The following is a 141434-nucleotide window of genomic DNA, read 5'->3' on the forward strand; positions in this document are numbered from 1 at the left end:
TACGGCCGAAGCGTCGGCTGTCTCAGCGGCGTCGCTGCCGCGCTGTGCTGCTGCCGGGTACTGCGGCTGCTGCTGCCGGCCCGCTTCGGTGTACCGGCCCTGGGGCACGGCCCGCTTCGGTGTACCGGCCCTGGGGCACGGCCCCGCTTCGGTGTGCCGGCCCTGGGGCACGGCACGGCATGGCACGCTTCAGGGCTCCGGGCCCTGGGGCACGGCCTGCGCGGCTCTGGGCAGCACGCAGTCCTCGGCCGGGGCACAGTTTTATAAAGGGGATGGATACAAACAGCAAAACAAAAGGGAATCCTCAGGGGAGGAATGAGGGGATTACATCAGGGGTCTGGGGCCACTTGGGGTAGGAGAGTGGAGAGGATGGGTTATATAGGCCAAAGGGGCCTCCAGGTGTAAGGGCGTTCCAAAGGGATGGTGTAGTCAGGGATTGGCCCAAGGTGAGAGTGGCAGGGAAGATTTGGGAGCAAAAGGGGTTGGGTTGCCTTGACAAGTAGAGAAAGAGCTGGAACAGGCTGGGGAATGTCCTTTGTTGAGGGGCAGTTTTGAGGGAAGGTAAAACCCAGGGGTAAACCAACTCGGGGAGAACATGAGGGTACAACAGAACGAACCGCTTACCAAGGAATCAATAAAATCAAAGCGCAGCAGCGTCCCAAACTGGGGGCACTGTGTGCACACAGAGGGGCAGTGGCGATGTCACGGCAGCCGCTGTGACATCATTACCCGAGGCAGCGTTAGGAGGATGCTGGGTGTCAGCGTGACCTGCAGAGCTGCAGGGGCTGCTGAGGAAGGAGCTTGCCCAGGGCTGCTGAGGGACAAGGCCATTGCAGGGGCTCTGAGGCCTCGCCTGTGTCCTGCTGCTCCCTCTGCGTGGGCAGAGGCTCTCCAAGCGCTGCACCGCCCTGGCTATTTGGCAATGGTGCGGCAGGACCCTGCCTGGGGACGCTCCCCCTGCTCCAGGGCCGTGAGGGAGAACTGCTCCTGCTTTGGGCCCATACGGGCCCGGCACGTCCTGCGGCAGCAGCGGCGGGAGAAGAAGCCCTACAGCCGTCCAGAAATCCACCCCAGGAGCAGCCGTGTGCCAGCCCCAGGGCTGGGCCCCTCTCACCCAGCACAATAAAGTCTTCTCATCTGCACAGGGCGATCCCACTCTCCTTTGCCAGCCATCCTCCTGTGCCTTTCTCGAGGTCAGCACTAGGGCGTGGCACCAGTGGATTCTCTCCTTCCCTGGGGCTGACAGTGCCTTCCCTGTCCTGGCTGGACTGGGGAGCCTGGCTGGGGGACGTGGCACAGCCTCGGGCTGCTGGGCAGTGCTGCCAGCTCTGGGGTGCACCCTGGCCTGGGGGAAGGTGCCCGGTTCAGGGATGTCTCGTGGTTTGTGCAGGACTGTTGGCGGGTTTAAGACATGTCCCTGGGCTTGAGGGTGTTTAGGGGTTAGGAGATTGCCAATGGGCTTTGGGGATGCGCTTGAGTGTGGTGGATGCTGCCAATTAGGGGGGAAACTTCATAGTTTGGGGGTGTTTCTGTGTGTGTCAGATGGGGGTGCTGTTGGGTGTGGGGTGCGTCTGGTTTTGGGGTTTGTTCCTGCATTTGGGTGATTCAGCCAAGGTCTAAGGGTTGTTTCTGGTTTGGGGTGCTGCTGGGTTGGAAGCTGTGAAAAGCAGGCTGTGGCCCAGGAGAAGGAGTACCATGGGCTAGTGCTCCCCTCACTGTCTGCTCTGCCTCAGCAGATAATGGGGCATTTCTGACCACAGTTCAATGCCCTTAGACCCTCTTTGGAGTATCTGTTGATGTCTCAGAGCCACTGCCCTGACTTTCCATCCTGCTGCTGCTTTGCTTCTCCAAGTGCAGTTGAAGCTTAGGAAGTTTTCTGCACTGGAGTTCCTGTAGCAGCAGGCAAGGTCTCAGACATTTCCTGGGTTCACCTCAGTTCACCTTTCACTGTCAGCAAGCACTGAATTGACACAGCCTGGGCTCTTGGATCCTCTTGTAGCTTGTTTGTAATTTTTTTTTAACACTTTAGACACTTTGGAAACCCTCCTGCAGGAGTTATCTCATACATGGCAAAATTGTTTTGAGAATGTGGATCCTGAGGACTAGAAGCAGTCTGACAGCACCCTGTCTCTGCCCTTTGTATTTCAATTCTTTAACAAACCATTTTCATCCATTTTGATTTTCAAAATCCCTTCAGCAGGTGCCCAGCCTACAGTGCAGAATGTTTTGCTTTATGACACATTTCTCTTTGAAGATGGTAGTTTACAGTACAAATGAAAATATTCAGGGAAAAAACCCATACAACTTCATTTACAAACCAACAAAGTAATAAAGAAATGACAACAGAGAAATGTCATAATATTTGTTGTATATTATCAGAATTTCGCCCCTCCTCTCAAACACCCTAATGCACTTAGGGTTACCAATTAACACAACCAGACTTAAGACTACCACAATTTTTCATGTAACTATTGAGAAGAGCTGTCAGGGTTTATCTGAGACCATTTTCTGCTTGCCATCTGCTTTCACGAGTGCAGCTTGCAGTTGGGCAGTAGTGTCACAGCAGCCTCAGCTGTGTGTTCAGAGTTTGGCTTCACTACCCACTGACAACACAAAACCCTGTCAAGTCTGAGGCTGGAGCAGTCTTGAGACAAAATCAGGTAACATAGCATGGGATGTGCTTGTCAGCTCCATATCCTGGTGAATTGGTAGCATCCTAGTGAATTTTCTTTACTACTACAAAGAAAAACAATATTTCTGTTAAATTCTGCAAAAATACTTTTGTGGTGTTTTTATTTTTCCATGGGCTACCTGCTGAATTATGTCAAGGAAAGCAAGACTTATTAAAGTCAGAGAAGTTAGTGCAGTATGGACTGCAGTAAACTTAATTTTAAATACTCTGAAAAATCTTGACCTGATTCTGATTTTGCTATTAACTGTTGACATAGTCATATTTCACGTGTGAGGGATTTGAATCCACCTTGTATTTTCAAATAATTTAACTAATGCATTTGCATCAAGTACCATAGGTCATTCTACACCCTCTTGTTTCCCTTTGGATCACTGTGCACAATTATCTGTTGATCTTGCTTTTCTTTCCATCTCTCTCTGAATCTCTGTGATGCCAATAAAGCACATCACATCTGGTTTGCAGTCAGAACTTTGTTTCCTTGGTAAGACTGTGGGAATTCTTCCCCTATGCATGTTACTTACAATTCAGTGGCCTATTTTATGGACCTCCAGCTAATTCTTGTTCTGCCTGAAAATCAATTTGAATTTGGTAAGAGGCTGACCACTACAGTAATTTACATTCCTGATATTTACTGATCCTGTAATTCAGTAGCAAAAAACCCAGTCACAGTTGCCTAATCTACTAACTTAATTTAAAGATGATCAAAAAGAAAAGAAAAAGCATTTATGGAAGTGCAAATTAATGGCTGCATTGGACTTCATGTCAGCTGGTACATGATGACCTGGAAAACACAGTGCATTGGTATGTCTCTATCAGAGAAAAAAATTTCCAATGCCTAGAATATCCTGTTGGCACCAAGTAGCTGGACTTTCAAAAGGGGTCAATTATTGAGTGTTGAACACTGTGGACCTTGGGTCTTGGGTCTGAATATACTCTGTAAAACCTGGTCATGAGTTCCCTTGAAAGTCTTGCTTTGACTGCGCACGATGTTTGATTTAAGGTGTTGACCTTTCCTTACTGAATATTCTCTGGGTTTAAAGAGGGTCCAAAGGGAGAGTTACTTCCAAAAATAGTCTGTGCTTGTGCAGCCTTTTAAAATGAAAAATAGATCTTTTAAGAGTAATGGTTAACAATGTGCTCTCATTACTCATTTCTAAATTGCTTTTCTTGGCACAAACATTTCTATGCTGGACCCCTTTTCCATAGATGGAGAGAATCCAGCCTTTTAACTCTTTGATCAAAATCATAAAACTCTTCACAATTATTCTGTCTTTGATGGTAACAAGAAACTCCCAAAGTATATTAATAAATATCTCCAAACACACACTTTTGTAGCCCAAAGCTACACACAATCCTCTAACGGGGATCCTCTGATACAATATTCAGGGAGTACTTGGAATACTCAAATGTAGCACGTAAGAGTGTTAAAAAGCAGATCTCAGCCCTCTCAGCTAGAGATCATATTCCTGAATGTTTTTCACATGATTCATTAGCTCCTAACGTCAAGTGTCATCCCTTTGGGAGAAGAGCTTTCCTCAATAAAAGTCAGCTGTGTCTTGATCTACAGAAGAATGAGGACCCAGCCCTGTTTCCTGACACAAGAGGGAAGTAGAGGTGCCTGTGAGTGTAAATACTCTGCCAAGCAGCGGGGTGGCAAGAAGCAGAGGTAAGAGAAGCAGGGGTTCTTCACTGCACCGAAGTTTGTTGCATCATGACAAAAAAAAGGTATTAAAATTAACTTTTAATACTATCTGGTTGACATGGAAGCTAAGGGAGACTTGTGATCAATTTTCTTTCCTATTTTTTTGGTATGACCACAAAACCAGACAACCCATTCTTCACCCAGCTCTACTAATGAGCTTCTTTCTCCCAGGTTTTGTACCCTGCATAATGAAGAACATCTGTACCTTGAGTAAAGCTTGACATTTCCCTGCCTATTCACCAAAGGCCTTTTTCTCTTCTTTCAATGCAACACTACAAACTCAGTGCCTGGGAAAGAAACCTGGCGGAGTCTCCAGAACATTCTATTCTGATCACCTTCCCTCAATATTTCAGCAGAATTACCCCATTCATATGGTAATAATTTCCTTCTAATCAGTGTTTCCTATGTAACCTTGTTTACTCACTCCTACTTATTCCCACTTGCCAAGAAAGCCAAATGAGACTATTGGGGGCATCTGTCTTTCAGGACACTAAGAACAGATTAATCATGCTGACAGCATGCTAACAAAAGGATGGTTTTCATTAATTAGCACTTATAAATAATTTGTTAGAGGTTACAGAGTGCTTAATGTATTCCTTAGTAAACAGTTATAACATGGACCAGCCAACCAATAAATTGCTTATAGCTAGAAAAAGCTTTTCTGTAGGGCTTAGAGTACTTCTCAACCTTTCTGAAAACCAAGGGCCACCTACTATCCTGAGCAAAATGCTGATTACCATTGTGGAAATGGAGTATTTTGTACCTCATTGCTTACTGTGTTTCATGTGAGGTTATTATATTTTTATTTTTCACAGTAACATATCTCTTTATTTTGCCTTGATTGCTTGGTCATGTGCATAGGATTGATTTTTTTTTGAAAAGGGAGAGACCATTTTGCAGCCTGCTTGGTGGTGTCTGGCAAACCATCAGAGTCCAGGTTGAGGTGTAGTGATCTGTGGTATGCACTGCTCAGGTAGGGTGCTATTAGCAACTTCTTCATTAACTCTTCCTAGAAGTGCCCTCGTGGGCTTAGGCTGTAGTCATTAACATTACTGAACACCTGCATATGCACACATGGGAGCAGGTGCAGTTCTGACATTCTGAAACTGTCTGATTTTATTTTAACACTAGCAGAATTTTGAGTTTCATAGGGCATCTAATGAAGACTGAAAAATCTGGATTTAAAATTTTGAAAAAAGGCAGCAAAACTTATCTCTGGTGGGCAAGGAATACATTAAGTCTCCTACTGCCCCTGGTATGTTAGCAAGATCCAGTGGATGCTACTTAATTACCATATATTGGCAAATATATTTAATTTTTTAATATATAAAAATATAATTCTGTGCAGGTAAAATTCTGAGAAGGTTTATATGCTTATAAAATTTCTATGAGCTTGTTGTCTTCCCTTAATCACAGTGTCTCTACAGCAGAGGATAGAAAGGGAAGATGAAGATGGTTTCTTTGTTACCTGTCTCTGATCTCAAGAGTTCCATGTGCATTCCACGATTCTGCAATGTAATAATGAGGGCTGATCCCAAAAACTCAGCTGGATTCTCCACAAGAACCATTCACTGTCACAGGGTTGTTTTTATTGCCAGTCTCGAGATGATAAATGTTTTCGTACAGGATCACCCAGAAAGTGTTTTTTTAAAAATTAGATTTTTATCTGATAATTTTATACCTTGTAGAGAAACTCCATGAAGTGGCTCACATTCTTTATAATGAGTACACCAGCAAAATAACCCCTGAAAATGTAGTCCTGTGCCAGTCACATAAGGTGTGGAATTTGTGGTAAATTTTCAGTTTGACTGTAGCTGTAGGGATGTGCTGAGATACTGACTTACTTCAGACAAATCAGAGGTTAAGAAGCCATACAGACTTTTAATCCTGTACAAATTTTTTTTCCCCAACCATAGCAAATGCTGGTAGATTTTGAAAGAAAATTGCATATATTTGGGCTCTTTTTGCTGCTCTATTTCAACTCAGGAGTAAATGAGAGAATTCAGAATCAGGTTATTTACAAATACATTAAGTGATGGAAAATTAATTTAAACACTACACATTGCAGATGCCTTGAGTAGTTAGATCTTATAGAGCTTTTGGTCTGTATTATACAGCAGGGATCCAAATTTTATCCTGTGGCCTGTAAGTACAATAGTAGAAAAAAGTACCCTTCTTGAATCCTCAAGAAAAGTCCTAGGAAAGAATGGCCTTCACATGGGTGCATAAGCTGTCAAAAATACTACAACAATTAAATAATGGTAATTGCAGATTTATTGCATATTTTAACAAAATCTTGCAGGCTTAATAGATAAGAAACAGCAATTATCCTCCAAGCAGCAATATATTTAAATATTTAAATGAAAGAGAAACTGCTATTTATGACATGAAGGCAAATCTCTATTGTGAAGTTCTGAACACCAAAACAGCCAACACGTTTTACTTAATTTTCAAATGCCAGGTGTTAAATTGGAATATTTGTATGTGGTCTGGCCACACTCTGCTGTTCCCCTGGGGTGTGCTGCCCTTCCCCTGGGAGAGGAGGGAATGCTGTGCCAGAAAGGATCTCCTGTTTCTCTCCCGGAGCTTTCCAGAGCTCCCTGTGAATGGCAGAGCCTGCAGGAGACAAGGCTTAGCAAGGCTTCACACAGCAGAGCGTGATCCAGTCCCAGACTGCTTTCTTCTATAGGAATGTTCCAAATGACATCTAATATTTAACCATAATTGAGACATTTAGAGGCAAACATGTCTAGACTAACTGATGTTTTAAAAGTGCTACTCTCCCTTTTTCTAGCAGTGTATCACTGTGAACTGCATGTAGTTAAATAATTAACACCAGATTTTTCTGTTTCATTCAGCATTCTTAACCCATAGGTAAAACTCTTGCCCACAGATTATTTCAATTAGACTCTGTAAATTATTATTGTTGTTTTTCACAGGAGCTCACATAATCCCGAAGTTCCTTTTAAACTTTGGAACAGAGAGGATCCCTTCGGCTCATACTGTACAGCAGCAGTATTTTCTAATTAAAGTATAGAAATAGGAGGTGAAATCCAGTAACCCGAGGTCAGGCTGAAGTAATGTGTCAAAATATGACACAATATAGGCCAAAACATAATATATATCCTGTACATAATGAGAGTACTCACTAAACATTTTTAGCATATGAATAGAAAATAAATTAACAGAGAAAACTTGTATTTCAGGAAAGAGTGAGTTCAAGGCAGGAGAAGGATAGTTTTAACTCACCACTCTGTAAGTGGGAGGGGTTACTAAGCAAAAACGTGTGTTGATAACCCAAAACATGGCCGTGGTCTTTTGTGTCTGTATTTATGGGATCAGGAATTCACAAACGTATCTCTTGGCAGTGCGGCAGACTTCATCCACCCACTTGCCCTGGGCTGACTGGGACAGGAAGACACAGTTTTCCCTCTTGCCCCCGTTGGGCTGGGCACGGTCCCAGTTGGAGTACTGCAGAGCCATGCCATTGACATCCACAAACCTCCCTTCGTTGACCATGTCGGTGACACCCAGCCAAAACTCGGACGCGCTGGGCACACTTTTCTTGCCGTAATCTCGAAGGATGTTGGTCTCCTCGCTGTTCCTCGGGATAGCCAAGGTCCCCCCCTTGGCTATGCAGTCCTCATTGGCCTCGTGGAAGTGCTTGGTGCCTTCTGACATGAGGTAGCACTTCTTGTGGGCCTTGGTGCCGCGAAGACACACTGTGAACAGACAGGGGTTTGCACGGTCAGCACAAGCGTGGGCCTCAGCTTTCAGTAATGCTTCTGCAAATGATAATTTTCCAAAAGCACCTTGAAACTTGAGCAGACAAATCCTTCAGCAAGTGAAAGGCTTTTGACTCAGAGTGGGCCTGAAATTTGGAGTAAGGTCAGGCTTACCTATTGGTGCTCCAGTTCATGTAGGATCCTGTGTGCAGCCACAGGGGAGCAGACTGCTGAAATATAACCCAGGCCTGTTCTCAGTGCTCCTTTTACCAAATAGTGCTGCTTTTATGTTTCCTACCTTATTTCAGCAGTCCTGAAACTGATGGAATGGATGAAGTTTGTTTTGTTGCCAGATGTAAGTTGGTTATCAGGAAATCTGTATTTGGCTTTATAGTAGAGACAGATCTAAATGCTTTTTAATATTGGTGATATTTAAGGAAAGTAAATTTTTACATCTTATCTAAACTCAGTTTTCAGCAAACAAAGACAGGACAGAAATGTGCTGTATTAAATGTGTCCTGCTCACCAGGAAAATATTGATTTGAAATTCATAATACAAATCTCTGAATGATTACTAAAAGTGTAATTCTACTTGTAAAAAATTGCATATTCACCTGCCTTGGAATTAATTTGTTTTCTTTCCAGCAAAGTCTCCCTTTTCAAACTCTGACTCCAAATGAGGTAAAGTGACTTAAACCTATAACTGCATTAAAAAAGTGCACACTTATTACTGAGCTTACAGGGCAATCTTGACCCAATCTTCTAACCATTTGAATTTATAAATCTGTTTCCATTTTATTCTGCTGGGGAAGTCTTGATGTAAAGTCCAAATGGACCAGAGGGTTAATTTGGCAGCTGCTCTGTCACTGGAATTGCCTTGCAGAGCTGCTGCAGGGGTTGATCCAGCCTGAGGTCTCTGGGGGCAGGAACACAGGAGGGAATCCTTAAACTTTGCCTTCCAGCTCTCCTAATGCAGATTAGTGAAAAACTGATTCTCCCAAGAAAAATAATGATGGCAAGATGAACCCTCCCTGGTGGAGTTTTCTTCTGAGCTGAGGAAGGTACCAAAGCCTGGAATAGACTCCTGTAGCAATTATTTTTAGAATCCTACATGTTATTACTTGCAGATTATTTCATTTATTGCTTAAGCTCATCTTGTACTTATTTACATCTTCTGTCCTGGTGTTTTCTATAATCTGTTTTTAATTCCTGTCATCTGTTCTTGTAAAAAAAAAAATAATGTCTCTGATCAATAGGCTATCAAAGTCAATTTGGCCCACATCCTATGTCTCACTTTTTAGTATTTCCAGCTGTAGTTATTCACTGTATTCCTTAGCTGCAATTTCAGAGTCATAATTTTCTGTTAGGGTTTAACCTTCAAATTTTAACCTTTTCAATGGTCTAAGTAATGCACCTATTAATTAAATGTGGAACTCTTTAACAATTTTCTATTTATGGGAAAGATCAGAGAGACTTCAGCAATGCTGCAGCAATGATAAGGACTGGATGTCTTTAGGGAAGGAGTATGTGCTGCAAAACGGTGTGTGGCAGCATTTCACATTTCACTCTGTGTAGAAAGGAGGCCCAGGAAGTTCAAGCAAAAGAAGAAATCATATTTTTATAGTGTGTCTTGGAAATGTCCATAAGCTAAAAATGGAGCTTTTCAGTTGTTACAAGGACATTAACAAAGACAGTCAGAGCTAGGGGGGTGATAGGTGTCCTTTTGCCAGATTTGGATTCCAGTTGCATAGTGTGGGTTATAAATTTAGAATAAAGCTCAAAATAAGTTTTGAGGAGAGAAAGTCTCCCAGTTCTGGTTTCATTTCTAAGCCACTGCATGCTTCCTCTCAAGCTCCTTCTGGAAGCAACACAAGAATTACTTTTAAACAAGAGTTACTTGTCTAGAACAGGCTCCCTCTTTTAAGAAACTTCTAAAGACTTCTTATAAGACATTTGAAATAAAAATATTTTGTAAAGCCCCAAAAGCTCTGTGTAACCCAAGACATAAAACTGAACAACCCAGATATTACCATCCCTAAGGAAAATACATTCTGTTTCATGAGAATGATGTAATTTCCTCTGTAATGTCCTCTTGTACATGTTTAAATGCCAGGTTTTGTGTCAACAGCTGTGAAAAAGCACAACTGTCTAGTAGGTGCATGTGTATTTATCCTTCTTATTTTGTCTGGAAATTTCCATCTGGTTATTGAAATACTTAAAGGACTCTGCATGTTGGTCCTGAATATTTCTGAACTCACAGTGGATATCACTTTGAAGTTTTATGGCAACATTCACATTTGAATATATGTTCATATCAAAGCTGGGCACTGAACTTGCTGACCACCTTAACTCAGACCCAGGAACCCTCACTGTGCTGCCTTTGATGACACAGAACTCAGAGCTTGAAGTTGTGCAAAGACAAAAGCAGTTATTGCTCTCAGTGAAGAATCACCACTCATTCCCCAGTAGCTGAGACCTGATTTTACTTGAATGCTTCCTTCAACATTTGTCTGGTAAAGCTATGGCACACCATGGAGCTGGACTCCTCAGTCATAAAATCCCATTAAAGAGAGGGGTGGAAGTGAAGAAGAGAGGCAGTGAGAACTTTTGGAAGCCACTGACCAGCATAAGCTGCTTTACCTGTCTGGAGTGCTTGTATTTCCTTCAGAGCATTTACTTCTCGCCACAATTTGTCAATCTGGGTCTTCAGGTCATCTTTTTCTTATACAAAAAGAATATATAGAAATGAACAAATATGCACACAGTGAAAAGAAAATTACATGTTAAAAGCTATTTCAAAATATCATGGGTTGCATTTTGAGATGCATTGCTGAGATGCATTTTGATTATTTTAAAAGATTTGTGCTTAATGAAAACATGCCTCTAGGATTCCTATAAAAAACATGGGGAACCCACCTTTACCTTTCCTTCTCCTATTTTATCATGGATATTGTCCTAAAAACGGTTTGAAAATCATGGATTGTTGCAGCTAATCATTATTTGGTGAGCTGGTATCTAATTTACAGAAAATGTCCTTTTTTCTTTTGAAACTGTACACTATGATGTATGGACATGACATACAAAAAATAGCAGGACACAAGTTGTGTTTCTTCAAAGAAATGTTATTTCTGTGAGCATGAAATTTTCACACAATTCTTGCTTTAGCACAGGGAGGAACAACAAATAAAGAATCTGAATGTTGCAGGTGTGCTTGCTGAGCTGCAATCTCTACTTCCCAGGATTAGCCTTCCTTGGTCCCTCAGTACAGAGAGGGCCTGGGGAGTTGAGTCAGACAAAATAATTCTGAACCAGCATTTTGTAGCACTTAAAAAAGCACCAAGAATATGATGGGACATGAAAAGAAGCTAATTTGCACATAACTCCATTTTCATGTCCTCTTTTCAATTTTTTTTTTTTAATCACCATAACATCTTTCAGGGCTCCCTGCTTCCCCAAGGCAGAATTCTCTGTTTTCCAATCAGTGCTACTCTGTGCTGGCACAAAAAATGTATAAGCAGCCTGTCCTTAGGACACCTAAGCTTAAAACCCTTGAGATCCCAAAGGAGAAGAAGTGTCTACAACTGTGTGGCTCCAGAGCAGCTCAATCTTCTTGCACAATGGCTTTATCAAAGCCACATGTTAAAAAAATTAAATAGGAGTTCAAATACTTGCCATCAGTGAGCCTCCATCATACCTGCATTTATTAGAAATACATCTTTAAATTAAATACACAGACATTCTTCTAAAGAAGATTCTGTGGTTTTGTATTTACTCTTAAGCTTTGCTGTGGGAACTGATGCTTTTTCTTCTGCTAATTAATTGATGTTGACCTGCTAATTAGTTTGACTTGCCATTTCACAGTGCTTTTCATACAAGTGGAGTAATATTCCACAAAGAGTAGACAAGCAGCAGACAGTAGACATGCATTCTGTTAAAATTAGGAAATGGTACAAAAATCTGAACAATAATCCTTGCAGCCTGAATACTTCTGCTTATTTCCCCATAATTTCCATTTTTCTGATCTTAGTCAATATAGCTACATAACTAGGAATGATCAGCTAGAGTCCTCTGTCAGCTATACCTGTGAGTGCTAAATAAAGTTGACAGAGATGAACAGCCAGAACAGAGCAATATATTTGCAGCTGTTATACAGCTCTATTTTCATAATTCATTCTGGCACTTTATTTGTGGCTTTGCTAACTTACATAAAAATATTTAAAAGACATATATAATATAGACTCAAGTGCCCTTTCTAAATAAACATTTGTGTAATGTTAGTTTCTGGTTCATGCAGTGCTGTTTAAAGTACACAGTGAATTTGCACAGTCTATAAGGTTCTATCCCTCCTCCCAGTTCAGACCCAGTACCTTTCACTCTACGTTTGCTGTGCTTCCTGGCTTTGAATTTGGAAGCCTGGCTGATGGTCTGATCCAGCAGTAGTAAGCTTACGAGTAGAAAAATCATAATTCCAGTTTGTGCCATGTCTCCTTGAAAGACCCTAAGAGGGAGCTTGAAGAGATTTCCTGTAGCAGCTCTGAGAGAGGTCACCCAGAGCCATCTCAGCAGGGGCTGCCTGAGCCCAGCTTTATAAGGTGTGCTGGCAGCTGGGCTGGGCTCCTTGCTTACGAAATGTTTAGTGCTCGAGCTGGCTGTAGCATAAGAAACCCCCTTGTTCTCCCATCCCATCTGCAAGTGCTGTTTCCATTCTGAGCTCAGCTGTCCCAGCCCTGATCACTGCCCTGATTGCCTCACCCGTGAGCTTAACACCGGAGCCAAAACCTGGGGAACAGCAGACGGGTGCTTGTGTTCTGCCAGCCTCCAGGAGGGGCAGCCAGACGATTCCCACAAGTGCCAGAGGCTCGCCCAGCACGGCTCTGCCCCAGGCTGGTCAAGTCAGGACAGTGGCCACCACCTTCCACTGAAGCACAACCAGGATGCTGCTCCCTCAAGAAATGCAAGCACTGCAACTACAGACCCACACAGGGGATAAAACACTGAAATCACATTATGTGAGGAGAGCATTTATTGGTTTATGAAGAGTTAATAAATGCTTGATAGATATGCCTGCATTACTGGTTGAGAACAGCAATCAGCAGAGTCTAATTAGGGGAATAAAAGGTAGCAGTGCTCTCCCAAAGGGTCCCAAATTCTGATTGTAGAGTCAAAGGAAAACACAAAGTGCTGAAGCAGGACAGTGTCTCCCTGGAGTCTGGAGAACTCTCTGAATGTTAATCTCTTTCATTTGTCCTTGGGCTCTGTGGACTTCTGTGGGGCTGCCTTTAATTAGGATTGTTATATCAAGTAGAACCTCTCCCTGATTTTGGTAGACAAATGAAATTGTCACAAAAATATTCCCATCCATCACACTTTTTCTTTTTTCCTTTTCTTTTCCCCCCATCAAAAGAGGGTTTAATTAAAATGTGGGCACCAGAGCCATTGCTGTGTGTTGGCCGGTGCAGTTCATGTTCTTCAGAGCTGTTCTTCCTGACATCCCTTTGCCATCTCTGCCCTGATTACATTCTGCTCACATTGCTGGCATTATTTTTATCAGGACTGTAAGATCAAGGGACTTACTAGTTTATTTTTAAAAAGTTGAGATTTAGGAACATGCTGGTGTACTGCATGAATACTTACTGGCTTTTTCCAACCCCCACTGAGGCATTTCAGGACTTTCAGTGCAAACCACACCTGCCCTGTCTGTTCTGGACACCTTTAAACAACTCCCTGTATTCCCATAGTCTGTAACTAGCAAACATCTCTTAGCCATTAGCTAAGAAAATTTCCATAAATGCATCCTGATATGATCAAACTTAGTCCCAGTGGTCCTGCTCCAAAATATTGAAGTATTAACACAGATTGTATAGGGAAACTTCTGGATCAACATTGCTCAGCCCTCAGAGCTGTTTTGGAGCACAGCACATCAGAGATGGCTGTTGTGGGTCCCACCCAGCCACAACTGCCCAAAACATCTCACACAGCTGCAAATTTCAGTCCATGGTAAATGTGGAAAGGGCTGGCATTCCAACTAGCACCCCAGAACTGAAAAGTGAGCTGGTAGAGAGGAAAATCAGGAGCTTTGCAAGACCCTAGTTCAAGATTTAATCTGTCCTTTAGAACAAGCCCTAAGTTCAGGCTTGATCCATACTTTATCCCAATGGTATTGGGGCATCATATCACTTAATTAAGGGCTGAATCAATAACTGCCTCCAGTTAGTTTTTCACTTGGTGTCTTCTCAGATATTGTGGAATTGCCCATGAAGCTGATCCTGTACCAGTGCAGCTTTCAACCTAACAAATTAAACTGTGCTAATTTCAGGTTGCCTTGATGAGGGAGCTGCAAAGCCCTGGAGCTGTTTGATGTGGAGCTTAGCTGTCCCCCAGGCTTTGGGAGAGGCTGGAGCAGTAGCTGGGTCAACAGGCCCTTTAGTGTGTATGCTCAAGGTCTCAGTACCAGAATGGATTTGTTCCTGCCCCAAGGAACCTGAGCTTGCTAACACAGGCTCCTTTTCTTCCTGAAACGGGCCTGACAGAGAAAGATTTGTACTCTACTGGGGCAGCACACAAGTCACTAGAAACAGAGGGATAAAGAAAACACAGATTTGGTATTCTGACAGTTCTTGGCCAAGAGCCTGGGTGAAAAACTGCTTTTTGGAGTACACCGTGTAATGTCCTTGCAAGAACAGAGTTGAAATTCTGTTTTGAAAGCTTAATCCCCCTCCTTCAGTATTTTCTCTGAGCATTTTTCCAGTCTGCAAGTAGCTCAACTGGACTTCACTCTTAAAAAGTGAATCACAAAGCTGCCCTCGCAGCTGCTGGGATAGACCACAAGGATATAGGGGCTAGCATTCCTCTGGAGTACCCAAGAACAGTTTCCACATTTATGACTAACCTGTAGCAACTGGGGAAGCAGGTTTAACTTCCTGGGTATGGTGTGTGAGCAGGAGAGCCAGAGAACAGCCAAAATATGTTGCTGAGAAGATGTAACCTTGCAGGGCTACTGTGAGGAAGCAGGAAATGGAGCCACACAGGAGTGACACACGCCCTGGAGTGAGTACCTGGGCTGTGTATGGGGTTGAAATCAGCATAATAATGCCATTTAGAAGTGGAATTTTTCTTTTACTGGCACAGTTACAATAATATAATATAACCCAGGGAGTGAACACAATTATACACTGATAGAAGTAATTTTTCCTGAAACAAATGATTCCACTTTCCTTCTCAGAATATACTGTATAAATATAAATATCCTCATTGCTTTAGAGCTGCATCCAGACTAGGATGGGGTTGTGGTTTTTTAATTTTATTTACACCACTACAGTAGAACTTGTGCATGCAGACAGAATTGTGGTTTCTCTTGAAGTGCTTAGCTCACTTCGAGGCACCCTTGAAATGCTCTGTCTGATAAGAAACATCTTGCAAAAGCCAGAGCTGCTGTGCTGCAGTGGCACTGGGGTTTTGGCTCCCATCTCTCCACCTCATTCCATTTGCTGTCAGACAACCAGACCATTCAGAGCACAAACATCCTTTGGTAAAAGGCTTTTTTCAGTTTCTCCACAGAGACTCTTCAAGGTAAAACCCTATTTCCTTCAGAGACAGTTCTACCTTTATGTGCTCCTCTGAACTGGCTCAGGAAAAGCCTTCATACAGCTGTATTTTCCTGTCCATTCTCAGTCATCCCTGGGTTATGGAAAGAACATGCAATGGGGCACAGAGTATGAGAAGCCAGTGTGAGATGAGGACTGGATGCTGAGCTCCTGAAATAGGTCTGGCTGCAGATGTACAAGAGCACTTGTAAAAAAATAGCTTTAAAAAAGATTTAGTGCTGCAGTCTGTTGGGAAGTGAACTGCTCACACATTGCCAGTAGATTGTTGTGTTTTACTGAGACCAACAGTCCCCTTGTGCTCCAGAGCTAACTGTGCTGTGAGATATTTCACCAAATGGGAACTGGATGGGCTCTATCTGCTCCTGGAATCAGAGCAAACTCTGTTCTTCTTGCAGCACTTCAGTTCTAGAAAATTCAGCTCGTCTTTAGGAAAATGAAGCCATTTATTTGGAAAGTAGGTGAGTAATTATTTGCCCCTTCTACTGAGAGTATAAAGAGAAAATGAAAACTGATCTGAGCTGTTGCCAGACTAAGGAATTGCAAGTGAGGCAATCTGAAGAGCCAGGATGGTCAATAAAAGCAGATAACAGAAAGGTCAGTAAAAGGTTTAACACAAAGGTTAGTAAAAGGCTTATCACCTCCAATACATCAGGTTTTATGACTGTCTTGGGTAAATGGGACCCACTGGTTGATTTTTATTTTTTTCAATTTAAGGTAATAAATTTTGCAAACTCTCCTAGTCAAGCCTTATGTCGTGCTTGGAAAATTACTGTGTGCTTGATTTCTTTGGCCTTGAAAAGTCTTGCAAAGTCTTTCTTAAGGATTTCATCTCAGTCCTAAGAGGCATGAGGCAGGAGCATGGCTGACATCCCAACACCAAAGTTATTTTGGGGAAATCTGTACAAACAAACTGTGTTTAGAGAAGCAAAGGGCTAGCCTTAGGGTATGTGAGGTTTTTTGAAACTTATTAAAGATATTTTGGAGTTTTGCCATTGATTTGAGTTTTTTTCTGTCATGCTAATTTGGTGTTTTGAAAGGAAATTTGCTGGGTACAAGTGATCTGCTCTAGCAGAATTAAAGGTGGTTCCAGGTTTATTGCAGAACCAGGCTGCCCACCAGTGACCTGCACTGAGTGTCAGTGAGTTGAAATGAGGACAGTCATGTCTTCTTTAGATATGTGATTCTGCTCTCCCAATCACATGCCTCACCTTGGCACTGTGGACTGTTCCTGACTGATCAATAAATCTGTTTCTCAATGTGGTATTTGAGCTGTTACTGCCTACAGGTCCAGTGCTTTTCAATTCCCATGTTGTAAATACAAGCATAAAAAAAAAGGAGATATAATAGTGTATGTGAACTGAAAAGATGAATCAGGGCAGTATTTTGAGCTTCTGGAATAAGTGCTTATTGTATCTCTTATTTTGGGGTCTTTGTCACAAAGCATCTCACAGCTGGTCTTAGCAAGGAGAGAGGAGGGGAAATGGTTTGCAAAATACAACAGAAAGGCTTGTCTGACATCTACCATGCATATTTAAGACAAATAGCATCATCTTGTCTATGTGACCAAATCATCTCACCTGTGTTCCTGTCCCTCTCCTGCCATGGCACTGGATATGGATTACAGGTTGTAAAGCAGAGAAAACACAGCTGATCCAGGCCAGAGAGATCAGAATGCAGATTCACCAAACATACACAAAGCAAGGAGGGAAAAACCACTGAGCTTTCTTAAGTTTCCTGTCCAATGCACTCCGCACTGGCACAGGTCCTTTCTTAAGGTGTTCAGGTATCTCAAAGGAATGACAGAGTTGCCAAATCTTTTTTTCCTTCAGGCCTTTAGCTGCAAAGATAAGAAGGTGCACAGTGTTTGTCTGCCTGACATTGTCTGGTTTTTTAGTCAGGAAGGACCCCAAAGAAATAGGTGCTTATTTAGAGATAAATGTTTTGCTGGATATGTGCAGAGAGCAAACCGCAATCCCTCTCAAAAAGGGGACCTTTTACAGATCAGCTGACTCTGGCATCTCTAAAGATAAGGGAGTCTAGGAGAAAATTTAAATCAGTTTCTTTGCAGTCCAGGTGCAAATAGAAGAGTTGAATGGTGTCTTTTAAAATGCTACTCCTGTGGACTTGGCAAAGTTTCCATGCTGGAAATTCCTGGCAGCAGCTCAGCTCTTTTAGCCCTCAGGATATATATGAGAATGTATCTCTTTCTCTTTTGTAAACACAAATTACCTGTTGTGCTATTTTTTCTCCTGTAATGTATGCTGCCTTTTTACCTTCCTGGAAATGACCTGAATACATTTCGGGCATTTAATTTCTCCCTTTAAATATTTTGGTTTTGATCATCATAGCTGCTCTAATATGAGGTTTTCCAGCCTCACATGAACATGACCTCAGCAGGTTCTGCTCATCCTTATGAGTGCCAGACAAACTGATTTGGACAAAGCCTTGGTTTTGGCACTGTGAAACTCTCCAGACAGCCTGAGTTGCACATCCACAGGCTCACAGGAGGTTTCCAGCAGTGCAGCTCTGCACTACCAGGAGGGCTGGGCAGAGCAGGGATTATATTTTGGGGTGTGTAGAGTTTGTTGAATTTTCCTCACAAGGATGGAAATTCAGACTTGTCAGGAGTGTGATCATGTCTGCCTTTGGTGGCTGCACATAACCAAGGACTTGGAGGTTCTTCTCAAAGGCTGAGGCTTTCTGCCTTGCCAAACCAAAGCTTGAGTCACAGGATCTGCAAGCAGCAGACCCTGCTTCACTGTGTTTTAGGAGCAGCACTGTCCCCATGCACAGGCATAATCAGCTCCTATGCCAGGCCCCAGGCTTGGAAAACTTGGGATGTAGCCCAAATAAACCACCATTCTTTAGAATGGAAGCAGTTTTTAGCTGCCTCGTCAGGAAGGAAAAATAATACCTAAATGTAACTGCCTGGGAGATGCCTGCTTGTCTCTGCAGGCAAACTCAAGCAGTGGGAGTTAGCCCTGGTTTGCTGGAGGCTGGGGAAGAGGGAGAACAAATCCTGCACCAAGCCCTGCCTTCCTGCTCTGTGCATGTCCCTGCCCACGTGCTGGGATGGAAGTGAAAACCCACATCAGCAGCTGGATGATGCTCACACAGGGATGCTGAGAGTGCAAAGGAACAGTGACCTGTATAGGTGTAATTTTCACTATTGACCCAGTCTGTCCAGTCAGACTGGGCATTGTCTCTGGGAGGGAGAGGAAAGGGAATGCTCACTGGGAAAGGTCCTGGGTGTAACAACACAATTTGTATGAAATGGGTTTGTAATCAAGATTGGTATGTAAAGATAGAAAGAGATTTGTGTGCTTTTTTGTATCCAGCTACAAACAACTTACATCCATTTAAAGCTGGAAACGTGACCTAGACCTCTGTGCCAGCACATGATGCTATATATTGTCTATATGTGTCTGTGGCATAACCTCACACATCAGGGATGAAGAGAATTCAGAGACTGCAGACTTGCAGGTGTTAGAAACTGAAATGTTATTCCTCAGTGGCAACAAGAACAGCAGGAATTAACAGGTTATTTATTCAAATATTTTCAAATAATACTTTCAAATGGAAAATATTGTAGCATTTGTTGAGCAATTTAGGCACTGTGTAAATAGAAACTTCTCAGAAATGTTCCTTATTCATTCTGTCATACACATTCTTACTGCAGTTATTCCCATTTCCAGCAGATGTCTTCAGTGCCCTAGGAATGATCAGGATAGCTCTGATTTTATATTGCTTATCCAACAGGCTAAAAGAGAAAAGAGCAGCCTCTCCTCTGCCTGTTTAATGCTCAGGGTAGATCCCCTTTTCTGTACAGCCTCATACCTCTGTTACCCAGTAAAGCATCAGGCTCAGGCTCATTTTACATTTTCTAGGTGCTTCTACTCTTGGAAGAGCAGCTGCAGACAGACACCCATCAGCTCAATCATGTCTGTACAGCTGGGGTTTCAGTGTTACAGAAATGTTCTAGGGAATTGGGCATAGTTTGTCCTGATTTTGTCAATAGTACTTTCTATAATAATACTATGTGCTCTGCATGGAGTAAATATAACCTGTAACAAACTGACAAGTTACATCCCCAGCTGGTCCATCCCAGAGCACAAACCCACAGTTGAGGTCCTCTGACAGCAAGGATTTTCCATTTTAGATCATTTATTTGCACCAGTGGCTCAAAACCTCCCAGTATAAACCAATACTGCATCCTCAAGATAATTGGGTTTAGCAATGGGTATTTTTAGATGGAGAGTTGAGCAAGGATTTAAAAAAGAATCCTGTAGGTTTTCTCCCCACCAAATAAGATACAGCAGGGACATAAATATTACTTGCTGAATTTTTAATGCTGCAGCTATGACTGGATTCATTTAGAGGACTAATCAGCTTGATGCTGTCCCTATCAAAGCCAGGGGGATGAGACCTGTGAGATTCCAGCCTAAGTTGAGCTTGACATCCTCATGAAAATAAGGAAGGAAGCTTGCAACAATTACCCTTTTCTTTTCCTGTTTTGCTGGTTGATTAGTGAACAGAACACTGTAATGACTTTATCCACAGCTGACATGTTGAACAAAACACAGATCTAAGATCTCACATGAACCATATTATGTATTCTCTATGAAGTTAAACCACAACCTCAGGGAATGTGCTGCAAGAAATACAGATTGAAATTGAGACATTAGGCAAGAGCAGGTGTGGTGCAGGACTGGGTGAGGGGTTCCAGACTGATAATTCAAGCGAGACCTTAAAGACAATCCCCTCTGTAAATGTGCTGCCCTGTGCCTGTGCTGAGCCTGGCACTGCCCTCTCTAGTGCCCCCCTGCACAAACACACCCTGCTCTGTGGGTTCAGCATCCCTTGGCTATCAGACTTCAGGATGGCACTTGTTTTACAGCCCTCTCTGCAATTCCATTTCCCAGCTGATCCTCAGATGGAGCAAACTCATCTTTACTCACCAGGGGAGGATCACCCAGAAGGGCTGGAGCTGCAGCCTCCTCTGCATCCAGGCACTTGCTGGGTTTGGGAGATCACCCTTTCCCTGGGGTGCCCTCACCAGAGGCATCCTGATGAGCATGGAGAGAATGATCAAGAAACTGGCAGAAAATTCTTTTAATGGTCACATTCAGTGTTGGTTTGTGCTCTGAGTTATCTGATGGGAAAGCAAGGAAAATTTTGATTATTGTCCCTCAAACCCCTATATTTTTATGGAGCTTTCCTGACTGGGACCTAGCAAAGGGCATTCAGAACATGATTTTCTGCACCTCCATTTCTTTGGAGCAGGTGTGATTTGTGACATAGCTGTGAGCCACGCAGGCAAATCTTCCAGCACAGCTGCTGTTAATTTGGGTTCTTTGGTAAATGGAGAATAAAATGCCAAAGAACCCTAAGTCCTTAAACCAAATGACAGTATTATGGCATTGGGCAAATAATTTCATTTTTCCTTTCTACAGCAGAAATGGTTCAGAAACTCAAAGGGATGTTTTTGTACAATCAAAGAGATACATTGGTGAGTTGCAGGAGACTTCATTTTTTTTACAGAGGGAAAATATTTCTAATATGAAATGCAGACACTAGAAGGAAAAAAAAAACAGCAGCTGAGAAACAGAAAAATAATCTGCCAAATCAAAATGACTTAGAAAAACACTTCACTTATCATTACCATCTCTCTTCTGCGTTAGCAACAAAAGAAACGTTTTCTCCTGGAAGCCTCTGGAAAACATCACTGATCTAACAGGGCTCCAGGCCACAGGATGCCTGTCACAACAGAAGACACAGCAGTCACTGCTCAGCAAACCTGGCACACCAGCCTTTACAAATATTTGGTTATTAGCTTATCACCTGGCCAGCCAAGGAGAGAAATCCTTACACAGATAATGCATCCAGCATCTCTGCCATCTCACTGTGCTCTTCCAGGGCAGGAAGATGCTGCATCACGTCCTGCTGCATGACCCAGTGAGCCCCAGCTCTCATGGAAACACATTTCCACAGATTCAGGCACAACAGCATTTCTACTGCAACCTGCAGCTTCTCAGGGAGAGGATGTTTGGCAGGAACACAGCCAGTGGCTGGCAGAGCATGGCACATCTCCAGCTCTGGCAGAGGCAAAGGCAGAGGTGCTTCCAGCAGGGAGCTGGAGGCTGATGGAGCAGGACTGGCAGAGCTCCTGGGCTGGCCAGGAGGGGCAGACTGCAGGAGCTGTGGGCATGGGAGGGCCAGGTGCTTCACCCTTGTGGATCTAAGAGCAAACCTGCCCCAGAGAAATGCTCAACTTCCACTCCCCAGCCCCTCAGCACTCACAATAAAACAGGATTTCCTTCAGAACTTCTCCCACTCCTTTTGGGCTAATTGTAACATCTCAGCCTGGTCACTGTGCAAGGAAAAAAAACTCTTCCAGACAGATCAAAGCCCTCTTAATCTCTGAAAGAAAAGAAGCAAGTCCCCACCCCTGCAGCCCTCCCTCAGTCACAGACCCCATCCCCTTTTCAGTACCTGGGAGCTGCTTGTCCTAAACTAACAAGTGCCAGTGGCATCTCTTAATTGAATCCCATTCAATCCCTGAGTGCCCAGGTTGATTGCTGGCATCAAGGATTAATCACCATGAGGCTTCAGAAACTGAAAGTCTTCCTTTCATTTTTTAGATTGTGTTTCATTTGAGATGGTTTTAAAGCTTTTACCAACTGTACAGGCTGTTCCTTCCTAAATGAAAGGTGATCTTACATGATGGCAGGTGTAGGAGTTTTAAGAGACAGGACAATCACTATGAGGGCTGTCAATGCTTGTTCCTTCCCTTTTTTTCCTCATCCTGCCCCAAATACCTGCAGTTCCCATAAGTGAGAAGAAAGGTTTCCCTGTGTGAAGGGTTAATCCACGTGTGTTGTGTCCACCTGGAGTTTCTGTGTCCCTCTCTGTGGGGGATGGAAGAGGATGTGACCCACACTCTTCAGAAGGTAAAAAAAATAATTTTCCTGAAGTGCAACCAGAGAGCAACCATTATGATTGAGTATGGCAGGGACTGTGGAACCCCTTCAGAGAAAGGCTGGGACCCCCTCCAAGCACACACATGAATCAACAGAAAACATGCTTCAAACCCTCCTCCCTGGTTACTCTTGGGCAGAGCACACAATTCGTTTTTCCCTCTCACTCTTCCTCACTGTTCCCCCAGCTCCTGCAGAGTGCTGGTGGGAGCTGGCAGAGCCGTGCCAGGCAAACCAGGAGCAGAGCTTGGGCAGGGCCAGCTGGGCACCCTGAGCCCGCAGGGAGCAGAGGGAGCAGCGCTGCCGTTCGTGCTCCGAGCTGCGCTCCGGCAGGAGAACACCGGGGTGTTTGCCTGTCACAAGTTACCTGGGAGAAAGGTGCTTTGCTCCACATAGCTGTTGGAGTGTGTGCTCTGATCTGGCTCTTTCTGCAGCAGAACAAAGCACTGGGTCACATCAAGGGACCCCAGTGCTGCCAGGGGACAAACTCCTGCACGGCTCTCCCGGTGCTGGGGGCTGTGCTGGCAATCATGGCCAAACTGGGAGAACCTTTCCTGACCAACCCAATCAGGAGGAACCACTGAGCTCCCAGAAAATGAGAGGGGAAGCACCAAATGGAGGGTGAGGTGAGAACCAGGGGTGGATTTTTGCATTTCATGCAGATGCTGCACAAAGGCAACCTGCCACATCCTGCTCTGTGGTGGAGTGTGACAGGGCACTGCAGATGGCCCAGTGGGAAAGGCAGAGCTTTGGTGGTAATCACAGAGAATTTGCGAAAGGCTACGGCTGTTTGCTTTCAGCCTCATCCTGACCCCGTGATTATGGATGCACTGAGCATTACTGCCTTATTAAAGCTTAAAAACAGAGGGCAGAAATTTACTCTTCACACTCAGCACTGCTCCTATGAGCTTTGAGATTATAGAGGGGATTTGGTAACTACTGAAGTGAGATTTTCCAGGGACATCACAGGCTTTGGAATGTGTCCTGTGTGACTAAAATGAACCAAAGCCAACACTCCCTCTTTGTTTAGATATCAAACTGAAGTTCATTCACTTCTTTGCCTCGTGTAGGGAGACCTTTAAAGCCATGTAATCCAGTACAGGCTGGAGATGACTGTAGGGCTTGGTAACCACCACCAGTTCTTCCAAAGACACAGAGCCCTGGGTTGAAACCAAGGCCCAGGAGAGTGGGATTCAAAACTCAGGCATGTCCTCCTGCTTTCTATAAGCTCATCTGGTGATGACTGCTTTTGGATTTTATTTTAAGATTATTCCATTAGGGAGTTCTAATTTCTGATAGGAGCTATCTCTCTGAGGGTAACTTTTGTGACAGTCTGAGACCTAGTTTCTCTTTGTATCAAAATACACTTCCCTAAACACTTAGTAAAAGGCGTCCATATAATGTTTTGAATTTCTTAGACTGCGACATTCAAAATTTTATATCTACATTGTTAATGGTCTGTAAAGCAGCACACAGCAGTTTTAATAACCTCGATTTACTCTGTAATAGTCAAAATAAATTATTTGTATATCCCACAGTGACCAAAATGGAAAATAAAACCCCCCTCACATTTTCCTCTTAAGCAGTTCCAAGTCAGTTCCCTAAAGTGGCCATAATACTAGAATAAAACATAGAGCCAAGGATAATGCTATGCTCAACATTTTATTTATATTTTTGTGTAAACATAATTTGCTTTGTAGGCACAATATAACAAAAGCTCTAAAGCAACAAATACAATTAAACAGTGTTTCAGTTCACTTCAATCAGGCTTAAGTTAAAGAAGCTTTCACAGTTCCTTTAAGGCAAATTGAGAAATAATTTGTTTCACTTGAAGAAACTATCCAATTGTCTCAGAGTTGTTTAAACAACACTGTCAGTAGTAATCACAACCCTTCATTTCTGCTACAGTAAGACTTGGTCAGTGACAAGCCTTGGCTTCACCAGTTTGACCAGCACAGCCTCCACCCCTGCCAGCGTGACACTACTGCTTGTGGTCTCCTGAAAGGTACTTAGGGCTTGTGGGCCAAATTCTGCTAGCACACATCCTGCTTCCAGAATGGATGCCTGGAGAACTTCCATTAATACCAGCAGCAACCTCCCTCATGCTCTGCTGATAGCAGTAAAACACAGAGCAGAGTTGAGCTTGCTGATGGTCACACTCAGCTGCGTCGCACTCAGGTACTTCCAGCAGCACTCCTTTGTACTCACTGCAATTACCTGATGTTCTGCTGATCAGAAAATGGCCCTAAAATTGGTACGAATTAGCATGAAGAGTATTTTTTGCCTTGCTAACAAAACCAGAAAGAACTAGCCAAAATTATGTGGTTGTTGTCCCTGTGGTGTCTGTGGCCATGACCAAGATCACCCATATTTGTCTTGCAGGGTAATTTAGAAGCAGAGCCCACCAGACTGTGGTTTAGAACAGAAGAATGGGTTTGCTATTCTGCTTGCCCTACTAATTTAAGGCCTTGAGAATGCCACTTACTGCCAGCTCGAAGGTCACCAGCAATATTGCTCACTTTGGCGTCAAATCAAAATTCCTAGTTATGTTAAGGTCTGTGGCAGGACAACATCATTACACTAGCTGCAAAACAAAATTGGGCATGTTTCCTACTGCTGTCAGCTGATGAGTCATGAAAACCTAATGGCCCTCCTTAAAAGTCCAACTGGCAAGCCAAATAAATGGAAAACTCTCACTGAATACATATTTTTTTCTGTGGATAAAGTCCCTGTTTGGGCCCAAAATAGCACTGGAAGTATAGGAAAGTCCAGCTTGAAAATAAACTCAACTATAATGAAGTGAAGAGAAAAATGAAGTTCTGGTTGGATCAATAGTTCAACAGCTTTTTGGCATTTTCCCCCACGGTTATTTCTTGCTGTTATTTTTGAATTTGTTTGACCCAAGGGGAACTCCTTCAGAATGAACCATCTGCACAATTATGTGACAGCGACTTCATGAGTACAGTGTAAAGAGATGGACATTAATACTCAGGCAGCAAAACCAAACAAACAGAAAAAACCTAATAAGACTCTTCTAAAACCACAGATAAAAGTCATCCAGACCCAGAAGTCCTCTCACACTGAGAAAAGCCTGAGAAGCCCCCACATTTTATTTTTCTGTATTAATTTTTAACTTCTGTCATAACATGCTACTTGTAGATTTGGGCGAACAATACCTTCTTTTGAAAAAACAAATATTAATTTGAAGCTGTAGGCATTATGCAAGGTCTCTGCCAGTCCTTCAGCATTTCTACTATACATGATCACAGTAATTTTAAAATAACTGTTTTAACAAGACAGTTGAGGACCTGAGTAGCTGCTGTTTGGATAGGGGAAGGACGTGGAAAAAATATTTACTTTTTTCATGTTTAGATATAGTTTCCACTAGTGGGAGGTAGATAAGACTAGCTGGTCTTTGAATACTTGATCCTGTAAATAATTATAAATGTAACTGTACATAAGGAGCAGATCTTTTGATAGAACAATTCACCTAGATAGAAGTTATCCCTGTACATGATTTGTGGTGGAATTAAGGCCTAAACCTCATTTTTTACAGGGTTAACTTCTGCAGGAGTTCAGCTCCAGCCTGACAGTTCACCACACATTAGCGATTTCAGAGCAATAGACTCCATCACCAAATTTCTTTCCACATCCTGATACGTGATCCTTACCAATGCAATTTAAAAATGAAATTTAAAATTGGTTTGAATTTGACATATGAGTCAGTATGTCCTTACCAGAAGATGTTGATCAAAGTCCCTCAATTAATGATTTCTTGCACAATTTCAGATTCCATGATTCTGGATGAGGTACTTTTGAAAATGAAGACAGGATTGCCTGTGAAATTATGAAGTATGACTGAGGAAAATAAAAAGTAATCTTTGTGCAACTTTTATTTGTGGTTCATTAAAGGAAAACTATATTAACACTGAAAATCCAGAAACAGAAAATTATCCCTCCAGTTACTAGAATCTTTCAGACAGCAAGTAGGGATTTTTTTTTTTTTTTACTGTTTCCAACTTACAAAAAAAGCCTATACCTCCCAAATAACTTTATGCAAGATGTTGGAATTTGCATGAGAAAGATGCCCATCTAAAATTACACAGTAAGTTAATAAGGCTTTCAAACAAGAACAGAAAAATCCATGGGACTCCTACAGGGAAACTGGGTATTACACAGAAATGTGGTAATACTGCACTGGATGAGAATGGCACTTGAGTTCAAAACAACAATGATCAACAGCTCATAGCTCAGCTGACTGCAAACAAATACAACACACACTGTACTACAGCATTTGTTCACTGATGCACAGAAGAGATTTCCCAGTCTTGCTCCCTTCTCCTTCCCGGCTCCTGCTGCCCCCGCGCTCCGGCGCTACTGGATGAAGGGCATGCGCTCCTTGTTCTCGTTGTCCCCTTCGTGGTCCTCCTCCTCCTCCCCAGCCTCGCTCGTCTCCGTGCTGTCGTTGGCCATCTGCACCAGGAAAGACCAAGGACATCACAGCACCTTCCTCACCCTTTGACTCCCCCTCATTTCAGTTTCATTCACTGGGTAAGGCGACTTTGGAAACCCAAGAGGACAGGGCTGCCACAGGAAAATGAGCGTTCTGCCTGTGCACAGCCTCTGCTGGCTCTGCACCACTCCCAGCTAAACCTGCAGGCTGCTCCCCCACGGCTCACAGCTCTGTTTCCTAACAGAAGGCTGCCTGTGGGACAGCTGCACACGAGGACTCTGCTCTGTGCGCTTGTAGTAAACTGATAGTAAGGGTCTTGGGTAGGAAACGCAGCCGTGTAGGAAGTTTACAGAATGTGGGACCTCTGGGTTACAGCTCCTGTATCTGCTCTAATGGATGGCCCCATCTGAGGCCCACTGTGAAAACTCAGGGGGCAATTTCCTTTCTTTTATATATTAGAAACCCAATGAAACTTTACAGATATAGATGCTGGCAGGATACACCCACGGCAGAGTGCAAATCCCAGATCATACAGGAGTGGGAAGAAACTGCATTTTCATATTTTACTGAAGATGCCTGCACAGGCAGTAGGCAATTGCAGGAACCTGTAGTTCAGCATTTGAGGAGGACACTGTGTTTTTTCATGAAAATATTTATTACAAGCTGTGCAAAGGTGCAGGACCCTCCAGCACTTCACCCTGCCAGTGTGACAGGTCTGTGGAGGCACAAGAGCCTGGTTCACTGGATGGGGGTAGTGTTTAACAGCACACATTGGTGTGACTGGATGCTCTTATATACCCACGTTACCTCTCTTAGGACACAAGAAGATTCTTGTATTAGCTTGTAACTACTTCAAAACCAAAGAAACAAGGGACCCATTTACTTTTATTTTATTTTACAAAGAGAAATGTAATGATGTTCCTTCCCTGACTGATTATTAGCCTCTGGTGGAAATAAAAATCTCACACACAACCTGATTTTAATGCAGAAAAAACATAGCTCTGAAGTTACCCATACTTTTGAGTTAACACCCTTTGATGAAAGTGTATTGTCCCACATGTGAGGTCCTCAAAGCCTTCCTTTTCCTTCCAGAGACTGTATGAGATTGAGGGGCAGTTTTGGAGTGAGTAACAGCTTAATTCTAGGTCTAGGTTCTTTTCTTTTGAAACAGGAGGTTTCTCAGGTCTGAATGCAAACTTCACACATCAGTACTGATTTAAAGTCAGGTTTGCATTGCCTTCTTTACTGCTCTTTCCTACACCATCAGTGAATGCTCAGGAGTGAGCCTGGCTTTCATTTACCACTGCTCTCTGAAAGGTTTCTTTCTGGATCATTCTAAGTGCTCCAAATCTAGTGGACCAGAGCTCCATCACTGCTATCTTCCTTCAGGATTGTTCTGGAAATATTTACGCGTTATACTTCATATATTACACAAACCAGTAAACTAAATTCCTACCAAAAGTATACTCTAACTTTACTATGGGAATCAGAAAGCACTTTTATGTTTGCCCATTGCAGCAATATTGAATGAGTTTTTTTCCTGTTCAATCCACTTATTAATAGAGGAATTTTTTAGTTTGAGAAAAGTCTGTTTGTTTTCCATCACAGGGGCAGAAAGGCACGTGGCAGTTTTTTACCCCAGTCTGACACTTGCTGGCACATTTTTGGAGAAGCAGATAGTGATTCAGTAGAGAGAAGCAACTGCTGGCACTTCAGGAAGTACATTTCACTTGGGTCAATACAGAAATTATGGTTACTGGTGGTATTTGGGTGCTACAGATTTAGAAGAAATCAATGTCAAAAGAAACATGTGCCCAGAAGTCACTGCCAGGCTGTACCATGCCAGGCTGTACATCATGTCTGTGCTTTGCACTCACCAGGGGAGTGGGTGCTTTCTCCACATCCAAAATGAGTTTTCCTATATTTCCTCGGTCATGGATTCTCTGCATGGCCTCCTTCACCTGAAAGAAAGATCATTATTGATAATTTTCAGTCTCACCCTAGGAGAGCCCCGAGTCCTTCCCTTCCAAAGCCAGCAAAACATTTAAGGTGTGCTCTGTGCAAGGTCACTAAAAGAGCTGCTTGAGAAAAGACCAAGAGTTAAACATTTTTTAGTGAATTTGTAAGGCCTGGCTTTTGCATTGTGCTTGCCAAAATGGGATGTGAGTCCTGAGGACAGTCTCTGAATAGCAAAACACATCCATAAGGTTAACGCAGAACCAAAGTGATGGATAGCTGAGGTGCAGGGAGAAACACAGGCTCAGGGAGGTAATTCTAAAAGGTTCATTGCATTCTATATTGCAGAATATTTATCAAGACATCCTACTTTCACTAAAAGTATGAAACATTTTTCTAATTGACCTATGATATTTTTCAATTTCTTATGGGTTACCACAAAGGAAATGCCATGCCCAGGCTATGGCTGGGATTGATGCAATACTGTGGGTCTTGCTGTCTAGGCAAACATTTATTTCCTTTTTTTTGTCACTTTCCTCCCTTATTTTTAAAATAAAAATGTTAAATAACTGGTGTCCTACCATATCACCAAAACCATCTGTTTAACAGCTGGCTGCAATTAGTGCATGTGAGACAGGCACAAGAACCTCTTCTTACAAGTGCACTGGAGAGAAGCTTATTTTGATGTACGAAGTTTCCCAGCTCAGGAGAGATCATTGTTGACAAATTGAATTTGTGAGTGTGTTGCACTGAATGTTTAATGTGCAGCACACAGATCACTGTTGAGTCACTGGCACAGGGTGCCCAGAGCAGCTGTGGCTGCCCCTGGATCCCTGGCAGTGCCCAAGGCCAGGCTGGACACTGGGGCTGGGAGCAGCCTGGGACAGTGCAAGGTGTCCCTGCCATGGCAGGGGGTTGGAATGAGGTGAGCTTTAAGGTCTCTTCCAATCTATGGTTCTATAAATCACTAAAAATTGGAAGATGTCAAGAGTTTCCTCACTTTCACCATGGGAAACTTCAGGAACTGAAAATGTGCCCATAAAGGCTGTCCCATATCCTCATCACACTGCTCTCTGCCAGCATAACAGGGTCAGTTGAGACAAAAATGATTTTGTGTTAATAGGATTTAGCACCTGTGACATAGTTGTATTGAATATTTTAAGAATAATGGCATATATGTTTGAAAGAAAATGCTGAGCTGGGACCTGACAGGTCCCACAGTACATTTAAAAGCCTGAATTGGGGTCCAGCCCCCCAAAATATTCCCTGAATGTCTAATATAGAAGGAGGTATGTGATTTTTAAAGATTAAACAGCATTCAACTTCCAATTAAATTGAATGGATGCTGGGCACAGCACAAAATGTCTTTCCCATCTGTCAGCCTTACTTGGGAAGCTGACTGCAGTGAACTCAGAATTGCTCCTTGAATTTTAGAGGTGTTCCCTCAATTATTAAATATCAGACTCAAGAAAAATTCTATTAGAACAAAAGAAAAATTGCCCTGCAAATGTAATGGCTTTCTAATTTAGGGCATTATTGTAAATTCACCTCAGAAAACACAATCTTATGAATCCCACTGGGTAGCAGGCTGACCTCCAGTGTAGTCCACAAAATCACAATATCTTTTATGAAGCTACCTTAGAGCATAAACAACACTCAACTATCCTGTCAGACTGGCTCTGCGCTGTGGATATTATTCCTTTATTCAACCATGATGCTGGAGAAGCAGCAGCTGTATAATTTTTATGTCTGTTATTACCCAAATCAAGCTTTTAGGAGGTTACAGCACAGGATAAGTAACAGAATTGGAGAAATCAGCAAACACACTTGCCCGTCCACTGAAATTTATAACCAGAACATCATGTGGAAAGCAGGGCATGCAACATTTATTTTAATTTGTACCATATCGTATTTAGCAAGGCAAATTTGAGAAAATGTGCTCTCCCTGCTTTTTTCACAATATCAAATTTAAGCCCCTGGAGAAAGGCTCAGGAGTTGTTTCCAAGACACTTGTAAGTAACTTGCAAATGCAAACAGCAGGCAGAGGCAGAGGGAACAATAAAACTTGTAACAATAATAGTGGCTATGGAATCCAGATGGAGCTATTAAAATATATAAAAACATTGAAAAGAATTTGAAAAGCTGATACAACATCTGTGCCTTTTAGTGCTATTTGCAACTAACCTACCCAGCCAGTCCAGCTCTGTCCTAGTGCAGTGCCACTCAGCACACAGTGTCTGAGTTAAGAGACCATGAGCTATTTTGAAATGAGTAATTTTATGTTTGTGGCTGCTAACAGTCCACTTGTTCAACCAAGACTGCAACTACGTGTTTCCCAAGGTGCCTCTTAAAACCATTCCCTCTTCTCCTATAGGGGACAGAGAGGATTAAAAACCTTCTTTGCTGTGCAGGTATGGTTAAGTTGTTCTGCACAGACTATATGGAAACTTTTCATTTTTTTCTGTGCCTTTCAGAGAGGAAGGAGCTTCTGTGAGTTTGTGTCCCAGTGTTTGCATGTCCCTAATGAAGACAGGGATGAAGACATCCCTCTGTACTTGGTTAAAACCAGACCCAGGCTTAATTGGTTGTAAAAGGAGGCATGTAGAAGTTCTGGAATTTACTGGAGGTTCCCTGAAGTGGTTGAAGTTTGATTCAAAATAAACATCCAGCAGAAAAGAATGACAAGGTTTCCCTCTTCTTACAGCATTCTGTAAGAAGAATCCCTAAATCCCTTTTCACCAATTATCCTATACTGGTTGCTATATTTGCATTTGTCAGCTCAAAGCCAAGTAAATGGATTTTATTTTGTTTATGTGGATGAGTGAATTGAAATTATCCTTGTGCAGTATCATCATCAGAGGGCTCTTGGACTGGAAAGAGTGCAAAGAGGTGTTTACTGATATGAAGAGTTTCCACTGGAATAAAGCACAGAACTCCACCGTCCTGTGCTTGCTTTCAGGATGGCTCAGCCCTGAGAGGCTCTGTGTCTGAACCAGTGCCAAACTACAGATTTCAGCCTTGAGAGCCCCCAGATGGACACCACTGCTATCCAAGCTCTGCAATGGAACCAGAACTACTGCACATTAGTGGACCACTGGCCCTGGCAGCAATGATACACTGAACTGAAACAGTTTCTCTCAAGAAAACCCACATTTCAATTTCTCTTTAGTTAATGATTTGCAAAGTTTTTATTTCTTTCAAAGCAAAAGTGAATCCTCTACAGTAAGAGTCATAAATTATTTTCCACTACTGAACACAGCACCTGTGTCTGCCTGGGAGCATGGTATGATTTTATTGCATTTATTCTGTCTTTAGTGAGCTGACAGCAATTTTCCTTCAAAGTAAAAGAAAAGCTTGCATAGAAAAAAGAGAATAATAATAATCTCAGTTTCTTCCTTCTACATAGTAAAGTACTAATAATAGCAGATAGTGAAGCACTACTACTGCAAGTAAGAAACCAGCTTTCAGGAATCACAATATACCCACAAATGACTTAGAGAAGTTTAGTGAAGTCTCTGTCAGTGCTCCTGACTAATTTGCAATACACTTCTCTTTGAGAAATACAGGTTACAAAAGCTCCAAATTAACTATGTTATTACTGTAACCACTCTGACCAGAAAAAAAGGATTTTCGTGTTGAAATTAAAAATAGCAGGCACTACACAATTGTTACTCAAACAGTACCTGCAATGCTAAACCAATGAAAGCCAAGGTGTATTCCAAACAGAACAGCTAATATAACATGCTGGCATTGTATTTGTATATTTGCAGCCAGCTTCTGATTACTCTGCTTTTCCACAGCTTCTGATGTCAGGGTGTAAAACCAGTTCATTTAAAATCAATTAAAAGATTCTTTTTCCCCTGAAATACATATTGTACACCTGCCTTAATTCTCCTTTTTTCCCTATGTTCTCCTTGGATTTTTCTTGTTTGTTTTTAGCTTGCCCCAGGTGGAATCAGTAACTGGGACAGATTTCTTGTCTGGCTTTTCATCTTAAGACTTTCATGTCAGGTCTCCACCTCTGCTGTCCTGGTTCCTTTTCCTTTGGAAAGTTCCTGAATAGAGACACTTCCCTGGGTGCAAGTCTGATCCTCTATAAATAACACATGCCTGAAACAAACAATTATGCTCCAACTCTGTGTTGCTACAGTCAAGCCCCCACTTACTTACCCATTTTACTACCAAACTAATTTGTTGTCTGCTTGCATTCAAAATCAAGAGCCAACAGTAATCTCTACTGACGGATTCATAAATTCTTGCTGACATTCTATTGGCTCTGGAACTTCATTTTGCTGTTAGAACATAGCAAGAGCAGTCTACTGCTTTATAAATACAGGGAAATGTGAATGGAAAATGTATTACTAATTATCTGCTGCACCATTTCGCAGTGTGAAAGAGAAATGCAGCCTACCTAAGAAATGGATGCTATTTTCAAGCCTTCGGATATTATTTTAAACACAATGATCCATTTCTGTATTTGGCTCTTACAAGGAACCAGTCTCAGGAGTGAAATGAAAGAGACTGGGAAGCTGGATCATGAAACCACTCACTCTGCCAGCACAACACACTGGGGGCTTCAGGCCCACGTCAGTAATGGGGTTTAGGAGGGAGAAACAATGAAGGCAACGTGCCATGGAAAAGCTTCCTAGTGGAAATGTCACAACACAATGTTTTCTTCATCCTACACGAAGCTGTTTAGCTCAGTAATGTGATTAATTTTATTGATTTGTTTTTTTAGGGAAGTTCTACATTTACTTCAGAAAAAAAAGGCACTGAAAGACACTGGTGCAGGAGAAGAGTGGATTTTCTTTAGCTGCATGAGGTTGGATGCAGTCTGTTGCACAAACTCCCATCTACAGATTACAGTTCCATTTTTGCAGACAACTTTTTTACCCCCTCACTGTCAGCTAAGGGAGGTTTATTGGACAGTGACAGAGGGATTTGCCTTTTTTTTTCTTGAGGCTCTCTGATGACAGTGTTTTTCCCTGAGGTATTTGAAAGGATTTCTACTTAAATTAAAGGAATCCTTCACTCCCCTTTTTGATAAATCAGGTCACGGTATGAAAGGCTAAAGAATCTTATGCCAAGATTACAAATTTAATCCAAACTAGGAGTGATATTAATTCAATTATCTCAGTGTAATCTGTAAAACTCCCCAGTCATTCTAACACTGTATCATCATGAGCTGTCAAAAAGGTTATCAGCACCCAAAGAAAACATCCCTCAGTACCAGATGGGCACAGTGAAGCAGAGCATCAGTCCAGGTTATGATCTACAGCTGCAATTTTCCCTCTCATTAGTTCCACACCTTTAGGTTCAAGATTGCTGTTTATTTTTATACATCATCTCAAAGAATCACCTTTCATCCTCTGCTTACACACTGAAAATGTCCAAGCCTTCCAGCATGTCATGACTGTTCCCCTCTAGCCATGAAATAATCCCCTCATAAATTTTAAGCTGTGCTGCACACATCAGCCTAAAGCCCTGCTTTTCCAGCTACACCCCCACCCCTCTTTAATCCTTCAGCTGACTCTTCAGACCAAAAGCAAAACCAAAAGGAGCAACATTTACTCCCTGCATCTGGTCACAACCCAAGTCCCTTCTGCCCACACCCCCTCCTGTGGGCACTTCTGCCCAGTATTATTTTTAAACATCCATTTTTTTGGTGGGTTTTTTTACATAAGAGAGTGTCCAACACAGACATCTCCAAAGCTGCTACTCCAGTGATTCTTTACAGCAGCTCCCCAAATGCCAATGTCACTGCATGTCCCAAACCCAGTGACACCGTTCTCCTGCTGCCTCACCCATTCACATCCTGGCTCTGGGGCAGTTCCTGAGGCTGGACTGTGTCTCCTTGAGGGGTGTATGTCATGTCTACAGACCCCCAGCTGATCCTGCTGCAGCCTGCTCATCACAGCTGCAGCACCAGAAATAGTAACAGCACCTCTTGACCTGCTGTCGTCATCCAGCCCATTCCTAATTAAGTAAAAGAGGTGGAACAAAACATTTCACCTCAGCAAAATGACTTTATCTTCAGGTTGGCTGACTTCTGTTCTCCAAAGAATATGGGGAGGAAGGAGGGAGCACCCTTTAGCCTGCTTAACCTTCAGAAACAGAACCATATCTATTATCAAAAGGTTTGTGTGGCCTTTGGTTTGGTATTGTGCAAAGCAGATCCAAAATCCACTTCACAGTCCCTTTGTGAGGTTCATCAGAGGTCAGAATGGAAAGCACAACATGACAGCTACTTTTGGAGGAGAATTTTACATATCCTATATACACAGACAGATTTCAGCCCCTGCTCTGCTGGTGTAATTTCCCTGACATCACTAGATCACACACGAATGAGGGAGAGCAGGTACTGGGAGGAGAAAAAAGGAATACCTGCAGTGTTCCATAGCCTTCAATCACTCAAACAAATGTTCTGTAAATGAATATTATCATTTTACACAGATCAGCACTCTCTGACCACTCCTCCCAATCTGAACATGAACTTTCCATCAGGAGAACTCGGTGTTTGCCTTGGGACAGCCCAGAGAGCTCCCTCCTGTTATCCTGCCCTGCTCCTCTCTGTGCAGCTACAACAAAGGACAAATTTAGCTGGTGTTTGAGTGCAGGCTCTGTCTGTCAGGGCAGAGCTGTCTGCACGAGCATTGCTCACCAACAATTAATTCCTCTCTGAGACGCCTGCAACTGCATCATGCCTGCGAAATCACAGGGACAGGGTCTCCATGGTGACAGTGCCATGAGCTGTGCAAACATCAGCTGGCTAGTCAAGGTTACTTTGGCAACCCAAGTGTCACAGGTAATGATCCAAATCTCCTTCACATTTATGAAAAAATAATCTGAATTAAAAACATGCCCATTTTTCATTCTAGGGCTGACTCTGTTCTGTTGCTGCTCATAACTGGCACTATTGCAATGAGCCCAGAGCTACCTCCATTAGAATTACAAACAATAATAGCAAGAATAATTATTTAAGCATTATTTCTAGACAGTAATGAAGAAAAAAAGATGCATACTGCAGTTGATTCTTGCTGAGATCCCACATAAGCCAAGCTTTAATACTATAGCTTTCATTAGTGCTATAGAGCAAAATAATTTTTATCAGGCTCCCTGCTGTGCTCTATTACAAAGCCATGCTGTCTTTAATATGGATTGAGAGCTGCATTCTCATTGCAGATGCACTTCTCAGACCAGGAGAAGAGTTTTCTTTCATGTTTTTCCTATATATGGCTTTTAAAACTAACACTGCATTTGCTGCAAAGAAAAACCACATCTCCTGACTTCTGGATTATGTCTGTCTGGTCTGTGGAAGGGAAGAAACTCAAGCAACAAGGGTAGCAGCTCCTGAACCTGCTGGCAGCTCTGAGGGAACCTGTGGTGCTCTGCTCCCTGCAGCCCCTGGCAGGGGAAGATCTGAGCAGAGGAAATGTCCCTTTGCAGCCACCCAGCCCTGTTGGGGTGGCTTGGGCTCAGTGAAGGGACAGCCAAGGCTCCCTGGGCAGCAGGACACACATGGCTGCTCTCACTGGCTGCTTGCTCACAGCTGCCCTTCTCCTCCCAAAAGAGGCATCTGTCAAAATTTAGTCCTGCTGTTTTGCTGCTGTATTTTCTCTTTGATGATCTTGAAATTTCTCTCTCATGTTTATACAATATGATGTTGTGGGGTAATATTTCAGTGAAAAACATGCTGTTTTTTTTCCAAGCTTTTTTGTTTTCATTTTTTTAAGTGAGTTTGCAATACTTCCTTTTCTCAGGCTGCCTTCTGTACAAGCTTTTGTAAAAAACCTGTTTTCCTGTGTGATTAGTGACAGTTATCCTACCAGACACAGTTATTTGGACAAAGCCATCCTTTGCTGGGGGGGATTATTTCCCTTGAGAGCAATGGAATAACCTGTATTCAGCACAGCACACTTCCCTGGGAATGATCTGCATTCGTGATAGGAATATTTCCCTTGCACTGTGTAGCAGAATAGCCAGCAGAGAAGTGCTTCTAGTGTTAAATTGCCTTATCTGCCGTGACAAAATCCTTCAATTACCTGTTTGTGTGGGAGCTGGGTGTATGGGAGGCTGGCAAACCCACAGCTGCAGCCAGCCTGGATCCTCCTGTCTCACCTACACCATTAATTCTGAAGAGACCTCCCAGGCTCTCAGTCCTCCTGGAGGCTGAGGGTTTGCAGCAGCTTGCATGGCAGATGGAAAAGCAGCATAATATTTACAGGATTTTGAATAGGCTCTATTCCTGCCTGTGGTTAATGCAGCCAGCTCTTAAGATGCAGAAATTGAGCACTGAGCATATGTAAGAAGACACATCGAACTCAGGGTATGTGGGGCCCAGTTTTCATAAACGCCTACATGGGCATGGAGAATACGTGGATACAATCAAAATGTAAAAATTCAGTATCACTAGCAATGATTTTGAGCTGGTTGGAGTATTTTTCCTACAGGAAAAACTTGGATCATGACGCCTGTTTCCAGTCAAGTCACATGTGTCCTGCCCTGCTCAGAGCCATCTGAAAGCAGAAATTATTTTATCCAACACCACTGCTTATGCCCTGTCACACTGAACTTTTGCACCAATGGTTTTGCCTGCACACGTGCAAACAGAAAATACTTTCTGTATGCCTTTCATCCCTCCAGTGCTATTTGCAGCTGCAAACAGCAGCAATGGCCTCTATTCCCTTCTGCTGCCTGTCAGTGAGGAGAGACCTTTTCTCTGGAGTACCTTTTAGCCTCTCTGTATGTTGCCATGGCAGCAAGACTAAAACCAGACCCAAGATGAGAAAAATGTCAAAGGAATAAAAACTGATGCTACAGGCAAACGGAGAGTCCTCCCTTGGCTGCTGAAGATGCCTATTAAGTGATACATCTTCTGGATGGAGAGCTGCAGCTGCAGAACTGGGCTGTTTTCACTCCTTCCTTATTCCTACAAGCTCCTGCTGACGTCAATGAGTATTTGTTTTGTCTCAGTAAAATTCACAGAAAAAGAGATTTAAAGCCTTGTAATTACAGAATAACTGAGCCAAATCTTGCCAGCCTTTACTTACAGAGTCAACAGGGATAAAGAAGGAAAAAAAAGGCAGAATCAACAACAAATTAAATATTTAGAAGTACTAAAGAGCAGTGCTTAGATTATCAGTTTGGTGGGAGCTTTTCTACATGATAAAAGAGGAGAAGAGCCTGAAATTTGATCCATCAACACAGGGAATTCCAGCAGGTTAGGACAGCTCAGGGGCATTCAGCAGTGACAGCTAAAGACAAACCTTTGGCTGCAGCAAAGTGCTATAGAATTTCTGTGAGGCTGTGCATTATCTCAGAACCTGCACAGAGCCAGAATGGACACTCATTTTGATTTAAACTGGCACATCTTTTCTCGGCAACACTTTTTACTAAGATAAGCTTGAAGAAAGTAATATTTTTCCTGCATTACTATAGAAAATTATTACCTTATTCCTTTCAGAGTCAAAAGTTGTTTCTGTGGGGTAGAAATTTGGTGATGAAATCCCTGGAACGCATTTAAGCTTGAGAGAAGACACATTCAGTGAATCAGGATGCAGCTTTAGGGTCCCCCCAATGGTATTTCTTTTAGAGCAGCAACAAAGCCAGAATTCCTACTCTATTCCTGTGAGCCAGTGGCTCCCCAGGACTGGCTGAACCTTTGGAAGTGATGGTAGAAATTACAAAAGCATGGTCCCAATGCTAGGAAAATGGTTTTGAGCACATCAAAGCCACAAGTAGAGGAGTTCAGAACTGGTCCCCTTCATGGTACCTTTCTGGCATTAATCTTGTAGCAAATTGCAGCCAGGTGTGCACACCTGGGATCACATCCAGCCAGGGATGCCCCAGACACCCCTGAAGTTTGGGGTATTCAGAGAGGCTGGTCTGCAGCAGCAGCTCTTATGGTGAGCAAGATTCCTTTAGCTGCAGATGAATTTTGGCAGCCACAGGGAAAAGAGACCCTCTGTACTCGGTTAGGGTGCAGCAGTCTGCTGCCTAAATTGAATTAATACTTGATGCTCAGTTTGCTGTATTCCTGTACTCCATCACAATCTGCTATAACAAATTATGGCAGGAAATAAACTTTATTAAATTCATTACTATGCAGTTTAAAAAAAAAAAAAAGAAGGACATCTTATTCTGTTATTACTATCAAGCTTCAAGCCATCAGTTTTTAAACTCTTCCCTCAGCAATGTTGCCCTGTGATCTCTTCAAAAATCATCTGGAGAAAAACTGCACCAACCCACAAGATGATCTTATTTGTTCTCTTGTCCTCAGCTCCAGTAGTTGTGAGTGTCATTAAACTCTCCTGCTCCTCCACCCCCAGAACATGCAGACCTATTCCTAAACCCTCTGCTTCTGGTGGTGCTGTTTGCTTTGAATTGCAGTGCCTGCACTCTGGAAGGGCAGTGCTGCTGCTCTCCCCTTGCAGCCTTGCAGCAGCAATCCTGCCTGGCTACCTCCCTGTGGGAATCCAGCAGAGCCCTCTCCACTGCAGGGAAAGCTCCTCCAGCCTTTCTGGAGCTCCGCAGGAATACTGCTGTGTGCCAGCAGGGCTCAGGGCCCTCCCTACCACACCCCTGCCCTAGTGTTCAGGCTATTACAGCTTCCAGTTCTGGGGTCAAATAATGTCAAATAAATAAGGGATGCCACAGAACTCAGAGGGCCCCTTCCACGTGCTGCTTCTTTTCTTGTCCCTCTCAAACCAGCAGTCCTTGTCCTCCCAGAAGCTGCACAGTAGTGTGGATGAAACCCTGAGGTTCTGAACTCCTTGTGATGCAGATCTACCCACGCCCTTTGGGCTTGTGTCTGTAAGCATGAGATAATTGTACTATCAATGCCTTGCTACTATGATGTAAAAAAGGTATTTCTTTTTAGTTTTATGTTCAGACCAAAAGCCCTTCCAAGCCCCTTCTGGATAAACAAAACCAAAACTCTACAGGTGATTACTTTCTTGCTGCTTCCCAAGCTTTCATCAGCAACTGTCTACTCAAATTTCTGTCTATTCACAGCAAAAGTTTATTTTATATAGAGGAGGTATTTAATTGCGTGTACTTCAATAGAGAGGATTTTCTTTCTTTCAGGAAGATGCAAAACTACAGAAAACCTTCCACAAGCAATGTCCTTTTATATCTCCTATTATCTTACCAGCACTCCATGCTGATGGCTTGCATTAGTTCCACCTGATTTGTCTGTCAGCCTTGTTCCAGTTCTGTGATTCACTAGAACCACTATCCAATAACTGGATCATCACACAAAACTCATTTCTACAGTCTAGCAGAGGTTTTTCCATCTCTTACCAGCACCAACAATTTTTTTGCATTTCTCATCAACACTTTTGAAGCCACACTTCAAGCACTCAACCTCCATGAGAGTAGTCTCCCCTTTTTTCTCCCTTTACTTACTTTCTTCTTCGTGACCTATGAACACATGAACTTATGCTGCACATTGCCCAAATGGCAGGTGAATTTTTTTTGGAAGTCAGGCACAAAACCTGTGACCAGCATGGCTTCTTACTTTCTAAAGTCTTACTTGCATCTTACTTTCTAAATTATTCAAATGAGTCAAGTATTTTTCTCCCAAAGACCTTCCATACTTATTCCTAAGACTCCTCCTTAAGCTCTCTTTTGAGCTACTTATTTCAAAATATGGGATATTAAAATCATTATTAAAAGAATGAAAAAATCCTTTATGACTTATCTACTTATTCCAAAGAACTCTAAATCTTCCTTTATTACTACTAAGGAGCAGAAATTGTGCCTTATTCCAGAATCACTATTCCAAAACCATGGGAACTAAACTTAGTGATTACAAAATACAGTAAATAGTCTTCCAGATGGTAATCAGTAAAAAGTCTTGACACTCTAATTTCTAAAGTCTGAGAAGCTTCATGTAAAAATCCACCTACTGGGATCAGATTAGCAGAACACATTAACATTGTGACATTGAAAACTGCCTCCATTTTATCTTGTAACAATGGCTTATCTTCAGTAAAATCCATCCCCAGTCAGTAAACTAATTATGTAAATCCTTGAAACTCATCAAGGTAAATACCAAAGGTCCCTAATGATACAAATAAGAAAATACTTCTCTTTTGATTTCCTTGTGGAATTTTTTTTGTTTCAGAAAGTAGTGCCATGAGGATTGCAAACCTAATTCTTTGTAAGTTATCACAGTATTTTTCAATCATTCAAAAAGCTTTCCAAGTCAGATTTTACCATTGGGTGCCACTCTGTAACTTCATTAAAACTAAACAAAACCAAACCCCTCTGTTATATTAAACTGTAATAAAGTTGTTATGACAGAGAGCGTGATTCATGCTTATCCTCAGTTTGAGCTACATCACAGCAAGATTGAAATAATTCATCCAGGCGAGATGAAAGGTATTTGAATTTATCTTGTTTGCAGGTTGACAGTTTTACAATATATATTGCAGTCCTATTTGCTTTATTACTTAATATTTCTCCTGGCACTGTTACAAAATGTCTCACTTTAAGCCTATATTAAAGACCTTAACTTCCTGTTAGCATTGTACCAATGTGAGTGCAATAAAATTGATTTAGTTTACAAGTTTAGTGCTGGAGTGTGAGCACGGATTCAGCTCAGCATTTCATTCTCCTGACCCAGCTCAGAATGGGCAGCACAGAGCTGAAGCACAAGTGACAGAACACCCCTGCTGCAGCCCAGGCAGCCTCTCCTCTAATTCTGTGGAATTTGCAGGTGTGGATGTACCCTGACCCCCAAAGGCTTCTGCCTGAGCCCCAGCAATGCAGGGAAAAAGGCAGAACCTCAGTAAGACACATTTTGCTTAACTGCAAACAGGTTTGACTGCAGGAACGCTGAGAATTATGCTGGGTGTTTCCTTCAGATTGAAGGGAAAGATGCAGGATTGTGTTATTTCTGCTAAAGAACCCAAAGGTTACGCTCTTCTTGCTCAGGAAACTTTAGAATCTTTAAGATATTTTAGCCAGGAATTTTAGCCAGGATATAATCACAGCGTATAACAGAAAAAGCCCTCAGGTTCTTCTCAAGGTTGTGGATATTTGGTGGTGGTCAGGAATTCACTTTTACACAGTCTCTATTCTACTGAACTGAATTCATTTAAACAAAGATTTGGAGCTGCCTGTGCTGTGTGAGGCTTCATTTCTTACAGGTATGGCTTCACATTTTCAGATGTGTGTGCTGTAACACCACCTTCAAAGCCCAAGCTTTGATACTCAAACTATCATTTCCTTACAATCAAAACTTGTTGAGTAAGAAACAACACAGACTCTCTAGAAGGCTGGTTTGTAAAGTATCTTGTTTTACTTTGAAATTCTCTTTTTTATACATTGTTTTCATACAGATAGACTAGACTGGTCAATTAATCAGTACATTTTACTTGATTGGTTAATTAACAAAACGCCTTTTTTATAAAAAAATCTTTGAGAAAAACAGGAAAATAGAGAGTAGGAAAACAACACTTGCAGGTTGTTTATAATAACAAACTATCATTGTTTATCTTCAACTCTAAAGTCTCACAAGCTGATTTTGGGAAAACTTATCTAGTTTTCTCTCTCTCTGACTAGGTTGTTACATGTACAAAAACTCTGGAAAATCAGTGCTCATTTGAAACTCTTAAATTGCATTGTTTCCTATCAGTATTGTTTTCTCAAAGTCAGTGCTCATAGCACAGAGTTTTTCCCTACAAAATGCCTTTGGGTTCAATCATTCCCAACAGGTTAATGTATATTTAGGAGTCTTTTACTATCAACAATGTATCTGCTTCTCTGCCTCGGTGTAAATTTAAATCATTATCTGTAATCAGCAATAATATTATTACTAAGCTGCAATACCACATGGAACTCTCAATTATCACATTAAATTTAGATTATATTATGCTAAGATATATATTTATGCCCAAGAGTTAATTTTGCTTTTAAAATTCATCTGTGTTTAAAATGACTGAAAAGAATATATGAGCCATTATCATTAGGTGAGAACAATTATCTTGATTAACAATTGTTATGCACTAAAATGAAGTGTTATTTTGATAGTTTTGATTTTTGATGCCTTTTTTGGATCTTTGCAAAGTTGTGTGAAGCAGAACACAAAACCTATGTTTTCTTTGCAATAAAGGCAATTTAGTAACCTAATCAGAACACTAGTACCAAAGAAAAAATAAATTAAAATAGCCCTGGAGAGTAATTTTGTGCTACTGCTCAAGAGACTTCCAAAATTTCTAGCAGTCTGCCAAAACCAGTCATCAACATGAGCAGTTGCTGAGAGACAGAATTGGCTTTGCTGATGGAACCAATAATTTACTTTTTCTTTGGCCACTGTTACACAGATACACCCATAAGCTGATCCCAGGAAATGAGCTAGAATGCTCTCCTTAGAAAGGCATTTCTAAAACCAAAAAGGCCCATTTAATTTAATTTACTGCACCAGAGTTCAGTATCTATTCACATCTAAACATCCTTCACTGCAGCTAAAAGCTCATGTCAATGTTCTCTCTTTATAGGCCAAGCACCCAAAATTCCTCAAAGCAGAAAATCATGAATTTACAGCAGAAATGCTCAAGGCACAGCCTCTGCTGCTGTTTCTCACCCCAGTAATGCAGCAGGGTATGAAAGCTGCCCTTTTCCTTCTCTCTGTTAACCTTTCTGCTCCCTGGCAGCCAACAGAAATGGCCTCAGAGATGATGCTGCCAGTGCAGAATTATTTAGACAAAATGAACCCATCAGATTTAAATATATATGGAGATATTTTCATTATTCTTATCTCCCACTTCCCTTTTGATTTTTTTCAGCAACTTCTTAAGTGGATTTCTGGGCATTCATTGATTAATGAAGCAAGAGACTCATAAATTACAGCCAGAAAAACAAAACCAAGAAAAAATCAGTCTGATTTTTTTTTTTCAAATCAAGAAAGCATCAGTCTGAAAATGGAAATATTTCAAAGTCAGGAGGAATCTAAATTATTTGTAATCTCTGTTGTGCCAGACATATAAGATGACACCTCTCAACTTTCTCAACCAAGTAGACTTATTATTTCTCTCTCTCTCTCTTTTTTTTTTTAATCCTTAGCATCTCTGAAAATAGGTTTTTCTTTAATTTGAATGCAAACTAAAAGAAGTTTCTCAGAGAATGTAAACAATCAGGAGGAAGTGTTAACACAAACCTCAGATTTCTGGTTCATGCTATCCCTAGGGAAAAGCTGAATTTCTCACATCAGCACTCCCTGCCAGCCTGACTTGACTGACCAAGAGCTTCCTTCCCAAACCACCCAACTAATTAACAAAGAAGCATGAATGGAATTTTTTGACAGAGGGAAATCCAAGGTTCTGTTCACAGGCTCTGTGGCTGAAACTACACACACTAGCAGAGCCCAGCACAAGAGTGAGAGAGCATCTAAATGTGGCTTTGAAAACTTTGTTTCCAATATTTTCCCTCTAGTACCTGCTATTTTTCAGTGAGTCTCACTCACAGCATCCAGCAATTATTTCTGAGTGACAGAAAACACTCATTGTTCCAACCCTTAAGAATTCCTTGCCAATTAGTGGTACTACCAGCTCTGTGGAGCAGGAGACACAGTGAACTTTCTCTGAGAATTTATTTTAAACTATTTCTGCTGGTGGATGCAATAATGTATTGGCATATATTTCATCCACATGCAAGACTGGAAGATGATAGGCAGATATTTCCTTGCATTATCAGGTAGAAATGAAAAGGAATGGATTGGAGAACACTTGGATCAGGGATACAAAAACAAGCAGCTTTTGTTCTCTGATACTTCAGGAAGAGTGTAGAAATTGTTTTTAAATAGGGAAATGATCCCATGACACCCTGTTTTCCTGTCTCTTGAGAAGTGCTTACATGTTACAACACAGACAGCAAAAATGAAGTGTAAAACAACTGTCTTAGAGCCAAATATACAAAATAAAGACAGGAGGAATACACTCTATCCTCAGAGGCTATGCACAAATGTTGGTGTCACTGATATCCACAGTCAAGCTTTCCCTAACCAGGTCTCTGTTTATTTCCTTGCAGGAGAGCAGCATCACCGGATCAGCTCCATACATAAGGAATGTGTGCCAATTTATTACTTAGAAGCCAGCTAATATATTTCAGAAGGCAGACTACTCCTGTAAAATACTGCTTCTTCACAGTAATTAATCAGCAGCTTGCTCAATATAACAGCTTTGTCCTTATTTTTCTAATAAATGGCAAAGCAGCTCTCCCCATATAGCCTCCTGTTGCTAATTTAATTAACTGGAAGCATGTGACTAGTTTATCTTTAATAGTGCACACTTTTTCTTCAGAGGAATCCATCAATGCTTCCTGTATCATTTTCCTGCCTATTTCCCCCTGCCCTTGCAGTATCCATCAGGAACCAAATTTACTTTTTATTCCTTTTTCCCTGCAGCTCCAGAAGCTGCTGAGGCACCAAGGGCAAGCAGCAGTGGCAGCCTGGCCTGCCCCAGAAACACAACCATGACTCACCAGTGCACTTTTGGCCTCCAGTGTCTCATGCCTTCCACCTAGTGTTTTCTGCCTCTGAGTCTCCATAACTAATTAATTCTTAGCAGAGTGCTTACTAAGTAGATCAGGAAAGAGCTGTGGCTGCAGGCTGTATTTATGCAAATGGAGAGGTTCAGTCTCAGGCTGGTCAGCTTCTAACCTTTGCAACAGCAAACCCGAGCACAGGATCAGTGCTCATCAGAAGGACTGCCAAAACGCATTTCTGTGTTTGCCACTTCATTCCAGTACAAGATAACACCATTCCCCTGGAAGGAAAGAGCTCCCTGACCTTTGGTAGAACTCACACCTCCGCGCATCAGAGCCCCCATGAAGGCACAAAAGGCTCCTGGAGATGCTGAGACACAGCCCAGGGCTATGGCTGGGAGAGGCCAGAACTGGCAACCAGAGATTTTCAGGCTGATCCCTGATCTTTCCACTACTGTGCTGCAGGGCACCAGGCAGGTAATGACATCCACCACCTCTTTCAGTCATCTACTAAATGGGTTTTATAGCACAGACATGCTCACTGTGCATAAAGGAACATTCTGAAGACTCTAGGTTGTTGTTTAAATACAGGTATTTAACTGGCAGGCTAGAGAAAACAAGCCGAATTTCAGAGGCTGTCAAAAATATGCTAGAAAGCATAGAGCAGAAATAAATTACTTGTCTAATTAAATTCCTTTCATGTAGCTTGAATTGCATACAGTGTTTATGAATAATATATAGCAATTGAAAAGAATTGACTTCTGCTTACATACTTAACAAGTCTGAGTTTCCTAAAACAGCTCATTTACCCAATCAGATTTTGTGGTAATCACAGTTAATGTCGTGTATCTGAGACCTTATTACAGAGCCACCATGCCTATATCAAAGTCTTGTCTTGTTTCTGTTCCAGGCTTTTAATGAAACCATAACCATTGCCATCAACAGTGTGTGAATCTAAAAAGACTGCTGGGTTATGCCATTGCTTCCTGGTAGTGGCAGGAAGGGTAGAATGAATTATGAAGTAACATGAAGTCCTGTTAAACAGAATTAAATGCATAAGAAAATAAAATGAAATTTTATAGGCACTTTGTAGGAACTTAATAATTCACCCAAGAGCAGCAAAGTTCCCATAGTCAGGTATACAAAATGTTGTAGAGGGAAAAAAAATTGCAATACCTAATTAATCTCCAGTACTTCCAAGACATGTTTCATTCATCTAAGCATACCCCAACAAAATAATTTGGAGTTTTAATTAATATTTATTTCAGATAGACATCTTGGGAAAAAAAATCTTTGCCAAGTCTAAATTAAAGACCACCTTACTCATGGCCCAGTTTTCATTCCTTTAGAACTTGTGTTCATTATATTTAATGTTAGCAAGGTAAAATTCAAGCGGAATAGCTTTCCCCTTAGCCTGGAGAAGAGAAGGCTCCAGGGACAGCTCAGAGCCTCTTCCAGTGTTTAAAGGGGCTCCAAGAGAGCTGGAGAGGGACAATTGCCAAGGGCTGGAGGGACAGGACACAGGGAATGGCTCCCAGTGCCAGAGGGCAGGGCTGGGTGGGAGATTGGGAATGAGGAATTGTTCCCTGTGAGGGTGGGCAGGCCCTGGCACAGGGTGCCCAGAGCAGCTGTGGCTGCCCCTGGATCCCTGGCAGTGCCCAAGGCCAGGCTGGACACTGGGGCTGGGAGCAGCCTGGGACACTGCAAGGTGTCCCTGCCATGGCAGGAGGTGAAGTGAGATGAGCTTTTGGTCTTCTTCAACCCAAACCTTTCCATGAGTCTAAGATCCCCCACATTTGAAAGATAGGGTCTTTCTTTCAAATAGATTTGAAAGATATTTGGCCTCTGTGTATAATTTGTTTGTGAGCACAAAATCAATCTGCCCTGAATGATTCAAGTTTTGTTCCTCAGCCTGCTTTCCCCACATCTCCATTTTCAAACCTGTTACATCAGAAAGACCCAGCTCCTTGCATTTTTGTGTGCTTTGATATCTGGTATTAAGCTTGTGTTTGACCTGTGTGTATACAAGGAAACAATGGTGATGAACAGATAAAGCATTTAAATTTACTTTGAACCTCAAGTATTTATTTCATCCAGTTAGAGGAACAGAATCCCCAGACAGGAAGAACACAGAGAGTTCCTAGGCAGTATCAGAGGACAGGATACCTGCAGAGTTAACACCTGTCCATCAGGAAAGCTGCTCATGAACAACTGCAAAGAAGTTGTTCTGTCAAAGAAATACTCAAAACCAGCAGAGCCTGCTCTGTGGTGCTGGAGGAGCAATCACAGCAGAGAAACACTGAGAAGCTTGTGGGAGGTTTCACAGAATGAGCTGCACTTCCCTCTTTAGACACCATTTGACTGCAAAGTAAATCATTTTATGCTTATGAAAAAATTAATCTTTTCTGTATTTCAGAGTGGGTTATTATTTTGGTTATAAATTTACTTCCACTTTTAATCTGGAACTCTGTTATTTTGTATACCCTGAAGAATAAACACTGTAGAAGTCCTTGACTTTAAAAAAAGCATTATTTGTTCTGCTGGAGAATGTTTTCATCAAGCAGAAAAGACAAAAAAAACCTGCACACATTATTATGACATTGTAACTATTAAAAAAAAATACCTGAGATGGTATTTAGTATTCCTAACAAGATACCAGCCCAATCTGGTATTATTAGATTGCCCTCTTTTTACATTAAAAGTAACTAATGGGTCAATTTTCTCTAGGTTTCACTCCAGTGATACATGACAGGCTTTTTGCCCTGAAGCCAACATCACAGAAATGCATAAACAGCTTTTGATGAAATTAAAGTCTCTCCTTTAGGGGGTCCACTGTTATTATTCTGCTATCATGGCTTTGAGATTTCCCATCCCTCTGCCTCACAAATAATGATATTGCTGATATTTAACAACTTGCACTGAGATGGTAATTTACAGGAGAGGATGAGTTCACTGGAAAAACACAGGTTTACAGTACCTGAATCCTTTGAAGCCAGTGAGCAGTGCTAAAAGCAGACATATTGTGATTGCTTTGCCCTCCCCAAAACATGCCATAAATTCTGTATGGAAAATGTTTTCCTTCACCCAGGTCTTGTCACTGGACTGGGACTCAATAAAGCTGTAATCTTCAAGTAGGGTTCCTACTCTTTTCCTTTGCCTGCTAACAACACTGATAGCTAATGCAGAGAACAAAGAGTGTGAGAAGAGCAACCTATGATGAAATGTGCCTTTTACAGGAAAGTTTTGCATCAGCAGGTACTCTATAATATCACTGGAATATGATCAGTTGCTCTGCATTCCTTTAGCTTCAGGTCTTAAACACAGCTTGGGTTTCCTTAGCAAATACCAGGGAAAAGCTCTGGCTTCAAGAGCAGGAAATCTCACTTAGATAATAACTATATTTACAGCTAGACCTACTGATATAGTAATTCCTTAAAAAGGCACATTTTCTCATATGCTGCTGTTCTCACATGTATCTGTTCTCTGCATTATCTATCAGTGTTATTTGCACACAAGGGAAAAATAATACAGACCTTACAGGAAGATCTCTCATAATTATTCAGCCAAAAAAACCCCAGTGACTCAGTGCACTGCCCATTACAAACTAAATTAAGGTGCAGGGCCCTTTCCAGTTAAAAATATTCTATGTACTGACCACAAGGCACAGTCACTAGAGCTCTCTGATAGTCATATCATGATCTGTAATATTTAGTGCCTGGATTCCACTGATTTTGGTCACAGCTGAGTGCCATGGTGCATTCCTGGGCCTGGGCTGTGGCTTTTGCATGGCTATTCACTAAGTGAGGTGCTGCTAAAGGCATTATTGCCTTATCACTACAGCCAATGACACCTGGTGACATGCACACTTTGTGCCAGCCAGGACATGATCACACTACCCTCTTCCTTCTTAAAATGAGTAATAACTCTACTGCACAGGTTTCAGTATCTCATCACTCTTACTGACCCCAGGGCAGCAGAAGCCTTTGGTACCATTATTGCTCCATAGCAGGCACTGCTTTAAACCCTCTGGGAGAGAGGAATGCAGTGAATCCTTTGGGATGGGACACAGACCTGGAGTCAGGATGTTTTTCCATAATCTCACTCATCACCCACATGGATCAAAATGCCCAAGTCTGAAAACTTTCTGGCTGCTAAGAGTCCCTTTTGAAATAAGCAGCTCCAGGTAAAGGGAAAGGTGCCCCAGTATTTTGATGACTTTGACCATGACTGGCAGTTCCTGTGCAAGAATTTGTGAGGTTTGTTTTACACATGCTCAGTGCTAGCTTTGACTGCTGCAAACCACCAAAGAAGGCACATATAACTTCTGTGTCAATCTACCTTGAACATTGTCATGGTTTGACCCTGGCACAATGCCAGGGCCCCCATGAAGGGTATATTTTCAAAATGGTGGCTGTGAGATGTGACCCGGGAACAGAACAAAGCAGGCTCTCATTCGGGGATGGAGGGAAAAAAAAACATAACACTTTATTTATTACAAATCTAGAAAGGAACACATACTAAACTAAGAATGAAAACCTTCCAAATACCTTCCTCCTCCCCCTCCCTTTTCTCCACAGATTCACCACCCCTCAAATTATCAACCCTCAAATCCATCAGGGAGAGAGGAGTCCCCCCATGCCTCATGGGCCTCCCCCGGAAGCACAATTGAAACCTCCTGTGCTTCCGCATCACCCATGGCCCCACCCAGAGAACATCGGCCCTCGTGACTTCTCCCCCCTATGTCCAGTGCTCTCACCACTGGACACGGGCCAGGACTGCTTTTAGGGCTCCCCGTTTAAAGATGCTCCACCCACTTCCAGAAGCAGCAGTCTCTCAACTTTGGGACACCAGTCCCCCCCAAATTTCACCCCCTGGGGCCGAGGGGCTTCATGAAAAGTTTCAACTTTGGGACACCAGTCCCCCCCAAATTTCACCCCCTGGGGCCGAGGGGCCTCATGAACAGAGATCTTCCTCTCCGTGGAGACAGAGGGCATCCCACACCCCCTTCAGCCGTCTCTGTTCACGCCGCTGCTTCACTCTTGACTCCCGGGTGTTGCCTCCCCCTAAATACAGTCTCTGGGTCACAGGGAAAAAACACGGGTCTGTCCATGGCCATACAAGAAAGAGTCCAGCCCAAGGCCACTCCATCATCTCTTCCACTCAGGATTCTTCTCTCCTCTTCCAGCTTTCCTCACGCTTGCCCATCTCTCATCTCTCTCTCACCTCATCCTGATTCAGGAGGATTCAGTATTTGTAAGGTTTCTATTAGTCTACAAAGGGGTTAAAATTTTCTTCTGCCTGCCCAAGGACTCCCACAGCAGCTGGGCACCTCTCTCGCCGCATCCCCCGCTTCTGGCCGGCTGAGTTGCCAGCACAATTTCTGTCCCTCTCTCCGGGGGTCTGCCCAGACATCCCAAGTCTCTTCCACCCCTGCATGTTCTCCTCCACCTCTGCACCTTTTGGGGCTCCCGGCCTCCTCCCTGTCATGGCCTCCCCCTCCCCCACCCAGACGCAGCTGGGCAGGGGAGAGGCTAGACTCTACTCACCAACGCCGGATTCCCAAAGAGGAAGTTCTCTGGGAATCTCCTGCTTTTAACCCCCGTGTGTTCTCAGAGGCGTTGCCAATTTTGAATTTGGCCCCTGATTGGCCCGACTTAGACCTTTCCAAAAACACATTTCCGGGCCAAACCACGACAAACATAAATTTTCTTTTGTAACTATAAAGAGATGAAAACCACAGAATTTTAATAGAAAAGTGCAACGTGCATGCTTTTATTCAACACACTAGATTTTTTTGAGAACTGTCAGTTTTCATCCTGCTTACTAATTGACTACTGTGTAAAGCCAAATACTCACAGACCCTCAGGAGAATGCTAATGCATAAATGCACAGTACAAATTAATCAGAATGAAGATGAGTGGTAAATAGGCACTAACCAAGAAACAACTAAAAGGATCAAAAAATATTCGCTGAATACAAATTGTGTTTTAAACTCTGCTATTTGTAATGAAATGCAATCCTACTAAACAATCAGCTTTTTACTACAGAGCAGCATTTTAAGCATGTGCCACTACAAATCATCTCATCTTTTAAACACTTGAATGCATAAACAAATAGTTGCAAAGCAGCAAGATATCTCACCAGCAGCTAATTTATTGTATGACTTCATTCATCTCATGATGAGCAATTCCCAAGTTTATTTCCATTTTAAAGTATCAGTGGATTTTGTTACTGTCTCTTTTAGTTAAATCCTTCTTGCTTTTCCACAATAAAGTGGTTCTAATTGCCTACTTGAGACAAGACTTGGCTTTACTGGGATTTATGGATGTAAGTTTGAGATTAAAATTACCCTTCCCAAACAAAAAGCAGCAGCTAACACAGCAATACAAATAGTTTGCTCCACAGCAGCAGTCAAGAGTCTGGATCTCCCTTCTGTCAGCAGTAATCTGATGCATTGAAGAAAACTGAGTCACTTCTAAGTTCCTCTTTTCAGTCAGTTGGCAAATTTGTTTAAGCAGCCTGCACTGAAGAGGCAGAGCAATGCTCATCCTGAAACAAAGGCCAGTGCAACCAGGAATCCTTCCCCAGACTTTGTGGCCTTTGAAAGCAGCCCTAAAGCAGAGGAAGGAGGACACTTGAAGGGTTTATATCCTAATTAGAATGATCTCATGGACACTCGGGCACACCTTCATGGTTCAACAGGAACAGTATCAAATTAAGTCCATCTAATAATTTCTGAGCAGTTCTAGCTATAAAATAATATGACAATCAGCTGGACATCATTAACACAGACTGCATAATAGGCAAATGGGAATCTAATAACTTTCTCTAAGTTCTATATTATTGCCACTTGAAATTACCATTAAAATATTTTCTCATCAGTGTATTCTTTAAAATTCTAACTGTGTGCTCCTGCAGAAATTATTAAGAAATAAATGCTGTTCAGGGAACCATACCAGGCTTTTAGAATAATGAAGTATTTTTTTTTACACTTCATGAAGACCGATGTAAACTGACACAAAGCCTGTCTCTGGCTGTTCTCACATGCACTGGAACATAACGCCCTCAGTTTTGGGGTCATCATGCAAGGAAACCAGCCTTGAGCAGCAAAGGGGAGCACCACTGTGCATATAACTCATTGTCCTCTGCTCTGAAGCTGAAACAGGACTGAAAAGAGCAGCATTTGTACTGTAATGCAGCTTTGAAACAAAACCAGGTGTCTTCCATGTTGGCTTTAGAGAGTCTGCATTAATTTGTGAATTGATATTTTCACAAAGGAATACATGAAAACAAATGCAGATGCAGAGTGAATAAAGAGAACGGAAGGGATGTGCTGGGGATATGCCTTTCATACAGACATCAAACCTATTATGTACGTGATGATACATTCAGGTATTTAAAACAAAACATTTGGAAAGGTGTCCCATGGTGAAGGCTCCTTTGAGAATTTTCCTTACAATATTTTCATTTTGAATGTCTCTGACTGGATTCAAGATAATCTCTAGGGTGGAATTGCTAGACAGAGGACACATGAATTCCCCCATGAGGCTCTGGAAAAGGCAATATTCCTCCACAGAAAACTAATCTGACATTCATTTTCAAATGCCATGTAGGGAGTCTCCCTTTCTGCCACTCTCTGCTTAATGCACATTCTCAGTTTCCTTAGGAAACCCGGTAAAAGCTGGTCATATTTTGGTTTAGTCTCCACTAAAGCCTGCTGGTAGAGAGCAAATGAAAGTGGACATTTGGAGCTCATCAAGCTTATCCAGCAGGAAGTGAAGACCAATCAAATGTCCACCTGTGAAAGATGTTCAAGCTCTGAAATTAAAAATGAAAACCTACCAAAACAGAACAGAAATGCACCAACCTTTCTTCAGTCTAGTTCTATTTAGCTATGACACATTCTCTGTGTATCATATTAATTTGAGAGTCAGCCCTACATTATTTTTATGCCCACAAAAATGTACCCCAAAAATGATAATGCCCTGGATGAGTAATATTTCGGTAACACTTTGCAATCAAATAAAGAACTCTTGCATCCCTTAAGGTACAGCCAGACAGCTCCTCTGCCAGTTCTCAGACAGCTCATGGAAAGCCAGCAGGTGTGACAAATGAGCTGGAGCTTTCTAGACTGTGCTTTACAACAGATGTATTTACACATATCACAATCTACTGGTGGGGATGGTGCATGCTACTGCCAAATGTTAGATGAAATGTTACCAAACAGAAGTCTCCCACCAAATTCCCATCATGTTGAATACTGAGATCAGCCTGCCACGTGTAATTTCTCATGTTATGGCATGTCCTCAATCAAGTATTGTTTAAGCTATTGTTACTATTTTAATTATCCTTCTCTTACTCACCAGTACATGAAAAGTATGTATTTTACATGAACAAAGAAATTGCAGAATGACTGTCTAGAGACCTGTGCCACTTACATTTTTAAGCTTACTTAATAATTAAATTCCAAAAGATACATCAAAACCATAAGTCTGATCCCACTCCTGATTCTCTGCAAAGGGCTCTCCCTTTCAGGCAGGAGCAGAGGATTTGGTCTTGCCTGAGCAGCTGCTCTTTATCACAACATCTGACACTTCTGGAGCAGGTGGATGCCCAGAAGCGCAGCCCCAGGTGTCCCTGGGGGCTCCTGGTGACACTGTGGCCTCAGGCAGGCCTTTCAGAGGAAAAGAAGGGGGTTCCTGGGGAAGCTGTCACCACGGAGGAGCCCACAGGGGCTGACCCTTCACACCTCTGCCACACGAAGCGGCACCTTGGGATGCACTGGGGCACTTGCAGGGACAGCACAGGACACGCTGGCTCAGGAAACAGCTCACAGGCCAGCCACAATCTCAGTAAAACACAGCACTACTCGTGGATTGAGCCTGGTGCAGGTTACTACTCCCTCATGGTAACACCACCTACGGCATTCCAGCACTGAGAGGATTTTGTTGCAGCACCCTCTGAACAGTGAAACACAACACTGCAGACACAACCCCACTCAGCAGAGCTATCACAGACACACATCCCAAGGGATGTGCCAGGCTCAGTGCACTTCACAGACACATAAACCATGAGTATTAATCTGGTGGTGCTCTATAATTGTGTTGTTTCTTCATATGGTAATGTCTGTTCACACTTCCAAAAATACTTCTCTTCCTTCACCAGCATCTTAACTATAAATGTCTCAACCAGGGCTTTGAACTGGGGCTTTGTGACTGCCCGGGCTGTCAGCAAGTTGGTTTCTTTGCATGTCTTTAAGGAGAGCTGAGCAATTAGAGGAATTTAAAAAAGAAACACAAGAAAGCCACAGAGCACAATTGCAACATTTCAAGTGAGTTCTGATTTCTTGGTCTTTGACACATTTTCAATAACTGCCAGAAAACCTGCAGACTTCCAAGGTTTGCTAGCACAACTGTGGCACTGGAACTAAAGCTTGTGTATTAAAATGCATTCTGAGGAAAAAAATCTAACTTGTTTACAATTCCATTGTTTGCATTTCACTCTGCACTTGTTAGTCACATGTTTCATGCACTTGGGAAAAAGAAAGTTTTCTAAGACTGAAAAAACACATTTATTATTAGCATTTTCCATAAATATCTACTTAGTAGAGAAATATGTAGATAACTCTGGATCTTGGCTTTACAAATAGCAGGGGCTCTAGAGACAACTTAGGCACAAACTAAAAAGCAGAACACATTAATAACTAGAAAACATGTTTAAATATGTTTTTACCTCTAAAAGTGCATATTTTTGCAACATTTCAAAATGAGGACTCCTACCTCTTCCAAAGCCCATAATGAGTCAACCACAGGCTTGATCTTCTTACTGTTATATAGATTTAGGAGTTTGTCCATCACACCCTTGATCAGGCCACCTCGATTCTGTTTGAAAAGCAGATTCAACAGGGAAAATCCAGCAATGACTTTGTTCTCCTCATACAGCTTGATAGGATTTACTTTCTCAACTTGCCACCACTGGAAACCAATAAACAACAGCATGGTTAGAAAAACCATTTTTCAAGAATTGTACAGGAAAGTTCACAAGCAAGCTGTCTGTGCAGATGTGATAAAGGACTCATCTGCCAGGTCTGAAGCAGCAGCCAAGAGAAGCAGCAAGGATTTGATTTAAGGATGAGGAAAGAAAGTGTGCAGCTGACTGACAAGCAGGAATAAAACAAACTCGTGTTGGAGGAGGTCAGGTGAACACATCTGGGTTTGGAAGAGGGTCTGGCAGCAAGGAGTTTGGATTTCCTTGCCCCTCTGCTCTCCTGCTCTCTCCAGACAGCCACTGAAGTGCCCAGATGTTCACTGGCAGCTCCTGGCCATGGCTCTGCTCAAACCAAGGGAACCAGGCACTGCCTATCAGCTGCCAGTTCTCTACATCCATTATTATGTTTATGACACTTGAGCATGCCTCAGAGTATCTGATGAAAGGATTTTATTTCATGTAGCCCAAGAGCATCACTGAGAGTGAGACATGCCACTTCCCTGCAAATTTCATCTGAACGGGTAAATTTTTAATTAGAATTTTCATACAATTTTTATGAGTTAATTTTGCAGCACAACTACATAAAGAAACTAGTTATATTTGTGTACAAAATTTGTATGTTTTTTAATTCCTTCAATCTATTCATATTTATTCCATCAATAAATACCAATACTATCTGAAAAATACTTCAGCTGAAATTTATTCCATTGGGCCAAGCTACCCTACACATTACATGCATCTGGATATTCTTACATTACCAGTAAAAAGGCTGCATAGCAATGATTATCTGGTTTTTGGTCACAAGTGTGTGACAATGACAAGGATCCTCCCACTACAACCATTAAGACAATGTAGGAGGCAAAGAACAGCTCCTTGCTACAGTCTCTGACTTTCAGCTACACAGAGAATTTTGAAGCCAATTCCTCCTGGGAAGGGGGTGTTGCTGGAAGCTCTAAATGAGATTTTGGCAAAAAAGATCATAGGACAGATGTTCAGAAAAGATTTTTCCCTATGTTTTTCCTGTATGAAAGAATTGCTTTCACTCCTGGTTAACTTATTTCTTGCTGGCAGTTTATATGATTTATTTGCCCTACTTTTGATCTCTAGGATTTCTGCAAAGATTTCTGTTGTTGTAGTAAGCTGAAAGAAAAAAAAAAAAAACCCAAACATTTGAACTTTGAATTTCTTGACATTATCAATTAGGAAACAAATGCCACATCATCATCTCTTTGATGTCACTTGAACATGGAGAACTGAAAAAATGCTTTTCTGTATACAAGAAATCTCTGAAAAGCTGAATTTGAGTGGACACAGGCCCCAATTAAGAGATACATCTCCTTTAATTCACTGCATGGTCCTGACAGTGTTTTCAGAGACAAGAAACCTTCAGGGTGCAGTTAATCCTATCCATGGATGTGATGTTTTGCCACAAATAAATAAATAATGCAGTTTAAACTTCGCTGTGTAAGAGACCTGTGTCTCACAGACAATTTCAGTGGCAATGTGAAATGCACACAGATCCAATTCTGGTCTAGCTGTGCTGCCAGAAGAAAACATGGCACAAAACCACAACATCACAAATAACTCAGCAGAGATAAATGAAAATTATGAAGATGAGAAAGCTACAGAAAAGACCAAAGTTAGAGGAAAGAGCATCATCACAGAGACACTTACTGATTTTGCAAAACTGAAGAAGCTTTTTGTCTCCCCAGTAACCATGTTAGATGAACCTGCAAAAGATGAGCACATTCACACACAACCTATTATTACAAGCTACAGCAGACCATTTAGTACATGTAAAATCATCTCTATGATTCATATTTAAGAAAAAAACAACATGCCCAGGTTTAAAAGAGATTAGTAAAAATCCTTTGCGAGTAAAAAATAACAAAGAAGCCAAGGCAACCAAGCCCTCCAGGCTGACAGGAATTCTGAGACAACCCTGGCAATCCATCAAACTGCCAGGGGCAGGTTGGGTTGTGTTGGGCACCTGCCCATAAATACAGGAATCCCTGCAGCTGTGCCCTCCAACAGGAGCTTCCCCACCCTGCAGGGCAGCCTGGCACAGCAGCAGGGGAGATGGGTCTGCTCCATGTGAGGAGCAGTCCACAAACAGGAGTGGAAATTTGTGGACAGAAGCCTGGGTTGGAGTCCTCAAAGTCATGTTAAATAAACCCAACAGCATTCTTCCTGAAATTCTTCCTTCAAGCTTCTCTCTCACAAAAACTACACTGAAGTTTCCTTGGCCACACAATGATTCCCAGAATGAGAGATCCAAACTTTCTCCCATGCTTCTCCTGTATCACCCAGTGATGTTTAACAATCTGTAGTGTAGCTTCCCTTTCAATTTTGGGTTTACTTTTCTAAATATTTTTTAAACATTTTTTTTATATTACCATTTATTTATCAATCATCTAATCCATGGTCAGCTTCATTAAAACTGTTGATTGGAAATGATCAAACTGAGCAAGCATAGCTTGTCCATCACCAGCTCTGGAAGAAGGAGCATGGATGCTTTTAAGCTCTGCAAAGCTTTAGTTTTGAAATGTGCACCTGCTTTTCCCCACTCACCATATAAAATGTAAGTCCCAAGTGGTTTGAGAAGACTGAGGCCTTTCCCAGTATTTTCTCCACAAAGACAGTCCAAAACAATATCTACTCCATCTGCTGAGATTCTAAAACAAGGAAAAATCTCTTACTTTGCAGTAAGATACACAGGGCTGGTCAGCTGGTTGTTAACCAAATGCTAACATTTTCCAGGTTCTTTAGAAAGCACTCTAAGGCTGAGACTTTGCCTGTGAAAACTTTACCCTCATCAAAATACATTTCAGACCCATCCAGTGGCACAGTGCAAGTTTTTCAGGCTAGCCAACCCATCCCTCTTAGGCATCTTGCTTCCCCTTTTTCAGGGCTTTCGGGAAAATTATATTAGCAAAAGACAGGCAAGAGATAAAAAGTTATTTTTTGACTGCATGCAAATATCAGCAAATGCTTGTTTTGTAAATAGAGAAAAAGGATATTTTTCTTATTCACATCTAATATTATTTTTCTGAATTTGTAAGGAAAAAGATCTTAATTTCTTTTCAGACAAAGTTACTTGTAAAGTTATTTGCAGAGTCTTCAGATATTTTATCAACTAGATATCAGCTAAGACTTAAATCAAGCATAAAGAGAAGTCACCAAGAGGTAGAAATCCAGCACAAGTGTTACAATCAGGCCATTTTGTACTGTTTCAATAAACAGTTTACATATTTATAACTTTCCAACAGCTCTGTCAATGCAATGTCAATATGATGCTGAAGAATTAAAAAAAAATACACTGAATATACTGATTTGGCCTTGTAATGCATCTTTCAGCTTCCTCACAAACAAAGGTGAGACCCAGACATCCATTGGTTACAAACAGCAGCAAAACCAGGCAACTTCACTCCCTGGTACTGCTGCCACATTTGGGACAATAAATTGCTTCTATCAGGCCACTGGATGAGCCTCCATGTAGAGGAATACAAATTTTACAACGAAACAGCTTTTGGTGGCTTCCCTGGTTCAATGATTCCTCATCCCCTATGAACGTTTCCAATTCATAACATCCCTTATGGATTTTTTTGGGTTTTTTTCATTTGCTTGGAGTCATCGGTGGTTGCTTCGGTTTTGTTTTTTGAGTTTTCTCCCTGCTGAATGCCCGCGTGACCTGCAATAAAGCAGGTTCCTGCCTCTGTCCCTTCTCATCACAGCTCCATCCTGTTCTGCTCACAGACTTTGAAGAGGTGAACACTTTGAGCAGAACACAGTACACAGCCAATATCCATCAAACCAAACAACTGCCCCATTCCCTCGCTGCTGCTGCTGCTGCCAAGAGACAATTTGTCAAAGCAGCACTCTCAGAATTACTGCTGTAGGTTTATTAAAGATCTTTTCAATGCAAAGGGAAAATGGAAAGATCTGAGTAACAAATCAGAGTACTGGCACATTCTACGGGGTGCCACTTCTGTCTTGCAATCAGGACTACTTGCTGAGCTGATGTTAAACACCTCTGTGCCAGGAAAGAAGCACAGATTGTTTGTTACACCCATGGTTTTTCATCTCTTGTAGCCACCCTGATTCCTCCTGCAATACCAGCCTGCAGTGCTAACAGCCCAGAGAAGTTCTGCCACCTCCACCAACACCAGGATCAACAGTTAGACAAACTGAAAACCAAAGTGTTTGAAAGCACATAAACAGAAACACACATGATGACTTCAAAAGGCAACAGGATGATTTTAATCTGAATGCAAACAAACAAAATCTAAGGATCTGAAATTAAAGCAGACATCACGTGCTCTGATATCAATCCCTGGCAGAGGATAAAAACCCAGGCAGATAAAAGCACACCAGAGAACTCCAAAACCTGGATACCTTACAAATCCACTGAAAATATCTTATTTGGAGCATTACAGTAAGCAAGTACATATGCAAATGAAGGCAAAGCACATCCTCCTGTTACGACCTTTAGTTTCTTTCACTTAATTTACTTTGCTCACAACACATGTCCAAATAAGGAGAGGGATTGAAAAATTTCATGTTGCTTATCAAGACATAGGGAGAAGCTTGCTATCCTGTCCCTAGTGGACAGATGGAATAACTGGAATAAACTACAGCTCCCAAACTCACAAATGTAATATCCTCCCATAAATATGATCAGCCTGGTGCCTTTCATAGTATTTTGCCACATACTATACTGACCTGACTCAGGAAAACACAAGATTACCTTTTTACTTCTTGAACATAGTCTGCGTTCCTGTCAAACAGGTGAGTTACCGAGTTTTTGATTGCTTCATGTTTGAAAGATGAAGCTGTTCCAAAAACAGTAACATTGGGAATGGTTGAACAGAGCTGAGCAACAGCTTGACCCTGCAAATACATTATTATGTTAGTTCACTGGCATGGAAATTGGTTGACAGAGTTTGCAGCTGCCCATTCACTCCTGACGCAGCAAAACCCGAGACCAAGCGTGGGCAAGCACTTCCCAAACCAGTTTATTTCCACTGAAATGCAGTTCAGCCACAGGAAAAAAGACACTAAATCACAAGGATGTTCTGAAGACAAAGCAGTCCTAATACAGTAGGATCATGTCTCCTTATGGTCTCAGTGGAGACAGCAAGTTGCTGTAACAAGTGCTGCATAATAAAGAAAATCTGCTTTACCTCTTACTGATAACAATAGTAATTACTGATTATTCAAAATGCAGGAATAGTCCCCAGTCACACTAAGAGAGATCTGCTGAAGCACGGCCCCAGACTCAAAACGGATCAACAGCAAAAGGGATAAAACAGCCCAGAGCACATCCAGGACAATTATTCTTCCTCCTGGTCTGGGCAGGAGCCCAGTGGGGTCCATCAGATGCTGGTAGCACTTGGGGCATTGAAGAATTTGTGCAATCAGATGTCTGTCCTTTGAGTTTCCAGTTTTGGACCCCAGAAGGCCTTTATAGAATTTTAACCTCTAATTTCATGAAGCTGAGAGAAGGGAAGCTTAACAGCTGAGCCATCTAGATTTCAAAAACCATCCTAAAAGGTCATCTTTCTATAAACCCAGGTTTTGTTTTACTCTTAACACAACAACTAAAGAAAACCAGACTTTTGGTAGCTACACCCTGCTTTCCCTTGCAACCACATTTTTCCACTGGAGCCAGCACAGTCACATGGATATATCCAGAAGTTTAAAAAAAGGCACTGTCATTCTAAAAAAAAAAAGGCCAGATGGAATTCAGCAGACTCTTACTTACATCTACAGCCTAAAGATTGTCATTTGTAAACTGTGTGCATGATAGTAAAACCACCCAGGGACAAACACATTTCTGTTCACTCCAGCCAGAAACCCTGATTATTAGTTGTACATCCCAGTAATTAGCACTTGGGTTTTATTTAGAGCAGGATAATTAGCTAGCCCTGCATAGCCTGGAGGTCTTGGCATCCTCATGGATTCTGCTGAATGTAACTCCAAGCTGAGCATCACCAGAGAGGGCAAGGTTATGGTTTACACGTGGTGGCACCCAGGAATTTCAGAGAGGTTTCCTGCTGGGCTACTCAGAAAATGCCTGCTCAGCAAGGCACAGCTTAGGAGATCTTTAGACAGGCAAGCACACACAGAAAAGAGAGCAAGAGAAGGGATCATTCTCATTCCTACTTTGCAGATGAGGGATGGAACACCACAGCAGGCTGAACAGCTTGTCCAGCAGCTCAGAGAAGCTCACAGGTAACAATGCTTACTCCTGGCATGGTAAATCCAACCCCAAATCAAAAATGACCTCTTATTTTTAAAAGTATCCATTATTTTCCTGGGCTGGAATCCCTAATCTCTCAAAAATCATAAGAAAATCCATTCCTGAAGGGTCTCATCTTGAAAGATGTAACGTTTTCAGGGAGCAGAAAATGTTTCACTATTCTGATATTTCATTTCTCTATTACTTACCATCTCATTCTAAACCCTTCCCAGATTTTAGCCTCCACAAAGAATGTAATATAAAATTAAAATAAAAAATTAGGGGATTTTGTAGCTGTTCTTTTCTTAGCAATTTTCCTAAGCAATTGTCTTTTCTCACTTCTGTGTCTCACAGAAACCCAACACCCACAGTGTTTTAGATAAATCAGTAATTTATAATGCATGGTAGTTGAATGAAATTCTGACATTATTGATCTATTCTCTAATTAGTTTTCTGCATTTTCAATCTAACTTGGGCAGAGAAGGGCTAATGAGTATATCCTGAATCAAAACCACTGAATGTTTAAAAGGTCAAATATTCAAGAAGAAAGCATGTTGATTTTTATCCTTCAGAAGACGATTAACATTTAACAAACCAACAGTGAGATGAACAGGAGAAATGCACAAAAACATTGGGATAATGTGAATAACCTATTTTCCTCCTGACTCAAACTCTGTAGTACACCTTTCCCTCCCCCCAGAGATAAACTTATCTAAAATCCCAGATCAACTGGGAATACCTTCCAGCTTTCTGTAGATATTTGAAGTCTACAACTGATGCATATGACCAGCACTTTTATAATTGGATGAAGTGTTTTGAAGCAATTCCACCAAACACTCTTCTACAGTTTTCTGAAATCTTAATTTGAAGTTGACTCTTACTTATGTCTGTGCAAAGTATTTTTAGTAGCTCTATCAGAAATGTAGGAATAAAGGCTGATATTGGACTTTTCATGCTTTCCCCATCAAAACAGGGGAACTGAACTCAACCTATGAACTCAACCATTTCCCTAATTTCTGTGGAATTCAGCTAAGCTCCAAAACAGCACCGTGGCTATGTAAGTCACTCTTAAGTCTCCTTTTAATCCCTCAAATCACGCAGCTGCCTCTGGATTAGTCACCACTGTTCAGCAGGCTACGCATTTTAATTGCAAATACTGATACCGGTGCTCAGAATACCCACGATTCACAAATGGACCATCACAAAGGGTTTTGCTGCTGAAGCCCTGTGCTGTCACTTGGATCCTGACAACTGCTCTGTGGCAAACAGGGGCAAGAGGCTTTTCTGTCTCCTCCCTGCCCAGGCAGAACCACATCAACTCTGCTACCATTCCAAAGCCTCTCCGGCTTTGGAATCAAGAACCATGCTAGCAGAAACACTGTATGAACTCCAAAACCTTCCAAGAGGGTGCTAAACTATACAAGCATGGGTTGAAAAATAATCTTCACCTATTTAATTTTTTCATATACAATGCCAATTTCTACACAGCAGTATTGACCAGATTCTTGCTTTCTGAACCCAGGAAAACGAGAAAGTTTTAATGGCAAAAAATAATTATTACTTGGACAATTAATGCCACCTTTAATGGAAATCAGCAGTCTTTGGGAATAGAAAAGAAATCAGGCAATTCTCTGAAGGGATAGACATGGTTACACAATATTCCCTTAAAGTGGAATCAATCTCCTGTAATATACTCATATATTTTATACACTACTTATCACAGAATCATGGAGTCATTCTGGATGGAAAAGACCCCTGAGACCATCAAATCCAGCCACCAGCTCAGCACCATCACCATGTTTTATCACTAAGTTGTCCTGAAGTGCACATCCACACATTTTTTGAACACTTCCAGTGAGGCAGAACATCATGTGGTGAAAACTTAGAGAAATTAATGGCTTGGATTGAGTAGCTTAGATTAAAGAAATTAATAGCTTGTGGAATGAAGGATGTCTGCTAATGCTGGATGTGTCTCCCCAGCTTCACAGTCTGCTTGATGGATTCCTCTTCAAGATATCCTGTGAATTCATAAAACCAGTATGTTGAACCTAATCTACACATATGATTACAGAAATTAATATAAATTTATAGCTTTACAGTAGTTTTAGATCCAGAAAAAAAAAATCTCCATATTTCATTGCTTTAAAACCTAAGTCTAAGCCTGCAGGATTGGAAACTTCTCATACCAAGATATTCACCTAAAAGAATGGAAAAGTAGTTTTCTAGGAAGTAACAATGAAATAGACTGTTAAGTGCATTTCAACAATTTCAAAGGAAAAAAGTAATCAATATTTAAAAGTCAATATAGAAAGCATGAATAGAATGAAACTCACTAATCTAATTACCTTGTTAACACAAACGTAATGCTGGATGAAATATAAATAAGGTGTACAGGTGAGTGGCTTTCCAGAAGGGTCTGACCTAATGCCACCAGCCTGACGTGCCAGCTGCACACTGAATTACAGCAGATGTGGGGCACAATCCTTCCAAGAAAGCATCTTTTTGCTACTGTGCAAACTGAGGGCAGCCTGATAGCAGGAGAGAATAAACCATGTAAAAGATACCACTCTGCAAAACTGTATCAGTAAAGAATTACCATTTCTATGATATATTTCTGCAGTCTAAAGGTGCTACAGCATTTTAAAAAGAGCATTCAGACTTAATATTGCACAAGAAACTTGTCTGGAACTGGATGTGAGAAGAATCCAAGTTCCAAAATGCTTTGATTCCACCTAAGCACACCTGAAGGTGCTGTGCAGTACCCAAACACAGTAAGAAAACTGCAAGGGGAATCATCTACTGATCTTGTGGTGTCAGGAAAACTCTTCTCTGGCCTTGGGTGAAGTCTGATACACAACATTTCATCTCCTGAAGGTGTCATTTCCCAATTACAGCAGAGGAAATTGGAAACCAAACACTGGGTGAACATTGCAGAGTGGACAAACTAAAATGTGATTATTGGACAAGCATAAGGCAGCATCTGCTACACTCAGCTCACCACAAATGAGTTTTGGAGTGGAGGCAGGGGGACAGTGACCCTGAGATAATGATCTCTCTCACCCTCACAACATTTTCTGCAACAATTAGCAGGGTGTGTTTTTCTTACCCCTTTGCAAAACCGTGCAGCTGAGCTGCATCAAAAACTCAGGGCTGAATCTCCACCTGGCACAAATCCTCTGCAGCTCAGTGGAGCCAGCCCAGCAAAACTCTGCCAGGGGAACAAACTCCCCCTGGAAAGGCAGAACAGCCAGGGGAGAGCTGAGCTCTGCAGTGACTGGGGACAGGACATGTCCTCTGGGGAGTGCAGGGCTGCGAGAGGCAGAAAGAAACGGCCTTCAGAGGCTGCAGCTGCTTTGGTCAGGGAAATTGCTCTCTGTGCACGGCTGGCTGGGCTTTTGTGTTTGATGAGCAGATCCTGCTCTGAGGCAGTGTCTGGAAATGGGCTGGGCCCTGGCACCAGCACTCCCTGGTGCTGCTGAGGGAGCAGAGCCATGGCTTCAGAAGCCTTCACTGCCCCACCGCCCTCCTGGCTCCCACAGCTGGGCACTTAGAGCAGCCCAGACTGGGTGGCACAGCGTGTGAGCTGATTTATCCTTGGCTGCTGGAGATGAAACAAGAGGAAAGCACTTCGTCACATGCAGAACAGCCATGAACTGCAGGTATGAAAACAGCAAGTGCAGCCCTGGTAGCAGGTGAAGGTGCCAGCAGAGTGGGCTGGAGGAATGCCCTGGCAAGGGCTGGCCAGCACCAGCACAGGACAAGAGTCAATTCTAATTACTCACATTCAGGGAGTCCTGACTCAACCACAGGAGTGCTGTTTAATGTGCTCCTCCCTCTAAGTGCAGACAGAGCAGCCTACCCATGCAATATTTAAAAGGATCAGGAATGCTGTGGGATCTGTTTTAACAGGATCTGGCTTTCCTACTATCTTACTGCTGCTGTGCTCCCAGCCAGCTCAGAGCCCGGGAAACACATCCACACCTGCTGGAGCAGGACCTGCCTGGAGGATGACCAGGAAAGAGACACCTAACCTTACAAAAACAGGGTGTGAGCAAACAAACCTGCCTTCAGACTGAAAAATACAGGCCAAGGAGAGATTTCATGCTGAGCTTGTTGTAGCTGTGAACATATATATCCTACCAAAAAGATCTAAAAGAAGTGCTCCAAGAAGAAAGAGGACCTAATTTTAATTAATGGACAACATCATTAAAGACAAGATACATTAACTCTAAAAGAACAAAGATGCATTTACTGGCTATGAATGAAGTCTGCAAATTTTCTCACTGGGTAAGAAAGACAGAGTGGAGAGAATCTGAATAGATAAACACTTAGGTGTTTTTTCAGGAAGAAATTAGATCATTCTCTTGCAAGAGTTTCTATATGCTGTCTGTGATAGCAGGTGACTGGATTCACTAAGAAATGCCAGTTCTTTGTCAGATAAAATGTCACCACTTCAGTGATTCAGCTGGGAACACATCCTCAAATATTTGCAATATATGCAGGGGAGACACAATAAAAAAGAGGGCTCCTGCCAAGCAGTAACAAATCCTGCCAGGATGGCCTAAATCTGTTGCCAAGTCAGATTTACCCTTCAAATTCAAACACGAGAACTGCATCTGTAACTTACTCTGCTTGCACCTCCTTTGCTGCTGAGCCTGAAAGGGAAGGTCAGACAACAGCTTCAGGAGAAGCAATCAATGCTCCTGCATGGAAGGCAGCTTATTTTTAGCATCTGCAAGATCACAATGCTAATAATTCTGCCTTGAGTCTGAGGAGTTAAGTGATGAGAATGGTGTTTACAAAATCTTGGTAAATAACCAAAGCTTTGTGCTCTAAATATTCAGAAGAGGAAGTACATGAAGAACAAACAAACAAGCAAATGGACATAATGGCTCTCTCTCACAAATATAAAGCCCTGGAGGAATTAATTTTAAAGGTAGATATCATAGAAATAGGGACTGGATTTATTGAAGCTCAAGGAGAAAAACATAATGCTTTTTTCAATTTTTTTTTAACTACAAGGGTCCTGTATTTATACTAATTCAATAGTTTACATAAATAATTGTGAACAAAACTTTATAACCTCATACAAGCCTGTGCTGTGACTTGCACTGAATGCACTGACTTGGAGAGTTTTTATTTTAAAGAAGTAATTGCCTCTTAGGGCAGACCAGTCCCAGCAGGGTGCACACGACTGCTCAGTTTTCTTGGGGTATTTTCCTCAGTTGTCACATTGCTTCACTTTATAGAGATGGGGGAGTGTATTTGTGAAGGGAGCTACTCTTCCGTTGTCTTGCAGTCATTTCAAACATTAATTGCAGTGTTGTACAGTTAAGAGAGACCAATATCTGTCCTACAGTAAGTCATATGTTCTTGCAAAGTCATTATTTTCAGCATTAATGTCTATTTATGGTGTTTAGTGTTATCTGGCTTTCTCCCTGATTTAGCAACCAGTTCAGAAGGGCACTAGAATATTTCTGTAGCTTAAAGTATTTAAACTCTATTTGTATGAGACAATTCTATTTTTTGTTAATTATTGAACTGCCCTGATACTCACTTAGACAGTTTAATCAGAAGTTCTAAGTGTCCTGCCAAGCAGAGGCCTAAAGGGGAGCAAATGGCAACTTTGTTAGATTTTAGTCAGCAGCAGGGCTTGAAAAGTGTTCATCTCTTGTCAGAGCCTGAGGGAATCAACTGTGAGCCTGCTCTGTGCTTTCTGAGAAGGCTCCTGAAATATCTTCAGCCTCCTTCCCTGCCCAGGGTAGGAGCTGAGAGTCACTCTCTCTTCACTGCCCCTGTCCCCAGGATGAAAAAAGAGCCAGGAAAGCCTAAGCAGCCCCTTTTCCAGGCAATCAAAATCAACAAGCTGAAAATCTTGAAAAGCAATGAAAAGCAAATCCTGTGAAAACCAAACGTCACCTCTCCCTCCAGTCCCCCTTGTAAGCACTGCAGCAGCTCCTCCTCCCCGAGGGAAGGGTGCAATATCCCACGGGCCAGAAGCAGAGTTTGGGGCTGTCCCCCTGTCCCCTGGCTCAGGGACACCAGGTGCTTCCCTACGAGTGGCCACTGCCCTTCCAGGACCAGGGAAGTTGGCAGGATGCCCTGCACTCCAGGGAGTGGGGGCAGGGAAGGCACTGGTTTGGTACATGGAGACACAGAGACAGCTGTGTGAGACCTTTCCCAAGACAGGTTATCTTGGTGTGCTTCCTTTTTCTCTTCCTAATCTTCTGATGCTCCCTGGAACTTCTGGAATAAATAACCTGATTTATCTAAAGCATCCTGTCAGACATTAAAGCTACTAATCACACTCCAGGCACAGATGGGAAGACAATTGCCATAGTTACCTCACTACCAAAAGTATCTCCCAACAAAAGAAGGCCACATAAATAAACTGAGGCAATACACAAGAGTAAAGGTCCTAGAGAATTTTGCCTGTCTCCACTTATTGAAAAAGCTGCAGGATCCTCCTAAAGAGGACTGAGTAGCCAGAACAAAGAACCTCACAAACATTTTTGAAGCAACAAGTTCTTTTTAATAAACTGCCTGAAGCAGCTAAAATAATGATCTTGCATAATGAGAAATGAACAATTAGAAACTTCTAGTCCCACAGGGAGCCTATTGTCTCATTAAAGTGTTCTGGAATTTCCCTGACATTTAGAAACAAACTGGACAGATTTGCTGAAAGTGGGGAAGGGCATTCTATCCATTAAAGCAACAGCACAAAAATAGCTCTTTCTATAGCATCTTCAGTGCCAGTTTTCTGTTCATTATCAAAGACCTTTGTGAGAATGATGTGTTCGATCTGAAACTGTCAGATTTTTCAAAGGATTAACAGACACATTAGAGTAACACAGACCCCTCTGAAATCTTCATGTCTGCTTAGCAGAAAGAAAAAAAAACCACGCATCTTCAGTGATATTTTACCTAGAAAACTTATCAAGCAATGGGAAAATTTCCAATTCTTGCTCTCCATGCTCTTCCCTTACAAGAAACAAGGGGCTGTGTGAGGCCCTCTCCTCTGGGACAGTGATCAGCATCCTGGCTTGCAGGCTGGCCAGCCCTGTCTCCCTCTTCCTTGCAGTCCCCCTGGATCCTACACAGCCCTCCATCCCTTACTGCCAGCCTGGCTGCTCTTCCTGCACGTCTGGCCTTTCCCTTGCAAACTCTGCTTTATTTAACTACTTAGCAAGTGATGGATCTGATTGCTCCTTGTTCTCCTGGCAGCCAAACAGGACCCATCCTTCCTTTAGCTTGTCTCAGAGAAGGTTTGGAGCAGCCACAGCAGAGGACCAGCCAAAAGTGCCCATTGAACAGCTGGGATGAGAGAGGAAGCCAGCAGCTCCTTCCAGGAACAGCCCAGCACAGAGGCACTAGAGCAGAAGCATTACCAGTCCTTCAGGAAAAGAAGGAGGAAATAACAGAGGCTAGTGAGATAAGAAAGAGAAAGAAACACAGGAATCTGAAAAAGGAGGAGGGGTTCAACTTCTCTAGATGCACAGGTACGTGCAGGGATTGCTTTGGGGCTAATTCTGTACGCTCAGCCCACAAAGGGGCTGTACAGTGCCAGGTGGGCAAACGGCCTTAGAGCTGCAGCTGGGACTTTGATTCCTGTAGAATATTCCCCTGAATGTGTGGCCTCATGTTGCTTTAGCAGCCCTGAATTCCACATGAAGAGAATGAGCACTACAGAACAATGGTCAGCCCCAGCACTGGGGGCCGGGCTGTGCCCCAGCATAATACGATTATAAATTCCATTCATTTACTCCTCTATTCCAACAGCACCGACCCTTCGCTGCCACTGGGATTATGGCTGGCTAAAAATACCTTGTACAGAGAACTCATGAATTTATTCCTTTGATTACAGCCTTCATTTATATGAGAGCCTGAAAGAAGGGCTAAGGGCGCAGAATTAAGGACGGCGTGTTTGGGGCTGCCCACCAGACCTCAGCAGAAAACAGAACATTATTTTAGCATAAATAAGGCATAACAAGAACTTAGAAAAGGTACTCGAGTTTCAAAGGCTGCTATCTGCTAACGGTCTCAGCTTATAAAATCTGTTTTATGAAAAAGGACTGCATAATTTCAAATGTAAACAGTCCCCAGTCAATATCACAATGTTTTGCACAAAACTTTAATACTTTCAAAAGAAAGAGATTTTTCCTGAAACATACTTCAGGAAAGGAACTTCAAGGGCCACAAAATGCTGACTCTTTATTTCACTGTGTGGCTTGGTATTCCCACAAATTCACCCTTTGCCTGTGCCACACAATGCCCCCTCAGGAATGATCCAAACTACAACATGCAGCAGCCACCACTGGCTACAATTTCAAATTTGTACCTTTTCCTCAGGGCTCACATAAGATTTTTCACTGCTTTCAATCCCTCTACACAAAGGGGAAAAGGAAATCTTTCACAGTGAAAGCACCACACACACTCACACATTATATGTGCAGGAGTATTCTGAGAGGGACATTTACTGTAAAGAGGATTACATACAAATACCTTTTGCAGGGAGCTTATTCTTTTCACTACACCCTTCTTTAACGTAGAAGTACAACATGTGTAAGTTCAGGAATGCAATATTTGAGACAATGGTTGATCCTTGATCTGCTGACAACCAATTAGGGGTTTTTCCATGAGATTTTTTTTCATAGAGTCTAGATCCATAACATTTTTATTTCACCAAAAGCTCCTGCCAGCCATTCACATCAGCATTTTGATGGGAAAACAGATGCAGTCCCTCCTGGTGCAATCCCTCACACAGAGGAATATCCCACCAAACTGCAGGTTCTGGTCATTTCAGGAATGAAGATGCATCAGACTTTCAGTTACTCAGTGACAGGAAAGGAAGAGAAGTTCCAACTTACCACCCCACCTCCTGCCGAGTGAACCAGCACAGACATGCCCTCTCTCAGGTTAGCCACCTCAAAGAGCATCATGTAGGCAGTTACAAAGTTCATGGGAAATGCAGCAGCCTCGGAAAAATTCATGTCATCTGGGATCTTGTAGACAAATTCTACTGGGGTACACACGACTTCAGCCCAGGCATTGTAGTTTACAAAAGCCATGACTCTGTCTCCAATCTGCAAACAAGGAAGAAAACAACGTTGAGGATCTGACTGCAGTTGAGACTGTAGGGAGCAACCTGTGAGACCTGCAAGTCTCCTGTTCAAGGTCTGGGTCACTGCCTGACTGTGAGGGAAATGATGCTCCACATCTTTGGAAAAATAGCAGTTAAGCTGTTCAGCTTTGGGCTTTTACTGTTTTTAATGTCAAAAGAAGTTAAAGCCACCTCTTCCTTTTTGTTTTTGTTGTTTTTGTTTTGCTCCACTCTTCTCTGATAGAGCAGTCTTCTATCATCACTAGTACAGATCATCTTCTGCTAGCAGAGCTCCCAAATAACAAATGTAAAGAATGAAAACAGCATTCTTAGCAATAACCAGAAATTTTGCTGAAGAGAAAGAGATGAGGGGGAAAGGTTATAATTACATTGATGAGAAGCATGGAATAAAGAAAATTATACCTAGGATAATTTTCACTTTAGAGCTACTTTTCCTCTCTGTGGATTGAGAAGGGAAGGCCTTGTGCTCTGGTAGATGGAGCACATGAAAGGGTTGCAAAACTCTCATTCAGAAGATAACACCATCTGTACCCACTCTCTATTTTTACCATCTTATTAACTGATTCAACCAAGATATATCCATGATTGTAATCTCCACAGCCATGTGTCAGAGCAGTATTTAGTTCTACAACTTCAAATAAGCCACCTTAAACATCAAAAATATACCTTTGGATTTTAAGGCACTGTTAAATCTACAAAATGAATTTGACAAGATTTAAAGGAGCAATGAAATATTATCTTCCAATGCAACATTTCTCTGCTCAGTTTCTTCTGAAAATATATGTTAGTGAAAGCACAATTCACTATGGAGAAAAAAAGCCTTTCTGTAAATATTAGATACAGTTGGCTGCTCCTAGGAACCCTTCAGGGGTCCAGGCACATCAAGCTCAACTGTTTGTGTTTGGCCTTCATTGCAGCTTCAGGTTTTTAAAGCAGAGACACTGACTCTTCTCAGATGGACAGGAGTAACAACAAGGCACAACAGACTTGGACAGCAACACTGACCTGAAAGCAGAAACTGGGCTGCTGGTCTACGAGGGACAGCCACACTGAGCAAATGTTTGCCCAGCGTGTATTAAAATCTTCTCAGGCACAGCTCTTACAAACTCCCAATAATTCCTCGTCACCAGCAACCCCATGGCATCTTTTACCTTGACTTAAACCCTTTGCCTTTCTAGGACACACCAGCCAAAACAACAACCTGAACCATGAAAGGAGCTCTGCAATGGAGCCACAGGATAAGACAGGAATAGCATCAAACTCCAGGCCTTTGTGTTTTAACTAAAACTAACAGCAGCTGTCCCTCTAAAATAACTTTGCTTACCTGCCTGATACTCTCTTACATTCTACCATGCTCTCTAATGCTTTAGGAACTACAGGTATGGAGTAAAGCACAACACTTTTGCCTTCAGGCAAACATTTACAGCACAAGCACATTTTGGTCTCCTGAGTCATCACTTTTGCTTTGGGATATTGCAGGTTTGCTCGAAGCTAAGGGGCTGCTGACAGTTCTGAAGGGTTGTCTCTTTTAGAATGAGAATGCTGAAACAGAGCTGTCATTCCAATTTAATTGAAATGTCTCCTCCTTTTGAAATACATTCAAATTAACAATGCCTCACTGGTAATCACTCTGTGGTTCTCTTTTGCTCTTAGAGAAGCAGCTAAAATAGAAAGTCTGCTAGTATTAATTAGTGCAGATGTTAAAATGCCCTATATCCTTGCCATAAATCATAAATGATTACCAAAAAGAATGCAGAGAAGTCCCTCTTGGTGATTCCCAGGGCATTTCTTGGTGACATTAAATACCACATTTTACCACAGACACTATTCAGAGCCTGGTCAGATTACATGTCTTTTCTTGAGAATCATCCCCAAAACTGGAGAGAGATCAGCTGTCATCATCAGAAAGCAGCTTTTTCTTTTAATGGGAGAAGGAGTAGGCATTACACCTATTTTAGGAGGGCTTGAACTGGAAGAGATTTACCCAGGGAAAGGAGGTCAGAAGATACAGGGTGCAGTCTTTGCCATTGCTGTGGACAGAGGTGACAACATATGTCGAGGAGACAGCAAGCATGTGGTGTGCCCCTGCTCTGTGCAAGGATTCCATAAAGAGACCAACAGAACCTTCTTCCATCATCCTCAGGGCATGTTCTCCTGCTGATGGACTCATACCCGTGCACAGCTGCCACTCTGAGTGTGGGCCCTTTTCTAGATCACTCCAACACAGCCATGGCTATGAAGGCTATGTGTAAAAAATAAAATACAGCTTGTTTCAGTGACAGGAGTGCACCAGTGCACAAGCGTGCTCCACAGTCAGAACAAAGATGTCACTTTAAAAAGAGACACAGTATATTCAGTCAGGTGCAGTGTTGTTCAAACAAGCACCATATGCTGTAGCCTTATGATGCCCTTTAAAAATAGCAAGAACTTTAGAAATGAGGGTGCTGATCTGGAGCAGAGGTTTTCTAGACAATATTCTCCTTTCAGAGAATATTCTTTGATATGGAGCACAGCTAAGAAGTACAGATGCTAGAGCAGATCTACTGAAGCAGAAAAGGTTTTCAAACTGCAAAATTATCATTCAGCTGTTGTTTGTAACAAAATACATTGAAAGATTGCAACTTGTTTCAAGGCAGAGATGGGGCAGGAAAGGAACTGAGACAAATCCCCTAAGAAGATTTCACCACTGAAACCATAGTTGAAACTAAACTGGCCATTATCTTCATCCAACTGACAAATTTTAGATGTTTGAGAAGAGAAAAATTTTGTCTTTAGATAAAAATATTTATATCTTCTTAAGATCCAGCTATAATAAGAATTCGGAAAACTTGATTACCTTTTGACATGGCTGACTCTGCAAATAACTAAGGATTGACTTGTGTTAACTCAGGATTTATTTCCACAATTTTCAACCTGCTTAGGCAATAAAATGCAAGTTTGCAGTGAATATAGATGTTTAATATCAATAACAGAATAGGAGGCAGGACAAGATGATGCTTTTATGCCATAAGAGATACCAAAGAGTCCATAACTACTTATGACAACTTTACTATATACATCAAATATCTGTCGTTTATCACAACCTGTCAGGTGAAATAGATATTTTTCCTGAGAAATCAGACTAAGTCCTATATTCACAATCAGAATCTAATTTAATCTGCACCTCATTAATGCACACAGTTGTAAGAAGCAATGCTTACTGTAAACAGGGCTCTGTTAACTCGAGTTCAAAAGCTGGAACCAGAATCAGCAGCACCTGGGCTTTGAGTAAAAGAGCAGTGATGACAGGAAACAGGGCCAAGAAAGGAAACTTAACAAGTTAACTTAATTTCTTTCATTTTATTAAAGGACATCACTCATGCTTTCCAGTGCCTATTCAGCCATCAGGATGTGCACATGGCACAAGTGACTTTCAGGAAGGACTTGAAGGAGATGACAGTGGTGGATTCAGAAACTAATTCAAGAGGTCATTCTCACGCTTGGGAAGCAGCAAGGAAAAATTGACCTTTCAAATCTCAGCAGGGTGGTGAAGGCTGCTGTCACTGGTAGAGCAGAAGGGATTAGAAACTGCTGATTATTTATATGGGACTTATAACTATCACTTTGGAAAAAAAAAAATTACCTCAAATCCTTTCACGCTGTCTCCAAGAGCTTCTACAATTCCAGAACATTCAAACCCAGGAACAAGCGGAGTCTTAGGAGGGTTGTCAATATTTCCCTGTCGCACCATCAAATCAATAAAGTTCAAACCACTGTAAAACACAGGAAAAATTAAAATCAAGACTATTACCACAGATCACAGTAGAGGAGGAAGACTTGACCCGAATGAAGGCACAGCCAGAAAACTCCAGGGCAGCATTAAAAGCTGGGCTCTGCAGGGTCACTGGGAGCCAGCAGACATTCCCACTCTTGGGATGCTGAGCCTTGGGCAGAGGGTGCATGTGCCAGCACAGCAGAGCTGCCAGCAGCCCCAGACTGCTCAGCAGTCCCACAGGGCATTGAGGAATTCAATGCAGTGAAACACTGTGATTGCTACAAATGCACTACTAGCGGGCAAGTAAAGCCAGGTCAGTTTAAGAAGAAAACCCCAAGCCTCACACATTATAGTTATTTGGGGCTAGGAGCCCAATGATCTAACATGATCTAACTGTCCTAACCTTTGATGTGACCCCAGGAATGCATCTTGTGTTTGTCTCAGGCAGGAGTCCAAACTCTGGCATGAACTTACTAAGTACCAGATAGGCTTTTGTTTTAAAACTGTTCCTTCCTGGATCATGACTGTACATTTTTTCAAAAGTTATTAAGGTCTTTGAAGTCCTCAGGTTAGATGCTCAGAAAAAAATACAGGTCTTTCCCTGCAGTCTCAGCTTTGCAAAAATCTTAAAGCACATTTGCATTGTCTTTCGTACGCAATTTTATTAAGGAAAATTTTGTGGTTTTCTAGGCAGTCACAGGAAAAAATAAAAAAGGAAAAAAAAAGAAGAAGAATAAAGGCACCACTTATCTACTATGTGCATATATTGATTACTGGCCTTAATGCCATAGTTAAAACTTTAAAACTCTTCCAAAACACAGCCCTGTTTTTATGGTTAGCCAAGGACACAGCCAGTCCTATCACACATGATACCAGCAACTGCCTGGATACACCACATTACTGATGGGCACAAGGATTTATTAGATGCAGCCTTAGTCAGATACTAATCAAGACACAGACAGACTGAACAGACCCAACAAATTAACAGACAGAGCAGACACCAGCCCTAGCACAAGAACAGCATGGCATTCATGGGATGTAGGTCACTGGGGAGGGGGAAGGAAATCCCACCAAATGTAAGCACTCATAATTGTGGTGGAGGGTTTAGGAGCAACCTGAACCCACACCTTTCAAAATACTCATACACAAAGCTTATAATATCAACCATATGGAAGGTTAAGAGGGGTTTTCACACAGTTAAGCTGGCAAATTTGAAATTGTTTTGGAATGATCCAGTGGGTAAGACCACCTCCTACATCTTGATATGAAAGAGAAATTCCAAATAGCAAAATGCCTGCAAGGCAGCCATTGTTTGGAGAAGAGGAACAAACAAACAGACAAAAATTCCAAAACAAACCACAAACCCAGAAACTCCACAGCACTGATGGTGGCAACCACTGTCTGTGTACATTAATTTCAGCAATGGTCTTTTAAAAGCATCTTTCATCTTGTTAATGCAAGCATTTTACAAAAAGTTAACTTTCCCCTACATTCCTGCTAGAAAAGGCAGCTGGGGGCAGGACTGTGATGAGGGAACCTGGGCAGGAACACACCCCATGGTGTCAGAACAAGTAGGCAAGAAGGAGACAGGTGGATATGCAAAGGTCATTGCTCTTTGCTCATGACAATGATCACAAACAGATTCCTTCTCATGAAGTAAATTGTCAGACAGTTTTTGAGAAGGCACATGTTCAGTTCTGCATCTAATGACATAATACTGGCAGTTCAGTTCTGTCCTAGTTCCATTTCTTTTTCATCTCTATTTTCCCCAAAGGAGGACAAAGGGCAGCAAAATTATATTGGGAGTTCATCTCTATTACAATGAACTTACAAGACCTCACACTACATAAGGTAAACAATGATCAAGTCATGTGTTCTTATTGTTTTAATTTATTTTATTATTTTATTATTATTATTTTATTAATTTAACTAGTTGAACCATGGAGTGTTGACTAGGCTTTCTATTAATTTCTTGTCACTTTCATAGAGACTTTCTTCTTCATTCACTTTCATCTCCTTTACTCTTACATGCTGTGGCATCCCTGCTTCTCTCATGCATGCCGTTATTCCTATCCTTCTCCATTTTGAAGGAAGGACAGAAGTTTTATTTTGCCTGAGAAATTTGAAGATCAGTAAATCTGAAAGCATGATTATGGTGTATTGGTCAACTCAGCTTTGGGGTTTTTTTTGTTTGTTTGGGGTTTTTTTTTTTTGTTGGTTTTTTTTTTTGGGGGGGGGGGTTGTTTTTTTTTTCTTTCCTTAGAATAACCAAGAGGGCCTAAAAATGGACGGCAAGTTTTGTAACTACACCCAAGACACTCAGCTCTTTCATTGGGATTCAATCAACAGCACACTCAGGAAAAGTTTGACTGCACAGAACATCACAAGAAAATATGTTTCATGAAGAGTGGTAGGTTTAGAGATTAAGCACAATTTATTTCTTGTACCGCTGCAAACCAGGATAGCCTGCTCTGGTGTGCAGCCAGAGAAAGTGACTGCTGAACTTTAAGTAAGGAGAGGGAGAAGTGTAAATGCAAAGCAATCCGGTGACAAACAGTACACAGCATTTTTTAAAATCCTAAATCAAGAGCTGGATGCAAATGAAAATAGGGAAGGATATGAATTATCCAGATCAATACATTGACATAGCAGGGATGTGACAGAGCAGGGATGTCTCTGTGATCTGCACAGACTGGATTAACTGTGCATTACTGGAGGCAGACTTTATCAAATATGGAATTATCCTTGAATCTGAATCTGACTTTCTCATTCTGCAATGCTCTACCTTAACACCAGGTCCTTTAACATTATTCTCTACACTTATGGTTTAGTTTTGCTGCATTTTTATTTCCCTTTTCTTAAGTGTGGAAAGCAATAGTCAATTTGTTTCTCCTTGTTCCATTCCACACACTTGAGGATGCCCAATGCCTTCCATTTCAAAATCCCAAATCATGCAGAACACTCCATGACATGGTTTGGAGAGGTGCTGCTTTTGATCTTTCTTATTTCACTGTAAAAATCCACTAAAATTAATTACTGAAATTAATGAAAAGCCACAGATCAAACAAGAGGACCATCGAGTTTTGCATTCTTAAAATCCTTCCTCTTAACCGCAGCCAGCAAACTGCCCAATCTTAAAATTAAAAGAAAACCCAAAAACAAAACAAAAAAACCCCTAACAAGAACAACCATGTCTATACATAAAGGAAAGGTTTAAAATTATCAGGTCTCATGCTTTTTATGCAGAAACCAACACCATAGGAACAGACTGCCTTTAGGAGCAACACCGATTCTCTTCCGCTGCTCTGTTACACTTAGGATTTCTTTTATCTGCTCCAGTTTTTTAAAGTGCCTTTATCTCACAGTCACGGAGTCAGAAGGGTCACTTCTGCTCATTCCTCATAATGCACATGTACAGCAGTACAAGGAAGAAATAATTATAAGAGAAAAAAGAACAATAGGGGGAGGTAATCATAGGACACCATTGCTAATTCACACAACCCGTCTGAAATACGGCTTCTGTTCATTCCAGCTACTTGTGTCATCCTTTAAACACTCTGTATCCCAACCTTCTGCTGCCTGCAAATTACAATACAAACAAACACAGGAGTTTCAACTGCTTCATCATTATCAATCAAAAATTATTTCAGGAAATATGCAGGAGCTGTGACTCAGCTTGGACATCGATGGCTGTTCCATTTCTTAGTCATTGAATGAGCCTAACACATGACTCATCTCAGCTGACACATTTTCAATTGGATCACTGATATTCCAGACGTTCAAAAGAATTATTCATCTGGCTTAGTGCTAATAGCAGCGTATCCTCCATCTCCTCCATTTCTAGTACCATACTACGAAGTGTATACATACAACTTAAGGGGTTTAAACATGTGATTCAATTAGTTTTATCCACAGGGAATTCAGAGACCACACAGAACTTGTTCTTCTACTCGTGTACACTATTTATCAAGCATGTGCATATCGTTCTTAAAATAAAGCTTATTTTCTTCCATCAATTTGTTGAGTCAAAATAATACTTATCTCGAGTGGAGGTCAACTACAAGACTGATTCAACAGAATTACATGTTTTGTAAGAAGTATTGATGACTGGAACAACCCATCTTGTGTGTGTGCACGCTGCCCTGGGCAAAGCCAACCCCTTTCTCACTCGATCTCCCAAGCCCATCATCATCCCAATCAATCCTCTGCATTTACAGGCTTGGGTCAAGAGGATCAGCAAATTGATTTTGCCTTGCCTGGAAGCACACTTTGGTGACCTGGTGACATTTCAGCCCTGTGGCCATTTCCAGTCAGGAATGACACGCAGATGCTCTCCAGCCTGCAGGCTCCTCCACAGGAAGGGAAGCTCCCAAAACACAGGGGGCATTGTGCAACCTGGCAGTCACCTGTGGAGCAGCTGAGCAGGTCTGATGATGTCAAACAGCACGCTTGCAACTCACACAGCCCTGCAGACACTGCAGCCCTGGAGAGCAGCTGCAGCTGTGGCTGCACCACTCTATTTTACAGCCAAGTGCTCCTGTGCAGGTACTTTGCTATTTGTGATACATACACAGCTACTGGTTGGTTTCGTGAAAGTGGAATTCATACAGGTACTGGAAAATGTAAGTCTCTGATGCATTTAGAGAACTATATCCATGTGTTAATAATATTTTTAGTTTTGCATGTTAACTTTTGTTAACCCAATGGCTGGGAAAAAAACCACTTGGGAAACAAGAACCATTAGCTCTATTCATTTAGCACAGAATTTCTTGCATTTTCCATTGTGGCTAGTAGAGAGAAAAAAAAACCAACCCAACACCAAATGTGAATGCAAAAAATTCCGGCCCATTATTTACTGGTATTCATGCAGATTAATGGATATCACTATTTTTCATAGACAAGACCTTGGTAGAGGGAATACTCACAATGGTCACAAACTTTATGAGCCCCATTAAGAACAGGATGGAAAGCATCTGAACAGGTCAAGACACTCAGCTACATTAACCTACCAGGATATTCCAAATCTGAAGAAGATCCACTGATATGTGATTCAAAACAAGCTCACTCCCCCATACCAGTAACATTTTTAACACAAGTTCCTTCTAAAGTAAACAACTTGGCCTTCACCTTGGAATTTATCTTCCAGAAGCACCATGTTTTCATATAGCAGAAAAGGACAACAGAAGATAAATCCTAGGCAAAATTAATTCAGTCTTTGGTAAACATCAAGTTGTGCAGTAAGATCCTAATGTGGCTTCTGCCACTCAAAAAAAAAAAAAAAAAACAAAAAAAAAATCCTATTTTCACGAAGGAACATGTGCACTAAGAACAAGCAATCTAGGAAGAACAGAAAAAAAAAAAAGGAAAGGAAAACAAACAGAAAAAGAAAAAAAAAACCATCTAGGAAAACTCGTTGCAGGATGCTGCCCAACCGTGGACACTTGTCACCTGGACACAGGGACTAACACTGGGAAATTATCCCGAGCTCTGGCCACGCTGCCACAGCAGCTCCGATGAAAAAGGATGCTGACTTAAGTAAGTGATTCCCAGGAGAAAAACAACAGCCAGTGTGTCAGCAGGGAAAGAGACAGGTGCTGAGCAACACGCACAATCTGGCATCCACATTTCTCACAGAAACCCAAACCCCGAACGCACTCGGCCAGGCTTTCCCCGGCTGGCAGCGCCAAGTACCACCGTCAATCCTCTTCCCCCAGCACCCAGCCGAGCGCACCCGAGCCCCGCTGCCCGCCCCGACCGCGGAGCCCGGAGCCGGGGAAGGGACGGGGGAGCGGGGCTCCCCGGGGGAAGCCACAGGTGAGGGAAGTCGGCTCCGGAGCGGGGGCTGCGGGGCTCGCACGGCGCGCCCGGAGCGCAGCGCTGCCCGGCCCCGCGGGTCCGCACCCGCCCGGCCCGGGGCAAGGGGAGGGCGAGGGGCGATACTGGACCAGGCTTTGACGCGGATCTTCAGCTCGCCCTCCTGCGGCTCCGGCATGGCTTTCTTGGACACGCGGAGCTTGTTGAGCCCCCCGAAGGCGGACAGCACCACGGCTCGCATCTCCTTGGCGTCCCCGGCGCGCAGGCTGCCGCCCTCGGCCGCCTCCCTGCCGCCCTCCTTGTCGATCATCTGCTCCGTCTCCTCGGCTCGCTGCGCTCCCTCCTTGGCCATGGCGGGGCTGCGGCGGCTCCCGCGGTGCCGCCGTGCGAGGCCGGTGCCGCCGTGCGGAATGGCCGCGGAGCCGCCGGGGCCCGCCCGCCGCACTGCACCGGCTGCGCAGCGCCCTCCGCCCCGCGCCGCCCCCGCAGAGCCCCGCAGAGCCCCGGCAGGAATCGCGGAGCCGCGCCGCTTGAAAGCACCTCTGCGATCACACAGCTCACCCTTGTGACCCATCTCCACCTCGTCACCCAGAGCAAGGCGCTGGGAGCCACGTCCAGTCCTTAAACACCTCCAGGGATGGGGGCTCCGCTACCTCCCCGGTCAGTCCATTCCAATGTCTAATCATCTTTCTGTGAAGAAATTCTTCCCAATGTCCAGCCTCAACTTCCCCTCGTGCAGCTTTAGTAAGTCCTGTCACTTGTTACCTGGGAGAAGAGCCCGATCCCCAGATCCCCACCTGGCTCCACCCTCCTTACAGGTAGTTAAAGACAGGCATAAGATCACTCCTGACTGAGCCTCTTCTTCTCCAGGCTGAAGAGCCCTGTTGTCACCCTAGGCCAGTGCAGAGCCTGAAGCCCACTGAGCTGAGTCTGAGGCCAGGCTGTCTGGAGCAGCCACCCTCTGTGCCCCAGAGCTCACGGCATTGTGGATTAAATCTCCACTCGAGATGCCTGGGTCTTGATCCTCACCGAGGAGCCCAGTGTGCAGAGTCACACCTTCCCTGCTCCTGGTCCTGAAGCTCTTCTCGGGCCCAGCTCAGTGAGCACTCTTAGTGTCACAAGAACCATGCAGGAAGGCAGCTGCCTCAAGACTGGCACACACCTTTGCAGCAAGAAACACAAGCTTGAGACTCTGCTGTAGAGCACTTTTAAGCCTTTATACAACAGATCTTTACCTGGTGATCCGTGCTGGTGTTCGCTGGTTCCTGTGGGAAGCTAAATCCTTTAATATGAGCACAGGGTGTCCTGCAAGGCACCCAGCCAGCAGAGCTCCCTGGGGCTGTCCTGGTTTGAAGAGGCTTGGACACCAGCCACTTATCTCTGTGTTAATGAGGGTCAGTGCCTGCAGCCCCCCCTGGGGCAGCTGGGCGTGGATTTGGGGGATCACTAGTTGTGGCTTCATGGATGTTGGTGGAGTGTCTGTTGAGTTCAGTATTGGATCCCTGCACCAATTTGTGGATGTCCCCATGGTTTGAGTAAATCAGCCTAAAATGACGTATGTATTTATGGAGTTCCAAAATTCATTGCAGCATGCTGTGTGTACGGTGAATGGTCCTGCAGACCTCCCGTGGGTACAGTTCTTCCATCAAACCACCCCCACCTGCAGCAGCTGAGTCCTTAAGAAGCTTCAGGACCCCTCTGTCATCTGTTGGGGATTATGACCCCCCTCTCTTTAGGCTGTGGAGTTGTAGTGGTCTGAGTTCATCAATACCCCTTAATTTCACAATGTGCATTTCTTTCATCTCGGGTCATGTATTCAATGTTCAAGTATTTGAAGGAAGCCAAAAATGTTGGAAATATCTTAGCTATAACAGGTAATGGGATAAAAGCATTTTCATTAACAATAAAGTGAGATAGTGGAGGAATGGAGAGAATTTTCATATTCCTTTGAAATTTTGGGGTTTTTTTTCTCTGTAGTCTGTGAAAACTTTTAGATAACATATTTTTAAAAGGCCATTTCTGAGAATTTGTCATCTCAGCCTGCCATAAATGAAGCAGTAAATAAATACATGTTAGGAGCAAAGGAGAAATAGTACTAGCCTCAGGGAAGCTTCACTATGACCATTACCTCAAGAAGTTCAAGCAGATTTTATCAAAACTGAAGTCTGATGCCTCAAACACCACATATGTTGTCCTGAAGATATGTTTTGACAAAGACTCAAAACCAGCTCATTAACACCATCAAGAATTTTATGTGTGACATATTAAAGCAATGCCATTCACTTCCTTCCACGTATCAGTATGTCAAAAGCTCCAGCTGTTTTAAAGACCAGGAACCTTTTTTCCTCCCTGGTAATACCATGAATATCCCCTCCCTGTTCCCTGCACTTGGCTAATTCAGTGCTGTAATGGGGAATACAAGGTTCTGTCACTTTAGATCTGGCCATTTGAATGCATGACCAGGCAGGCAGCAGCTGAATAAAGAATAACATGCACTTGTCTCCAAATTATTCACTCTGCTGGCATCTTGTTACAGCTCTAACTCAAATGAATGGCAAAGCAGAGAGTGACGGGGGAAAGTAAAGCAGGTAACATATTGCAACAAAGTGACATCCAGAATGATGAAGAGATTAGGGGATCGCTCACTCGCATCACTCCAGCAGTCCGCAGCAGCCAAAGAAGTGCATCTGGGCCTTCAAACTGCATTTGTTTTGCAATGGTTCTGATTAAGCCTCCCCATACTGATTTAAAGCTATCTCTATTACCCCTTGGTCCTGAACCAAAAGTAAATTATCCTAAATACCTTAACTGTCCTGTCTGCAAGTCAAAATGTCGAAGGATGGCCATTTTGTAGAAACATGATCTGTGGTAGTACCAGTAATTGCACAGGTCAGTTGTGGCAACCGAAGTAAGGTATAGCAGATATTTTTGCATAATCATGATTCCATTAGTTTCATTTAATTCCTGAGCACTTCTTTAAGAATATTCGATGATGCAGTACAGAAGCACACACTGATGTAAAAGCAGGATTTATTCTGACAGTTGACTGTAAATTTAACTACCCTAGAAAGAGTCTGCGGGATGGCCATTCATATCACTTAAGCCTTCAGTAAAAGCATTCCAATGGTGGCTTTCCACTGGCTTCACCAGCTGGTAGATTGGACTTGCAAAAGTGAAAATACAGAACTTGATTTGATGAATATAGACAAGCAGTGACAATATTAATGAACATTTGAGAACAGCTTTGAGAAACTGAGCAGCAGGGAATTAAGAGTTCCTTCACCACCTCCTGTACCTGCTGGTCAAGTTGGGGATGTCTATTCTTTGAGAGAGTGATGTTTAAAATGCAGTGCAGAAAGGAAGGGAAATGGAGCAGTGTACTTGTGGATAAATGCTGGCAGTCACAGTCAACATTTCCTCCCAATTCAGATCTTTTACTTTCAGAATATAAAGTTCCTTTGTTCAGCAAAGGAACCTATAGATGTTTGAGGGTTCAGGCCTGAATTTCATGGTGTGGAGCAGTCATTGAGGATAAATCTGACTAGAGGAAGTTAGAGGAAGAATTTGAAGTTGCTACTGGAAACACAGTGGAAGGCTGATCAAAAACTGAAGTAGATGAGTTAAATGCAAGGTTTGATGCTGTGTGGAGCTGAAACCAAATGAAAGCAAACTAAAGCAAACCAAACAACTCTTGGACCACTGTGCAAAATAAATATCCCCCACTAGATACTCCTGACGTACTTGACACCACTTCATTTTGGAAGAACAATGAAGTTTGTGTTCAAGAAGGACTTGATGTCTTTGTATCAGTTTCCATCCTTAACAAGAACAACAAGACCTGAATAAGGACTAATCACTTTGCTCAAAGAAGTAACACATAAATGGCAAAAACAAATCCTCCGTTAGAATGCAATTTTTATCTCAGTAATTTTCTCTGGAGCATAAATCATGTTTTGTCTTTAGAATAAAGTATTATAAATATTTTTGTTAGGTTAAATTATTTATTTTTCTAGTAGTTATAAATTAAATTAGAAAATCATAGTGATGTATGTTCTGGCTGCTTTAATGCATTATCTAGGCAGTTTTTAATACATTGAGTTCCAAAACACTGGGTTTTTTACAGTCTATTGTCACTGAATTCTGTCTAGTGCCGAAAAGAAATCTGAAAGAAATGATGTTTTGAAAACATGTTCAGAACACCTATTTAAGCTGTTGTGATGCCCTATAGTCCACAACATCTCTTATTAATAGGAAAATTGGTTTAGTGTCTTTTCCCACCTGTATTCCTGTGTAGAATGTATTAACAAAGATATTTCCAAAGGAATCTCAAAGAGTACAGGATGCTAGATTTATTTGTTTGGGCTTTTTAAAAACGAGAGACCTCCATTTCCTAAGGTTGATTTACATTAAGATAATTGTATTATTTTATTTTATCTTAGCCAGGGGCTTTCTCTTGCTGGTGAAGCTCTGTATGAATCATAGCAGCAATGAAGCAATTCTCTGATCATAGGCACTAAAAAGAACTGTACAGTTCCCTTCAGCAGATGCAGTTTAGAGCTCCTTGGCATCATCAGAAGTAGTGAAAATGTGTTGCATTTTAAACCAAAGAGGAAAAGAAATGAAAGACTCAGAGGACTTGGCAAAGCCAATATATGATTTATCCTGTTGGCTGCTCAGTTATTGCAGCCCTTTGCTACTTTACCATTTGTCCTGTTCAGAGATTGTGCTCGGATAATTCAGTGATGAGTACAACAGAAATTAAATAAATCATAGCTGTTGATGAAATAATACAACTTAGGAAAATTTAAATAGATTGAGAAGTATTTACATCATGGTGATGACAGTTATCACATAGAGACCAAAATAAGCCCTTTTATCAAAACTTCATTTATATCCTTGTTCGTCAAGCCCTACTATCCATTTATTTGGCTGATGTAGTATAATGTAAAAATACTGTTCAATATCTTGTACTGTTTCTACATTCCAACACTTCTGTTGTGTTTTCTAAAAGCTTTGCATATTTTTACTATTTTGGTAGTAACATTGAAGTTCTGTGTTTTCTTTTGGTACTCAACTGAAGAAATATAGAAAAAAAAAGTCAGAAAAAATTGTGGAGGTGGATAGTAGATCACAAGGAGCAAAGTTACAGGAGATGAGTACATTACTACTGCCCTGCTTAAGAGCATCTCTCATAAAAAGCAGACTGGCTACACTTCCTAGCTCCATAATTTCAACTCTCCATGACTTGTTTCCTGCTTTGTAAAGCTGAGTTTAGCCACTTTTACCTAATATGAATAAAAACTAGTAATACACACTTACAGTTCTCTTGTATTACTGCAACAGCACTAGGTACCCTTAGAAATTTTTAGGGTATTGCAATGCCATCCCTGAATTTAAACAGGTTCAAGATATTATTTGTAGCTTATTCTTTTAGGTAATTTGTAGCAAAAGTAAAAAATGATTGCACGTGTTGAATCTCACTTTGTAAGTGGAATGGTCAGTAACTGGGCAGTTATATGTATGGGATGGATGCACACGATGATTTATGTAATTCATTCTGCTTTATTCTGTGTGACTCCAGGCTTTGAGAAAGAGTAATCCCACTTGGCATTTTGACTCCATTTGGTCTCAGTAATTATGGATCCAGAGTAACTTGTTAGAAGCTTGTGAAAAAAAGGTCTCTGAAGTTTACAGCAGAGACGAAGTGTACAGAAGAATGAGAATTCAATGAATAATTCAATGAATACTAAGTTTGAAAAGCACACCCAGTTATCCTACTGGCTATGTTCAATTGTTATCCACTGTTACAGTACAGGGCACAAGATCACCAAGAACACTGTGGATGTCATCTTCAGACTATTAGCACATTTTATTTTTGATCAAAGTCACTTTCTACAAATTACCAAGCTGTTTTGCCTTTTTGAGGCTCCTGGTTTTTCGTGTTCAGTATTTACATGTACAATGCAGGTGGCTCCTGAATCTGCTCAAGGAAACCAAAGAGAGCTTTTAGTTTTTGTAAGCTGAGGTCTGTTTTGCCTCTTTCTGAAGCTGCAGTCCAAGAGCAGTGACAGAAAGGTTGCTGCTCTGGGAACAGGAATGCTTCTAGCTCGAATTTAATCCTGAAGGCATTGTACCAATTTAAAGCTCTTGCAAGAGCTCTGACACTGCACAGAATTTCCACAGGCATTAAAACACAAAGAACTCTCTTTCCCCTACAAGCTCTTGATGCAGCTTTCTGTACCACCCTGGTTATGTCCTCTGTGATGGACCTTTTGCAGAAAGGACAAGGATACTCTTTAGCATAACTGTGTTTTCTATGGAGTGTTTTATCATGGTCTATTAATATTTTCTTTTCCTCAGGTCCATAGCTACTTACTGCTTTCCAACTCATTGATTTTAATAAACCAACTGAGCATGCTGCTGTATTCTCTTCTACTCTCCCTGTATTTTTTCTACTATCCTTATGGAGGAAAAAAAAATACCCATAAAACCAAATATAAACACCAGCTTATTAGGAGATTGGTTTCCTCTGAGCACTCTTAAGATGCTAATGGAACTGTTCATTACATAGCTTCTAGATTGCATCTCACTTGGGCTGGTAGAAACAGGGATTTTCACTGAATAAATGCGTTTGAGTTTGCAGGCAAGGTTCAGAACCTGTATTTTGTTTTACTGCAATGGAGTTATTTTTCTTCACAGAGGCTGGTGTGATGCCATGTTTTGGATTTACAACCTTAACGATGCTGATACCACACCAGTGTTTTTGTTATTGCTGAGCAGTGTTTACACAGTGCCAAGGTCTTTTCTGCTTCTCCCGCCACCCCAGCAGCAAGGAGGTGCACAGGGAGCTGGGAGAGGACACATCTGGGACACCCCACCAGATGGAAGGTGAATCGTATTCCACATGGCCTCTTGCTGAGCAAGCACTGCTGGGGGAAAGAAGGAAGAAAGGGGGAGTTATATTTGGAGTTATGGCTGAGGCCCTACTTTCCTGGAAATGGCCAAACATCTGCCCGCCTAGGAAGCAGAGAATAAATTCATTATTTTGCTTTGCTTGCACATAAAGCTTTACCTCACTTACTAATCTGTCTTTATCTGAACCCACGAGTTTTGTCAGTGTTGTCCTTCTGACTCTCTGCCCCACCCCACTGCAGAGGAGAGATGAGAAAGTGCGTGGAGTTTATCTGCTTGTTAGAGCTAACCCACAGCAAAACCAAAACCACATCTCTCTTTTTATACTGATTTTAATAAGTAAACTCATAAATTAGGAAATGGGCCTGAAAAATCTTAATGTCATGTTCACCTAGAGAAGTAGTTCCTTATTTTATAGTTAAGCATACTAGTGAAGTTCTTTGGGTGAGCTTGTACTATTGATAATGGCACAGTATGAAATATTTATAATAACACTAGGATAAGTGTTGCAGTTTTATAACTTTGGGAAAGCTGAGAGAATTAAGATTATTCAGTCTGGAGAAGAGAAGCTTCAGGGCTACCCAAGTGGATCTTACCAGTACCTGAAGGAGCTCCAACAAAGATGGAGAGAGACTGTTTGTGAGAGCCTGGAGTGGCAAGACAAGGGGGAATGGCTTCAAACTGACAGAGAGTAGATTTAGAATTCATATTAGGAATAAATCCTTTACTGAGGCCCTGGCACAGGTTGCCCAGAGAAGCTGTGGCTGCCCCACCCTGGAAGTTTCCAAGGTCAGGTTGGACGGGGCTTGGAGTGCCCTGGGATAGTGGGAGATGTCTCTGCCCATGGCAGGAGGTTGGAATCAGGTAACCTTCAAAGCCCCTTCCAACCCAAACATTCTATGATTCTGTGATTCTATGTACTTATTCCATCTGTAGCTGTAGTTCACCGTACTGGAAGATAATGAAAAAAAAAGGCACTGTAGTCTGAAATTGGACCATTTGCTGACAGCAGTGTAACTACACGAGAGGACTGACTGTGCCATTCTCTCACCCCAGTGTGGGCTCGCTGCCCAGTGCACGCTGCCAATTCACACACCAAGACACAAGGCAAGGTATTTCTACTTTCTGCTCTAGTTTGTGCAAAGCAGGGAGCTGGGGTGTAAGCCACAAGAGGCTGGCTCTCTGACCATCAAAACTTCACACCATTTTAGTAAACAAAGGTATCAGCATTCACTGGCTAAAAGCTACCTAGTTCTCTTATTACCTGGTATTCTGCCTTTGATTGGTTAAATGATTCTTTGGCTTCCCATGCTAGTCAGTCCCATGCTCAGTCTTTCTCTTTTCAGACAGTGGGTTTCTTGGGCTGTGAGCTAGTGGCTGCAATATTCCCCTGGCTGAATTGCCTTCTACCCAGTTGGAGATGATTTTGTCATGGTTGCTGAGTTGACTTTGTTAGTTTCCTCCTTATCTTGGGAGTTTTGCAAAGTGTCCTTGTGGCCTGTAAATTCTGCATTCTCTGTGCCTGCTATCAGAATCACATCCTTCTTCCCAAGCTTTGCTAACCTCCCCCAGCTCTGAGATCATTGAAGCCTGTCAAGCCCTAGACTTAACAAAGCAATTCTACCAAAAAGTAATTTATGTTTCTAACACCTGGACATAATTTAGGGACTTTGAAGAAGAATTAGAATAATTTTGGATGTGCTTTTCAACATTAATCAGCTAAATGTTAGATAAAGGTGATTTCTGGAGACAAAATTAATGTGAAAGCTGCATAGCAAACCTTCCAGGCTGCAACCAAGAAAAATGATTCTTCAGTGCTCCAGTCTTTTGAGAAATCAGGTCTGGTCAAATAAACTCCAGGCTTTGCCAGTGTGTTTGGAAATTCTGAGGGGAAAAGGTCAGGAGATGAGAGCCCGTAGAGCATTCTCAGACTTCTTTCATTGTGGCAAACACATCTTGTTGTATAGGGGCAGCATTCTTATTCTTCTCCCTCTAGAAATTGTGCAGATGGATTAGAATATTGCTAAGTTGTGAACTGTCATGAACAAGTGATCAGTGAAGGTATTTAAAGATGAATGACAGAACTTGGCCACATAAGACTTTGAAGTCCCAGTTAAGGGGTGAAAATGAGGTCTGCTTACTGCCACAATGTCCTGACACTGCCTGATTGTGATCTTTGTGTGTTTCAAGAGTTTCTGTCTTTTTGAGACACTAGCTTTAAAGTCCTTTAAAGTCCTCATGAAATGAGGACTCTGTGGGAGTTTAGATTACACCTGCTATCTCCCTGTATGACTAACACACTTGGGTACCAATGTAAACTATCATTTGCTTGGTATTTTTTAATCCAGTGTAAGAAAACCTGCAAGAAAACTTGGGCACTCTGGATAAATCTTTTTTCTTTCAGGGTAAAATGGAAGGGCCACAACTACTTCCTGAGCATGTATTTTGATTTCCCCTTACTTTGAGGTAATTAAAAAGTATAGCTATATCTAAAGTCTAGCTGGTCAATTTATCAGATGATTTAAATTAAAAGTTAGAAACCACTTTAGGCAAGAGTTTGGAATTCAGCAGGAGTGTCTTTGTAAAATCACAGTACAAGTGCTGGCATTTACTTTAGTCTTTGAAGAAATAATTCAAAATGCAGTTTATATCTACAGCCAAAAATAAAAGTTAGGAAGAAGTAACATGAGATGTGAAGTCAGGACAAAGGAAACTGAGGTTTCCAGGGGTATTGGTATTTTGCACTACAAAAAGAGATTTTTTTTCCCCACATAAGAAAAAGATAGAGAAACCTTCTGGCTCATATTTTAATAATGAGCTAAGCAATGTCCTTTCATGGCAGGTAATGAGCCAGCATCTCTCTTCAAACATGGAGATGCTGACTAGTATCTGGAATCTCAGCTGGAGAAGGGGGATTGTGTTACTAGATCTGATCCAAATACCAACACTATCTTGTTTGAGCAGCATCATCAGAATTATTTCTGCTGAATGTCACCCAAGTTTCCCCAGAGACCTTGAAATCAGTGGGACAGTCGAGCATGTGTAGTCCAAAAAGGAATTTCTGCACTAAGAGGCTGGATCTCTAATCACCTTGAAGTCACCCCCATAGGAGGAAGATGGAAGAGGCTTATTCTACTTTCAAATCTTTAATTCAAGCATTTAATTTCTTCAGTTTGGAAAAGTTAAATTTACTGTTGGGTTAATCAAGTTAAAAGAGAAGCTTAATTATAAGCTAGAAAAAGCTGAACAGTGTTGCAGAAAGTCAACATTGTGGGTTATTTCTTTTATTTTAACAAGGTGGTGGTGGCAGGGGTGTTGAACCTATTTTGAGAGAGAAGTGTGGGTAGGAACATGAAGAAAGGAAGACAAAATGCAGTGCCCTACAAACATACCTAAAGAAAAGAATCTGGTATCAGTTCATGGGAAGCAAGCACATCAAAAAAGAAATCCATGTGAAGCTGTTCAAAAAGGCTTGTGAGCTACTTTTGAAAGTGTGTGCCCTATCCAAATAAAACATTCCTTTAGGACAGGCAAGAAATCTTTTAAGTGTTCAGTGGTCTGAGGTACTGTGGGCAAAAAGCATCAGGGCCACAGAACACACTTCCTGCAGTCATGCTCCAGCTTCAGGGCTGGGGAGACTGAGGCCTGCAGGAGACTTCAAAAGCTCTACAGAAACCACTGAACAGCACAACCATCAGACAGCTCCCTGGATGAGCAGGCAGATGTGAACCAGGGCACCTCAGCTCTCCTCAGATAAACACAGAGCCAAGTCTTGCTGAGTTTTAGAGGGAGCTTCCAAGAATTCTATCAAAGATTCTCATAGACAGGTACAGTGATCACATCCCCTGCTGCTGGCAAGCAACATCAGAAAGGGAACAACTGAAGTTAAAAGGAAGGAGGTAACCTTAAATCATTAAAGCAAGAGAAAATTGAGGCATTTAATTGGGAAACTGTGGCACAGACACATCAGTCTCCAAACCAATGACAGCATATTACCCTGTGTGAGGAGCCAATTTACTTGTGGTTTGTCTCAACCCTAGTTGTCAGAGGCACATGGGGAAGGGGTCATACGTGTGCCACGTCCAGAAGGCACTGAGGAGAAGATCGAGGAAAGCCTTGTCTCTGGGGACACTTTGCCTGGCAGCCAGTTCATGTGCCACACGGGACAGGCTGTCAGCAGGCACTGTACCCCAGAGACACTCTGCAATCCATGGCAAAAGGTCTCTGCTGATGGACTGCACTGGGACATTGGACTGGCAGAGTGGTCTCCGGCCAGCAGGCAGGCCTTGGGAGGAGACAGGGGCATAAAAATAACTGCAACACAACCCGTGGGGTTTTTTCAAAAGTTGCTTTTTGAGTGGGGGCAAGCTTTGGAGACTGTGCTTTTTGCGCGGCTTTGAGACTTGCATTTTGAGTTGGAGGGCCTTTTATGTCTTATTTCTGCTTTGACTCCAGCCTGCTGAGGCCCTTGCTGGATCTTGCTTGCCCTCACATCTGTCCCATCTCCCTGCATCCCTGACTGATGTCCTGCCTGCTTCACCTCTGTGTCCCTGAGCTACCTGTGTCCCTGAGCCACCTGTGTCCAGCCCTCCCTGCCTCCAAGCCAGGCCTCTGTCTCTCTCCCCCCCAAATTCCTTTCCCATTTCTCTTCTTCTTGCTCTGTCTTTTCTAGCCATCTTTAGTAGAGTAACTATTTTTTTTTTTTTTTTGTTACCAATAAATGTTTGTCTCAGCTGACTTAATTTCGTTCCTGACCATCTAATTCTAGAAGAGCTGCTCGCAGTTTCCCTCAGTGTAAGGCAACACCCCCCTCATGCAACACTGTAGTGCAAGAGCAGATTCCTGCCAGGCTCTGATTGCTCTGCTCAAACACCTCAGCCAGCAGCTGGGAACAGAGAGATTCCTCCATCACGAAAAAGCCATTTTGAGAGGGTTAGTCCAGTCTAGTGGCAGTGTAACCCTATCCTGGACACGAGTGCAGGGAGCTCACACAGCGCTCTGCCCCCAGGGAAGGCTCCTGCAGAGTTTTCTGAGCTGGAAGAGTCTCTGCCTCTCTCTGCAGCAGACAATGCCATCGTGCGGCAGTTCCTGCTTCCTCGGCTGACCCATCCAGGCTAAAAAGTGCTGCTTCTATCCCGGAGATAATAAGCAAACTCCTCTCTCCTGCTGAACTGTTTCCATAGCATGAGGACACCCCTTAGCAGGATGCAGGCAGGCCCCATACAGATCTTTCTCCAATTTCCAACTGCAGGATTTAAAGGAAAAGCCATTTCTGGGAAAGGGTTAAACCAAGCCCCTGGGAAGCTCATGACCTGCGGTCTCTTTGGGACTTTTGAGACCCTTTGGGACTCAGCAGAGGCTGAGGGGTTCCAGTGGCAGCAGCTTGAGGTGGGATGTGTGACCAAGACTATGTGCCACAGTAGCAGATGGCCTGGCTCCTCCTCAATCCCGCAGCAGTTTTCAGTTCTCCAGAGTATGCATGACCACATCTCATGTAAAACTAAGATTAAATACACTGCAGACAAGCAGCTGGAGCTGCCAAGGGATGCGGAGAGGATTTGTCTTTTCTGTAAAGAAACCCAAGTGCTTACTTCTCTGGCCGATGTAGTAAAGGGTCATCTTCCCTCATCCCCTCAGAGGAACACCAGTGGCTATTTCTTCTTAATATAATAAATAAGCACATGCACACTGGGAAGGTTGTGGTGTTCCAGCACCAACACTGAACCAACCAGAACGAAATTCAAACAATCCAAACACCACATAGAACAAACGCCTTTCATTTTTTAACCTAACAACCTTTTGGCTTCAGCAAAATGGCACAATTGTCTCTCACAATCCACTCTTTCCTTTTATTATCCTTTCATTGCTGAAGCCCTTGATTTAATGACCCTGTCTGGTCAGCACAAACTAGCTCCTTTTGTGAAGTAGTTATAAATAAGATTAATCAGTCTTTTATTAGGTCGGTGTTAAATTCAGTCATTTAAAAGTTCCTGATTTGTCAGTTCACGTTGCTGTCCACAGTTCTCCTCCAAGTCAAGTCAAGTAGGATGCAGATACACTTGTGTGCAGTGCCTCCATCAGCAGTTCCATCCGTGCTTGCTCAGATGATGCAAACATCAGACTGTAAGTGCAGCATCAAAGATTACCTTCCTCGGTATCCACACCTGCTTCCTGAGTTCTGTGCACTAGAACAGCACACTGCAGGGATGTAGAGGTGAGGCACAGACGCCATGACACTCCATCCAGCAATTTCCAGAGTCTTAAAACATCATTTCCTATTCCTCTTTTGTCAAGGTCTGGTTTGCCTTATATTCCCACTGCTCAACACCTGAGGGATGGCAGCCCACAGTGGAGCAAAAGGCTCCCTGGTGGCAAATACAGACGTCAGTCCAGTCTTGCCCTTGACTGTTCACTATGAAATCATCTTTTGAAGATTAACTTTTAAGGGTCACTTCCTTGTACCACTGTCCAAGTTTGGGGAGCAGCTTCCACTGGCCCTTTGACTTGAGAGGTTCTTTTTCTGCAGTCCTGGTGACTGTTCCAGTTGTTAAAAGTACCTGACAGGGACCTTCCCATGCTGCTGCTGAGGTATCATTGTTCCAAGATTTTATTAGAACCTCATCTCCTGGTTTTACCTGGTGTAAGTGAAAGTCTAGAGGTGATGTTTAGGGTAACAACTCTTTTCTTCTAAGATCTGTGACAGTGCAATTGCCTAAAATAATTTCTGAGATATAAGTCATTAGTTTCAGCCATTGGCAAACCCTCCTTCCTTCCCAGATAAGGTAACCCAAATAACATTTCATAGGGAGAAACTCCTGTGACCTTTCTTGGAGCAGTTCTGATCCGTAATAATGCTGATCTGGTTTCAATCATTAATTTGGTAATATGGTTCTTAAGGATAGCATTCATTCTCTCCACACATCCAGAGCTTTGAGGGTGCCACGTGGTATGAAATTTCCAATGTCTAATACAACACATATAGAATATAAAATTTTTTAAGTGTGTTCCCTTATCTGAGTCTATTCTTTCAATTTTCCCATATGGGAATGGTTTGTTCTAATAGTATCTTAGCCACTTTGGAGGCAGTTGCAGTTGAGGTAGGAAAGGATTCTACCCAGTGGGTGAGGTGATCAACTATTACAAGAAGGTATTTCCATCTCTGTATTCTGGGGAACTCAGTGTAATCTATTTGCATTTTGAAAGGGTCTAAGGGCTAGGCTCTTTCTGCACTAGGGTGTTTTCTCATCACTTTCTTATTTATCTTTTAACAAATTGAGCATTGTCCAGTCTCTATTTGGTTCCTGTATAGACTCCCTCACAGCAATAAGTTCTTCAGAACTGATCACACAGTGCTTGAGCTCTCCAGTGTATTCCTTGGTGTAGCTTAATTAAAATTTCTCTAGCAATTACTTTATTCATTATCTCCCTCCCTTCCCTGCCCAGCTGCGACCAGAACTACAGCAAAGGGGAAGTGCCTGCAGCTGAGGGAAGGCTGTGGTTGGGTATCTGGTTCTGTTTGCTGTTGCTGCCACTGTTGTTTTTGTTTGCCTTGTTATACATACTAGTAAAGGACTGCTACTCCTTTCCCATATCTTTGCCTGAGAGCCTGTTAATTTCAGTTATAATAATTTGGAGGGAAGAGGGTCACATTCTCCATTCCAGAGAGGCCCCACAGACACCTGTCTTTCCAACCAAGACAAGCTGACAATTATTATTGCCATTGTTTAATTAACAATTAACTAACAGTTAGTTAGTTAACTTAGGTAACAGAGGTGTTCACTGGAGCTTGGAAGGGTAGCTGCAGAGGTCTCTGGTGAAGGGTGGGAGACCATCAGCAGCAGAAGGCACAATGTTGCTGTCTGCTGCCAGATGCTCCAGCTGGCACCAGTGCTGTCACTCAGGTGCTGGTTTCCAGTGCACCTGCTTCTTGGGTCTCGGGCCATCCTCTCTCTGCTGTAATGCAGAGCGTTTCGGTTTACCAAAACTCTTCTTCTCCCGGGCTCTGCCTTTCAAAATCACCCGCACTTTCTTCTGAGTTGGCCTCAGGTTAGGAATCCTAGGAAGAAGGGGACTGCTATTAGCCAGAGGAACATTTCCAGCCAGCTGCTTTTCTGTCTCCTTGCAGAGCACACAGTGTTGCATCCTGTCTCTGTGCAAGCAGCGAGCAGCAGATTAAACAACTGCACTTGCTGCATGGAGGCTGCAGAGGTGCAAGGGCAGGAATGTGACCAGTTAAATGCCTGGGAACCTACTACAGCATGTAGAGAAGCAGGCCTTGCTTGTCCCAAAAGCAAGCAAAGCTAGGGACAGGCTGGTTCCCAGATCTCTCGTTCCAGATTTGCAACCCTCCAGGAGCTTGATGTTTCACACAGTGTCTTTCCTCAGTGTCTCCCTACCAAGGCCAGATGATGATCTTTCTGTGCTCCTGTGGGTGTTTCTGCTGCCTCTCTGGGGCTGCCTGACTCCAGGCCCACCTCCCCATCCCAGTCAGAGCGACTGAAGGGAGGGTGTTAGGGGCTGAACCAGGCTGTGCTTGGTGATGCCCAGCAACAGGACAAGAGGCAATGGGCAGAACCTGAACAGGGAATTCCACCTGAACTGAGGAAGAACATCTTTCCTGTATAGGTGACAGCTTGCCCAGAGAGGGTGTGGAGTGTGCCTCACTGGAATTATTCCAGAGCTCTCTGGACACAACCCTGTGCTCTGGGACAACCCCACCTGAAGGGAAGTGGGACCAGATGACCTACTGTGGTCCCTTCCACCCTGCCCCACCCTGTGATTCAGTGATACCCATCGGTAGCATGAGCTGGCGGAGACGCTTCCCACCTGCACAGCATGGTGGTCTCAAACTTCCCTGCGCACTTCGGGGCGAACCGCACGTGGAAGGTCTGCTTCTGGCCAGGAGCAAGGGTGCCACGGTAGGGGTCGATGGAGAACAGTGCCAGGTCATCAGTGAAATCTGGGAAGATTTCCATGGAGGAAGTGACGTGCTTCAGAGAGAGGTGCTTTTCCTTTGAGCGGCGTCGCTTCTTGGAAGGGACTGGCTTCTTGGGCTGCTGCTGCTGCTCAGGCTGCTGCTCGGGCTGCTCAGGCTGCTCAGAGGGCTGCTGCTCAGGCTGCTGCTCGGGCTGCTGCTGGGATTGCTGCTGCTCAGAGAGGTGCCGTTCCTTGGAGCGGCTCTGCTTCTTGGAACCCTTCTTCTGCTTGGAATCCAGCTGCTCCTCCTCAGAAGACTGCTGCTTCTGCTGCTCAGAGGGCTGCTGCAGCTGTTGGTGAGAGAGGTGCTGTTCCTTGGAGCGGCTCTGCTTCTTGGAACCCTTCTTCTGCTTTGAATCCAGCTGCTCCTCCTCAGAAGACTGCTGCTTCTGCTGCTCAGAGGGCTGCTGCTGCTGCTCAGAGACGTGCTGTTCCTTGGAGTGGCTCCGCTTCTTGGAACCCTTCTGCTTGGAATCCAGTTGCTCCTCCTCAGAAGACTGCTGCTGCTTGGAACCCTGCTGCTGCTGCTGCTGCTGCTGCTGCTTGGAATCCTGCTGCTGCTGTTGCTGCTCGGAATCCTGCTGCTGCTTCTTCTTGGAACCCTTCTTCCGCTTCTTGGAACCGTCCTGATCCTCAGAACCCTCCTGCACTTTAGAACCCATCAGCTCCTTGGGATCCACCCCTATCAGCCGGCACCACCACCGCATAAACAGCTCATTCTTGTCAGGCCGCCGCTCCCGCGGCCGCACTTTAGGACGCATCCTGGCAAGACGGGCCAGGTACCGCCAGTAACGACGCAGCAGCTTTCTGCGATTCTTCACAGTTTGATAGGAGAGGAACCGACCTGCAGGGAGCAAGAGGACACCTTTGTTCCCAGCAACTCTGCCTCCTGCTCTACCTGTAGGTGGAAGGGGGGAGCTGGGATGCACTTGGATCATCTCTGGACAAGTGCTTTATTCCAGCAGGAAATAAGAGTGTCTGGGAGCAGGTGTCTGCAGCACGCATTCCTGTGCCAAAGCAGGAGAGCTGCTTTTAGACAGTGACTTTGCATTTGCCCTGGAGTGGGAACTGCACACAGACAGTGGCTGCAAGGCAGCTCACTTATTACACGACTATTTTTCCCAGTCTCAGACTTCTCAAAGAGATGACCTGATGTCCCCCTTCCCAGTCCTGACCCAGCACGTGGCCGTCCCCAGAGCCTGGCTCAGTCCTCTGCAGAGCAGAAGTGGCAGAGCAAGAACAGAAAAGGCTGAAAGGCAGAGAGGGACAAGGAGAAAACTCTCCAGCTGAAGCTGGGAAGATGTTGATGAAAGTGGACGTGTGGACAAGGATGAAAAAGCAATTCATGTTTTGGGGTGAAATGCCCTTACGCATCAGAGTGATTGAGTATGGCTTCTTCACTGGTTTATCTGCAGGTTCCTCCCAGTAGTATTCCAGGGCTGCCTTCCCTGTGTTGTGCATGCTGAAACTGAAAAGCAAGAAGGAGGAATTAAAACAAATGTCCAATAAATATAAAGCAAATAGTACAGTAACATTGTCTGATGGACTCCTGGTACCACTTTCTTCTGAGGAGCAGCTTCTTCCCCAGGCAACCCTGCCATGCTCAGACTGCTGTGCTGGGTGGCCCAAAACAGTATTTCCAAGTCTGAATGTTTAAGAGGAAAGGGCCAACACGGTGCCCAGGACACTGAAGCTAAGGGGCTTACTCTGGACTTTAGGTCTTGGTTTCACTGCAAACTTATTCGTGAGCAGATGAGGAAAGGTGACATGCCGTGAAAGCAAACCCATGGCTGCTCTCAGCAGAAAGGTCTGGCAGCATTGAACCTCTCCTGGCCACCCCACCTGCTTGGCTTTGTGTGCATGTAAATGGGGCTGTGCTGGTTTGGGCTGGGGCAGAGTTCTGGGAAGCAGGCACTGGGCCAGCCCTGGGCAAAGGCAGGCCTCCAGCACTCACGTGGCTGTCCTTGTGTGGAAGGGCAATGTATCCTTGAACTGAACCACCACCGTGCTCAGCTTCAACTCTGTGTAGCCAACAACAGCACTGAGGTACACCTCGACCTCCTGGCTGCTCTCCTCCACCACAGTGTGGACCGGTTCCGGGGCTACCTTGACCACCTGCAAACAGAGGAGGGAGGAATCACTGAGCAGAGCCCAGAAGGTCAGGCTGAGAAGGGGATCTTCTGGCCTCCAAGATCAGCCTCATAGAGGGGCTAGAAAGGACCATCCTCTTTTACTTCCCTGGGAAGATGACACAATTGGGACTGTTCTGCTACAGCAGATTCTTCTACCCACCGATCAAAGCAGCCACTACCACAGCTGTTAATAAATATCCCCAGGGAGACTATAGCTGTGTTCCAGTCCCTGTACTTCAGTCTTGTAGAGGGACTGACTCTTTTCCTGGTCCCCTATAAATCCAGCAGGTCTCAAAATTTGGTTTAAGTTCCCCTGCTGGAGCTCTGTGGATGAAGAACCCCAAGAGTGAAGAGTTCTAGAAAGCACCTTTTTCTTCTTGTCTTAGGAGAAAGTGCTCTCCAGATGTCTTGTGTGGACCAACAGCCACACTGCTGGGAGCTGGGGATGGGCATTTTGGGATGTGAAACATCTTACTAGGAAAGTCTTCAACTGCAGATGTTCTGATAGAAAAGAGAATGATTTAAAAGCCTTTAAATGGTCCAGAAACTCAGAAAAAAACTTCACCCAAGATGAGTGTGCGTGGCAATAATGACAATAAAGACAAGAGTCTCTGGAGATGATCCTTCTCTGGACTCCTCCATACTGACATACAGTGCCATATCCCACACCAGAGACCACAACCAAATTCTCTGGGATCCATGCAGATAAAACTTGGAGTTCACCAGCACATGCAGGAGAAGTGGATTTCTCTCCGCTTCAAGAAAAGACACAGAGTGCAGCAGACTTAACTCCTTGTTGGTGAAAAGGCATCAAATGAGATGAAGAGATTTCTAACACCATAAAATGGGATAAAATCATAAAACATTGTCTCCCATTCAACACAGGCTGTAACACTTGTGCTTGTGGCACAGACTGATGGTTTGTGTGTGGCCAAAGGTCTCTTGTCAAAAGGCTTCCCCTCTTGTGTGAGTGTGTCTGGTCACTTGTCAAAAGGCTTCCCCTCTTGTGTGAGTGTGTCTGGTCACTCTGCATCCACCTGGAATGCACTGCTGGTGAACCTCACGGCTGTCCAACGTCAGAGGAAGCAGGAGCTGCTCAGCCAGCAGTGATGGTGTTATGGTGGTTCTTTTTGTAAAAGCTGGGTTGGCTTTTTTTGACCATTTTGCTTCTTACCCTCTCTATTTTAGGGGATTTGTCTGCCGAGTCTTTGCTGGGGGTACTCCACCATGAGATAGTGATCTTTTGGTCATCCCAGTCAGGAACCTTCCTTGGTGGCAGCTCAAAGTTGATCTTGGTCACCTTACATTTCACAAGGTGCCTCCTGAAGGTGGCTGGGACATCTGATTTCAAGGTCACCGTGATCTCCTTGGCACGGCGAGGACGGAGGTGTCCCACCTAGGGAGAATCAGGGAGTCAAGACCAAACTGGAAGCAGTGCCAAGGGTAGGACTGACAGCAAAAGGGACTGATGTGAGCAGCTGTGCCAGGAATCTGCACCCCAGAGTGGATTTGTGTGAAGTTTGATAGACAAAAGTATGAACAGAAGGCGCCACCTCCCACAACATGAAGCCTTTTCTTCAAGGTTGGCAGCCTTGGCCCAGCCAAGCCAGGGACTGCATCTCCTACATGGCACTGAATGGGCTCTCAGTGGTATGTGAGGACTCCTGCCAGCTCCTGGGCACACCAGAGCAGGGCTTGAGAATGGGGAAAGGCAGAGCAGTCCACGCTCACCTTGGGGGACAACTGGAATGGGCCGTCTGCCTCCCACTCAAAGCGCATGAACTGGTGACGGGTGTGGTTGCTCATGGTGAAGGTCCTGCGGCAGGGCTTCCCGACAGGACAGTCCCCAAACTGCATGTGGTTCACTCTGACAGCTGTTAAGGAGGAGAGCAAGGGATCTCAGCATGCAGGGAGCTCCACCCGCCCCCTCATGTGCACAGACACCTGCACGTTCAATGCTTCCTTGCTCCAAGCCTTCCTCCCTCTGGAGGGAGCTCCCCTGGCAGTTCCCCATCCCACCACTTCCAGGGAAACACCCTGACACATCCCTAAGCCAGCGATGTGCAGCACAGCACACACTGCTCTGCTTGCATGGCTGCCACCCCCACAGGCCACCAAGGCCCGTGGGTGACAGCCCAGGCCTGGCCGGAGAGAGGACACACGTGATTGGACATTTTCCTCTTCCTTGTCCACCTTGGCAGCCTCTCCTCTCTTACCATCAATGATGTCTTTGTTCAGACTGCTCTTAGCATTCCTCTCCCGGGTGTCTTCCTCTAGTCCAACGAGGGTGAATTTGTCCTTGTGGCCTTCACCCACCAGCTCTACTAGGACTTTGTTAGAGTAGATGTTCCCCACCAACAGACGAATCTTCCCTTCCAGACGTTGAGCCAGGGTGGGTTTGAAAATGACATCAAACTCTGTCGATTGCCCACAACGCAGAAGGAAGAAAGGCTTCGTGGGCTTGCTCTCTGCACAACAATGGAAATCAGAGTTAAGTGATACAGCTGTAGAGAGGAAATATTTCCAGAGGATATATGAGGAATAAGAGGTTGAAACCAGCTGCCTTCTAAGCACAGGTTCTACCCCCAGTGGTTCCAGACCCTCTTGCTATGTTCACAAGACTGCCACCTCCAGACACAGCACCACTTAAGCAGCTTAACCTCAGGCTGATGTCCAGCCCTCATTCCATCTGCTTCCAGCCAGCTCCAGCCATATACAAAGCTAAGCCAGAGTGCTTTTGGCTTCTGCTGGCTGGCTGCGGGCTCAAGGGCTGTGTCTGTTCAGGTTGGTACCTTCCTACATGCAGCAAATACCTCAGAGGGTCCACTGAGGTAGTGACAGTCCCCCACAAGTCAACCCACCATGTCTAGAAGAACAGAAGAACTTCCTACAACTTGCTAGGAGGAAACCCTGCAAAAAGGCCCAGGAAAAGCTTGGGGCACAGAGAGCCCAAGGAACAAAACTGTACCTAACATCTGGCTGTGGCTCAGAGAAGCCAAGAGCAGAGCACACATTTTCCCTCTGTGCATGATCATACTTCATGGTTAATGAATTTACCGTTTCCAGTGGAGTCCTCTCCCACATCTTCAGTGTGGAATACCTTGAGTGTGGAGTCCCTGCCTTTCAAGAAGAACGCTCCGTACTCGTGCTCCAGGCGTAACATAAACTGAGAAAAGGAAACCCAGAACACAATGATGCTGGTGTGAGTACAGGATGGCACAGGGACTGACACCACAGTGCTGCTGGTCCCACATGGCCACCCAGCGCCTCTTCCACTACTAACAGCACTTAGCACAAAAGTCAAATCAGCTGAGAAAAAAGGGTGTTCAGAGGCATCTGGATAGAACTGACACAGAACCAAACAGGATAGAAAGTGATGAGCAGAATGTAATTAAACCACATCTAAGTCTACTTAAAATGTAGTAAACTGGGATCAAATACAATCTAATGGAACTGGGAAATCACACATGTCTATGAGAACAAAAGGTGACCTGAGATATATATATACATAGTCACCTTTCTTGTGTTCAACTTAAAGAAGACAGACTGGACGGAAAATTTCCAGGAACTCCCTTCTTGGAGAACAGATGTCAGTCACTTGCTTAAAAAGAATTTCTGACACCTCTTTCCAGGTCTGCCATGTTTTTTGGGACCCTTGCCCTGTGCCACAAGCACTTGTTCCCAAAGCAGACCACTCCTCGAGCAGGTCCTCCTCACCTTGAGAGGAGTGATGCCGTCGTTACGGATGACCAGGGGCAGCACCTCGGAGCGCCCCACCCGGAGCCTCTGGAAGCGCAGCACGGCCGTTCCCCGCTTGCTGCGGGCGCTTGGGCGCACGACCGTCAGCTGCGGCTCGTGCGCCTGCCCGCTGATGGTGAAGGTCAGCGTTTGGGGCTTCATTTTCACAGAGCTGCAGGAGAGGCACAGAAACAATTTCAGCTGGCACTAACCCATTTCTCACTGGGTAAGCAAAGCACTGAGGGCCACCCACAGTGTTTTCCCTGCCTGGTGCTCCTGCACCCCACAACACAGCCCCCCACCAGCCTCTTCCCAGTCCACTCAGAGCCATTCACAAGAGGAACCTGCTCCAAAGAGCCAGAGACTTCCACAATAACAGTTAAAAATAATTTTACTTGAATCACACAGTATAGCAGGTAAATAATGAGGCACCAGATGAGGTATGGCAAATCCCCTGGCTGCAGTGAGATGAGACTCATGCAACAAGCAAACACATAGCATGAAAGCAGTACAAAAGCAAGAAGGCAAAAACACATCATCGTCACCATCAGTAAAGATCATTTCCAAGAACAGTAAAAAAAGCAATTGCTTATTAGCCATTAGACTTCTCTCATTCCAATTCAGCCACTAAAGAGTTGAGGAAGGGTAGGTCAGAGCCCCAGCACACAGGTCCCAGGGCAGAGGAACCAGGCTCCTCTTTCACATCAGCTCCAATCACTCACATAAAACAGCTTAACAAATGTCAGGGAGTTCCAGAGGATCACCTAATTTTACAGAAACAAAGAGGAAATTGTGACTGCTGACTTGCTGGTACAGAAACTGCTTCATCCAAGCCTTTGTCCTTGGAAACCCTCAGCTCAGCTGTAGCACATCTCAGTAACTTCCAGTTGGCTAGCTAATATTTGCCTGTCTTCGTAGTTCCTCATGCAGGCTAAACCATCAGCCTCATTTTTCTGCTCTAAGAGTTACTGCCTCTCAGATCATCTCATGCCAAGTACTCTGCCTAAGGCTACTGAAAGCATTAGAGCTAACAAGAGGGCTGTGCCTTCCCAGGGGAGAGGCAGCTATCAGTGAGGCCTCCCCAATATTTCACAGAGTCAGTTACCCTTTTGGGATGACAAGGGAAGCCTTGAAGGTGCAGTTGTAATTCTGCTCATCTGGTGGGGTGAAGGTCACTGTAGCAACAGCACAGGATGAGCCAGGAACGGACATCTTGACTGGATCCAACTTGAAAATGTTTTTGATAGGGATTTGTTCCTTGGGAGAACCCAGAGAGCAGTGTTAGGAGAAAACACTTTTCAAGATGACACAGCTTTATCATAAATGCATTACTGAGAACAGCCCCAGACAGTGTGTCTTCCTTCCTGCTTCCCTGGGCAGGCTCCCGTCCTCCCAGAGAATGCTCACCTTGTGCTAAAGCATTGGGTGTTTTGAGTGCTGGAAGCTGCCCCAGCCTATATGGGAGGTGGGCACTGCATGGAAGACCCTGAAAATAACCTAGAACTGGCCTTCAAAGAGGAGGAAAAGCCAGGGGGCCTGAGGAAATGCTCTGCTTTGAGTCCTGGCAGTTTATAACAGCCCCTCTCTGCATGTGCTTCCAAGAGAGGTTCAGAAGGACTCACTTCTCCCACCAAAGACACACAGGTGTGAGCCAAAACCTGGCCCAAGACATGCAGAATTCCACACAACTGTTCCCTGGCTCTGCTGCTTTTCCCAGCAGTTTGACCTGCACTGACCTAGACTAGTCTGGGCCACAGGCAGCAATGCATCTGGAGAACAAAACAGGCTCTCACATGGCCCTCAGAGGGCAGCCACCACCTTGGCCTCCTGTTCTTACCTTTCCAGGCAGGGGTTTGATGGAGAGGACCACGTCACATGGCAGACTGCTTGCACTGTAGATACTGAAATGAGCTTCAGCCTCTTGCCCAACCAGAACCTTGTTGAAGATGAATTTGTTCTCATCTCTGATGAACAGGCCCAGGCCTTTCACCGACTGCAGCTTGCGGCTGAGGTCGGTGCTGCTGCAGATCGGGTACTCCTCGAAGATTAACATCACATCCTCAGCAAATCCTGTGGACACACCAGAGGGGTGAGCATGGAGAAGCCTCCCTGATGAGTTTATCTGGACCCTGCTGGCCTCTCAGAAGGCTTGATAAGCCCTTTCTGCCCAGGTGACTGCTAAACCCAGCCTTGGGTGGGGGAGCTGGCTGGGAGGATGGAGCCCAGTCAGCCTCAGTCTTAGAGAGCATTGCTTTCCTTTTATCCTTCCATGCATCCCTCTCAGCCTGGGAGGGATGAGTCCACTGGTGGACTTGAAGAGGGCTGGAACCTCTGAGGATTTTAAGGTGGGACACCAGGGCTAGCATGCCTCTCTATCCAAGCAGCAAGTTTAGGTGCTGATCAGCAGCAGGTGTGACCAAGGGCACTGTGGGCAGTATGTACCTGGGAGGCAGGACTCGGCAGTCAGGGTGAAGGGAATGCCGAGGGGATTGTCCTTGGGGTCTCTGCCCGGGATGTCAATGTAGAGCTGCTCCTCACATGTCCCCTCCTGCCCTGCGAGGCATTCCACTGTGATCTTCTGCTGGCCCCACGGACTGATGGAGCCGGAGCAGGGCGACACCGTGAACATGCCAAGACTGAGGTGACTCTGCAGAAAAAGGTCCAGGAGAGGCTGATGGCTAACAGCTGTGCCTTGAGCACCCCAGCAAAGAGTATGTCCTGCCTGGCCCAAGCACCCAGTCCCAGAGCAAGGAAGGATGACTTCATGGCCCAAAAGCAGCCCCAGACTGAGAGCAGCAAGACAAGAGGAGCTGCAAATCTGTCCCAAGGGGCAGAGAGAAAGGAGTTTGAGTGTAAAGAATGAAGGTGGTAGCTGTGATCCTTCAATCTCCGTAGGTAACAGAGGAGAGCAGAAACAGCTGTGAGAAATCACAGGAGAGAGATAGGGGACTGCAAAGAAGAAAAAGCAGTGTTGTCTGAGCTCTGTGGACTGGGAGTTCAGTGGGGGATGTTTTTGCTTCTGAGGTGTTCACAGACCTATGCTGGCTAGCAGCTACCAAACACAGGACCTGCTCCCCTCTGTTGACCCCACAGCTCCAGGTCAGAGCCAGAGTACAGGACTGTCAGTGGGACTGAGCAGATACTGGTCTTGCAGACCACATCCCACCTTGCGGCAATGAGCCCCCAGCCTGGGCACAGCAGCATCTTCTCACATCCCCTGCAGCAGCACTGCTGGGGAGCAGGAGTCACCCACCTGTGTCAAGGAGCTTGGTTTCCTTGCTGTTGATTGCTTTGTAGCCAGTGGAGCAGATTCCCCTTGCTTTGAACTGAGAGGAGAAAGCAGAGGTATCTGTCATGCTGAGCTCCCCTGCCTTTCTCCGAGGCCAAAGCTGGCCTTCCTCCTCTGAGAGGAAAGCCTTTCTGCTCCTGATGGCTCCCAGAGAGCAGCCAGCAGCTCCCATTGCTGGACTGAGCAGCTCTGTCACCAGCTTCATACTACACATGCAGATACCGAGGCCTTTTTCAGCCCCCTCTCCCCAAGCCAGGGATGCAAATGGATGATAGTCCAGGTCTCCTGGCTGCCTGCCACATACCAGCCGTGGGGTGGTGCCTCCTCAGACAGGAAGGGTGGTCAGGGCTTCTCATACCTTTTGCTTTCCGATGTAGATGTCTCCTCGGGTGCTTGGCGGATGTAGAATTTGAAGTTGAGCATGCCTTTGTTCTCCAGCACAACAGTCTGGGTCTTCTTGGTGCCCTTGATCATGGCTCCAAAGTTGATGGGTGAGGCAGGCTCAATGCTGTACTTGCTGTACACAGCTTTTGCTGACACATTCACTGGGATGATGGCGACAGCCTGGCCTCCTTCACCTGAGCTGGCATCTATCACCTGTGTCCACAGAAAAGGTGGTAAACAATAAAGAGGCCAGCCTCTACCCCAGTCCCCAGCCTCCTCCAGTTTACCCCTCCCTGTTTAAGCAGCTCCTCCAGAGTCAGATTCTCAGCTCCACTTAGGAAGCCTCCCAAATGGTTTTGAAAGACTTTGTTTGTGTATGTCGGAGAGAGGATTCTCCAGTAAAGCCCTTGTTCCATGAGACACCTATCCTGTTTACACTCCCAAAACACCGTGTGATAACTCAGCCTGGCCCAGGCAGCTCACCTGGCAGTACAGGATGGGCCTGTTCTTGAGGAGCATCTCACTTGTGGGGTGGAAGAGGATCTCAACATTCACACCAGGCTGGGAGGCAATCAGGATGCCTGACTGAGGTGCAACAGTGAAGTGGGATGCCACATCTCGTGTCCTGGGACCTGCACCCTTCACGGTGAAACTGGGGGGAAAGGGAAGGAATGGAGATCTCTGCAGTTAAAAGTACAGGTGCCACCAGCACAGCCAGGACTTTGCACAAGACCACAAAAAAAAGGGAGAATCCAGCTCTGCTCAGGGAGTCCTGGATCTTGACAGAGAGTGCAGACAATCACAAGGTTACTGCAAGAAACCTTGACATTGAAATTTTTCATTCACTTCTTTACAGAGTCTCAGAAAAATAAAGAAAGTGAACATCAAAGAAAGGCAATGAATCTCAGCATTTCAGTGGCTGAAATTTCTGGGGCTCTGCTTTGGGTTCTTGCTGAGCTGTGAAGAACTGCTGGTTTGTGGCTGGATTCTCTGGTTGAATAACTAAGATTAGAGAACTCGGGTTTTGTATTTCCCATGAGGTAGCCAGCATGGAAACAGGTTCTAGCCATTGACAAAGAATACAAAAGAATACCAGACAAAGGCCTGGGAACCTGAGGAAATGCTCACTGCCGAGTTGCTGTCCGAGTTTTTCTCTGCTCCCCCGGGCTGGGGAGGAGGCTGCACCGGCCGAGCTGTGGCACAGCAGCTGGCAGCCGGGGCGGCACTGCCCGGATGCGCCGCGGGCGTCCGGGGAGCGCCTCAGCAGGAGGCAGCAGCGATCAGCAGGAAGGCGAAGTAGAAAAGAGGGACTCGACTCGGGGGCAAAGTCCAGAGTTTTAATGTCTCCAGGGGAAGCCATCGGGTCGGGACCACGAGGTGGGGGTACAGCCGATTATAAAGGGGACGGAACATACAACACTTCAACCAATGAGGGAGAACTTGGGAGGGAACAAACTCGTGAGAAACATGCCGGCTAGCCAATAGGGAATGTGACAGGGAGGGACCCTTGTTCCCGATCCAATCACCCACCGAGGAGGGGAGAACTTTCTGGAAAGAGGGAAGGGGACAGTGTGTGATGGGCAGGAACTCAGGGAGGGATTGACAGAGGGTAACCAGGGAAACAGGGGTGGAGACAAAAAACTGACACTCTCAAAAGGAGGGGTTGCCAGGGGAGGGGGGGGGAAACCCAGGACCGAACCATTATAACTTTAGGGGGAAACAGAACAAACCAAATGAACCCTGCACCACAACAGCTCACTACCAGGCAGCAGGACTCACCTGTACTCAATGTTGTATCTCCCTTTGTTCTTTAGACTCAGGACTTTCTTCACATTATCCAGGACATTAATGGTTCCAAATTCCAAGATTCCATCTGGACCTGCAGAAAACCCACAGAGTGAGTTCAAACATGGTATTTGTGAGCTGCTGCAGAACACAACAGGCCACAAGCTACATGGAGGTCTTGGTGCAAAACCCTTTCCAGCAAGTTTCCTTTCTTGAAAGTGTTTTCCAGCTACTTGTCTGCCCTTTCTCTTCTCACTCAAAATATCTGCAGGCTTAGTAGCTAAGGAGCTCAGTTTCCATTTCCTCATTTCCAAGCACAAATCCAATTACTTCATATGCTGTGCTGAGCCTGTGGGGGCTGCCAACTGCCTGTTCACATCACTGTTGTTTCAAAGCCCCCAAATCCAATCTGCTGGTGAAGCTGCAGGCTTCAAAGTTCAGAGGGGAGAGACTTAAGGCTAAGTCAGTTCCCTGACAATGCTATATTTCATGCAGGTTGCAGGGTACGTACTTTATGTATCCATGCCATCCTTGTATTCCATCTCATCACATTGCATCACATCCCATTGCATCCCATCCCATGCCATCCTTGTATTCCATGCCATGCCATGCCATGCCATCCCATCGGCTGCCCACCTCCCAAGGCAATGCAGTGCACCTGGACTGCTTTGTTTGGGAGCATCCACTGACCTTCAGGCATGTCGATGCTCAGAGAGACATCATAGACCTCTGCAGAGACTTTGATGTTTTCAGCCTGGACAATCCCCAGGATGTTTTCTGTATCTGAAACCTGAGGCAGCAAGAAGCAAACACTGTTCAGATTATTCTTTTGGTAGACAGCCTGAAAGTCCTTGTCCCTGCTGGCTGCTTCCCCCGTGGCCTCCCTGGCTTCACAAGCGTGGACTCCCAAGGTTTGCTAACCTGTTCCTCTCATGGGCTGCCCCAGTGGGATTCTGCTGCAGTAAACAACCCTATCAGCCCAATTCTGCACTCCTACAGCAGGGAATGTTGCTGCCAAAGCACCCTTGAGAGGCACAGGGGTGTAAGAACAACCACAGGAAGTGCGAGGTGCCTCAGAGCAGGTGGCATTGACAACCCTCTCCAGTCACCCAGTGCCCTGTCTGAAACGCAGCCCCTAAACCAGGGGGAACAAAATCCCAGGGGGAGAGTTTGTTGCACTATGCAAGAGCTTCAGACAAAGGCCAGGAGGAATGTAGAGATCACACTGCAGTCTGAACAACCTTCAGCAATTCACAGGGACAAGGTGGTTGTGGTACAGGCTCAGGATGCAGTGTCTGGTTATCTGGGGGGATGTGGATGCACTGCACGTTCTGGCAAACTCTGTGTAGAGGCAGAAGTTGGGGTCACAGCACCCTTGTGTCTGTCGGGTGCAGCTCTTCCCGACTCTGTCCCTAGGAGCACACGGCTGCTCACTGTGCCCTGCTCTGCCAGGCAGGGCACAGGCCCTCTCACCTCTAGTCGGAGGGTCTTCTCAATGCTGCCAATCTGCTCAGCCTTGAATTGCAGTGTCACTTCAAACTCTGAGTGGGGATCAATGGTGCCATTATTTTGTGACAAGGAGAAGTCCTCAACAAGGTCATCCAGCCCATTGAGCTGCCAGGCCATGGGCAGCAGGGTGTTGTTTCTCAGGACCAAGGTCCTGCTGTCAGTCCTGCAGAGACAGAAAGGCACTCGGCATCAGCTGCTGGGCGGTCACACCAGCCTCGCCACTGAATGCAACTTGGAGCAGCTCCATCCATGCCCTGGAAACCAGAGCCAAACATTTTCTCTTTGTCACAAGTCTTGGAGTGCTTTTGGGATGACTGACCTGTGCAGAAGCAGCTTGTCAAAATACAGCTGCCGGGGGCTGACCTCCAGCTTCACGTGCACCCCATGGCAGCACAGGCTGAAGACCACTGGGTCTGGGTTCTTCCCAATCCTGCAGATGAGCTTGTCTTCCAGGAAGCCAGGGGAAGTGGGGTATGCCCAAATGGTCAGCTTCTGGACACGGCCCCACAGGAAGAAATCAAAAGAGCTCTGTGTGTGAGCAGGAGGAGCAGCCCCTGGGCACTTCTGCAGTGCCTGCTCTACCTGCCCTTCTCCTACCTGCTTCTCCTTTGGTTTCAGTGTCATGCTGGGAGGGTCCAGAAGGAATGTCTTCCCATCATTCTTAAAGGAGAACTTGACCTTTACGTCCATGGGGGAGTTGTTGAGGATGGTGATATTCTCTGAGTTGTTGGGACAGTTCTGGGCCTTGTACCTGTCCACAAAAGGGGAAAAGGCTGCAGAGGAGACTGTTGCCTTTGCTACACACCGAGGAGAGCACTGTGTGCACCCAAGGAAGCGGTGCTGGGAGACTCTGCTCTAACAAACAAGTGAGGGAAATGGATCCCAGACAGGGGCATGGGCGTGTGCTCATCCTTGCCTTACTCTGATGCCTTCCCCTGGACTTGGTGCCTCCAGCCCAGAAGCCTGATGATGCTCAGGCCACTTCAAGAGTTTTTATTACAACATAAATTCAAAGGTGCCTAGAAAAATAACAGTACACCAGGCACATGGGTTCTTTCCCCTTCTTGGGGTGTCTTCCTTGCAGGGTATAAAGAAAGGCTTTCGGAAAAAGAGTTTAGCTAATCTCTTTCATAAAAGTCATGAAACTTCTTTGGATTTCATGGGTTAGCTCAAAGTCTGAGAAAGAAATATAAAGCATCAATTTCAAAGAGGAATGTAAAAAGATAACAAATGACCTTTCTTTAAGGTGTGGAAATGACTTTAGAGTGAAAGGGTTAAACAGGCAAACATAAATCCCAGACCATCCATCAACCTGGCTAAAGATTGTCTATTTTTTAAAATATTTCAATTTCATTTCCTTGGGGTGTCAAAATAGACCTAGCCCTCCAGAGCTCCCATGGAGATAAGAACTTAATGTTAAATATTATTTTTTTTTAAAGTGACAGTAAAAGTAGAAGTACACAATAGCTTCAAGGACAATGACAGTGTGTTTAGGCAGACTTCATCCAGCAGTGTGGATGCAATGTCATTACAGGAAAATGTAATTCCTGCTGTATGTTCCCCCCAACGCCCATTGGTAGGTTAACCATAAAATCTTATTAATAATTACAGACTAATGAAAGGTTTACAAAACCATCTACAAAACAATTGCTCAATCAGGCTACCTGCAGAGCTCAAAGCAGTTCAAAAAGCACCATGAAGTTAATTTCCTATGGGTTGAAGCTGACATGGGGGGACAGAAAAGTTGCCCCCCAAGTCACATTTGGACTGGCAGCAGCATGCGGCTCTGGGTAGGCAGAGCAGCTCCTCCAAGGCTCATTTGCCTCTCATCTGCTCAAGTTCACATATCTGTGGTCCTTCAAACCCATGTGTCTCCCAGGACTCTGCCGGGGACTGCCCTGGATTGTGCCACCAGGACAGCCTGTCTCTCCAGGCATGTCCAGAAAAGTACAAGGCCCAGCAGGGAGCACATACCACTCTCTTGATTTCCCACACAGCAGTGGTCCAAAGTGGAATTGCTTTGTGCTCTCAACATATTCCTTGAAGATGACTTCATCTTCCTTCATGGTTTTCCTCCACTGTGGAAACACCACCCTGGGCAGAGAAAGTGGGGAAGGACATGAGATACTCCAAGTAGGAAATGCAGTCAGAAAGCCAAAACCCTTCCTGGTGGCTGAGGTACCATCTGCCTTCCCAGCTCCCAGCACAGGAAGAGGTGCTGGGCGACCTCAGGCAGCACAGTCTGCCCAGGCCAGAAGCCCCAAGGGGCAGCCCTGGCTGTGAGTTCAGGGGCAGCTGTGGTGTGGGAGGCTGCCAGGGACCAGCCTTACCGTGGGTTCTGGCAGATGCTGGGGTACAGGCCGGTGCCACTGCAGGGCAGCTCGTACTGGCACTTTGACTGCATGAGCTCAAACCTCAGTGTCTGCTCAAACTTCCCTGGCTTTTTGGCGGAGAAGTGCACCTTCAGTTCCACCTCACCGTGGGCAGGCACTATCCACCGGTACCGTTTCAGCCTGGCAATTGAAGAGGAGGCTTCAGACATTGCTGAGGAGCAAATGGAACAAGGAGGGTGCGCTCGCCATCCCCCAGCACTGGCACAGGGTGGCTGTGGAGCTGGAGACCATGGACCTTGTTTGGCAAGAGGACCAAGAAGCAGAGGCATCACCTCCTCCCGTGCAGCTCACCTGAGGAATTCTGTAGGGGTTGAGGCACTTTCCCATGTACTTTTGGATCTTGTTGCAGAGGAATCCCGGGGACTTTCTGTTCTCTGTGTGGAGATGTGCTTCTCCTTTGCAGAGCTGTCTCTGCTGGCTGCTTTACCTGTCTTTGGTCGGCCCTTGGCAGAACTGCTCTTTGCTTGTGGGGCCTTGGCCTAAGGGGAGAGAGAAAAGGGAGGGGAGAGGTGAGCCCTGAGACATTCCCATCCTGGAAAGCAAAATGGGGGTTTGTTCACCAATGGAAGAGAGAAGAAATAAATAAATCCACCTGCCCATGGACTTGGTCTTCCTTATTGGTGTTTGTTTTGCCTAGGACCCCCCTTCTCACTCAGGACCCTCTCCTCAAAGGAAGTTCATGGTTTTAAGTGTTTTTTTTCCCTCTTGTCTTACAGAACTGCTCTGTCTCCAGCAGAGCTGTCTCTTTTCTCCCATCCCTGACAGAAAGGAGACTTGCAGACACAGGGCCCCATCACATCTTCACTACTTCTCCACAATGCTCCCTTTCCTTCCAAGCTGTCCCCCATGTCCCCGTCTAGCCTTCAGCGCCAGCACCACTGCAGCACCCACCAGATTGTCTTCCACAGCAGCACCTTCAGGTGCCACAATGGTGAAGGGCTCCACACGCTCTGCAGAGCCCAACCTCTCCTCTGGGTACTCCACTATGGAGAGCACACCACCGGGGGGAAGGGGAGGGCCGTCGGGATGCAGTCCCACATGTTTCAGCATCTAAAACAGAAGGCAAAATCCTGTTTATACTTCTGTCACCTTCATCCTTACAACTCCTTTAAAAGCACTGAGCTTTTGGCAATGGGGTTTTTAATTTACATGAAGCACGGGTGCTTTGTTATGCCCAGTGGGGTGAGCAGGCTTCAGAGCAGACACAAGAGCTACAAGCAGGACCGGGAGAGAAACTTCTCCTAAGTGACTCAGCTGTAGAAAACAAGGACTGTGGGCTGCCCTGTCCTGGGATGGTTTATGATTTCCAGGCTGGGAAAGCCTGAACAGATGGGATACTTGTACACAGAGCACTCCCACTTCCTGCCCATCTGAGGAATGGTGATAACCTCTCCATCCACACAGATGATAGAGAACATTGTGGAGTCATCAGGGACCTGGACAAGGCTCTGTGCCATTGTCACCTGGGGGGACACAATGCTCCAGGGCCCAAGACCACAGCAAGCTCAAGATCTGAGCCTTGCAGGGTGTTACCTCATCTTCTGTTGGCAGCTTCCCTTCCCTCAGGATCTCTCTGATCATGGCCTTTGGATCTGAGACCTGGATGTCCAGGCACGGCACCCCAACGTGCTCTTCTCTGACTGCCCCCTCTGCAACTTCACTTTGTGTATCCAGCTGAGATGACTGAAGACTCCTTTGGTCTCCACTTTTTTGTTCAGGCTTCTTCTCCACCTTCTCCTGGGGCTTACTGGTCTTCTGACCTTTGTTTTCAGCTGAAGACTGGGACTTGTTTCCCTTTTGGATCACAGGTAACTGCACAGTACCCTGAACCCTGTCCCAGTAGGAGAAAACCTGTGCAACGTTCTGCTGCGATGACTCATAGATCTGAAACCTCAGGATCAAGTTATTCTCCATCTCAGCTGGGTCCTCTGGGATTTTGTTTTCCCCCTTCTTTGGGGCTTTGGCTTCCCCCTTCTTTAGGGCTTGGGCTTCCCCCTTCTTTGGGATTGTGATTTTGCACATCTTTGGGGCTTTGTATTTCCATTTCTCTGGGATTTTGGTTTCCATCTTCTTTGGGGGTTTGGTTTCCTTCTTTTCTGGGGCTTTGGTTTCCTTCTTCTCTATGGCCTGGGTTTCCTTCTTCTGTAAGGCTTGGGATTCCTTCTTCTCTGGGGTTTGGGTTTCCTTATTTTCTGGGGGTCTGGTTTCCCTATTCTCCGGGGCTTGGGTTTCCTTCTCTGGAGGCTTAGTTTTATTCTCTGGGGGCTTGGTTTCCTTCTTCTCTGAGGGTTTGGTTTTCTCCTTCTCTGGTTTTGGAGGTTGCTTCCTCACAGAGACGCCCTTTTTTTCCTTCTTCAGCTTCTCTTCCTCCTTCTGCCTCTCTTCCTCCTTCCGCCTTTCTTCCTCCTCTAAGGCTTTTGCCTCCTCAAGCTTTTGAGCCAGCTGCTTCAGCTCCCTTCAGCAAACAAAATAGAAATCATCGCTGAGAGTCACTACCAGAAACTTGGGCTCACTAGTCCTGGCTGGCCCTGCACTTCATTCCTGGACCCTGAGGCCAGGCAGAACCACGAGACCATTTCCGTGAATTTTCCTCAACCCACAGAGGTTGGGAAAATCCCAAGTGAGGTGGAGGTCCCCTTCCACCTTCCCTTTGGTGGAAGGGGACCTCCAGGACCAGCCAAACCTAAGCCTAGCCATCATAAGATCCTGACTGTGCAACCTCCCTCTTAAGGCACACCCAGACACCTCCAGCCCACTGCCAAAGGCTGATCCACCAGCTCTCTGCACTGATGCCCGAAAACGCTCTTTGTCTCTTGATTTCCCAGTTTAAAGCAGATCACAAATTGCTAACATCTGCTTTTCTCTCCTACAATTCTTACTCAGCTCATTCAGCCCCCTTCTCCCTGGGCATAGCCTGCTCCTTAATGAGAATAATCCTGTCAGTCAGAAAGCAAAGGCTGCAGGAACTGCTCTCCTGCAAGACAGGCTCTTGTCAGCCAGATTTCCTGCTGGAACCCAGCTGTGACCAAGCCAGCTGCTGCTGTCTGCCATGGAATCGATCTGAAGCAGCCTCATCTGTCTCCTCCCCATGAAACCACCTTCAGCCTGGGCTGAAGGAAGTCCTGGCACACAGGCTTGCTTTAAGCAGCCTCCACTCCCAGCTGCACACTTTGCCTGTGTGTCCTGAGCTGGGCTGCCCTGCTGGAGGAGAGCTTCTCCTGTGCTTGCCTACTGCTGCAGCTGAAGGGGAGCCTAAAGGACAGGAGTGGTGTCCCACCACAAGGAGAACCCTGGCAGATCAGCAGTGTAAGGACTTCATCTGTGGCAGCACCAGGACCCAAACCAAGGTTTGGTCTGTGCCCCACACCTGCCCATACCACAATCCCATTGTTTTGGTGAAGAAGGGAGATGATGAAGAAGCTGTGACTCAACACCATGGACTTAAAGACACCTCTACAGGCAGTGCCAAGGTAAGCCCAGAGCCCAGCTCCCTGCAGGCAGCATCTAAACCAGGAGGGCTCACCACTGAAATAGAGAAGAACATGTTCTGTCTCAACAGAAGAAGGTCCTTCCTCTCTTGGGAGCCAGGCAGCTAAGAGTGGCCATCCCTGAGTTGCTTCTGGCCTTTGCTATCCAGCACCTCTGAGCTCAGAGTCCTTGGAGCAGGGAAGCCCTCCAGGGACAGTAACCCATGGAAGAGCAGTGATCCGTGGAAGGCTTACTCACCTCTTCCTCCATATGCGCTTCTTTTCCAGTATTATTTTATCCACTTCTGCTTTCTTCTCTTTAGGAAGGGCATTATACTCTTCCTCATCTACTTGCAAGACACGTTCTGCAATCTTGTGCACAGCTTTTTCCCACTGCAGCTCTTTAGCACAAACCAGAGGAGAAACCATGAGTGACTGCAAGCAGAGCTGGGTGCTCTGGGTCAGCTGCAAGGATTCACAGCTTTTCCTGACCCAGCCTATCATCCCAGGAGATACTGGGGTGCTCATATCCCTGCTCCAAAATTCAGACAATCCCCCCAAACTATGGCTGGGCAGTGAGGTCCTGTGCTTTGCCTGGCTTAAGTGCACCAAGGCTGAGGAGAGTTGTTTGTCGCTGAGCTACAGCAGCTGGCACTTGTGCCCAAGATTTAATGTTAGAGATTAAGGTGAGTCTTAAAACCTCAGATCTCCTGCAACTCTGAGATGAGTGCTGGTTACACTGAGGCAGAAGGTGGAAAGATTAATAAAAACATTTCTTACAATCTCTGCTCCAAACCCAGATACACAGAGATAAGGCTGAGGGCTTGAGAGAGAAGATTTGAGAGGGATGCAGATATCTCACCTTCCTTCTCTCTTTCAGCTTCCTTCCTCTTTCTTTCAGCTTCGCCCCTGGCTTTCCAAGAAGCATAATCCTCATACAGGTTCACCATGTAGATATGATGACAATTCTTGACAGCTTTGAGTATGCAGAGCAGAGAAGATTCCAGGCTGCCTGCAAAGAGGCTCTCCAAGCCATCAAAGATCACTCCCTTGGAGCAGTCTTTACGCTGTGAATAAAGGGAGGAGTAAGCCAGCCACTGCACACAGGGGGCTGGCAGCTGCACAGTAAACCCAGAGGGCACCAGCTATCCTTGTTCCAAGTGCAGTAGCTAAGAGCAGCTTGGATCTGTCCTTAGGCTCTGCCAATGAAGGGCAGCTGCAGCTTCCCCCAAGGTTCCCTGCACACAGTCCAGGATCCTCCAGCAGCATGTACAGACATCGTCCTCCTCCTCTCTGAGTCGTACCTCAGGTACCCCAGTGCCTGTTTCTTGGAGCAGGAATGTCCCCTTTTCCCCCACCCCACACACCTTCAGCCTCTCACTCAGGATGTCCACCAGCAGGTCCTCGGGCAGCACACAGCTCAAGCAGTTCAGCTCTTTCCCACTACTGCTGATGATGTTCAGCTGCTGCGGTGCAGGAGCAGTGGAAACTGTGAACTGCAATGGGAACCATTGTAAGGAAAAGAAACCACGGTGGAAAGCCCTGAACAGCTCCCACTGCTGGGCTTGGAGCTGGGGTTCCTCACAGTGGAGACTAGAACAACCCTGCAGTGCAGGCTGGGGGCTCCAGGGGATGGTCCTGGAGGGCCCATCCGTGGCCAGTAGACACCCAAGCTTGCAAGCCCCTGGTGCAGCCTCCCAGCACTTTGCTCACTGCCTGCAGCCACACTAGCCAGGACTGCACTTTGCCAGCAAACCACTGAGAACCAGTGGAGTTGTCTGCCAGAGCACATTCCCAGCCCAAGTCATGGCACTATGGACCCACATACCAGGCCCTGGCTGGTGCAGAGCTTCCAGTGTAAGCAGCCCCTGCCCATCTCAAAGACAATGCAAAGGTCCCAGACATCAGCCAGGGCAGATCACATTTACCTTGGTGTCCTTTTTGTCGAGTTTGCTGGCTAGATCCCTCTTCTTTTGTGCTGGAGGGGTCTTGTCTTTGGCATCCTTCTTGTCGACTTTTTCCCCAGAGGCTCGTTTATTCTTGGTCTGAGGGTTTTTACCTGCACAGAGGACAGATGGTTCAAGAGGGCTTTGAAAAGCAAGCAGACATCTTTCACTGCAACGGGCACAACCTTGGGAAGGAAGATGGCACTTTTTCCCCAGTCTGCTGGGCACTGGGAGCACTGTTTCCCAGAAGCAGCTCCTTCCCTGCTTCTCTTACCAGCAGGTAAAAGCACACCATCCCATACTTGATTTTAAAGCCAGCACTATGTCCCTCCTAACAACTGTGCATGCAGGTGACGCTGCTCGCACAGCAGTTCCCCTGCAGATCAAGCCAAAGATTTGTCCTCCAGGAACATTGTTTCCATACGCTGCACCAATCCTGCATTCCCATGTGGAGACCTGCAGCCCTGCCCCACTTGCATCACCCATCTCCACTGAAGCTGAATCCTCCATGTGGGAAAAGCCCAGCTGGGACCCAGACTCTTCTTCCCTCCACCAGCTCCCAACCCAGCCAGGTTCAAAAGTGAGCGATGCAAAACTTCCCCCTGCACCGAGCCAGGTCTGGCCTCACCCTGCAGAGCTCAGGGTACCAACTGCCCAGGAAGTTTCATAACTGTCTCCATTCTCACATGGAGAAAAGCCCAACGAGCTGTGTAACCTGACAGTGGCATAGGCAACTCTCTGGAGAAAAGAGCTCATCCGGAGCATGCCTCTCATTGGAAATTCCTCTGGGAGGTTGACCTTCCCTTCCTCTCATTTGCGAGGTTACACTCATAGTCCTCTTGTGCTTACTGAGCCACTTCAGAAGGCTTTTTCCTTGTTCAGGTGGGCAGCAGTTCTGCCTGCTGCCCATGAGGAGCAAGCTCAATTCAGCTTGGAGGAAATATAAAATACTTGGGAAAGAGACAGGCATGCTTTACCACCCCTGGATGAGCTCTTTGCTCCAGAGAGTTACCTATGCTCACTGTCAGGTTCCACAGCTCGTTGGGCTGTTCTCCGTGTGAGACTGGAGACTTTCGTGAAACTTCCTGGGCAGTTGGTACCCCTAGAAAAATGAACATGTGCCAAGAATGGCAGCAAAGGGGGCTATAAACGAACCTCTGACTGAACCCTTAAAATTGATTTCATTTTTTTGGCAAGCCAGTGATGCACTTCACCCATGTTCCCTAAGAGATCCAAGGACTGAAAAACTGCTGCTCTGAGTAAGCAGAAGTGGACAGTCATGGTGGGTTTCTCAAGCACTGGCTCTGGGTCCTTACCAGCATCACCTTCATCTTTGTCTTTCAGCTCCTTGGCAGCCTTGGTGCAGAGCTCCCGGGCACAGAGCCCTGCTGGGCTCTGGTCGTTGGCCATGGCCTCTTCCACCACAGTGCCAATGGACACATAAGCAGCGTCGTAATACTGACACAGGCCTGCTGCTATCTCTGTCTTTCCTGCGAGAGAGAGGAGGACTGCTTGGTGACACTGGCACAGGAGGCACTGCAGGGCCAGGCCCTGGAAAAACCTCCAACAAGATTTCAAAGTTAAAAGGACAGTAGGAGAGCAAGTGTCCCCCATGGGGGAGGCAGCTGCAGCGTGGGTACAAGCTCCAAATTCTAGAGCCAAGAGGATCATCTCCACCTCCTGTTCAGCTCAGGACTTTGCCTTAAGCACCACGGCCCACCAGGATGTGTTCATCCTGCTTGCCCCTCTCCCTGCAGCCCTGGGCTGCAGCTCACGTACCTGCCCGGGGTGGCCCATGGACAATGACAACAATCCCTCGGTGCTGCTGCGCTTCACACCTCCCTGAAGATGGGTCAATGCCCAGGTGGCGCATGACAGCCCGAGAGATAGGATTCCCAGTCATTTTCACCAAGGACTCAGGACAGAATGTGACAGTCCTGTATGCTGCAGTGCAAAACCAGGGGGAAAAGTCAGCCTCCTGACCACATTTGATCCTCATCATCCTCCCCATTGCTTCAGACACCAGGAAAGGAGACTTGGTGAAAGCAAGATGAGCTTGTTCTTTTGTTGCTAGGAAGGTGCAAATATAAAAGAGCCAGTGATATTAGACCTGGTCCTACTGGCTGAGCAACTCATCCAGTCCTAGTCTTTGTGGCTAAGGGACACAAGGGAATATCCTGATTATTTCCCCAGTCTATGGCACGCAGACAGGAGCTTGCTTTGGCTACACCCAGGATTGGAAGAGGATGCTACAGCCCTTCAGCCAAGAGTTCCTCCACCAAGCTGGGGAACAGGCAGCTGCTAAAAGCATGGGCTTTCCCTGGAGAGCAAGGTGACAGAGGGTTCAGGGTGGATGGGCTGGAGTCCCTGCTGTTACCACAGGCAAAACAGACACCGCCAAACCATCACTGTTTTTCTGACCTGCTGCTGCCTTGCCCATGGCCTTGGCCTTGGCCTTGGCCTCAGCCCTGGCCTTGGTTTCTGCCATGGCCTCGAGCTTTTCCTGTTGAGCCTCTGGCCTCTTCTGTGCTTCATAGTCCTCCAGCACCTCTGGGGGCAGCGTCTCACCCACGGCACGTGGAGGCATAAAAAAGCTCTTTTGGTACTCAGACCCCACTGCCATCCGTAGGATCTGTATGTGGAGGGAAGAGAAACCATAATGCAAGATTCCTTTCCTTGCCTTTCATCACACAGACTCAACAAACCCATTTTCTGTCTCCTCCCTTCCTCCCAACAACACAAACTATTTAGTTTAGGTCCTCCCACAGCATGTCAGCAGTGCTGGCTTTGCCCTGGGGCTTGCCTCCATCTCCCTGGCACAAGTCTTGGAATGCTGCAGTGCTGTGAAGCTTGGGCAGCATGGACATGGGGACCAGAGCTGCCTTCTCACCTTCTCCTCCTCAAGGTACTGCTCATCAAAATCCAGTGAGTAAAACTCAGTGGGGAAGTTGCATGGATTCTTCACCACCACTGTGGCCTCCACCCCATCACTGTCCACCAGCATCCATCCCATCTTTACTGCTGGGGGGCTGAACTCCAACCGTGGCTGCAGACCTTGTCCTGAGAGGCGCAGCTTCAAGTGGCTGCTGCTCCCATGAATGTTAAGCTCCAGCTCATTGTTGTAAGACCTCTGAAAAGAGGAAAGTGCACAAAACCATTCCATGAAGTCCCAGTGACAGGACCCCCAATACAACGCTTGCCCCAAGGTCAGGGTGTTATCAGTCCCTCCAAGGTGAATGGAAACCAGATATTTACTGATGCTAGGGACTACAGCATCTGCAGTAGTCTGGGTCTGAGTAACTGGGATGAATCCTGGTGTGCACTGCAAGTGGGTATTTGGTATCAGATGGATGTACAATGGACTGTCAGGTGTTTTCACCTAGTCGTGCAGGAGTGCAGTGCTGATGGGAAGGGCCCTTGGGGTTACAGTGTCCAGACACAGTCCTGGCACTGCACCATCAGGCAAACACCAGCTCCAGGAGAGAGGCAAAGGAGCTCTCGCTGGCCAGAAATAAGGGTCATCTTCTCTGCCATGTGTTTGGCTCTGCTCCAAGCCAGACACAAGATGGTTACATTTCCTGAGCAATGAAAAGATCCCTGGGACTGTGTGTGGGCACAGAAGCACTTGTGTCCATGCTGGCACACGCTGCCAGTTTCCGAGACCCAGCGGCCACAGGCAAACTACTTTTGGGAATGCTCTGTCCTTTAAGGTGAATCCCCAGCTGCATGGGAATGTGCAGGCAGGCCAGAGCCCCAGGGACTGCTGCCAGCACACCATACAGGTGACTGTCCTGCCGTGCCCAGGAAGCTCTGTGGTGGCTGTGTGGTCTGTCAGTGCTGCAGCAGGATGAGCCATTCCAGGATTATCCTCTGCGAGTGGGCAGCTGCTCTGCACCGAGTGTCACAGCTGCAGACACAGCCAGGCAGGGGGGAGGCTGAGGGGAATTGGGCACATCCCCCACATGTGCTGAGAGGCAGCCTCAGAGCCCTGATGCTCTCTGTGCAAGCTCCCTGTGGGCATTTCAAAGCACATCTCATGGGAGTGCTCTGTGGGGTGAACTGAGCCACGCCGAGTACGGGGCTTGCAGAAAGCTCCCTGTGCACTCTCTGCACCAGGCCCTCATTTCCAGATAGCCCTGACAGGCCTCCTGGGCTGACAGCTGCCAATCTCACCTCCTCCTTGGGTGTAAACTGGATGTGCAAGTTCTGCCACTTTCCTGGATCAAGGGTTCCTTTGGAGGGCGTCACTTCAAAGGGACAGGGCTCATCCTCCAGCGTCTGCCGCTTCTCACGTATGGCTGGTGTCATGTATTGGAGGTGATTTTTCTGGGCACAGAAACCAATCATGTGAGGTCTCCTCGTGCTCTGAGACACTGACACGGTGCTGAGAGCACCCACAGCCAAACCAAGTGTGGCCCCAAAGCCCAGAGCTGGAGAGAAGCTCTGTAGACAGGGCAGACAGATAGCGAACTACTGTCCTCAGAGGAGGAGGAATGGGTGAAAATGGCAGAAAAGCAAAGCATCAGCTAATGGAACAGGTCCAGGCAAACCAGCCTTGTTCTGGACTCTCAGAAGTTTCCTCAAACACGCTGTAGACCCAAGTGCCAGGCAGCCACAGGAGCAGAAAGCGCAAGAGTCACAAAGAAAACCCACCCAAGAAGTTACGTGTTCAACGTGGCCTGTGCTTTACCTTCAGAACAGGCTTGCTGGCAGTAATGAACCATTTGCAGGGTACTCGGAACTGGTTGTAGAGTCGGATGGTCTCAACCTGGCACTGCCCAACGAGGATGTCAGAGAACTGCAGTCTGTTCTTGGAGAGGTTGAGTGACAGTTCCAACACAGTGGCACGGAGACGGATGTTATATGTGGGGCCTTGTGTCACCTGGAGAAGGACAGAGAATTCAGCGGAGGGTGCAGGTGACATCTGCTGCTGTGCCCAGCCTGCTGCCCACCCCAAGAGCTGTGGTACCTCGATGGGCAGCACCACTTCCACGTCACCCTGTGGCCTGTGGGCACTTTCAAAGCGCACGTCAAACGCCATGGTGTGCTTGGGGGGGAGGCCATTCTTCTGGTCCAGGTCCACACTGAAACCTTGAACGGATGAACACAAAGCAGCTGAGATAGACATGAAACACAAAATGTGCCATAAGCATGTTAAGGCCTTACTGGTGTCCTGGCTGAGAGGCCTGGGAGAAGCCCCACGCTGTGCTGTGACCTGGACAACAACTTAAGAGTGCACCTGAACACCCCTCAGCCACAGTGAGCCACTGTGTGATGGAAGCACAGCCTTGCCTCAAGGCCTCTTTTGGAAGCCTTTTGATCCACCAGAGGCTCGCACAGGCTGCTTCCTCAACAGAGGCTGAATACAAGTGCTGTGACAGTGTGAACTGCAAACAAAGCACTTCCAAAACACAGCAGACCCCACTGGCCGGCAAAACAAGCCCACAGAGTGGCCAAAGAAACTTGCTGCTCGTGGGAGCCAGGGGCGGAAGATGCTGAGAGGTGACCAGGGTGATGAGCCCATCTGGCCCCTGCACTGAAGCATTAGGGCAGTCACAGGCAGGCCAGGTCCCTGGGCATGGCTGGCCAGGAGAGTTCTGCCTCTAAAGCTCCCAGCAGGGGCACTGAGAAGAAAAAGCTCAGAAACCTCCCCAGGTTCAGGGGCTTAAGCTAATCTGTCTGAGACAACTCCTTCAAGGCCACAGGAAGTGTCCCCAGCACTGCTTACCTGTGTCCTGCAGGACAGATCCATTGGCCTGGAAGGACACTGGGATCTGCCCAGGGTTGGTGATCTTCAGAGTGTGTGTCTCAGTGTAACCCTTAAGGACAGGGCCCATGTCCAGGACATACTCCAGCAGCTCAACTCTGCAAGGAGTAAGGACAGGCCTTAAACCACAGTTCTTAAGTGTGGCTACATGTCCAAGTGAACAAAGCATACAAATACAGTGGCTATTTCTTTATTCACTGCTGTAAAAACTCAGCTCAAGCCCATGAAACCCATGGCCTGACCACCTGGCAATGACTTTGGGAAGTCAGGAGGAGTGCAGGTCCTAGGTTTTATCAGCTACTAAAGGTACCTGAAAATACAATTAGTTGAAAATGGACACTGGCCACAGCTCCTCTGCCATGAAAAGACAGTATAGGTGAGTCCACTGGGCCTCCACTGCTCTCAGTGGAACTGCCTAGCCTGGTGTACAGCCTGAGCCTGAAATTGCTTTGGGGTCTAGGAATAAGGTTTGCCTGCACAGGAAACCTCCATTGCTCTGCAACCAGATCACATGAGCTGTTCTGCAGAGCATCTTCTTCCTGAACTGAAGCCTCCCGTGCTTGTGCTGCATCATGATGGTGCCAAGGGACAGACCAGGTCACCTAGATAAGCCCTGCCACCCCACCAGGATTCAAGCCATCTGATTTTGGATTTTAAAGGGTTTGCTGACATGTGCAGTTCCCTTCTCCTTTTCTTTAGTGTCACACCTGCACAGCTGCTAGCTGGAACCAAGACATCAGCTGGGAGCTGTCTCTTTCAGAGCTAGTCAGCAGGGACAGAATTTGTGCTGTCTGGAAGGGCTTGAAGGGGTGCACTGGGTCCCCCAGCTCTAGGGACAGAACCCCACACCTGTGGGCAGCTGAGCAGGCAAGGCTCAGCGTGGTGCTGGGGAAGGGAGGACACCCTGCTGTTCACATGTAGCGTGTCACAGCCACCAGGACCAGACCCCTTCTGGAGTCCAGGCTATTCCCAGCTCTGCAGACACAAGGAGCTCTCAGGAGAAGGGGACATGGCTGGGTGTTCCCCACGGGGCACCTGGAGATGGGGATGGGAGTCCCTACTCACTTGACAAGACTCTGGCACAGCTCCTTGTCAGGGAACCTGCTCTTTGGGGGATGGGATGGAAGAATTTGCTGCAGCTCTAGAAAAGTCCTCTCTATCAGCATGTTCATCATCTTTATCTGCATCTGAGTGTTTAACTGAGGAAAGGGAAGACAGTGGCTGGTTAGCAAAGGTCCTTCCCAAGGCCCAACCTGCACCTGAGAAAGGATCCCCCCCTGCTCTCGTTGGGAGGGGCTGTGGGGTCCTCCTGTCTGGCTGCTCAGTGTCTGTGACACCTCCTGCTCTCTTAGCCAGCACCTCATCTCCAGGGAAGTCACTCCAGCATCTCTGCCTGCCCAGACACTGTTAGCAAAGCTGCTCTGGCCAGGCAGACAGACAAGCCAGGAACCTTCCAGAGCTCCAGATACTTGCCTGCCCCCAGCCAGTACCAAGGCAGCTTGGACCAAAGCTGTCTTGAAAGGGAGCTGGGACCAAGCTGCTGCCTCTTGGAGATGAGCACCACCAGCACAGCCCCAGGGCAAAATCAGGCAGCTGCTGTTAAGGTCTGGAAATCTGGCAGGCCTTGGGTTGGGACCAGTGAACTCCCCAGCAATGATCTGCATCTCCTTCAAAGCATCAACTCCATCCCTGGAGCATGGCCTTCAGGATCTCTCCCTGGGGTAGCCAGGAAGCTGGTGCAGCCCCAGAAGAGACCATGACCAGAGTGGCAGCCCTAGGGACAGTGCTGAGGTGACACAAGCTTGTAAGTGGGCAGGGAGGTCCCAGGTGCTATCAGGGCTCTGGGGAGCTGCTGTGGGCTGCAAGGGCCTCAGGTGACATGGAGAGGGTGGCATGTGCCAAACAGGGCTGCAGCTGTTCTTACTACAATGCCAGAATGAGAGATGTGGGGCTTCAGGTCCTGAGTCTTCGCATTCTGAATATTCAAGGTCTGAATTGTCGGGGTCTGAGACTTCAAGGTCTCGCTCTTTGGGCTCTGTGTCTTCTTCTGAACAACTGATTTATATCCTGGAGTGTATAGTTGCCGGCGTTTTATGAGCCGTTTCAGTGTCTTCTCATATTTTTCATTTCCTGAAGGAAGAAAACATCCACAAAGAGAAGTGTGAGCAAAGTGCCAGTCCCATTTAAGCTGGCAAGTCCCTGCCTCCCAACACTGGTTTCTTCCAGAAAGAAATCCCTCAAGCCATCTATGGAAAGTGGATGCTGCTGTTCCTCTCTGAATCTCATCCCCTGCAGTGTCACACAGATCCAACCCTGCCAGAAGCCCTGCCAGCCTCTCTTACAGCTTTCCCAAGCCTTTCAGTCTAGCCATCATCACTCAGGACCCTGCCAGATGTGCTGGCAGGCTCTGCAGGTTGGTTCCTGGGACAAAGCCCACATGGGATCCTCTGCTCAAGACTCATGAAGCAATCAGAGGGTTTGGCTTGGTTGGGGAGTCCTGCAACCCTCCACGCTCAGTGGAGGTGGGCATGAGCTGCTCTATGGGCATATGGTAGGGAACAAAACCAGAGGGGCCCTTCCTGGGCAGACAGGCAGTGCCCACCTTTGATGTTCCAGGGCAGGTTGACACTGATCATGGGAAAGGATGCTTCTCCTTTCAGGCAGATATTTTCTGGGTCCAGGTCACCCACTTTAAGCTGGTAAGTCCTGCTGAAGGCTCCTGGTAATCCCGGCATGTAAGAGAATTTCAGCACTTGCTTCTTGCCAGGTGCAATGGAGCCCTGCAGGGACGGGAGAAGAGGGAGGGAATGCATCAGAGTGTTTGATGGGGATGGCTCAGGGGACAGACAGGCTGAGAACACAGGTTCTCATCTAGAAGAAACCATCAGATCACATTACCTTCATGATAAATATATTACAGTATTGGCTTTCACAGTTGTTAAATACTATGTGTTTTATAATGCTGACTTTTGTAAAAGAAGTTTTGATGAAGTTTAGAGTTCTTTTAATGAGAATGTTGTGTTGTGATATCAGTGTTGGTGAAGAGTTGTTGCAATATTAACATTTAACCAATGAAGGAATGGAAACCTCTTGAATGTGTCAAAAAGTCACAAAATGACCAGGACTAGGACAACTGCACATGCTCCATCTGCCGAGACAGAGCAACTGAGGGTTCCAGCGGGAACGCTCTGTCCCTGTCCTGGGTTACTCTCTCCATTTCTCATTCTCTCTCTGCTCTCTTTTCTGTCCCACTCTGGTCAGGACCATGCTCTTTACCAATAAACAGTTTTCAGATATAACACTTGCTGCGTTTGTGCCTTATTTTCATCTGAGAAATCTATCAAAAAGAATTCTCCTCTACTCCCCTTACAGGACAGGACAGTGACCAACACAGCTGTGCCTCCCGCTGGGGTCAGCCTCTGACAGCAGAGCCACCCACCAGCCAAGGCCGTGGGGGAGTCTGTCAGGAGAGTTGTTTGACTTTCTCTGCCTCCAGCAGAAATTGCTTACAGCCCTGTCTCTCTCATGGCTGGGTTTGGGGTTTTCACCTCTGACTTTTTTCTCCCTTCCCCACACCCCCCACCCCTTTTTTTTTTCCCTTTACCACTCTCCTGGGCCACCTGACACAGGGCTGGGGTCAGTCACTTGTGCTACTTACAGTGGTGGGCTTGACCAGAAACACACCAGGCAAATGCTTGTCTGCAGGGCTAGGGTTTAGCACCCAGCTGAATTCAATCTTGCCACTGTTTGCCAGGGTGACATTGCTGTGATGAATTTCGTTAAACATCTGGAGAGAAGGCACAGGAGAGGGAAGTTACAGACCCAGGCCTGCTGCTGGGAATCTCCTTCCTCTCTCCTGGGATTGAAAGCAGACACATCCTGGGAGCAGGGACCAGGGAGGAGACAGGGGCCCTTGGGAACCTGGGGAACCCCCAGGCACAGGGCACCTGCACAGCAGCAGGGAGCTCTGGCAGCACACAGAGGGGTGGTAACAACCATGTGAGGGCCAGCAATAAATGAACCAGGGGACACAGGCCCCCTGCACTCTGAGGGGTCACCAACAGCCAGGAGAAACAGAGACAGCACTGAGGCATTGCAGAAGAAAGGCACCTGCATGCAAGCATTGGCAAGCAACATAGATGCAACAAGGGAGTCACACAGGACAACACAAACAGGGCCAGCAGCTGGAAATATCTGTGGGCTTTCAACTGGAAAAGAGAGAAGGGGGGATTATTCTGGGACAGTCTCTCCAACTATAGTGACTGGAAGCCCAACTTCTTCTCTTGATTATTGTGTGGATTAAGCACGAGCTTTAGACAAGAGCATCTCCTCGGAGGTCAGGCTTTAGGTGTGGATCAGCAGAGGGGTGTCTCAGGGACACACTCCTCAGAGCACCCCCACTGGGACCCTGCCTGCCCCAGGAGCCAGTGTTAGGTACCCTGAAAATGAGGCATTCCCAGCATTTTGGAGAGGCTTGGAGATGGCCATTTTAACCAGCTTGAATGCCAGATGTGTCCCTCAAAGGTTGTACTTCCAAGCCCCAGAGCCAGCAAAGGGGCTGGGAAGGGAAGGGAGCCCTGGAGCGAGGTGGGCAGGAGCCTGCTGGCCGTGGTCCCAAGGCAAGGAGCTGTGCCAGGGGACGTGTGTGGTACCTGAGAGCCACAGCTGATCTCCCGGGGCCTCAGGGAGTAGCTGACACGTGAGGCCTCCCCGGTCAGCACCACCTTGTAGCTGGGGCCTCCCTCCACGTGGCACAGCACCGTGACATTGCAGATGGTGTTGAGGTGGCCACAGAAGGTGACGGAGACCTGCTGGCTCTCTCCTGGCTGCAGCACACCTGACAGTGGCACGATCCTGAAAGCCTGCATGGAAGACAGGAGAGACTGAGGTGTGGAGCATGGACATGGATGCAGAAGAGCATCTTGGAGCAAAGTGCAGCTGTACCTGGAGGGGCCTATTCCCCAAACACAGCCAGAATCACCCTGATCTCATCCTGTATCCATGCCACTGACCAGTGCAGGGACCACGGGGAAAATCTTCTCCCATCCTCATGGATCAATGCATTACTTAGTACATTACATGAAAGTGAACTGGGATGTCTCCTGGCAGTAGAAATTCTCTAATGGCACAACTTGCCTTTAAAAAGCATTTCTTGCTGCTTTTAGAAAAGGAGGAGACTCAGAGTGAGAGCTCTTGGAGCTGAGTGAAGGACTCCAGCCCAGCTCATCTGACTCCTGAGGCTCTTCTCCTCTCTTTCTGATTTAAATGCTGCTTTCTCAAGGTGCTACAGCAAAAGCTCCTCCATAAATTTCCTGTGCACCACCTGAGGAGTTCCAGGGGGAGCAGTGCCCTCCATAGGTGCTGCACAGCATCCTTGGGCAGCCCTACAGCATGTCCTGCACGGCCTCTCCAACAACCAGCTGCTCCAGCAGCACTTTGTGATGGGCCTGCAGGGATGGGAGGCCCCTGTGTGGCCAATGCTGAGGGCCACCAGTGGGACTGGGAGCTCCAGCCCTGCTTGCCACACTGACAGTGGGCAAGTGAGACACATTCCCTCTTACCTTCTCTGCTTCGAGGGGCGTGTAAGGGAAGTCTATGGAGCATCTGAATTCCTCCAACCCTAGTGGGATTCGAAGGTGTTCAGGAGTTTGAGGTGGCACCTGAAAAAACAAGCCATTTTCTATGCTAGGAGGAAGAGACAGCCACTTGCAAAGTCAGTTTATAAGACAGCTTCAGGGCCACCAGTGCAATACCAGCTCCTGGCTGAAAGCAGAGACCTGGAAACAGGGAGTCTGGCTGGCTTGGGAAGAGGGCACATGGAGATCAGGACTCATCACAGCTTGCTCTGGGAAGGAAGCTGGAGCTCTTACCATGATGATGCAGATAAAAGCCTCATCTTACATTGTGAAGGAAACAAGGCAAAAAACCCCACACTCAACACAGGCCTGTAGGATCTGAGTGAGCTTCTCCAAGGAAAACTCTCCTATGGCTCCCTCCCTCTCACCCCATGTCCAGCCACTGGTCCTGCTGCCCAGCCACTGTCAGGGCACAGGACAGCAGGGCAGCAAAAAGGGAGCTCAGCAGGAGCATGACTTGCTGGTGGCAGGCTGGGGAGGCAACACACGCAGTAGATGTACAAGAAAATCTACCTCTACTCCTAAAGATTGGTTTAAATCCTGCACTTCTTTCAAGGTGCTGGCTCCCTCCTCCTTTCTAATCCTGAAGTGTCTCCATTGAGATGCCCGGCGATCCAAACAGGTTATCTTCCCCCTTGGAGGCTGGGGTTTGAATTTAGGTGGGTAAAGCTCATCTCTGGAAAATAAGATAACTGTGAACAGGGACCTGCAGTGGGAGGAGTGCACGAGCAGCTCCTGCTCAGGGTGCAGCCCCTGGGTGGGTGCTGGCACACTGAACTGAGAAATGGTTTGATCCAGCCCTTCCCAATCCAGGCTGGAGCAGGTCTGTTCTAAAGGCAGCCCAGGGATGACACTGAGGTGCTGCAGCAGCTGCAAATGCTTGCATTGAGGAACTACAGAGGACAGGGATTAATATCTTAGGGGAAGCAAAAAGCAGAGTGGGAGAGGAAAAGACAGAGAAGGCAAGCAAAGAGGTGAGATTTGAGGGGCAGACCCAGCCAGTGATGAGCCAGCACAGCCCTCCCAGTGCCCAAAGCCAGAAACTCTGCAGCTCCACCAGGTATTTATCAGGAATGTTTCCCTGACAGTGCTGGGGGGTTGGTTGGCATTTTCCAACCCTCCCAGGTGACTCAGGTCACATTCCCCATTTTAAATTGAAGCAGGTGCTCAGGGTAACTCTGCTTGTGTTTCTAATGCCACGTGAGGGACACAGTCAAGCTGTGCCTGCCTGTCACCCTGCTGAGCTGCAAGTGCTCCCCACAGCCAAACATGACCTGGATGCTCCATTCCCACACAGGCATTCAGGGCCTGTAATGACCTGCTCCCCAGTGAAGCACTTTTGCTTTGTAGCTTGTTATCTAAGGCTGGGTTTCATTTCTGGCTCTCTCATCATAACCCCCAAGAGATCCCTAATCATTTTCTGCACTGTCTTTAGTGGAATGAATGGTTTGAGGCAACTTCCCAGGACCATGGTGCCTGGACAATGACATTTTTCACTCTAGAGTAGAAACTCTCCGGGAGACAGGGAGAGGAGATGATGTGATGAACAAGTCCTGCTGTCAACCAATTCAGAATCCATAAGGGACATGTTGCAGGGAAAAGTCAAAATGAATAACAAGTATCACAAAAAAAGGGAGTGAAGATGCCAAGGTGTCCACTGAAAGCTGACCCCTGGGAAAGAAATCGTCCTGGCACTAAAGGAGTTGTCTCAGCAAAGAAGGAAAGGGAAGGTAACAAGATCTTCAGCATCAGCCCTAAGTGGTTCTTTGGCCTTGGGACTTTCTGGGCATCCTCCAGCACAGTGCAAGGGAGGAAGGCAAGGAGCAGAGAGCAGCTCCTGCAGAGAGGACCCATCCCAAAGCAGAGGGGCCAGAAGGGCCTCCAGCAGCACTAAGGGAGCTGGGACTAGGAGCCCTTCATCAAGGTGGACATTGCCTCAGGCCACAGAGGTCTGAGAAAGCAGCTTTCACCCCAGCTTTCCTTCCCAGGGGAAACCACTATGGGGGCTATGCAGCACCAGACTGGTGGAAAACCTATTCCCTGAGCATCCAGCCTGAGCACGGCTGCTCAGTGTTATTTGTCAGATCCTAGGCAAACAGCTTTGTTCTTTGCCAAGTGCAAACACGACATCAGCAAGAAGGGCTTCAAGGAGAGGGCAAAGGTGCACATACCTCAACCTGTTCACCTGGCTGCTGGAATGGAATGACCAGTGGTACTGGACGGGAAGTGGGCTGCAGTTGGTCATCTTCAGAGAACGCACTTCTTCAGTGCCAGCCAGGATGCAGCCAAAGTCCAGGGTGCTGGGCTGGATTTGGAGATTTGGGAAGTGCACTTCTCCCCGAAGGGTGATATGCTCCACAAAAGGATGGCCCCTGACCATGTCTATCTTCAGAACCTTCTCTTTCTTCCAGCTCTTCAAATCCAGTCCAAAAGCTGGGTCAAATGCGACGTAGAGATGACAGGTCTCCCCTACATCCAATCTCAGAGGCTGCAAGGAGATGAGCAGTAATTCATAATTAATCACCTCTGGGATAATGTCCCAAGGTCTGACAGCACAAAACAGTAAATGCTCAAAGTGACTCCAGCATGGGCTTCTCAGTTCATGGTTCATTGCTCTACAGCAGGTGTCTGACTGCAGGCACCACAGTCCAGCCCAGGATTCCCCCAGGCTCCTGTTCCTGTGCTCAGCAGCAATACAAGGGGGTGGCTGCTGGAGAGCTGGCATGCTTTCCAGGAGACACCTTTACTGCATGGCTTGCCCTGACCCAGTTGCCTGCTCCCTTCTCCCTGTGCCTTGAAGCCAGGATGGATCTTCCCAATTCAGGTGAGATTTTGATTCCTTCAGCAGCTCTGCTGATACAGCCCAGGCCAGCCCACTGCTGATCTACAGAATAAACTTCTTGACTCAAGGAGCTCCCAACAGAAAGGCACCGCCACATCCCTCCTCTTCAGACCCCACTGGAGGAGTCCAGGGCTGCTCACCTGGCCATCTGGGAGGGGCTGCTGGTCCTTATCACAGACCAGGAACGGCTGCTCCAAGTCCAGCATAAGGTCCAGTGGCAGCAGGCAGGTGTTTTTTAAAGACAGAGGCTGGTACTGCAGCCTCAGGACATCACTGGGTTTCTGTGGAAACAGGAGACAAAGAAAAACAGCCTCAACCAACCACAGACCTCCTTCTGATGAATCTCAGCTTTTTCAGCCCCAGAAGTGCATACATTTCTATTTACCCTTTCTATTTGTTTCTACCCTTCCAGGAGGTTTTTCTTTATAGCAGATAGCTTTCATGTTTAGAAACCACAGCATCCTCTGGAGGACAGGGAAACACTCCCATGTACAGATGAGGGAATAGGCCCCTGAGAGGAGGGAATAGGCCCATGACAGGAGGTGGCTGCTTGAATAAGATCTAAAGCTGAAAGTGAATCCAGGCCATTTGTCTCTAATTTTTTCTCTCTCTTGGGCAGAACAGCACTAGAGGATCTTCACTCACATACAGTCATTTCTCACAACCTTACTGGCTCTAGCAGCCTCAAAAGGAGTTCATCTGCAACACGTGTCCTGCAGCCCCTGCTTCAGGGACAAGGTGTCTGTGCTCTCAAAGCTATGATCAGCCTGGGCTCTTCCTTCCTGTCTATGCATTGTGCTGGGCTTCCTGCATGGCTTAGAGAAACCTGAGACCTTGGGGAACTACTTCTGCATGTACTGATACCAAACAGGTGCTGTGCCATAGTATGCAATAAATCAGTTTGTGTGTGTGGCATCGAGCAGAACCCAGGCAGAATCAGGGAGGGCTGAAAAGCTCCTAAATGACATCTGAACTGCCTGTTCCAGGGATTCTGTACTTCAGTGGGAGCCTGGCAACCAGAGGAGAGGCCTGAAACTACAGAAACCACATGATGAACCATCTTCTCTTTTTCAGACAACTTGCAGGAGGCAGAAAGATGGTGCTGGAGTTGGGATGCAGAGACTAAAGGGCACCTGCTCTGCCTCAGTGTTATCATCACTGCAGCTGCAGGATGTCTGGGGGTCCTTTCAGGAAGAGGAGGCTTAGGGAAATGCACAGAGCTGTACCATATAGCTATACCACAAAGCATCCATGCCAACAGCAGAGAAGGCAAAGACACACAGGAGATGTTGGGTTTTTCCTTGTCAGCCTGAGGAATTCACAGGAATCTCCATTTTCCCAGCTTCCCTACAGCATCAGTGTACAGACATCACTGTGCCTTGGAGGATCCTCAAAAGCCTCCCTTTACAGTGAGCAGAGAAACTGGCATTTCTCTGGAAGTGGCCACCATCTCCTTGGCAGTGCAGCTGTAACTGCAATTTTACTTTGGGGAAGTCAAATACCAGTCTCATCTCTGAAAGCATCTTCACTCATTTGACAAAGTGCCTCAGGAAGGGCAAAGAGGGGCTTTAACACGAGCACACACCCCCCTCAGCCATGCTGTTAAATGCCAGGATGCAATCCAGACTTACCTTCTCCACGCGGAAAGAGAATTGTCTGGCTGACACTTCTATAGAGGGGTGAATAAACTCGCAGGTAACGATTGTTTCTATAATCTTCTTTGGCTTGGGGTCTAACCCAATCATCGCTTCACAGAACACAGCATCCTGCACCTCCTGCAAGCAAGAGTCACTTGTCACCAGTGGCTGGTGGCAGGGCACCCTGCAAATGCCCTGCACTGGCTCAGCACCCACCACAGGCCCCATTCCTGCCACAGTTACAGTCACTGCCCCCTTTCCTTCCTGAGATGCAGCTTATTTATTTTGTGCCCAATTGTCTGTAACACTGCACCCCAATAACCCCAAAAGGCACTTGTGAGAAACCTCCTCCCTTGACATGGCTTTTGTTTTACTCCATGCTTACCACAGATAAACCATTAGCACTTATTTAATTCACTTTCTTTTTGGGGCTCCTACTCTAAGTGTAACTTATTTCTCTGCCCTTCTTTGCAGACTCAGTATGCAACACTGCTTGCCCCAAAAGAGCAATATTTCCTTCCACCCCTACTTTGGGATCAGCACTGGGTTTTGGTAGCTGTGGAATCACAATAAAGCCTTAGCTGGTCTGATGTTGGCCAGCAAGGAAAGCCACTGGTGTTGCCACAGAAATATGTAGTCTTAAATCAGTTTTGTGAAGGCCCCTGCTCATTTGCCCAGGCAAATGTCAAGGGACTGTGGAACAACCCCAGGGCAGGGGATCTGATGGTTCCCCAGGCTCAGCCCCTGGTGCGGACCTCACCTGTGCGATGCGGGAGAAGCCTCGCAGCACCATGTCCACAGACTGGCCTGGCTGCAGCTCCATCGACCATGGCTCCACCCCAAACGCAGGGTTGGCACGTTTGGGGCTCTGGGAATCATCCTTGGGGCTACTGAGGGCTGAGACACTCTGGGCCTCCTCCTCAGGTGGGCTGCAGCAGTCTGCTTTCCAGAAGAGCCGATGGAAACGGCAGCCCCGGTTTGTTACTTTGAACCGACGAACACAGGGAAGGAAGCTAGAATAGAAGGCAGGATGGAAAATAGTATGGAGCAGCTATTTCCCTGGTCATCAGATTGCTCCCAGTGGGCATTCTGAGGTGTTAACAGCTTGGAGACTGTCTTCCTTTCCAGCTCTTAATGTGGACCAGAAATTGTGTCTGATAAGCTGCCCTTCTGGTGTCGTTATTGCAAAGGGAAATATATTTACAATGGTAATGTAACATTTTCCAGGTGAGGCCAACAGGACGTGGTGTTTTCCTCCAAAATGTTTGTTCTGGGGTGATCCATACTGTCGCTGTATTTTGTATTAATCTGTGCCCAAAACTGTAACTAAATCTTTGAGATGCTGTCCTTGGGGACCTTTGTGTGATTGCAGGCTCATATTTCTAAAAGCCGGCTCAGAGGCAGTTTCTGGATGATCCCAGCCAGCTGGTAAAAATCATCTGCCTGCTCCAGGAGAGGGAACCAGGGGAGCAGAGCCTCTCTTGTTTGTAGCAGCCTTGGCTCTGCACAGGTAGGTATTTGTAGAAACTTCATTTTGCAATTAGAAACTGTTGGGAAGTGAAGTTTGCAAACTCTGCTGGCACCTCTGTCTCTGGAACTGCTCTGTGGGCTCCTGCCTTCCTGGTGGGGGTTGTCACCCTCCTGTCTCTTTGTTCCCAGAGCCCCTGCTTGCCTGGGAGGTGCCATTGGGAAAGGGAAAGGGAAAAGGAAAGGGAAAGGGAAAGGGAAAGGGAAAGGGAAAGGGAAAGGGAAAGGGAAAGGGAAAGGGAAAGGGAAAGGTTCTTCCCTTGGTCCCTCAGCCACACGGAGGGACCGCCTCCATTTCAGAACCTTTTGTTCTGGGGCAGCCTGCGAGGTCATTACTTGATCAAGTGAGGACATCAATGAATTACAACTAAAGACAATTCAGTGGCAATTTAGCAACTGGCTTCCCTTTCAGTGGCTTTTGAGAATGTCTAACAACTCTCAACTGCCCATCACATGTTTCCAAAGGAATCTCTGCCCTCAGGGAAGGAGTTAGGACTGTGAACACTGAAGAAGATCTTGCCTGAAGGACTACAGCAAAAGTGCTCCTTGTTGAGACAGGAGGAGAGGTGGGAGTGGAGAGATCTCCTACCTGAATTGGTATCCGAAGTTGATCTCTGGGGTGAATGGTTTGTCTATGACAATTGTGGTGCCAATGCTCAAGGCCTCGAGCAAGAAGGTGGTCCAAAGGCTGTTCCCAATGAACAGCTTGATAGAGTAACAAAAAAGCCCAGTGTCATCCAGGGTTGCTGTGATAGTCACAGGAACCTCACCCCTAGCGGGGATCACTCCTTCTCTGGGTTCAATAACAAAGCAGTGGGGTTTTTCAGTCTGTAAAACAAACATAATATGCATTTAGGATGGAAACCATACACCCTGGTGTCTTGTGGGATATAAGACAAGGAAAGACTAAAGAGGGGAGGATAAAAAACCTAAAGGCTTAATTTCCCTAAAGTTAAGCTACAGTACTGGGGAATTGCAGAGCTCATACAAATCTGTATTTTCCCCTCCTTTAAGGGACTCACACAATTAAGCCAGTTTTGCCCAACCCAAGAGATGGCTTATCCTCAGGAGAGTGTTCCTTCCCCATTCTCTGGAGTGTGAGTCAAGGAAAGCTGCTTTCTCTCTCCTGGCTTCTCACAAAGGCTCAAGGCCAGAGGAAGTCATGACTGCTCAAATCCCACTGCAGAAACCACATGGCTGGAGGCCACTGCTGAGAGCCTGAAGAATATCTCTGCAAAGCCAGTTGAGCAAAACCCCAACACCAAGCTGTTCTTTCCCAAGGGGCCATCAATGCTTCTGAACACCCCCTAAAGGACTGAAGCCCTCACTCCCCACTGATCATCAGCTGTAGAGAGATGCCCCAGTGCCCTCTGCTTTGGAAAAGTCACCTCCAAATGCTTAGAGCAGAGCAGGAAAGCAGCAAGCAGGAAGAAAACTGGACAACAATGTGCTCTGTGGACATGGCCCACACTTCCCAAGACCTCTTGTCATCTGGTTTCTCATGGACTTCACAGACTGGGCAAGAGAGCTGGAAGCTGTCCCAAGGAGGGAGGAAAGGCCTTGCACAGCACAGCTGTACAGACACAGCTCTGCAGGTCCAGCCCTGGCAGGAGCATGTGAAACCCAACCTTTACACACCATGACCACCCAGCCAAGGTGCATTGCTCCCTGCAGAGGTGGAAAGCAGAACTCCATTGTGGAGTCAGGGAAAGCTGCCCTGGATAAAAACCCTCACTTCAGGGTAACATTTATTCCCCAAACAGCTGGAGAAGCAGCAGGAGGAAAATTCACACCCCTCCTCCTTGGCCCAGGAGGCTGTGGCTGGACTCTCCCACATGGCCTGATGCTTTATCCACAGACACAAACAAGTCCATAGTATCAGGTTTTAAGCAGCTCCACAAGTTCAACACACCCAGCATGAAGAAGAACAAACCTCAAGGCCCTCACAGATCTCCCCCTCCAGCAGACATCCCACCAGCCCCAGGCCCAGCCCTTCCAGGCTGGGGAGCAGCCCCAGCTCCTTCTGCCCTATGCAGCCTCCATGTATTAAACAGCCTTTCTCTGCAGCTGGTCCCCAAAGAAGCTCTTCAAGGGCACAGAGATCACAGGCTGTGGGGGTGCACAACCCCCACACGTCCTTTGTGTGAACAGCCCAGCTGGCTTGACCCACAAGAGATGGGAAAATTGCCTCCCCACGAGCAGTCTGAGGACAGACCTCACACCCTGCTCTCTCCTATCAACAGCAGTTTGGCACAAAGCAAATGCAGATTGAACAAGGAAACCATAGTGAAATGCATGCTCTGGGGAGCAAAGGACCACAGGTTTCTCTTGATCTCAGAGCTCCAAAATGTGACACACACAGCTAAAGACAAAAGATAAAATTAAGAGAGAACTTGTCAACACAATCCAGATTAATTTCTGCTCCAACATCTCTGCACCTGACTTCACTGAGGGGTGCCCCAGCTAAAACCACTCCAGAGCCGGTTCCTCTTGCCTTGCTCAGATGGAATATTGGAGTATCTTGCCTCCTCTCACACAAGGCAATATGGAAATCTTGCATATAAGAACCAAGTCATGGCTGCTACTGACCAGTCCATTTCCCTGGAAAACAGCCCCACAGATACTCACAATCTCTATCCTGAAGTCTGCAGGGATGAGACCTTTGTTGAAGAGAGTAAAGCTTTGTGAAGTAGGCTGTAGAGCTTGGATCGTGCCAAACTTTATCAGACATGGAGATGGGTAGATTTTTTCCAGCAGTCCAGAGCTCTGTAATTCTGCTCTCTGTTCCAGGAAGCAGGCAAGAAAGATTTATTAAAAAACCCCAAAAAAACTGCAACAGGGAAACCGAAAAAAGCCTAAACAGCTCAACCCTGCTCAAGTTATTTCTTTAGGGACAACTACCACTCTCCAGCTGAAATGCTGGGCTTTTCGGGAAAAAGAAAAGTACATGTTCACCTCCAAATTTAAAAGGATTAAGGTAAAAGAACCTTTCAAGCTACAAATTATTGGCCCAAAGGTAAAAGCTTTGCAAGAAATCTCTAGTTAAGACCAGGCTGACAGTTAAACAACTGGTTGTGCTGGTGGGGAGAAACCCTCCTCTTTAAGGTAAGCAGCCTGATAGTTGAAAGCAATTGTTTTGTCAAACTTCAGGCTCCCTGGCACGGCCTGCATTGCCTGTCCTTCCTCTTCACTGATTTACATGCAGTGCCACAATGGCTCAGGTTCAGGTGTTTGGTGCCATCCAGGGAATTTGGCATCGTCATTTCCTTATGTTTTAATATAAGTTTAACTCCTTGCAACCACGCTTCAAGTGGCAGCTTTCCTTTCTTTTACAGCAAGCTCAAGGTTCCCAGAAGTCTTCTGACATCTTCTTTTGTGCTCAGAGAGATGACATTTTCAAACAGATGTTTCCAAAGTTAACAGCATTTTAAAGAATAACTAAAATCACCCTGGATTCCAGCTCAGATGAACTACATTCTGTGTCAGACACTGAGATTACCACCTATAAGGCACGAGCTGTTTGTGCCACCCATCCCTCCTGGCCTTCTCCACAGCACTGTGCCTGTTTTCCCCAGAAGAATCCCTGTGCCCTTTGCAGCCTGCCAGGAGCAGCTGCACAGAGGCACACATCTTCCCTTGCACTCACCAGAGGATTTCTCTCATCCCCGAACACGCCGATGACAACACTGGTGTGATGCGTGCCCAGCGCCTGCACTTCAACTACAACTGGAATCTCTGCAGTGCTGCGAGGCTGGACAATCCCACAGGGCTTGGGGCTGGAGTAGAGCACAGGAGTGTCCTCCTTGCGTTCCTGGAAGGGACACAATCAAATACAACTTCAGAGGGACCTCTGAAGAAACTTTAGACTCCTTAACATCCAATGCAGCAGCAACTTACACACACGTTTAAAAATCCCCAGGATAAAGGTAAAAGGCACAAACAAGATGCAAGAATTGTAAGCTTAGCATTCTCAGGGGATCCTGCAAGGAGGCTGCCAGCACAGGCATTGGTGTCTGTGGATGCAGCAGCTTTTCACATCCCTCCAACATCTCCCACAAGAAAACAGCCTGAAGACTGGTACATAAACTGTTTCCTTGGGAGGTTAAACTGCATCCTAAAATTGACATTTGAGTAGGATCCTCTTCTCAGCAGATCATTTAGGCTGAATAGAAACCAGCAAGGTCCTATCCAAACCCTTTTCCCCCTAATAATCTCCTCAATAATATTTGACAGGAGGAGGTGGATCTGATGCCAAACCTGGGGAATAAGCCCGTAGCAGCCAGGAATGTTGGTGGGATTCGAAACGTAGAGACTCCTCTCGTATGGCACCTTCAGGTAGCACTCCTTGTACTGCAGGACTCGGGGGTACACTCGCAGCTCAGGAACGAGACATCTGGGCAAAGAGATGACCCCAGGGGAATCAGAGATACTGAGAGAATGGAGAACATTTACCCCCAAAGATTGTGAAATGGAGCACAACACATTTGTCACTGTCAAATGGACACTGAACAGCCCTACAGTGATAAATTGCCTTCTAAGTCTTCCCACTCCAACAGGTCTTGTCAAGGAGGGGCAAACCCTGAAAGGCAGCACCCAGAGGCTGCCAAGTGCCCCAGGCAGAGCACTTTGTCCCACAGCTGCCTCAGCCCCTCCTTTCCCCAAGAAGGCTTGCAAGGACTCCTGCAACACTCCCAGTGATCCAGGAGCTCTGGGGAAGCCTTCCCAACAAGGATCAGTGCTCACTAAGGCTTCAAGGAACACACAACTCTAGTGTCCCCGTAAAAATGACTCCCTTCTCTCCCTGGTGCTGTTGGCCTGCCTGAGAACTCAGCTGTTTGTCCCAGCCTTGGAGGGCACGAGACACCAGCTGCCCTACAGAGTGGCAGATCAGCCCCTCCAGGTCCTACAGCTCTCTCAGTCCCTCACTCCACAGCTCCATGCCCTGACTGTCCCCAGTTCCACTTGCTTTACAAAATGGCAGCCCAGGCACTGCCTGGATGGCTCTGCCTGGGAAAGGGAACAGCACCAGGGAACTGCATCCCTCCTGGCATCAAACAGACACCCACAGCAGCACAGCAGGATGAAATTCTGCTGCAGCAAGAATGACTTTTGGTTTAAGTCTGAGAACATTCAAGCTCAAAATGGGAAGCAAAGGGAAGGAGAAAAACTCGAGCTGACCTGCCACATCAAGGGCTGCTTTCCCCTCCTAAGACCTTGCCCTCACCACTCTTGCTGTGAGCCACTTCCCCCCTTCCATGTGCCCTCATGAACAGAACCAGACCCTGACTCTCAGCAGGCTGCCTGGTGTGTCCCAAACCAAGGCATGGTGGCTGCAACCAGCACAACTCCACCTCTTGCAGGAAGAAGGAGAGAAGCCCTTGGGAAATTTGTTCCACCTCAAGCACCAAACTCCAGGCCAATAAATTATATCATTCCTGGTCCCTTCAGAAAAGGGTCCAGGACCGTGCTGGACTGTGAGCAGGGCTGCTTTTCACCACAGGCTGCTGTCCAAGCTCTGCTGTTCTCATGTCCAGCTGCCACAACATGAGGTCATTAAACAGCTCTTCACCTTGGCAGCTGCAGCCAGCAAACCCTGTGCAAGGCAGTGGCTGGGGGAGGCCAGGGAAGGGCTGGTACCTGGCTCTGAGGATCAGTGATGTCACTCCCTCAGCAATGCCCTCCAGGTCCACCAGCATTCTCCGGCAGAAAGTCGTCACGGTGTTGGAACACAGGGTCACCTGGTGGAAGAGAAGAACAGGAAATTCTTCCTTTACAAAAGCTCATTACTCATGTGTGATATCCTCCAGTTCTTGAGGGAGGATTTTGCCTTAATTCTTCTGCTGGTCCATGTGTAGAGCACAGGCTCAGAGTAAGAAAAGCCTTCTGGCAATACCAGATTTGTTAAACACACCTTGCTATCAGGGCATAGCTCAGCTACATTAAACCACTAGACTAAAGCTCTAGGCACCACTGTATTCAAATTAAGGGCCCAATTTTTCATCTGACTACAATGACATAAATGCAGAGGAAATCTGACTTGAACAGAATGAGTTCAGCTTTACAGCAGGAAGCTGAGGGCAAAGTGTGGCCCAGCCCATGCTGGGCAGTTCATGGCTGCAGAGTCTTTTTTTCCACTGGAGATCCCTGCAGTGAACACAAACTGTTCTGCTCCCCAGGAGAGGAGAGATGAGACCAAGAAGAAAAGCTAACTGCTTTATACAATGACATCTCTCTGACAGCCACCTTCTGTCCTCATCCTTGCTCTGTCCACTTGCAATCAAATAAATCACTCTCAAAAACACAGGAATGGCTTCAGGACTTGACCATATGGCATTGATCTCAGCATATGATTTTGGAAACAAAACAGTGCTCCTTGAGGAACATCCCAGGTAACCCAGCTAGCAGAGGCCTCACAGCAGTGCAGATCTCTCACTCACACCATGCTCAAGGCTGGCACCAGAGCTAAAGCCCTCCCACACTCCAGTGCAGCTTCAGCCCTGGTGCTGAAGCGTCTCTGGCTGGACTCTTCCCATACCTTGATATCCTGGTGTCCCTGGGGGAGGATGGTCCCTTGGCTGGGATTCATTGTAAACTCCCTTGGCTGCAGACAAAAATCAATTCCATTCCTCCAGGATGGGTCACTGTCGCTGCGTATCTGATCAAAGCTGCTAACAGCTGGCTGCGCGCCATCGTCCAACACGCGGAGCTTGAACGTCACGGGCACCACGGAGTTGTTAGTGAGGCGACAGCTCTTGGTGTAGGGAAAGCCTAGGAAAGAACACAAATATCCATTGAGGCACCCATTATGGCATGACTCCTGGTGTGAATGTCCTGGCAGGATGAAAGTGGGATTGGAGTTGAGCTCTTTATTATCTGAACTACAGCTCACCGAGAAGCTGCATGAGGAATTAATTGTCACTTAGTTCCCTTTGACACTGATTCCAGACTGCAGCCTTGAAAATGCCCACTCCTAGCCCTGC

At 45.4% G+C, this 141434-nt stretch overlaps 3 protein-coding genes and 1 long non-coding RNA gene across 7 annotated transcripts in view; 1 reads left to right on the forward strand and 3 right to left on the reverse strand.

Moving 5' to 3' along the window:
- Positions 1-2542: 2542 nt before the first annotated feature.
- LOC135279594 (uncharacterized) lies at positions 2543-7900 on the forward strand. The gene is made up of 3 exons (XR_010346810.1): positions 2543-3280; positions 4260-4417; positions 7763-7900. It is a non-coding gene; the product is annotated as an uncharacterized LOC135279594 (long non-coding RNA).
- On the reverse strand, positions 6814-12656 carry CLEC3A (C-type lectin domain family 3 member A). Its single transcript, XM_064387053.1, has 3 exons — positions 12487-12656; positions 10760-10840; positions 6814-8116 (listed from the first exon to the last, which is right to left on the reverse strand). Exons 1-3 carry the CDS (start codon positions 12599-12601, stop codon positions 7725-7727), a joined length of 588 nt encoding a protein of 195 aa, XP_064243123.1. The 5' UTR covers positions 12602-12656; the 3' UTR covers positions 6814-7724.
- Positions 12657-24343: 11687 nt separating this feature from the next.
- On the reverse strand, positions 24344-81991 carry VAT1L (vesicle amine transport 1 like). Of its 2 annotated transcripts, none has more exons than XM_064386728.1 (9): positions 81750-81991; positions 74569-74698; positions 70693-70908; positions 60332-60474; positions 58156-58259; positions 57259-57314; positions 55377-55571; positions 29031-29114; positions 24344-27173 (listed from the first exon to the last, which is right to left on the reverse strand). In XM_064386728.1, the coding sequence occupies exons 1-9, from the start codon at positions 81974-81976 to the stop codon at positions 27075-27077; spliced, it is 1254 nt and encodes a 417-aa protein (XP_064242798.1). In that variant the 5' UTR covers positions 81977-81991; the 3' UTR covers positions 24344-27074. The 2 variants fall into 2 exon arrangements, with proteins under 2 accessions (XP_064242798.1, XP_064242799.1); XM_064386729.1 differs by lacking the exon at positions 81750-81991 and adding an exon at positions 80646-80984.
- A 13143-nt stretch (positions 81992-95134) lies between these two features.
- Positions 95135-141434, reverse strand: part of LOC135279370 (hydrocephalus-inducing protein homolog) — a 69648-nt gene continuing 23348 nt past the window's right edge. For 2 of the 3 annotated variants that reach the window (XM_064386714.1, XM_064386713.1), the window contains 54 exons: positions 140990-141222; positions 140092-140192; positions 138712-138847; positions 138101-138265; positions 137083-137235; positions 135044-135282; positions 133688-133940; positions 132922-133065; positions 131431-131571; positions 130620-130936; positions 128962-129124; positions 128374-128472; positions 127465-127674; positions 126471-126599; positions 125415-125592; positions 124737-124942; positions 123878-124011; positions 122774-122910; positions 122015-122136; positions 121736-121927; positions 121219-121371; positions 119936-120175; positions 119467-119677; positions 118825-118989; positions 118362-118535; positions 117028-117158; positions 116467-116595; positions 115962-116166; positions 115359-115500; positions 113166-114087; positions 112524-112682; positions 111924-112111; positions 111570-111752; positions 111214-111333; positions 109837-109990; positions 109559-109731; positions 109204-109402; positions 108421-108520; positions 107725-107824; positions 106429-106597; positions 105920-106158; positions 105526-105598; positions 104715-104919; positions 104110-104342; positions 103378-103529; positions 102252-102444; positions 101592-101700; positions 100751-101002; positions 100266-100408; positions 99709-99930; positions 98357-98517; positions 97773-97870; positions 96253-97246; positions 95135-95482 (listed from right to left, as the gene is read on the reverse strand). In XM_064386714.1, the coding sequence (XP_064242784.1) occupies positions 95320-95482; positions 96253-97246; positions 97773-97870; positions 98357-98517; positions 99709-99930; positions 100266-100408; positions 100751-101002; positions 101592-101700; positions 102252-102444; positions 103378-103529; positions 104110-104342; positions 104715-104919; positions 105526-105598; positions 105920-106158; positions 106429-106597; positions 107725-107824; positions 108421-108520; positions 109204-109402; positions 109559-109731; positions 109837-109990; positions 111214-111333; positions 111570-111752; positions 111924-112111; positions 112524-112682; positions 113166-114087; positions 115359-115500; positions 115962-116166; positions 116467-116595; positions 117028-117158; positions 118362-118535; positions 118825-118989; positions 119467-119677; positions 119936-120175; positions 121219-121371; positions 121736-121927; positions 122015-122136; positions 122774-122910; positions 123878-124011; positions 124737-124942; positions 125415-125592; positions 126471-126599; positions 127465-127674; positions 128374-128472; positions 128962-129124; positions 130620-130936; positions 131431-131571; positions 132922-133065; positions 133688-133940; positions 135044-135282; positions 137083-137235; positions 138101-138265; positions 138712-138847; positions 140092-140192; positions 140990-141222 (10706 nt within the window). In that variant the 3' untranslated portion in view covers positions 95135-95319. Of the gene's footprint in view, positions 95483-96252; positions 97247-97772; positions 97871-98356; positions 98518-99708; positions 99931-100265; positions 100409-100750; positions 101003-101591; positions 101701-102251; positions 102445-103377; positions 103530-104109; positions 104343-104714; positions 104920-105525; positions 105599-105919; positions 106159-106428; positions 106598-107724; positions 107825-108420; positions 108521-109203; positions 109403-109558; positions 109732-109836; positions 109991-111213; positions 111334-111569; positions 111753-111923; positions 112112-112523; positions 112683-113165; positions 114088-115358; positions 115501-115961; positions 116167-116466; positions 116596-117027; positions 117159-118361; positions 118536-118824; positions 118990-119466; positions 119678-119935; positions 120176-121218; positions 121372-121735; positions 121928-122014; positions 122137-122773; positions 122911-123877; positions 124012-124736; positions 124943-125414; positions 125593-126470; positions 126600-127464; positions 127675-128373; positions 128473-128961; positions 129125-130619; positions 130937-131430; positions 131572-132921; positions 133066-133687; positions 133941-135043; positions 135283-137082; positions 137236-138100; positions 138266-138711; positions 138848-140091; positions 140193-140989; positions 141223-141434 lie in introns of those variants that run through there. The other variant, XR_010346633.1, reaches the window with a different exon arrangement.

Source organism: Passer domesticus, chromosome 12 (genome assembly GCF_036417665.1).
Source record: "Passer domesticus isolate bPasDom1 chromosome 12, bPasDom1.hap1, whole genome shotgun sequence".
Lineage (NCBI taxonomy): Eukaryota > Metazoa > Chordata > Aves > Passeriformes > Passeridae > Passer > Passer domesticus.

What these genes read in the sequence shown, in the direction of transcription:
- VAT1L (XM_064386728.1), bottom strand. Translation starts at nt 81,976, where the DNA reads ATGAAGCCACAACTAGTGATCCCCCAAATCCACGCCCAGCTGCCCCAG. An exon ending in TATGTTCAAGAAGTAAAAAG is followed by an intron (nt 58,260 to 60,331) that starts GTAATCTTGTGT and finishes TCCTTGTTTTAG; the next exon opens with AATCTCAGCAGATGGAGTAG. An exon ending in AGAAAGCACCCACTCCCCTG is followed by an intron (nt 27,174 to 29,030) that starts GTGAGTGCAAAG and finishes TTCCTGGTGCAG; the next exon opens with ATGGCCAACGACAGCACGGA.
- CLEC3A (XM_064387053.1), bottom strand. Translation starts at nt 12,601, where the DNA reads ATGGCACAAACTGGAATTATGATTTTTCTACTCGTAAGCTTACTACTG. An exon ending in CAGCAAACGTAGAGTGAAAG is followed by an intron (nt 10,841 to 12,486) that starts GTACTGGGTCTG and finishes TTTTTGTATAAG; the next exon opens with AAAAAGATGACCTGAAGACC. An exon ending in AATACAAGCACTCCAGACAG is followed by an intron (nt 8,117 to 10,759) that starts GTAAAGCAGCTT and finishes GTCTGTTCACAG; the next exon opens with TGTGTCTTCGCGGCACCAAG.